At 36.4% G+C, this 128074-nt stretch overlaps 5 protein-coding genes and 2 long non-coding RNA genes across 13 annotated transcripts; 4 read left to right on the top strand and 3 right to left on the bottom strand.

Moving 5' to 3' along the window:
* Positions 1-23928: 23928 nt before the first annotated feature.
* On the top strand, positions 23929-46620 carry LOC129757948 (nose resistant to fluoxetine protein 6). The gene is made up of 12 exons (XM_055755363.1): positions 23929-24870; positions 33837-34021; positions 34118-34332; positions 34563-34816; positions 34882-34961; positions 43394-43492; positions 43692-43975; positions 44170-44364; positions 44434-44603; positions 45368-45544; positions 45611-45807; positions 46144-46620. The coding sequence occupies exons 1-12, from the start codon at positions 24159-24161 to the stop codon at positions 46252-46254; spliced, it is 2679 nt and encodes an 892-aa protein (XP_055611338.1). The 5' UTR covers positions 23929-24158; the 3' UTR covers positions 46255-46620.
* A 21943-nt stretch (positions 46621-68563) lies between these two features.
* Positions 68564-70753, bottom strand: LOC129754492 (26S proteasome regulatory subunit 6B). The gene is made up of 5 exons (XM_055750601.1): positions 70628-70753; positions 69951-70028; positions 69340-69890; positions 68793-69278; positions 68564-68713 (listed from the first exon to the last, which is right to left on the bottom strand). The coding sequence occupies exons 1-5, from the start codon at positions 70658-70660 to the stop codon at positions 68629-68631; spliced, it is 1233 nt and encodes a 410-aa protein (XP_055606576.1). The 5' UTR covers positions 70661-70753; the 3' UTR covers positions 68564-68628.
* A 135-nt stretch (positions 70754-70888) lies between these two features.
* LOC129754493 (uncharacterized) lies at positions 70889-71677 on the top strand. Its single transcript, XR_008739034.1, has 3 exons — positions 70889-71081; positions 71149-71285; positions 71377-71677. It is a non-coding gene; the product is annotated as an uncharacterized LOC129754493 (long non-coding RNA).
* An 851-nt stretch (positions 71678-72528) lies between these two features.
* Positions 72529-76411, top strand: LOC129756915 (uncharacterized). 5 transcript variants are annotated; one of them, XM_055753972.1, is made up of 7 exons: positions 72529-72744; positions 73569-73732; positions 73896-74115; positions 74514-74651; positions 74779-75948; positions 76014-76151; positions 76236-76411. In XM_055753972.1, exons 2-7 carry the CDS (start codon positions 73621-73623, stop codon positions 76351-76353), a joined length of 1896 nt encoding a protein of 631 aa, XP_055609947.1. In that variant the 5' UTR covers positions 72529-72744; positions 73569-73620; the 3' UTR covers positions 76354-76411. The 5 variants fall into 5 exon arrangements, with proteins under 5 accessions (XP_055609947.1, XP_055609950.1, XP_055609949.1 ...); XM_055753975.1 differs by having other exon boundaries at positions 72529-72763; positions 73627-73732; XM_055753974.1 differs by having other exon boundaries at positions 72529-72763; positions 73567-73732.
* Positions 76412-76545: 134 nt separating this feature from the next.
* Positions 76546-77961, bottom strand: LOC129756916 (surfeit locus protein 6 homolog). Its single transcript, XM_055753977.1, has 3 exons — positions 77724-77961; positions 76859-77394; positions 76546-76797 (listed from the first exon to the last, which is right to left on the bottom strand). Exons 1-3 carry the CDS (start codon positions 77824-77826, stop codon positions 76576-76578), a joined length of 861 nt encoding a protein of 286 aa, XP_055609952.1. The 5' UTR covers positions 77827-77961; the 3' UTR covers positions 76546-76575.
* A 2469-nt stretch (positions 77962-80430) lies between these two features.
* LOC129751576 (alpha-actinin, sarcomeric) lies at positions 80431-127863 on the top strand. 3 transcript variants are annotated; one of them, XM_055747169.1, is made up of 11 exons: positions 80431-80544; positions 117177-117385; positions 122191-122352; positions 122418-122672; positions 122731-122884; positions 122998-123083; positions 125352-125444; positions 125507-126036; positions 126094-126898; positions 126962-127291; positions 127355-127863. In XM_055747169.1, exons 2-11 carry the CDS (start codon positions 117269-117271, stop codon positions 127511-127513), a joined length of 2691 nt encoding a protein of 896 aa, XP_055603144.1. In that variant the 5' UTR covers positions 80431-80544; positions 117177-117268; the 3' UTR covers positions 127514-127863. The 3 variants fall into 3 exon arrangements, with proteins under 3 accessions (XP_055603144.1, XP_055603143.1, XP_055603141.1); XM_055747168.1 differs by lacking the exons at positions 80431-80544; positions 122998-123083 and adding exons at positions 116747-116904; positions 125119-125204; XM_055747166.1 differs by lacking the exon at positions 80431-80544 and adding an exon at positions 116747-116904.
* LOC129751577 (uncharacterized) lies at positions 82544-83990 on the bottom strand. Its single transcript, XR_008738748.1, has 3 exons — positions 83854-83990; positions 83715-83790; positions 82544-83658 (listed from the first exon to the last, which is right to left on the bottom strand). It is a non-coding gene; the product is annotated as an uncharacterized LOC129751577 (long non-coding RNA).
* Positions 127864-128074: the final 211 nt, after the last annotated feature.

The following is a 128074-nucleotide window of genomic DNA, read 5'->3' as shown; positions in this document are numbered from 1 at the left end:
ATTCAGAATTCAGATTCAGAATTCAGATTCAGAATTCAGATTCAGAATTCAGATTCAGAATTCAGATTCAGAATTCAGATTCAGAATTCAGATTCAGAATTCAGATTCAGAATTCAGATTCAGAATTCAGATTCAGAATTCAGATTCAGAATTCAGATTCAGAATTCAGATTCAGAATTCAGATTCAGAATTCAGATTCAGAATTCAGATTCAGAATTCAGATTCAGAATTCAGATTCAGAATTCAGATTCAGAATTCAGATTCAGAATTCAGATTCAGAATTCAGATTCAGAATTCAGATTCAGAATTCAGATTCAGAATTCAGATTCAGAATTCAGATTCAGAATTCAGATTCAGAATTCAGATTCAGAATTCAGATTCAGAATTCAGATTCAGAATTCAGATTCAGAATTCAGATTCAGAATTCAGATTCAGAATTCAGATTCAGAATTCAGATTCAGAATTCAGATTCAGAATTCAGATTCAGAATTCAGATTCAGAATTCAGATTCAGAATTCAGATTCAGAATTCAGATTCAGAATTCAGATTCAGAATTCAGATTCAGAATTGAGATTCAGAATTCAGAATTCAGATTCAGAATTCAGAATTCAGATTCAGAATTCAGATTCAGAATTCAGATTCAGAATTCAGATTCAGAATTCAGATTCAGAATTCAGATTCAGAATTCAGATTCAGAATTCAGATTCAGAATTCAGATTCAGAATTCAGATTCAGAATTCAGATTCAGAATTCAGATTCAGAATTCAGATTCAGAATTCAGATTCAGAATTCAGATTCAGAATTCAGATTCAGAATTCAGATTCAGAATTCAGATTCAGAATTCAGATTCAGAATTCAGATTCAGAATTCAGATTCAGAATTCAGATTCAGAATTCAGATTCAGAATTCAGATTCAGAATTCAGATTCAGAATTCAGATTCAGAATTCAGATTCAGAATTCAGATTCAGAATTCAGATTCAGAATTCAGATTCAGAATTCAGATTCAGAATTCAGATTCAGAATTCAGATTCAGAATTCAGATTCAGAATTCAGATTCAGAATTCAGATTCAGAATTCAGATTCAGAATTCAGATTCAGATTCAGATTCAGAATTCAGATTCAGAATTCAGATTCAGAATTCAGATTCAGAATTCAGATTCAGAATTCAGATTCAGAATTCAGATTCAGAATTCAGATTCAGAATTCAGATTCAGAATTCAGATTCAGAATTCAGATTCAGAATTCAGATTCAGAATTCAGATTCAGAATTCAGATTCAGAATTCAGATTCAGAATTAACGGGTAAAAGAATTTGAAATGAGTTCAGTATACTGTCTTCAAATTGCCATGTAGTCTGCGTAGAAAATAGTTTCTGGTATACTCAAATCAAAATTGTAAATTAATCACGTGCAAATATTGCGCAAGAGTTTAGAAATTTCACAATAATTAAAGCTCTCATTTGAGCTGCCAAATGCAACATACCCAACTAATATTCTCTGATTTAGAAAAATGACCGGATAGTTATTTCAAATGATTTTCGTTTCATTATTGATCGTCTGGTATTGTGCTTCATCGAGAAATATTTACCTAATGACAATTGGGAAGTATCATGAAGATTTGAAACATACAATACAAAATTCAAAAAATAAACAAAATAATTAAATTCGAATTCCATAGAGATACAGATGTAAGAGTTTAAGAATTCAAAACTTAAAATCAAGTTATATTCAGAACCACAATTTAGTGTCTGAAATCTAAATTATAATTTAAATCAAGTTTTGAGAAACAAAATATGAATTAAATTAAAAAAAAAGTTACAATCAGAGCCAATACAGAAATGGCACCAAATGTGCATTTCAGTTTTATATCTATGAAACACAAAAAACCCTTTTCATGAGATGTTTATGGATATGATTCTCATCAGATAAAAAAATTGTTATCAAATTGTTATTCAAAATGGGACAAAAGTTTCATTCGATGCCCTCAAAGCCCAAGGGGCATAAGTGCAAACATGATCGATTGAAAAAAAAATCGGAATAGAGATTAAACGTATAAAACACAGAATTCGTTACCATTAAAAAAAGTCAAATAAGGAATCCAAAAGAGTTTAGTACCTTAAAAAAGATCTTGAGTTCTCAAAATTCAGAAAAAAAAACTATGAAACTGAACTTCAGTAATTGGAGAAATAACACAAAACTTAAAAATCTCAAAAAATTGAATCTGGGAAAAGATAAGATTGAAAACATAGAAACATTCATGTTAACAGAATCGCTCAACGATATTAGCAACTCAATCATTTGGAAAATGACAGGCTGAATTCAGGATATTTATTTCAGTAGATGATAAAATTTTGGTTAAATCAGTTGAAAATTATTCAATACGAATATCAAGTCTAAGACCAAATTTGGATGGAATTTCAATAAAGAAACTCTGCACTGTCGATTGGTCCAATTTAAGCAACTGCAGATTTTTTTTTATTTTTTTTATTTATAAACTAACGGAAATTTCAATACATAATAATAGAAGTGAAAAACTGTAATAATACCCGGTATTAACCCGGGTAACTGCACTGGTAAAATTCTGAAATGTGTATCATAAAGCTTATGTGTTCTCTCTTAGCACTATGAGCCAGTTTTGGCGAAATTAGCTGATATCTACTTGCAAATAATGTTCCGAAAATCAATCATTTTCAGTGAGCCACGCTTGACTACATTCAGAGCCAAAAAATCAAAGCAGTCAAATTTTCATTCTTCAACCAAATCATACAAACAATCATACATGACAACGACGCTTCTGTATTTCAAAAACTTTCGAGATACGGGATGTGGTAAAGAAGGACGCAGACTATCAGCTATCGAACGTCTCGATGCTGATTTCCTTCCTTGACGACTTTCAATCTTTAGGATCATAACTAATATGTATCAGTTTTAAGCGATCTATGTAGGCTATCAGATGATTTTTTTATTTTTCGTTTTGCGCAGAAGGACAAAATCATGACTAGGTAACCGCAATGAATTATCCAGCATGTGCTACAGCCTTTTTGAACATGTGGTCCTGGTATTTCTTCAGATTTTTCCTTTTGAAACATTCATGATCGTCTATCAATAACGAACATTATAAGCAATGATGCGAGGATAGACGTTCGGGAATGATTGAGGGAGTGACGTTCAAAATGTATCACCAAGTATGTCGATCACCGGCGATTAGCCACGTGACGAATAGCAAACGGTAGCCTCCGATGGGGCCTGGTATATTTTCTTGTATCAAGTGCATATCATAGCACTCGGAGATATCAGTATTCTAGCTAGAAACCAATCCTGAATGCTTTTCTTGAGCGATTTTCTGAACAAGTTGCAAATTTTGCACGTTGCAAAGTTAACGTAATAACGAACATTATTACTGTGCAAGACGTTTAAATATAATGCAAATGAGGAGATGTTTTTTCTTTACTTACCTGTTCTGTACAGAATATACGTACTGATATGTTTAGATAAAAAATATATATAAATTTGAGGTGTTTCGCCTCATGTTCTACTTAATTTTTTTTTCGAATTCGGTCTTGTCCAGATTTTAGGTTGAAAATTTTGAAATTCAGTACCAAGATTTTTATATTCTCTGCTTGCAAAATGCGGGAGAACTCCTTCACTACTTACTCTAGGGGGGCCTCTTAACTTATGTAAGAGAAAAACTATTCGAGATATTATTTTACGGGGCCCCTTTAGTTGTTATATTTCAAGTTTTCATTCCGATTTTCTAGTTTTGATTTCTATTCATAGTTTTGTAGTAGTGTGATTAATGTTAAACTTTGTTTTTCCCTCGGGGGCCGGGCAATTGCCCCTATTGAACCCCTCCTCCCTTAATCCTGCCTTATTGGCAGCCCCTGGGATAAAATACACAAACTTCGAAGTAACGGACTTATTTTGGACCAGGGGACTTATTATGGACCACCTTGTCTAGCTCTTTTATAAATCAACCAATCATGAAATTTTTTTAACAAATTTTGTTAAGGTTTCTGCATATATTTCACTAAATTTTGTCATGGTTGGTTGCTTTATAGGAGAGCTAGACAAGGTGGTAAAAAATAAAGTCCCTCTGTCCAAAATAAATCCGTTACCCTCGTGTCCAGTTAGGATTTTGAGTATTCTGGATAAAGGTGAAATTATCGATATAGCAAACTGGCAAACTGTGAAATTTGTAAATTATTTCAAGTACACCTATCAAGAAATACGCATTTCATGATGTCATCAACAAGAAACCACACAAAGTTGACTGCTCTGGCCGGGCCGATAATTGTTGAGGATGTTTGGCGAAAAGCCGTTTTTCTCATTCCTCCATTTGTGAACTGCTAGAGGGGAGTCGATTCGATTGTACGGTAGGTACATACATACCTACTTTACTTGGTGCCACTCTCCAAAATAACGATGAAAGTTGAGCTCAAGATGTTTTTGAGTGCTGCCATGTTTTTGCGACTGGCTACAATTTACGTTTTAAACACTTATAAAACGAGAAATTGGAAATTTTGGCAAAACAAATTGTATGAAATTAGTTGAAAAAAAAACGGAGAGTATACTGGGAAAGTGCTGCCTGGTGGCACTTCAGTGGCTTCTGGTAAAGTTAGGTTGGGCACTCGAAAACTCAATATAAAGAATTCCGTTATCTGCTCTCAAAATTTGTCGTCTGCTGTTGTTATTATTAAAGGTAGTAGACGAGACGAGAGTCTCATTACACAGTAGATTTCGATATATTGAAAATTTTAAGGTAGCACCATGACGTTGCATTTTTTTCATTATAACGTTCACGAACATTATGCTTTGCCCTCGAAAAAATTTTGATACTCCAGAGCAGAACCAGACAGGCAGCGGCAAGAATGAATTGAATACTAGACGTGCACGAATAACGAAACAGTGCGCATCTTGATTTTGGCGGCTTTCAGATTTAGTAGGGTATTCTGGGGCAAATGGCCTGTGCAGAGAAAGATGTATCAATCTAAAAATAAAATAGTTAAAACTAAAGTTAAAGTTAAAATTGAAGTACATGTTTCTATCAAATAAGAGCAAAAGTCAAGTTATTTTCAATAAATTTGAATAAATTTAGCAATGTTATTAAAAAAAATTGACAAAACTTAACTATCTGGGACTATGTTTGTTCTCTGTAAATGGCGATTTTCTCGTGTTGTTTCGAGATAACACTAGATCTTGACGTTTTATGCATTTATAAAGTCATTAGACATCAACATTAAAATTTCGATTTTTCGCAGTAATTTTTGGATTTGTTCGAATTAAATTTTTAATTTTTCTGTCAAGAATGTTTTTAAAGAGGAAGGATAAGAGTACTGCATACATTTAGGGGTAAAAAATACTACAAAAAATTCTACTAGCTGAAATCATAAAAAAATAATGTTTGGTTGGATGAAATTTTGAAACTAACAAACGCGTGATGCAAAACAATCACATTCCAGCCTATGGGAACGAAATATAAAAGGTGAATCTTTTATTTGCATTTTGATGCATTTTGGCTCTCACTGGTAACCAAGGTTGCCGAGATCACAGGAAAATCTGTAATTTCACAGAATTTTGACATTTTTTTTAATTACAGAATCTGTGTCTGTGTGTTCACAGATTTCACAGAATGTTTGAATTTTGAAAGGATTTCCAAAATTATATTTCTTTTCCAATATGAAATTTAGATTTTTACTTTGTAATTCAGTAAAGTTTAATAAGATTGTTAATTTTCATTGATTTAACTTAACTTAAATGTAAAAAAGACCCAATTTATCATGAATTTTCAATGAAATTAAAAGAAATAACATCACAGAAATCCATCACAGAATTTTTGAGTAAAATCACAGAAAGTCAGATTTTTTTTCTCAAAAACATAGAATTTTTTTCGGCAACCTTTGCTGGTAACTGATTTATAAAAATATTTATTCAAAAAAATTTGGTGACTGTCTGGAAAATATTTATACACCAACTGTGTTTGTATAGGATAATAAAAGCAATATAAATTTTGTTGGCGATATCATTAAGCCAATTCATCGTACTGGGTAAAGTTTTTTACGGCATCTAAATATGTTAAAATTTGTACATCTGTTGTTCGATTTTTTAATTTTCGATGAGAATCAAAAACTTTTATAAATTTTCTTACGATGTGAGAAACTATATCATGATTATTTGTTATAATTAAATGATAACTTCATTACATTTTATTAAAATAAAAATTGAATAAATGTTGCATCTAACCCTGCTGCTCCTGTTCCCTGTTTTGAATTGAAAAATCGTAACTTGGAGCGCTTTGAGGCCCATGTGGTTTATCTATAGGTGCGGACAAGACTGCCGTTGCACGAGTGTGAGAATCAGTTTTTTCAATGTTTTGATTGCTACGTCACAAACGTTCATGAGCGTCTCGACGTTGGATTCGCCATGCGACGACAATTTTCATACGTACATAATACCATCGAGCTTGGGTATCAAATGGAAGTGATAATTAAAGTGCTTATGTTCAAAATTGAATTGAATTATCCATCCTTGCAAAAGCGATGCAATAATTTCCAAATGATTCCAAATACAAACACATCTCGAGCTATTTGTAAATTTGAAGAAGTCCAATCATGAAATTTTTGTTAGAAATTCGAGAAACTGGCTCTAAACTTTATTGAAAAAAACTTTATGTTTAGACTGAACCTGACAATTGCGTGTGAAATCTTGTTTTGAGTTTAAAATCGGATATGGGAAACGTGGAATGTGCAATATAAAATTTGAACTCTCAATCGAAAAGGAGATCTAACTTTTTGCTTCTTATTTGGCATTTTCGGAATTTTTGAAACAGAAGATATTTATGAAAATGATGAAATAATTTTTATTTGTGTTCACAAAAAATTTAAACTGACCACAGATTTCTATTTAAAAACTAATTTCGAACGAATTCCTCTAAAGTCCTCCAACTTATTCTGCTCCGTCAGTTTCTTCTAGAAACTTTTGACGCACCAAAAAGCAGCCTTTGTTGCTGGTTCCGATTTCAGAACAGTTTTTCCCGGACAAAATTTTGCGAGCAAAAATCCTTTTGTAGCGGAATCCGTCAAACCGCTTCGAAAACCCGAAAAATGAAATGGAAAACTAAAATTTTAAACGCACCGAGAATCATTACGCATTCACAACACGACGGCATCCCGAAAATTTAGCAACATGCTTTCATAGTAACGTCAATAACAAACATTCTGGGACGTTGCTACGGTTTCCTTGGTGCGTTGAACGTTCGCCACCGCGACGGCGTCGTGTTACGTCATAATCGTTCATAAACAACTGTATGGATACAACGAACTAACACTAAAGTTTTTGGTTGTCCCCACCTATAGATAAACCACATGGCTTTGAGGCACCCTTATATCAAGTCCGATAGAGCTATAATATTGCACTGGGCAGTTTTTAGGCCAATCTACAAAATGTATATAGGACGGTTTTCGAATTTCGACATGATGGTTTTCGTTGTCACCCTGACATATGTATGAATACCATTTGTATACACATGCATACATCACAGGTTTGGTTGATGTTCTACGACTTTGGTTCAGCTATAACTTCCAACTCCCTGGACCAAATTTCATCAAATAACTTTTCTTGAGTTAGGTACTTAGAGTGTTCAGTTTGACCATCTCAGTACCTAAGAAAATGTTTAAGGAATGTATCATGTACCGGAGTACCCCACATGAATGAACACCAAAAAGCTTCCCACTTCCAGCAACAGAAGAAAATGAAACAGAAAGAGCTTGTGCACCGTAATCAAGCTTGAAGAAATTAAAATTTTTATTCGAAAAAGTGAAAAGATCATAACGGTTTTTTGAACTATTTGAGTCATGGTTTACCTCTGAGAGCGATACTACGCTCTGATGATGGAAAGCGGTTTGCCTTGCTCTGTGCAGATTTAATGGTATTTCCTTCCCAAAGATGCTATTGTGTTGAAGCATTTTTTCGCTACTTACACCAGACATGCGCTACTCTAATTACCACAAGAAGTTAATTGGTTCAACAGCTGGAATCATAGTCTACCAACAACAATAAATATGCATCGTTCTGGATACGGAATTCGATACAGTGCTTCTGGATTTATCCGATCAAATCTAAGGTGAATTAAAAATTCGTTATGGGGAGACATTGAATGGTTGCTCAGAATTCAGGAGCTCTTCGTTTTTTTGCTCTCAATTGTTAGCCATTAATTGTACCCTTGATTGATGAGGTATGGGATATGTTTTGTGGGTTATACGAAAGGGCAATTCTCAGCTAGCAAATATTTATATTAAAAACCGAAGCGAAGCATTGCTATACTCTATACCTATTATTTGAGAATAAAAGGTAAATGGATCAAAAAAACATCCACGGGCGTGATAGAGTGCTCATCCCCCCCTCCCCCCGGCTCAGGGAGCCCCCGAGGGACAAAAAAGATGCGATAGCGGGATGATGACTGCTTTCGTTCAAGGAATCTGGGAAAGATAGTAAAAATTAAAAGTTACTAAAATTTACTAAAAAGTAAAAATTGAAGTAAAAACGAAAAGTAAACCAGCTAAGGGCTCCCCTCCGTTTAATAATATCTCGAGTAGTTTCACTTTAATACAAGTCAAGAGGAGGCTCTTAGAGTATGTATTGCAGAATTCACCCGCATTTATGTGGGCTGACCGAATCAGGATAAATTTTTCACAGAACCTGGCAAAATCTGGGCATTTGAAATTTTTCAACGCAAAATCCGAACAAAGCAGAAACCAGTGATTATAAAAAAAATCGAAAAGGCAGTGAGGACAAACACCTCAATTTTTTTTCAAACGAAACACGGCCGCAGCGTTCAAATCGTTTTCCAAACTCCTAAAAACCTTTGTCTAAAGCTAGCTCAAAAAAAAGTGACCAACTTTGATTCAATTGTTTTTTTTTATTATGTAAATAAATGAAGCAGAATATGGACTTAATTTTACAATATATATTCTCGACACATGCTAGAACATAGTTTGCTTTACATAGCCACTTAACTTTGAAACCCTAGACCTATCCGAATAAACCCGAGGAATCTGGAATGCTTACCCTACAATATATTAAAATTAAATACTCTTGGATTTTATCGATTTTTTCGGCGAGTTTTAATATCAGAAAAACAATCTTTTACCAGTTTTCAAGAGAGTAGGCGATGTTTTTTTGCCAATCGCACGCGTTTTTTCTGTCCGCGAAAATTTTATAGAATCTTAAATTTTGCAACGTAAAATAGATTAGGAAATGTCAAAAAGTGTTTAAATGTGATAAGTGGGTTAAAATTCAAAAGTATGCACCAGGTGTTCTGCGAATTCCCCATGAAATAAGTTTAACCAAAGATATTCTATTCTATCAAGATACCCGGCTGAATAGTTTTTCGAACAAGTAGTCTGGGACATCAACTCTTTGTTTACGGTGCTGCCACCAGCGAAAAAGTCTTCAAGCTTTCAACTTGCATTCAAGCTTGCAAACACTAAAAACCAAACAACCAAGGTGTGTATATATAGAAGGTGACACCGTATCGAATGCCCGAACCATGTTGGTTTTGCAACTGTGAATTTTATGGAGTTTGTTTAAAAAAGAATCTGTTTAGTTTAAGGCCGATATTCATAGAATCTCAAATTCAAAAAGGAATACGGTCAGACAAGCGACCATCAGAGCAAAACTAACTAATTTAGAATTATTATCATGTTTTTAAAGCAGTCATTGGTCATAGCATAGACCGCAGAATTTGTGTGACTACAATTAACTAAAATAAAAATTCATATCGAAAGGTCCTGTGATTTCAAATTTCGTTTTATTTCGAACATTTTCTCCTTTCAACTAAACAAATATAATTGAAGAACCAAGGAAGGAGTGCATACGGTTCTTGGGATCATTCCGACCAGATGTTCCTGCAGATGGTTTTTCTTTGATGATTGATCATGTTGATATAGGCAGCTCCAATTTGCAAACTAAATTCAAATGAATAAGAATGGAATAATTGGAAATGCTGCATCGTCAGCTGCAGTTCGGCGGATTGCGAATCCTTTGGTGGCTCTTCACAGGTAAGCTCTTGTAGGTGTTTCGTAATTTTTTAAGTTCTTTATACCGGTGACGGCATGTAGGTTTCCGAGAACTTGAACGAATGATGTCCGTGATCAAATACATTCGGAAGCAGTCCTGCATTTGGAACGAAGTTCCAGGAAAGGGTCGTCGTCACGTTCTGGTGGTCCCTGAAAAAAACAAAATGAAATTTTCCGATCATAAACCAAATTTTTTTGAAAAGTTCAAATTTCACCTGAACCATTGCCATCGTCCCAGAAGTAGTACCTGGTGATCATGTTCTTGAGGTCCAGCAGAGCGTTTTCGCCTCGCAGGATGATTTTGTCCCACAGGACCACCTGATTGAGCTCCTTCTGTTTCGTCTGGGACTCGGCCGTCAGATACAGGAATAGCTGCTTCACACTTTAGTTGAACAATCTATTTAGATCGGTATTGAGATCGAACGTCAGGAAGCCCAGATAATTTTTTTCCGGGAAACGCTGATCTGCCAGATCTAATCGAAACTCGAATTACTCCCACACGAAGAAACGAATCACGACACGGAGATTTCAGCGATTGTGGTGTAAACAAAAAATTCAAAGCATGCTGTTAAAATTTTCGAATGAATTATTAAAGTCTTATTCGTCAATATTATTTTGGCGCTAGTGTTTTGTCCCAAAAATATCTCAGAAGCCGATAGTACCTGGTTTAACTTTAAAATGCTAAATGGGTGGCTGCGTAAAATTTTTTTTGTTTGGCTATATTTGGGTTCTTAAAGAAGTGCTTTATCCTAGGAGTGACCGGAAAAGTGGCATGAAGGTATTTGCAGTGAAGCAGATAAGAGGGTATCCATTAATTACGTAACGTTCCTAGGGGGGGGGGAGGGAGTATGCTCGAGCGTTACGAATTGTGACATAGGGGAGGGGGGGAGTTATGCTCATCGTTACGTAACGATTTTTTCCTTAAAAATTAGTTTAATCGCAGCTATTTTGATGTCATGCATTTTTTGCAGAATGATAAGCACACCAGAATCAGCTCAAAATTTGTATGCTTCAACATGATTAAACTGGTTTGTAACCTTCCCTTTTTAATGATTCTTAGATAGACTCCTTAAACTGTGTATTGGAAATCCAAGAAATAATCGCTAGAAAACCGAATATTACGTACATTAACTCCCAAGAACTCAATTCAACCTTAAGACGGAAATTTTACTATTTTTTCTCAATTAATTAAAAAAATGCAATTTTGGTTATTGCGACGAATATTACTTAGTGGAGTATATTTTGCATAATTGTTTAATTTAATTTGCTCCTTGAACAAAATAAATCAAACATGGTCGATCATCAGTTAACAAGCACAGAACAACTAGGGTAAATGTACCTAAGACAACGGTTTAAGGAAGCTGTTTTCATTAATTCAATAGAATTGCCTTCCATATTGATTTGAAACTGATATTTATTCATTGAACTATATTTCGAATACTGTTTTGTGAAACTATGTAGGAAATAGATCAATCCATTACGTACTTTTGAGTCAATTTATGATTTATTTTTCTCATTCAAGTTCTTCCATTGTCGTACCAGGTTCCTAATTCCGTCGTACAAGGAGACCGGAATTGTCTCAATTTATTCCACCCTCTTCAGAAATACATTTAAAATTTTGCGGTTGCGGTTCATGCAATTGGCATCAGCTTACATCGAACGGATCAACCGCGCAGGATAACAGCAGAAGTTCTCTCGAGTAACCAGTCGTAATAAGCTATGAAACTAGGATAGCTTTATTCTAAACAGGTCTACCATTGCTTGGCTAATGCATCTGCAGGCAGCAAAGTATTATACCTTCTATTCAATTCTACCGAAATTGTCTCAAACTATTCCTCCCTCATGAGGGATAGATTTGAAATTTTGCGGTTGCGGTTTATACAAATGCGATTATTTACTTCGCACGGATCAACCGCGCAGGTTAATTGCAAAATTCGAATAAGATCTAAGTCGCAATAAAATGGACTTGCCAAGAAATCCCAAGGTAGCGTTATTGTATCTAGGTACCATTGCTTGGCTAAGGCAATTGCAGGCAGCACAATATTAGACCTTACAAATTGAATCCACCTTGCAAATGTATTTTGTACCAACACACTTTCCAACGGACAGGGCTGCCATGATCCAGGATTTGTCTGTAAAATAAGATTTTATAACATTCATACAGACATTTTTCACAAATTACATGGCACAAATTTACACAGTAACTGCATATATTTAAAGAACATCAACATTTTTAATAGTACTGTATGTTTTTCTACGCAATGAGACTGAATAGTAAGACATGTGAGGAGAGGCATAATACACTTGCGTTTTGTCAACATGTGTATTCTTATCCATGTGGGAACCCTGGCGAAGGATATCGACACAAAGCAACGCCACGTTGATGCGTGTAATGCGCATTAGACTGGTTCAGCTCATCTATTAAATTTTTTTTGCGAGCGATAAAAGTTTTTGCAAAAATGTATTTTTTCGGAAATTGACGCTTTGTTATTCTAACATTTTGTTGTTTGGGTTAAAATTTTTGGGAAATGACGTAGAGTAATAAAACTGAAATTAAACTTTTCGACTTTTTTCATTCAAATTGAAATATGTCAAAAACGATCAAAACATCTTTTGTTGAAAATTCAATGAGAATTTATAAAAATGCAGCAAACATGAGTCAAGTATTAAAACTTATATGGTAGATATCAGAATATAAGCGGGTTTGATTTTGTTGAATTTTGAACGACTATATGTACAAAAAATCATATCTACCGATTTTTTATCCAAACTTTTATTGAGATCCAAACCAGAGACTCATGAACTCTTATTTCAAAGTTTAAATGATCCATTCATCCAAATTCTCTTGTCATTTTGACCTTCAACGGGAATTTTTAGCATCGTTTTTCCATGCATCGTAAAGATTCAATAAAAATTGAGGTTTTCGGTCCAGGAATTGAAATTTTTTCCTCGAGTTGATCCCCATTTAGAGAATTTCTGAAAACTGGAGAAGTTTTAGTTTTAGTTTTCAAGGATCTTTCAGTGACCATTCTGTAGAGCAAAGCGTTTGGTCGTATGTGAGATATTGCAGTTAGAATGCAAGAAGTTTAAAAAGTCTAATTTTCAAATAATTGATGTATCTCATGTTTGAAACACTTGAGAAAGGTTTATTGTCATCAGATAAAAGAACCAAAAATAATCAAATCTTAAAATATGAAATAATTTTGAAGAAACAATGTCAATGTCTTGCGTGCACCCAAACGTCTATCTAATAATGCACGATACTGTTAGTAAATAATTTGTAAAACACCAACCACTAAGCTAAAAAATCCATCAATTCTTTGTTCATTTGAAACCATGCATTATAAGCAATGCTGAATACATTCAAGGAATTTATTAATATAAATAGACTTTTTGCACTTATCTCCCAGCGCATCAAGTTCCTAGCTTCAAAATAAACAAAATTACTGTATTGTGTTGCGATTACTTGGAAATCCATTATGTTCATTCTTGCCACAAGGTGGTAAAGTGTCATAAATAAACCTAAAAAAAAAAAAAAAAAAAAATTATGTTCATTCTCTATGAGTCCGACTGTGTTCAGCAAAAAAGAGTAAAAATGAACCGGTCTAATTCCAATTCTTGCAAAACGGTTTCCAATTCCTGTCGCAAAATTACGACGAATTATGGGGCCCGAGCGATTCGATTTCAATCGAATATTGAAAAATTTATATAGTTCAGATTAGTTTGAAATCATTTTTCTAATTTTATTTCAACACTTTTCTGTCGAATTTTATGATTTTGATCGTTATATGCATTGACAGGAAGCGATAAAACAAAGAAACACGTTGGGGGGATCACTCAGTTCGTTTTTCAATATGGCGGAGTGCGTCAATAATTGAATTCACTTCGCGATTTCAATATCAAATAAATTAAGAAATAGTTTTAAAAGTGACAAATTTGTGATAGAAAATAAATTCACAAGCTTAAGTTTATCATGTGAAGTAGCCAATTAAAGTGGAAAGTGATTTTTCGGCTCTAAAACATGCATTCTTGAATTGCGACGAATCAGAGGGATACGACGGAGGAGGGTACACCTACCCTAGTAATACGACAATCATTTTATTTTATCAGAGAGGTTTTATCAATAAGTAAGGCTATGATCATTTAGTATCCGGGCACTTTATTTCGGTGATAGCTACGTTAATAGAGCTCGGATATGCAAAACTTTAGCAGCGTTGTGTTGGTTATGAAAAGGACTATCTTGCCTATTTTTGATAGGTTTTTAAATTTAAGTGTGTTTGAGATATGTACGATGCAAACAGGCATAATAAAAATAATTTTGCACAAATTTGCTCCTTTTACGCATTTTGCGCCACGAAAATTCTTCATTGTTGACTTGAAAACTCATGAACAGTTGATTTTTTCTGATTTTTTTTCGGACCAAATGGTTAAGAAGTATAAGGATCCACGCTACGATCCACACGAAGTTCAAACCAACCATCGGAGTGCAACCCTTGATCTAACATATGGTAAAAATTCTATGGTTATAGGGGATAACTGAATGCAGACTCCATAAATAATGCAAAAAATCCATTTCCGGCAGGCGAAAAGTGTTGCCTGACTAGTAGACACCAAGTAAATAACTAATAATGATCAGTTCCAAAGATTGCAATCTGTGCATCCGGTTTTTACGCAATATGACAGATGTGTTCTGATGGACAAAAAAAAATTATATTAAAACCGGATTTTAGAGATCAAATTCTTCGAGATTCCCACTCATAAAAAGGTTCCAACAAGATTCCAATTGGTTTTTCTAGGTGAATTTGTGTAAAATATCATGATTTTGCAAAGGTTTTGCTTCTGTGGTAAAAAAAAATAAATCAATACATGACTGAAAAAAGTGTGCAAAGATAAAAAAGTGATTTTATGGAAAAGTTGGAGTATTTCTTGAAATCATTGATTAATTTTTTTTTTATATATTTTTACATTAAATGACATATTAACACCTTCATTTTCTCCATAGAACGTTTTCGATCAAATGAATAGCTTTTAAAATACATACGTTTGTAACTGCCCGGATACTAAATGATCATAGCCTTACTAAGAAGCGATTTGGATAGATGTTCATTCCGCTTCGAAGAACGTTAAAAAAATTTGTATTCAAATCTTTTCTAACCATCGAAAATCATTATTCAAAAACCTGGAAAGATGGAGAAAGGGGGGGGGGGGGGGGGGTAATTTTCAGCGTTACGTAATTTTCATAGGGGGGTACGTTGAAGCGTGACAATTTGTGACATACGGGGGGGAGGGGGTCGAAAAAGTGCAATTTTTGCGTTACGTAATTTATGGATGCCGCCTAAAAGAAAATGTGTGCGAAAGGTGCATAGCTTGCAAATGGCTGCGTTTTCGTCTCAAGGGTGTAGTAGAAGTGGGAAAAAAAATGGTTGTTATTGAGGGTTTTTAGAACGGTGATTTGCAATGAATTAGATATGGGGAAGATACAACGTGGGATATTATAATTTGTCCAGTGTCCAGAATTGTGTTGGTTAAATCCATAAATTTGGCAGAAGCTACAATTGACGTTTACTTGTAGCCATAGAGGAAGGAAGAAAGAGTTCGCGAATGGCGAACTTGTGGGATTCGATTTCCAGGTTGCTGAGATGTTGGTTTTTCGTGTCTAGGGCAGGGTACAAGGACGTGTTCTGCCGTCTACGTACGGTTCGACAAATAGAAGAAAACCTATTTTTGGAAATAAGTCCGAAGATATGTTTAATGGAGAAAGTTAGCTCAAAGGTAAAAAAAAAATGGCGCCCAGAAAAAGGAAGGATTTTTTAGGAAAGTGTGCTTACATTGCAAATGTGGTTTTCTAATTCTGTACCAACACGTGAAAAGGATCTATCTCCAAAAGTAAACAAAAACCATTTTCAGTACCTCATGATAGCCCAACATTTGCACTACTTAACGGTAAAACCTTTTTGAGAAAATAATATTCCGTTACATTATAAACTCAATTTGAGTGAAGGATCTTTAAACATTCTAAAACCAGAACCGCTATCACATTGATATACACCCTTTACTCAAGAAACAATTTTTCGATACTACTCCGCAAATAGGTAAACTCAAAAAAATAATTTGACTTTTAATTCAACATAAAAACATAGTTGCAAATGAATGCGAGCTTAAAACTAAAGCTAGAAATAAGAAAATAGCAAAGAGTGTATAAACAGGTTAGACAAAAGATTACGTGAGCTAGGTTCTATCTACGATAGCGCGTTGTTTTTTCATGAAAATTGATATTTCTCTATTCTAACATATAGGGGATGCTTCTAAAAATCGTTTTTCTTTCATAAAATGCAAAAATTTCAAGTGATTTTTAATTAGCGATTTAAAATAGGTTGTATTTTTTCAAACTTTTTTTCTCGATTCGCCATATATAGAGATACATTCTTTTCATGTGTTGGTACAAAATTCATGTGTATTCATGTACGAAGGTGACCGAAGAAGTACCGTAAACTGGGGGAACTTTGATCACTTTTTTAATTCATTTTCGAATATTTTGGAAGAGGTTGCTTTTTTTGTAACACTGAAATTTTTTAAAATACTTACTGAGGTAAAGAGTATAAAGCATGATCATTGATAGCAGAATATTCAAATGACACTAGTGGCTATAACTTAATTTTTGTCAGTATCCGGCACAAAAACGCTAATCCGCTAATCGCTATTTAGTCCGCTAACTTTCGGTTAGCGAATTTATTTTTTCGCTAAATTTTTCTTCAGCTAGCAGATAAGAAAGTTCCGCTAATTTTTATTTCCGCTAACTGAAGAACGCTACCTCTATTTAGGACAAAACTAAACATCTACCTAGAAAATCTTGGCATTAACTGATGTAAAAAAATTGATAAACGGATCTATATTTTGAAAAATTTGATTCAAAAGTTTTTCCTTCTACTTTCCACCAAATATACTAACTAAAACTAATAGTGGACTGACGTTACTGATATGGTTAGAAAAATAACAAAATAAGTTCGAAAACTGCCCCTATTGATATCCTTAACAACTTTTCTAGTCAATATTATAATTAAAGATGGCTGCAAAATTTGTGTTTTGCTTATCTTTTTCAAAACTTTCTACTATCGATTAGCGATAAGCGCTTTATTATAGATCGATAACTTTTACGCATAATTTAGCGGTTTTAATTAACGATCGCTAACTGTGACCGACTTAGCGATCCATTAGCGCCGCTAATTTTTCAGTTAGCGATGCCGAACACTGATGTGTGTTATAAAATCAGATTTCATGTTTCGGTGTAACTTTGAACACTATGGTTTTAACGTATCTCAACACGGGCTTGTGATATAGCTCAGTTGGCAAGTCTGTTGTCTCCTGAGCCGATGTCCGCGAGTTCGAGCCCAAGACTAAACATCGAACACAGTTGTACCGGATAGTTTTTCAATAACGATCCGCCAACTGCAACGTTGATAAAGTCGCGAATGCCATAAAGATGGTAAAACGACTATAATCGAAACAAAAAAAAAAAAGTATCTCAACATCTTCAAAATTATTGTTTTGATGCCAATTAGCACAGAAGGTTATAAACGTCAATAACAGTATTTTGTTTGGACTCAATTTAATTTTTAACGTTTTCTTTCGAAAACAAATAGGGAAGAATGAGGATACTTGATCCCTGGGGATACTTGATTCATAAGCTATATCTCGAAACTGGAATGTCTTACAAAGATCAAATGTTCTAGAAAAATGTGCCAAAATCAGCAAAATAACAATGCTTGCAGTTTAACAAATTTTAACAAAATAATTGTTTGAGTAATTGAACTTTGTTTGAAAAATTTCACAAAATGTAACTTGAAGATCTTTTTTCATCACTTTAAAATGTTGCTTACATGGGAAATTTATGAAATAAAATATTTGTTCCAATGTATCAATCGTTCGAGCGTAAAATGAACTTCATAATGCCATATTTTCAAAGCAATGGAAAACTCTCAACTTTTTTCAGAAAAAGTTTTCTAAAATGTTGATTATGGGTACAATTGATCCCCTAGAGTTGGGTACAATTGATCCCCCTTCCAAACGGCATATTCTTCTTCTGAATTGATCGTTATGATTGCTGATTACGAAATTACTAATATCTATCCAAAAACTAATATTTATCAAACAATTGTCTGAAGAAAAGAGCAAAAATAATTAATTTTCTCTTAGTTATAAAAAATAGCGCCTTTAAGTATGCAATGTTTTTAGCGTTGAGACAAAGTTATAGAATTTTCTTCTTATGTCTGCTATAAATTGTGAAATGAGAACAAACATGACCAAAATAGTCAATTAACATTCTATCTTGGGGTTTTGTTTGATTTTTATACAAGGATTAGGGCTTCCTGAATAAAAGATCAAGTCTCCTTCAATAGGGGATCAAGTCTCCCCTAACTTCAGAAAAATCGCAATTTTTTTACTCCCACGAAAATGCTTCTAGTTCATCAACGGGTTCAAGTATCGTTCTAATTTTTGAGCATAGAAACTTGAAGTTACATGCTGTCAGAAAATGTCAAAGACGACGAGTTGCTAAATTTTTCCAAAAAGATATGGTGAAAATAAGAAAAGGGGATCAAGTATCCCCACTCTCCCCTATACTCAAAAGATGTACAACGTTGCTGCATACATTTAGGGGCAAAAATTATAAACATTTCGGTAGAATTTTGAATAGGGCGAATGCGCCAAATGTAAACAAATGGAGTTATCAGCAGGGTGATAAAGTACGTTCGGAGACCTACGTTTTGAGTTTACAACGTTAACTGAAGGATATTTGGTTTTCGAGAAATAAAGGAAACATAATAAAATTTTTGCTGGGAGCTTATGGAGCTGTCAAAATTTGAACGCGTTTTTCTCGAAACAGTGATGTTGGCGCATTCGCCGTATTCAAAATTCGATACCGATTTCTCAATATTTTTTGGCCTCAAAAACAAATGAAATTTTACCATTATGCAATTCCCTAGGTCTTCCCACAGTTCATATGTTCTTTTTTTTTATTGAAACTTATCCATTTAATACGTTTTTAGCCATTTGTTTTATGCAGGATTTCTCATAGAAAATGTCCTTTTTTTAATATCCAAAAATTGTCATATAATGACCATAAAAATAACTCTGAAACTGTACCTATATAAAGAAAAAAGTTAAACTTTAATATAAAACAACCCATTCGCTTCTAAATGCTATCATTTTATCTGGAGAGGTGTTTGCTTGCGAGTCTTATAAAAAAAAACAGATATTCTAAGACTTTAAAACTACATTTTAAAATATATCAAAAATCTCCAACTACAAACCAAATTCAGCCTATTTGAAACTCAATTCATAGGCTTTCAAACGTAGAAAACAATTTTCAGAGATCCGGCTCGAAGGACCAGAGCTTCAGACTTAGTTAATAATGATTATCTGCAAAAATTTCATGTTGATCAAAGTTACCCCGGTGATCAAAGTTCCCCCAGTTTACGGCACCTTTTCCGATGGAGAAACAGGCAAACGATAAACATTTTTGGAAACAAGTTATAACATAAATTTATTTATTGAATTGCATTCAATAGCATATTTTAAAAGTTTTTTTATTCAATATTGTATCAAACTGTATGAAGTTTGTGATTAGATAACAAAGTAGTCGAAAATTAATCAAATAATTTGATTTCTTTTAGGTATGACGGTAATTTTTTCTGATAAAATCTTTCGAGCTCAAACTGACCTCGGAAGGTTTTATCTTCTACTAATGTTTTCCATTTATCTTTTTTATTTCCAAGAGCGAGCTTTACGTCATTTTTATAACCACACATTTTTGACGTTAAAAAGGGAAAATAAAATGAATTCATGTTTTTAAAGAGAACAGTAATTTAACACCGTTTTTGAAATACATAGTGAATAATATCAATTTTTATGATAGAACGCTTCTGCAATACCGTTGACTCATAGAAACTTTTAGAGTGAAAAATATATTTTTAGATATTCTTCCTACCGTTCGTCGTTGAATCGTCATTTATTAAATTCATGGATTGAAACTCGTTCTTCAATGCACATTTTGAATTTTTTTCAAATTTTGTCCTCGATAACAAGATTTTTTTATATAAACGATGAAAAAACTGTTCCCTATAAGATTATAACATTGCTGCATCACCGAAAGATTAATAATTGTACAGATTTATAAACAAACTTCGTCAAAGTTACAGTTTACATTCTTAATTCTAGATATTTTGTACAGATCCTATGGATTTTCATGAATTTTATTTACCTGCAACTGGAATAGGCTTTTTACAGCTGATTTGTAATAATCTTATGAGTTTTATGTCAATTGCCTATTTTTAAGAAAAAAGACACAGTTGATCGATGTTCGGCATGATTTTCTATAAAATTTCTGAAAATAGTATATCCAGTAACCGTCACAAAATTTTTGGGTCGAATTACAAAATTGAAAATATTGTTTTTGTCGAGAATTCAGAATTTTTCTCGGAAACTTTGATGCTTAGTCATGTTGATAAGAAATCTGATATCGTTCTCCCAATCTTTTTAATAAAAATAAACCAAAAAATATTTCACTTGTAAAGTCTGCTTCATTTAATATTGGAACACAAACAATTGCGTGTAGTTCAATCATTTATTAACGAATTCATAATTTGTTTTTCATACAAATGTAGCATTTTCTTTACTCTTTCATAAAAAAAAATTAAAAAAATTATTCATTGCTGTTTCGAAGAAATTCTCGTACTTTTCCCGTAATACGGCACATTAGGCGGCGCACACCCTTTTCGTCCACCGTTTTGGCGATTTGATTCCCCCAGTTCTTCATTTGAGTCATGTTCCTAACAAGTTTTCCCTTTGCCTTAAGCCTCCGCTTCGTGATTGCCCAGTATTTGTCTATCGGCCGGAACTGGGGGCAGTTTGGGGGTTGAGGTCCTTCGGTATTACGCTGACCCCGTTCGTTGCGTACCATTCCATAACCGTTTTGCTGTAATGGCAGCTCGCGAGGTCCAGCCAAAACATTACTGGACGGTCGTGGGCACGAATAAACGGCAGAATCCGTTTCTGTAGGCACTCTTTTTTGTAGACTTCTGATGTCATTGTCTTGTCAGTGAGAAAGACTTTGGTTTTCTGTCCACAACTGCATATCCCCTGCCAAATCATGTACTTGTGGGCGAATTTATCCGCAAACACGAACTTAAATATTGCAGGTACATCCCCCCGAGCCGTCGCCAAATAAAATTTTTGACCTGGGATTTGCCCAAAGTCCGCCTTCACGTACGTAGGTCTCATCGTCCATCAGAATACATCCGTCGAACTTGGTCAGCACTTGGTCGTACAGCTTTCGAGCACGGATTCTGGCCACATTGTTCTGCTTCAGCGTCCAATTTGGCTGTTTGCTGGCTCGGAATGACCTTATTCCTTCCCGGAGACGAATTCGTCGCACCGTACTGTGAGCGGCCTGGAACTTACTGGCCAAATCGCGGTCTGAAAGATTGGGATTCCTCTTGACGGCCTTGATGACTTTCCCACGCAGTTTCCGGTCGACAGTTCCACTCCGACGCTTCGAATGCGGCTTCCGAGCCGTCGTCAATGTTTCCTTGTACTGCTTGATAACACGCCATACGGTATTTCTGGGCATTTTAAGCTGTTTAGCTAGCTTCGATGCCGACAACAATGGATTTTCAAGAAAACTGTGCACAATTTGATCTCTCCGTTCGGCTTCCATGGCGGTTGTTTACAATATGCTATCGTTTGGTGTTATGACATAAATACATGGTGAAAGGTAATGAATTTCTCGACACGTGGGTGAAAAAAATTTCCAAATCCGTCCACTAGGAGCGCCACAATGAGCAAAAGAATTTGTTCCAATATTAAATGAAGCAGACTTTATATGATTTTTTTTATTTTTCCGGTATTTGAGAACAAGCCATTTTTATGAAGTAAATGAAACAATTCAATTATGAAAAAAAAAATATCTGTGGAGCATATTTATCATAAATCTTTATCTTTGCTTGAAAAAAAAATATGATCTTACTAAAGGACTTAAAAATGCTTGGGATCATCTGTAGCCGTCTCCCGATCCGCTTTCATGGATTTGAATTTGAAAGTGGATCGAGAGTTAAATAATTAGAAAAAAAATGTAATCTGGATAAAAAAAAACGCCAATCTTTCGTTCTGCCAATAAATAAGATTGCATCTATAATGCATTCACCAGAACACAATAAATGCTTAAAATTCTAGAAAAAGTTAACAATCTTAATGGTTTTTGTGCAAATGTAATTTTCTATATGATCAACATTTCCACTTACTTAACTTACTTAATGATCCCGCGCCGATCCTCCGGTGCATAGGGCCGTGGTAAAAGACCTCCACTGTTGACAATCCGCAGCCAGCGTCTTCACCTGGTCCCAGTCAAGATTCTCGTCGACAGTTTGGATTTCAGCGGCTAGGCTTCGCCGCCACGAGTTTCTGAGCCTGCCTCTTCTTCGATGACCTTCTGGATTCCAATCTAGCGCCTCTCTGCAAATCTCGTTTTTATCTTTTCGCAGCGTGTGCCCAATCCATCTCCACTTACGTTCCCGAATATCGATATCTAGCGCCCTTTGATGACACCGGCGATGTAATTCCGCATTCAAGATCCAGTTGCCAGGCCACCAAGCGCGGATGATATTCCGCAGGCAGCGGTTTACAAATACTTGCAGTTTTCGCGTCGTTACCGCATATGTGCACCAAGTTTCGCACCCGTACAGCATCCGCAAAGTTTGCGCGTGATTTTTTAACAGTTATTGTTTTCAGATATCAGAAACTACCTTTTTTGTAGTATCTTTATTTGAAGCGGCTCATACCATGAGGCTTTAAGGAGCCAAACTCGTTTTTGTTTTTACAATTGTTTGCTTAGCTTAACAGTTTTATTTTGAAGAAAAAGAAGATAAAAAAGGTAAATATGAAAATAAAAAGAATTATAGACGAAGATCGATAGCTTTTAGGAAAGAATAAATTTCGAACATGTAGTCAAAATACATCACAACCAACACATCCCTCACTGGAACGTCAGGTGGTTTTCCTCGGGCTCGAAGAAACTCTATGAAGTTATTTCTGGCGACAAGGTGTTCCTTACACGACCAAATCAGAAACTACCTTCTAAGCAGACATAATGGTTGTTTTAAGGCTAAATTGGTAAAATATTCCCAGTTCCTTTGTATGTTTTAGGTATAATGTATTCTATGGGATGGTATATGAAAAAAAAACTAATTCATTGATTAAACAATTGCCCCGGGCCCCTCGATGGTTTAATCCGGCCCTGATTCTCAAGCTTAATTTTAATCTGAATTTTGAATGCCGCTCGGTTCAAATGTCGACAATCATATACAAATTCGAGCAATTCACTTAAAACAACTTTTACCCGTGTTTAATTGTTGGAGCAAGTAGTAAAGTGCTCATCCGCAATACCAGTTTTTGTTGGAATCATCTTGTTTTAAGCTAATAGCCGAGAAATTTTCAAGCTGAACGCGAAATCAATAAAAACTAAGCCATACTGTGGATTTGGTACCCAATAAGGAACTGCAGCAGCCACCCACTAAAATAATGTGATCTTAAATTTATAACTTGAACGCGCTGGAAAACTTGTTTTGGAATTTCACAAACTTTCAAGTCAACTGCATTCAGTGACAATTGCTAAAATGTGCGCAATGGCTTTTGCATCGTTGCATACGTATACGCGCGTCTTAATTTTTATCCAGTTATTAGAAATGCAATATTGAGTCGATCGGTGTTCAACCCCTACTTCTTGATGAAAATCGTTGGGAAAGGTCTGTACAAGGCAGAAATATGTGCATAAGCCAATTGCATTTCAGTTTGCTTTAAACCTTCCATAGCTGCAGTCACTAATCGTGTCTGATTTTTCTTTTCTAACGTGCTTTTCTGAATTATGTAAACCCTTGAACAAGTGCCTGTTTCTAGAAATTCACCACCCTGCAACCCATCGAAATAACAATGCTGGGTCCTATTTTCATTATCAAATAGTAACTTTTGAAAAGTGTCCTTTAAAACTAATAACGTGAACGCTTCAACAGGAGTGAAAAATTATCTACTAGTGGCAATGGCTCAACATGTGTTCACCTTAATTCAAATTGGTTTACTTCTAACCACGCTTCAGTTCAGGTGTGCACTTACTGATGAAAGTTATTATGGCAAAAACCAGTCATCGATTGCAAAAATACCATCAAATGGAAGCAACACCGTACAGGCAGACTTCGAGCTGGTTGCTTCAGAATTGAATAATGGTGTTCAGAATTCTACCAGTGGCAGAGGATCAGCACAAACCATAGAGCAACATTATGTTTCGAAATTAGATATGTTGATGAAACCCGACCAAATTGACAAAGATGATGTTATCGGCGAATCATTTCGGGTAAATCCATTGGACATCAACGGTACGCGGAACCTGTTTCTAGAGCAAAATTTTCCAACAACTTTGCATGGTTCTTCTAATAATATTGAGCTGAATGGTGAAAACAACATGGTCACTAATGGCGGATCGAAAGGTGCAGGAGACTCGAAAGCTGCTGGACATATTTATCAAGTGCATAATGCAAAGTCCCTCAGAGGCAGATCGGGAGCTCTGAAAAGCACAGCTGGTGGAGATAATGAAACCGATAGTTCTGAAAACGTTTTCCACGTTTTCACCGGAATGTATGATCATTTTCATTGGAATGTATCAGCCATAAAACCACATCTCAGCTATGATTGCGCCATTGATATGGACATTTACTTGCAACAACTGACTGCGCGTGCCGTTTGGGCATTAAAAGGTATGTTAAATGTAGAGATAATTTCAAGGTGCTGATTAAATCATAGGGCAGCGCTAGTGTCCATGTAGAAAACAGAACGAATTTATTTATGAAAAAAACGAGTTGATGAAGTGTGATTTTGCGTTTTTTTTATAAACAATAAATATGATTCAAAAAATAGTTTCAACGAAAAAATGGTTGAACATAATTGGTAATCGGCATGGTTGCTTACCTTACGGCTTATTATTCCGGTGACCCAGATTTTCTAGGTGTTCTTGATCAACTTATTCATTGCCAACCATTCAAAAACTCGGCTATCAAGTTATTGCCCTTTCTAATGACTGCTAAGTACAGCATACACTGCCGGCCAAAACTTTGGGATCACCCACTAAAAAACATGCAAATTTTGATCGTTCATATCTCAGCCGTCTTAGGACATATTGAAAATCGTCTGATCTCATTTGAAAGATAATGAGCAATAGCTATCTCGGAGGTATTTTGCCTAAATATAATGTTTTAGTTTTGAACTTAAAACTTAACCTAAAGTTATAACATTTTCAAAAAATCGCACTCAATATTCAAAGCCGATCATCTCGGGATAGGATGGACCAAATCTCAAAATTTGAGTGGCATTAGAATTCCTGTTCTTTACTTCTCAAAACACAATAAAAAAAAATTGAGAAAAAATTCAAGAATGTATTTTTAATTAATAAAATAGACACATGAGTTATCGTCCAAAAGTTTGGGATCACCTCTTTGTATGGTGAGTTTGGGATCATTCTTATTAAAACATGCAAATTTATTTTATTCATATCTTTCTCATCTCACATCGTATTGCAGATCTGAAGGGTTCATTTGGAAGCTTAGGAATTGGTGGTTTTTAATAAATTCATTCAAAAATTATATTTTAAGGTGAGAACTATAAAAAAAATCTGGGAACTTTCAAAAAAACAGTTAATTTCAGGTGATTTTTTTTATGGTTATCACTTCAAAACATCATTTTTGAATGAATTTATTAAAATACAACAATTCCTTAGCCTCCAAATGAACCCTTCAGATCTACAATACGATGTGAGATGAGAAAGATATGAATAAAATAAATTTGCATATTTTTATAAGAATGATCCCAAACTCACCATACAAAGGGGTGATCCCAAACTTTTGGACGATAACTCAAGTGTCTATTTTATTAATTAAAAATACGTTTTTGAATTTTTTACAAAATTTTTTGATTGTGTTTTGAGAAGTAAAGAATAGAGATTCTAATGCCACTCAAATTTTGAGATTTGGTCCACCCTATCCCGAGATGATCGGCTTTGAATATTGAGTGCGATTTTTTGAAAATGTTATAACTTTAGGTTAAGTTTTAAGTTCAAAACTAAGACATTATATTTAGGCAAAATACCTCCGAGATAGCTATAGCTCATTATCTTTCAGATGAGATGAGAAGATTTTCAATATGTCCAAAGACGGCTGAGATATGAACGATCAAAATTTGCATGTTTTTTAGTGGGTGATCCCAAACTTTTGGCCGGCAGTGTATATGCATTTTGTTCGTGTATATTGTATGTGTTTATGTTTATAACTGATTTTAATTTTTTTAAGGCTATGATCATTTAGAATCCGGACTGTTACAAACGTGTGTTTTTTTAAAACTTTTCATTTAATTGAAAAACTTTCTATGGAGGAAATGAAGGTGTTAACATGAAATTTTATGTAAAAAAACCGTTGATTTCAAGAAATACTACAACTTTATCATAAAATCTGTTTTTTATCTTTGCACACTTTTTCAGTCATGTACACAAAAGCAAAACCTTTGCAAAAACATCACAAATTCACCTTGAAAAACTAATTGGAATCTGGTTGGAATCTTTCATGAGTAGGCATCTCGAAGAATTTGAATTCGGTTTTAGCATAAATTTCTTTGTCCATCAGAACACATCTGTCACATTGCGTAAAACCGGTTGCACAGATTGCGATCTATGGATCTGCTCACTATTAGTTATTTACTTGGTGTCTAATAGTCAGGCAACACTTTTTATCTGCCGGAAATGGATTTACTGCATATTTAAGAGGTCTGCATTCACTCATCCCAATTAACCATAGAATTTTTACCATAGTTGAGTTGAGATCAAGGGTTTCACTACGATGCTTGGTTTGAACTTCTTGAGCATCCTAGAGTGACTTCTTATACTTCTTAACCATTTGAGCCAAAGAAAAATTTCAGAAAAAATCAATAATTTATGAGTTTTCAAGCCATTAATGAAGAATTCCCGAAGCGATTGTGCAACATTACTTTTACAATGTCTTTTTGCATCGAAAATATCTCAAACACACGCTAACTTAAAAATCTTCAAAAAATAGGCAAGATAGTCCTTTTTATAACAAACACAACGCTGCTAAAGTTGCATATCCGAGCTCTAGTAGCGTAGCTATCACCAAAATAAAGTTCCCGGATACTAAATGATCATAGCTTTATATATTTTGCGAGAAAATAAAATGGTAAAAAAAATTACATGATTATTATAAAAATATTTACATGAAACAGGTCAAGGTTGCTGATTGTACTGATGTGAAATACTGAAGATAATTCTGATTTTTATCTCAGTTCATAACACGTGCAGCACATATTTCTTGATACAATTTGTACCAGTTAGTAGTTCCTGGGATTGTAGAACCTGGGATTGTCTACTCATTCACAATGCACAAAACTGATGCTCTCTCTTTGGACGTCAATAACGGCACCGGCCACGTGCTAGTAGTCAATCGATAGATTGGAAGAAAGAGAAGGGGATGAAAGAAATAAATTTGTGCTTTAGGACCGAGGTCACCTCTGCATACTAGCAAACAATTTTGTTTTCCAATACTGATGTTATGAAATCGCTTGGTACATCTTTGTACCTGAAAATGATCACATTTTCATATGTGATGAAAGAAATTAGAGAAACATGAACTATCAAAGAACGAAAGAACATAAGCCGTAAATATCATGAAAATTTCGAAAAAGATACAACGGCTCACCGACAGGACTTGAACCTGCAATCTCCGCTTCGGTACAACGGCGCGTTAGCCAATTCCACCACGGTGAACGTGATGGAACCGGCGAACACGAGCAATCGAGCTCTGCCGATCAACTGCTGGACCTTCTATCGAAACACCATGTATATCCCGCATGTGATCTTTTCCCTCTATTGATCTCTCTTGTTTCTCTAACCCCACCCATCGACTCGGGATTTTAGCCGAGCGAGCACATGGTCGATTGCTTCGGGTTTGCCGCAACTTACGGTCAGATGAAGAAACAATCAGTGCCGCTCAAGGTTCCGAGCAGACCAGTTACACAGGGAGGTGTTGCTCTGTTGAAATCAATACTGATGTTATGAAATCGCTTGGTACATCTTTGTACCTGAAAATGATCACATTTTCATATGTGATGAAAGAAATTAGAGAAACATGAACTATCAAAGAACGAAAGAACATAAGCCGTAAATATCATGAAAATTTCGAAAAAGATACAACGGCTCACCGACAGGACTTGAACCTGCAATCTCCGCTTCTTTTGTTTTGGAAAGTGGGCGGAAGGATAAGATCAGGACACTCTTTTGACCAGTGCGATCTAATTTTTTCAATCCTATTCTTGACACTATTATTTGAAGGTCATTTTAAACTGAAACAAGTGAAACCCTAAATAATTACCACATTTCTTCGTTTTTCGAATGATTTCCGATACATCTTTCTTGGAAATTTAATCGTGCAAACTTCTCATGTCTGATATTTTATTGACTGAACTCTAAAAATTATCATTATTGCGATGGTATTTTACTTTTAATCAACATTAATATGAAATAAACTTTGTTTCTTGATTGTCGGTGTACTAGGTTATTTGCATATTGAACACTGTCATGCTTCTAAAAGTTCAACTTCTTGCTGAGCTTTTTAAAATATAAATTCAAGTGATTCAATAAAACTCCTTCATGTGTCATACTAATGCAATTAATTCTCCAATTGCTCACCTGTCTATGTGTTATTTTAATTTGCAATCTTAGATTTTTAATTTAAGTAGTTCTAAAGACAGTGTATTTATCGGTTTATCGTGATACCTGAAAACAAGTTGGATTTTTGCTTAATTTTTCAAATGATATAAATAAAACTGGGCTTATCTTATTAAGGGGGGAGTAGGGTCTAACGGTTAAAAAAAACATCATTTTCACGAATTTTTTTAGAGCTATATACAAAGCATTGTTAAAAGAACATTTAGTAATTTTTTCGTAGAATAATATTAAAAAATGAGCCGGTGACGGAGCACTTTCGAGGATGCCTTTTAGAAAACAGGATTTGCGGTGGACACTGTATCTCAGCACAGAATCATCTGAAGTCAAAAAATCAGAGCAAAATATTTTTAATAGATGTTTTTCTGGACCCTAACGATTTATTTAACTTAAAAAAAAAATTTGGAATTTTTTTGGCTGTTTGAAGTAAAAACTACGATTTTTCACAAAAAATTCGCCATTTTTTACCTGTAAAATCTCCCCAAAGTAAAAAAAATAAAAATCGTTGGGGTTTGGTATTTTATATGTAGAAAATATGTTCCAAATTTGAAAAGAATCGGATAATTAATTTTCAAATGACGATGTCCACAGACTTTTAAAATGTGCTTTCGAGAAAAACGCGTTCGAAGTTTCTGCTCTCTCTGTCTTGCAGTATTAGATAAGAGGAGATAAAGGCCTATAATTTCTACAGTTTTGCTTCGAATGACTTGAAAATTTGACACAACATTCTTGAAATGTTTTACAATAAGAAAATAAAAAAATCGATTTTTTGAAAGTGTTAGACCCTACTCCCCCCTTAATGACAAAATTATGCAGATATTGATAACAATGTACATTGTGAAGCATGGATCACGCAAAATCTGGACACATTAAAAAAGGGTCTATCTCGGAACTACATAAACAAAATAAAAATGTTTTGTAATCAAAATGTAGAGTTTTTATTGCACTTCATAGGGAAAAAAAAAGAAAAAAATTCGAACTTTTCGTCGAGAACCACTCATCATAGTTTGAACATTGAACAGTGGCCATTTTGTTCCACAATCTCTTCATCTCTGATGCATCCCGATTCGTCCTACCATTCTTCTTCATCTTCTGCTTGACAATTGCCCAAAATTTTTCGATAGGGCGGAATTGAAGGCAGTTGGGTTGGTTGATGTCCTTTTCGACAAAATCCACCTCTTAGCTGTAGTGGCAGCTTGCCAAATCTGGCGAAAACTTTACTGGTCCTTTGTGAGAACTAATGTACGAAAAAAAAAAACGTTTTTATGCACTCCGATGCATGGTCTTGTTTTTCACAAAAACCGGGGTTTTTCGTCCGCAGCTGCAAATACCTTGCCAGATCGAACACTTTCTTGCCAACTTATCGGCAAAAACGAATTTGAACTTGGCGCGGACATCACCTCGATCAGTGGCTTTGTAAAATTTTTGGCCAGGAAGCAGCCCAAAATCAGATTTCACGATTTTTGAACCAGACCACGTCGGGTTTTTGACGTGGGTGTCTAAAATTAATTTTCGCCTCGCGGCTTCCATTACGTGTAACTTTATTGAAACCAAACGAATCGTTATGAAATTTTCAGCACTAATAGAAGAAACATTTCAGATCCGACTACTAGGAGCGCTATGGTATAATAAACAGTGCGCCCAGATTTTGGATGATCCATGCATTACATTTATGGAAGTAAAAAATGTATAGAAATCTAGATTTTATGGTTTACAGTCAGTGACTACCTTATTAAGAAAAATTTCCACAATAATTTTGCTCACGTGCCTTATACAATGGATGTTTTATGAAATAAACTACATACACATTAGAGTCCTTTAAGACTACCAAGAAGACATTTTTTGGAAAAATGGAATAACAAATGTGTTAGACCGGTTAGACCCATTTGAATTATTACCATCTGAGTAACCTTATAGGAAAACAGAAATAAATTTATCAAAATTCAGAAGCAAACAAGTAATAACATATTAACTGTCCTGGAAAAGACAACAACAATTCAAGCATCAAATATGACAATTTTTAGTACCGTCAAACGGGACATCATTCAAAAGCAGGGTTAGATGCAACATTTGTATACCACAACACTCATTGAATTTTTATTTCAATATACCTACTGTAAAAAAGTTATCATTGAATGATAACAAATTGATGATGACATAGTTTTTAAGATCGTGAAAAAGTTTTTAAAAGCTTTGGATTCTTATAAAAAAGTCGAGCAATAGATGTACAATTTTTTGCATTTTTCGATGCCGTAAAAAACTTTACCCAGTATGACGGATTGGCTTCATGATATCACCTACAAATGTTATATTGCTTTCATGATCCTATACCGACACTGTTGGTGTAAAAATATTTTTCAGCAAATTACCATTTTTTTTGAATATATTTTTTTATAAATCAATTATCTGTCTGGGGCAAAATGCAACAAAATGAAAATCAGAACCAAACCTCATAAATGTTGTTTCTATATGCTGAGATATGATTGTTTGGCATTATGCGTTTGGTAACATTAAAATTTCATCCATCCTAAGATTTATTTTCATGATTTAAGCTAATAGAATATTTGTAGTATTTTTTTACCCCTAAGTGTATGCAACAAAATTACACTTTTTCCTTAAAAACATTTTTGAAAGAAAAATGTAAAATTTAATTCGAACAAAACCAAAAATTACTGCAATTGGTGCTTTATGCGTCATGACATCACAAATGTAGGGGAGAGTGGGGTAACGTGGGCCATGGGGAAACGTGGGCCACTCTAAATATCCAACTGTCATCGTCGTCGCTTTGCGTAAGCATGTTTTTCTATATGTTGTTGACTTATGTACGTATCATATGCTTCTTTATTTAACTAGCCTAGAAAAATGTATAAACAAAATTTAAAAAAAGCACCAGAAAATTGCATTCGTGGGAGACCTTAAATACATAACAAAAATATGTTCATACGCTTATGATCTTAGTTTTGTCATGATCTTCCACGTGGAAAAGGAATTTTTAATAAAATATCAATAAGTCACACAAACGCAACCAATTTGCAAATCATTGCTTGTGGGGAATCGTGGACCACATTTTGTGGGGTATCTTGGGCCACCTTTATTTTGGTGTTTTTATACGCATTCAGAACTTAAAAAAGGTTTTTCCTATCTTCAAAGTTTTCTTATGCCAAATGAAGACTTGTGAAAAATATTTTTTTCATTTTTTCCAATGCGATAGAGACGTACAAAAATCCTTTATAAGGAATTTTGCCAAAACGTTCGCGAACCAGGAATTAGAAACTATTCGATCATACACAATTCTCTTTTTTATTTCCTCATCTGGAATTGCTTTATAATAACTAAATGAATTTTGAAATTTCAGTTTTGGGTCAACTCATAAACTTTGCACGTTATCTTGTCAATTTGGATATGGTGGCCCACGTTTCCCCACAGTTTTTCAAAATCCAGGAAAAAATTACTTTTTTTGAAACAGTCAGAACTCGGGAAATTCATGTATTTAAAAAATAAACAAAAATGTCTAATGATACCTTAAAAATTTAGAAAACCTTTCCACTTTTTCTTTTTATCTTTTATAATAAAGAAGTTATGAAGCAAAGAAAAAAAGTGGTCCAATAAACCCCACACTCCCCTATCAAAAACTTTAAATTTTCAAACGTTTTCAACTGATTTTTCACACAAACAGAGTTTGTTGCAACTTACCCCTTTTTCTTAGTAGGGTGAAAATCGCATGTTTTTGAAAATTTAAAAATAACTGGTAAAACCAATAATTTTTCTGACTACGTCAATTTGGTGTCCCGTCAACCATAAAACTTTTGATATACAATATGTATGATTATCTGTAGGCATTAAGATTTTAGAAGCCATTGAAGTTGCAAAGTGTTACATGTTGCCCCAGTTGACGGTAACTCAGTTGGCAAGTCAGTTGCTTCCTGCGCAGATGTCCATATGAGTTCGAGCCCAAGATTTTCGATCACAGTTGTACCGGATAAGTTTTTCAATGACTGTCCGCCAACTGCATCGTTGATATAAGTCGCGAATGACATAAAGATGTCAAACCGACTATGGGCTTGTGATATAGCTCAGTTGGCAAGCCCGTTGTCTCCTGAGCCGATGTCCGCGAGTTCGAGCCCAAGAGTAAATATCGAAATCAGTTGTACCGGATGAGTTTTTCAATAACCGTCCGCCAACTGCAACGTTGATATAAAGTCGCGAATGCCATAAAGATGGTAAAACGACTATAATCGAAACAAAAAAAAAAATTAAAACGACTATAATCGAAATAATCAAAAAATAAACAAAAAAATGGTAACAGTTCAAATGGGTCTAGCACATTTGTTACTCAATTTTTCCAAAAAATAACTTCATGGTAGTCTTAAAGAACTCTAACAGTATCTAGAATCCGTCAGTACAGTTTATTTAATGAAACATCAATTTTACAAGGCACATAAGCAAAATGATGATGAAAAATGTACTTGGTTACTAACTTTTGTCACTGTTATTTTCACTAAGTTTATTTTGTAACTTGAAGGTTCCCGTAAATAAAAATCACAATTACACAATTACAATTACTGACTGTATGTTCAAATTCGGAGTTAGGATTTTAGTGTGAAGTAGTTATTTTTGCGTGATGTTTATGAAGCTTCATGGGTTTCATGGTTTTAACAACGCAAACCCCTTCGCCCCCACCTACAGACATGCTTACATAGTAGTACACCTCTTGATGACCATAAATCAAAACAAATTGCGAGTCGAAATTTAAGAGGGGGAATTAACTTCCCATTCTAAGGAGCCCTTAAACTAAAAAAATAATTAAAACATTTCGAAGCTGTAAAAAATAATGGATGTAAAAATAGTAGCACATTCAAAGCCGATTCGTACTTTGAATGATTCTAATCCAAAGATTTTTTAAATTTTTTTCTTATATTTGTCTCATGTCTCATATTTCAGCGAGCGATTCATCTGGCCGGTACGGCGGACAGGCATTTTTCGGTAACGATTTTTGGCTTGGTTCGAAGTCATTTTGTGAAGAAGTCAATCAACAGAATGCCATTAACAACGGCTCGGAAAACTTCATCGAGATGATATTTTTTGTGGCCACCATCAGGATGAAGCTAAGCGACATAATGCCTGAGGTACGTTATATAAGCACATACTTTTAACATTAATGGCTCTTTAAAAATTACTGTGAGAAAACATCCTTTAAAGTCAACTCGTGTTCCTCCTTTTAGCCTACCATATTGCAAATTGGACAATGCCTACCCAAATCGTGTTCTGTTAATGATGTGTATAAAATATTACAAGAAGATCGTAATTCAAAAATAATAAACAACATGAAAATGTGCAACAGTAGCTCTGTGAATTGCAACAAGTTGGAGATAGTCAATCTTCGCACAGTTCCTGGCAGTTACAGCTTGCTACAAGATCCGAGATTCTTTTTGTTAAGGTAATGTATCCAATAATGCAAATGAAAATACGTCACTACCTGTCAAACAACTTGGCTTTAAATACGTATTTTAGGAAAAAAAATATGATTATGTAGCGAGACAACATTAAGTTTGAAACCTAACAGTGTTTTTAAAATGACAGATTTGTTGTTGTTGTTGTTATAGGAGAATTTTTTCATTGATGAGTCTTACCAAAACTGTAACAATTTCAACATTTCTTATTTTTCAGCGTAGCCTTGATTGTAGTCACTGCGACAGTGGTATTTGCTACATATTATGAGCGAACATTAATGTGTAAAGTTTTGAACCAAGGCAAGAAAACTGCTGTAGTACAACCTAGTGATGATAAATTAAATGGTTTGGAAAAGCTGTTCGACTCTGACAACAAAACTATTGAATTGAATTCTGTTCATGGGAACAACAATGTGCCGTCCGAAAAAAGTAGCAGGAACATCGAATCGTCCTCGAAAAGCAAAATGATTTGTTAGTATAACGATTGTATTCATTAATTGCTTTTTTCACAATTTGTGTTCTATTTTTATTTCTAGGTAAACTTTCTGAAATTCTCCTATGTTTCGCTGCTGGACCGAACTCGAGAACAATTCTATCGGTCGACACTTCAAGCAAGGTAAATTAAGGAAAATAACTCGCAAACCAAAATCGAATGCATATTTCTGATGAGTCATAAATGTTTTAATAAAACTGTTATTCATTTGTTTATCTCATTGAGAAGAAATTGAACTGTTTTTTTTTTTGTAACCATCAGAAAAACTTTACTCTATCATCATAGAAAAACCTTCATAAAATGCCCATACCAATATATGTATCGGGAATCGAAACTTGCAGGAAACTTAATTTTAATTGCAATATGTATGCTCTCAGTTCGCTCTGGTTGAACCAAAATATTGAAAAAAATCGCCATGCACTATCATTTACGAGCATCACCCAAGGGCTTACCAGTTACGCTCTGAGCGACAGTAAGCAATAAAATAAAGCTTATTTTATCGTTAAATGTTAAAAATACTAACATTTCCTTAGATAAATTGGAAAACAAAATTCAAGGGATTCGGTTCGTCTGGCTGAACGAGATTTTAACGAATGCCAACAATCTGCAATATGAAGGTTTTAGCAACGGGAACTATTTTTTATTATTTAATTTATCAGATAAGCCGCAGCCGCAGAACTGTAGGGGAGAATGAGGATACTTGATCCCTGGGGATACTTGATTCCTTAGCTACACTGCCGGCCAAAAGTTTGGGATCACCCGCTAAAAAACATGCAAATTTTGATCGTTCATATCTCAGCCGTCTTAGGACATATTGCAAATTTTCTGATCTCATTTGAAAGATAATGAGCAATAGCTATTTCGGAGGTTTTTTGCCCATAAATAATGTTTTAGTTTTGCACCTAAAACTTAACCTAAAGTTAGAACATTTTCAAAAAATCGCACTCAATATTCAAAGCCGATCATCTCGGGATAGGGTGGACTAAATTTCAAAATTTGAGTTGCATTAGAATCCTTATTGTATACTTCTCAAAACACAATAAAAAAATTGTGTGCAAAAATTTAAGAATGTACTATCAATAAATAAAATAGACACTTAAGTTATCGTCCAAAAGTTTGGGATCACCCCTTGTATGGTGTATCGGCCAAAAGTTTGGGATCATTCTTTTATCTGATGCATTTTAAAGATAAGGAATTGTTGTTTTTTCATAAATTCATTAAAAAATTATATTTTAAATCCATAACCATAAAAAATTCACAATCATAAGTGTGAATTTTCAAAAAACAATTAACTTCAAGTAATCTTTTTATGGTTATCACTATTTTTTTTTTTTTGTTTCGATTATAGTCGTTTTACCATCTTCATGGCATTCGCGACTTTATTAACGTTACAGTTGGCGGATCGTTATTGAAAAACTTATCCGGTACAACTGTGTTCGATGTTTACTCTTGGGCTCGAACTCGTGAGAATATAATTTTTGTATGAATTTATGAAAAAACAACAATTTCTAAGCTTTCAAATGCACCCTTCAGATCTGCAATACGATGTTAGATGAGAAAGATATGAATGAGATAAATTTGCATGTTTTTGGCCGATACACCATACTGAGGGGTGATCCCAAACTTTTGGACGATAACTTAAGTGTCTATTTTATTAATTAATAGTACTTTCTTAAATTTTTGCACACAATTTTTTTATTGTGTTTTGAAAGGTATACAATAAGGATTCTAATGCAACTTAAATTTTGAAATTTGGTTCACCCTATCGCGAGATGATTGGCTTTGATTATTGAGTGCGATTTTTTGAAAATGTTCTAACTTTAGGTTAAGTTTTAGGTGCAAAACTATAAACATTATTTATGGGCAAAAGACTTCCGAAATAGCTATTGCTCATTATCTTTCAAATGAGATCAGAAGACTTGCAATATGTCCTAAGACGGCTGAGATATGAACGATCAAAATTTGCATGTTTTTTAGTGGGTAATCCCAAACTTTTGGCCGGCAGTGTATATCTCGAAACTGGAAAGTCTTACAAAGATCAAATGTTCTAGAAAAATGTGCCAAAATGAGCAAAATAACAATGCTTGTAGTTTAAAAAATTTTAACAAAATAATTGTTTGAGTAATTGAACTTTGTTTGAAAAATTTCACAAAATGTAACTTGAAGATCTTTTTTCATCACTTTAAAATGTTCCTTACATGGGAAATTTATGAAATAAAATATTTGTTCCAATGTATCAATCGTTCGAGCGTAAAATGAACTTCATAATGCCATATTTTCAAAGCAATGGAAAACTCTCAACTTTTTTCAGAAAAAGTTTTTTAAAATGTTGATTAAAGTCGCGAATGCCATAAAGATGGTAAAACGACTATAATCGAAACAAAAAAAAAAAAGTTGATTATGGGTACAATCCCCTAGAGTTGGGTACAATTGATCCCCCTTCCAAACGGCATATTCTTCTCTGAATTGATCGTTATGATTGCTGATTAAGAAATTACTGATATTTGTCAAAAAACTAATATTTACCAAACAATTGTCTGAAGATAAGAGCAAAAATAATTAATTTTCTCTTAATTATAAAAAAATAGCGTCTTTAAGTATGCAATGTAATTAGCGTTGAAACAAATTAAAGAATTTTCTTCTTATGTCTGCTATAAATTGTGAAATGAGAACCAACATGACCAAAATAGTCAATAATCATTCTATCTTGGGGTTTTGTTTGATTTTTATACAAGGATTAGGGCTTCCTGAATAAAAGATCAAGTCTCCTTCAATAGGGGATCAAATATCCCCTAACTTCAGAAAAATCGCATTTTTTTACTCCCACGAAAATGCTTCTAGTTCATCAACGGGTTCAAGTATCGTTCTAATTTTTGGAGCATACAAACTTGAAGTTACAAGCTGTCAGAAAATGTCAAAGACGGCGAGTTGCTAAATTTTTCCAAAAAGATATGGTGAAAAAAAGAAAAGGGGATCAAGTATCCCCACTCTCCCCTATAGAATCGAAAAAACCTACACAAATAAGATAATTTCGCACAATATCAGTTTTCATGACTAAAAAATGCTTTTCATATTTCCTCTGAGGTGGCTCTCTATTCACTTTGGCTCAACGCATTTTTGCCATTTCCACTGTCTGCAACCGTGAAATTTTCTATTAAAAACATAAAAATTAGATAAATGTTCTGATTTTCATTTCATAGGTAGTTTAGCATATTCTGCATCCGCTGCAACTGATAACTCATTTTTTTTTCAAATTGGCGTTCAGTTCGGTCTATATATGGTCGGGATTCGACCAGACCGAACTGAACGCCAAATTGAAGAAAATAGTTAAATATCAATTGCAGCGGACGCAAAACATGTTAAACTACCTACTCTATAAAAATCAGGTCAAAGTGGTCAAAAAATTCATGTTGCGGATCGTCAACATTTGTTTTAATTTTCGTTCAGACAGACTGAACTGAGTCTTTTGAATTGTTTTTCCATTTCTCCTAATGGATTGGAAGGATATTTAACATTTAATGATAAGAAGCTTATTTTCGTTGCTTACCATCGTTTAGGACACGACCGGTAAGTTAAAATTTAAAATATTTCTCAACTACAATGTGGTAAATTTGTATGGCTCGGCTCACTCTGGCTCAACGAAAAATGCAATTTTACGAGCATCAGACATACTCGTAGGGTGCTGCCTATAAAGCGCCTATTAGTAGGCAAATTGCCCAGTCAAATTATATAGCATGGCAGATTTTTCAACATTTTGGTTCAACCAGAGAGAACTGAGTGCAAACAGATCGATATTAAAATCCAATGTGCTACTAAACTGGGTATCATATATCAACCAGTATAGCCCAATGCCTTGAAAAGAGTCTAAAATTTGTTGGTAGAATGCTTAAATAAGATATCTTTTGAAATGGTACCGATTGGTAGGGCTGTGAATTTTGAACTCAATCATCTCGAAATCAAGTTCAGTCTGGTCGAATCCCGACCATATGGGGTCGTAAGAGTTCTCTGCACCTGAAAAGTTCATTTAGCTGTGCAGACTATCCCTATATGATTACATTGATTTCATAACCCACAGATAGAGCATGTAATCGCTAAGGCTACGTCAGCTGGATCTGCCTTAAAGGAGGAGGAAAAATGGGGACTAAGGCCTACTGCCTGCACTACTAACTATTCTGCCACCAATGTTCCGAAAATCAATCATTTTCACTGAGCTATGCTTTACTACATTCTGAGCCAAAAAATCGAAGCAGTCAATTTTTCCTTCTCCATCCAAACCAGAAAAATAATCTTGCATGACAAGGACGCTCCTGTATTTGAAACACTTTTGCAAAACATGATGCGGTAAAGACGGACGCAGACTATCAGCTAAGAACGTCAATGAGGTACACTTTTACTAATAGAGAATTTGTTTTCGTGTGGTGGTGCACCGGGGCACTACCGGTAGTGCACTTTTTGCTGTTTTCATGCTCGTTTTCAGGATGAGTAGTCCACTGGTAGTGCACCATAAAGTGGACGGTGGAACACTCTGAAAATATTCGGTGTTGCTCGCGCTCTCACCAATACTATCATGAATTTTGACAGCACGTGCTTCCCGATGTAAACAAATATCAGCTGGTTGGTTTATTTCTATACCGCAAAAATTGCGTTCGAGCTGTTTTTTTCTCTTTATTATCCCGAAGAACGGAAACTTGTTTCGGATTCAATACCAGTGCCGTTTCCAAAAGAGGCGGAGAATTTCACCTGGATGGCACGTTCCAAAGCAAACAACGCTCCCAAGAAGAGATGTGCCCAGAAGGCTTGCTGCAATCGGTTCCAGGCGATGACGAAAAAGAGCAGCAAATCCGAGTGCAAAAAGGCCAACCCAAAGATCTGGTGGAATCGCCCAAACCGAAAAGTTTTCTTGTTCGGGAGGGTCCTATAAGTTGGTCTCCACAGCAAGAATCGTTCAGCTGCATCGAAGCTACTCTGCTTCGAGCTGTGCCTTAGGGTGACAATACTCGGTTGCCCCAAGTCCCGGATTCCCACACGTTGCCCTTCAAAAACGGTAGTTCGAGACTACACCCGCATTGGGAGCTTGAATTTCGTTCGTTTCGGTCTGTTAGCAAAATTTTCTCCCCCGACTTCCGCGATCTGAGTTCGCCAATTTGACTTCCAAGAATTTTTCTTTTGTAATCTAGAAACGGAAATAGGTACTCGAACGAAGATGAGATTTGCGAGGAATAAACGTTCAAAATACCGGAACCTTCAAGCTGGGGTAACTGCAGTCTAGCAGCAGCAAACATAGACCACCTAGAATCAGCCGGTATTGCAGTTATCATCAGAGCCAGAGGCGAATCTACCAAGCAAAATAAATCTGAAATCTTCACAATTCAACATAATACATAAATTCATGTTAAAATTTTCATATTATTTACTAGACAATGATCAACTAAAGTAAATTTGTTTCAATTTTCGAAATCAAACCAAAACAAATACCAGCTGTAATGGATTTTTGACAGCTTGATGTTTTCTGTTGACACTGCCGATTTCACGTACACCAACAAAGGTGGGTGCAAAACTCGATTCATGCTCGTTTTCAGCTTGGAAGGTGCAACACTTTCGGGTGGTGAAAACAAATACGGTATAAGGTGGCGCAAAGGAACGCACACTATTGCACGTCGGAGAGAAAAATGAAAAATAAACATAAACAAGCCCTGCGTCGCGACGCGTCGTTGTCAGGGAGCTTCATTTATCCTAGGCAAAATGGGTCGCGAAAATGGTCGATAGTGACGTCACTTCTGTCATGGTAACTATGTTTACGAAGAAAAAAACTTTACTTCTACTTTTGCAACGTTTCCTTCTCATCACCTCTCTTTCCACCACATTGTAAGAACGTCTCGATGATGATAGCCTTCTTTGATGATTTTCTACCTTCTAGGATCACAACTGATATGTATCAGTTTTTAGCGATCTGTGATCAGTTGATTTTTTTAATTTTCGCTTTGCGTAGAAGGAAAAATTTCTACTAGATAACCGCAATGAACTGTTCAGCATGTGCTACGACTTTTTTTAAACATGTGGTCCTGGTATTTCTATCAATAACAAACATTATAAACAATGATGCGTGAATAGACATTGGAGAATGATTGTGTGAGTGACGTTCAAAATTTATCATCTAGTATGTCGATCACCTTTGAAAAGCCATGGTACGAATAGCAACGGTAGCCCCCGATGGGGCGTGGTATATTTTCTTGCATCTAGTTAGTGATGATGTTCGACAAATATTCAACGGAAACCATCACCATGTGCGTATCACAGCACTGGGAGGTAAACGTTTTCCAGCTTGGAATAAATGCTGATTGCTTTTTTGAGCGATTTTCCGAACATTGTTGCCAATACATTAATTCATAAACTTAGAGGCAGAACGTAGTGCCTTGAGATTTTCAAAAAAAAAAAACTCTTTGAGGGTGATCTTACAGGAAACATAAAAATTCTAAAGATATTTAAAATAAACTCACTTATTGTAAAGATCTGCCAAACAAGTATTCGTTGCGAGTCCGGTAGGAACGAGATGAGCAAGGGCGCAACGAGTGAGGTGGTGGCGAGGTGGGATGCCCGAGAAATTGAAGAACGGTTGCCATGAACCGAGTGGATTGGAGAAATAATGCTCACCAGGTTGTGTCGTTAGACAGAAAACTCTTTTTTTTCTTTTCTTTAAATTGATTTTGATTAAAGCTCCACAAAATATACCATACCATCCAATGCAAATCGTGGACTGAAAGAGCTGTACCGTGAAGGACCCAATGGCCGCGCATTTAAGCTATGATGAATGTTCTCTGTGCCGTACAAAAATCGTTTTTGTGCGATTCCGAAAACAAAAGCACTGACACGTAGTCAAACTTACGTTCTTTAAGGGAAAAATTTAAAAGTGAGAGATTTTTCATTCTAACGTCACAAAAAACGCGAATTTGTAAAAAGTGTTGGTGTACCAATGACCGCGCACGCTTATGATGCTTGTTCCAATCGCCGCTCACAAGTGTACCAATGGCCGCGCACTTCTTAATTTGGTTTAAACAGTGAATAAGGTACCCAAACAGTTTGAAATGCTGTTTACATAGCTCTCAGGCTCATTGCGATTATTCTCAGGTAAGGATTTTCAAGATTCACTCAACAAATACCGATTTGTCGTCATTGTTTTGTGAAACTAGTCTAGTGCAAAATTAGTATGAGGCGCCATTTTTACAAAGCATTATTTTGTCGGAGATGGAACAATGTTTTCGGTCCCGATTTCGATAAATCATCACAAATTCGGCGAGCTGTCTGAAAATCCACGAGGAAACTGATCAACTAAAACTAAACAGATCCGGATTGCTATCTAACCTCAAATTTCCAACACTTTGTAGCAATTTTTATTAGATAATCGTTTCTTCTGACACTGTTTCAAAAAATTGTGCTTCTTCAGCCGGTTATGTGAAGGAAAACATTGATTGGAATACTTGCCTGTGAATCTTATGTAACCTTTGTGAAATTCCGAAGAAGTTCTCTAAGTTTAACTGCTGATAAATACTAGAATACTATCCGTGCGCGGCAATAGAAACATTCGAAAATCAAGTGTACCAATGGCCGTGCACAACAAAATTGTAATTTTTTCCGCAACAGAACCTTCAAACTGTTCACTTTTTTTCACAATTGATTCATTATACAGCAACAAATAACTTACGTTCGAAAAAATTTTCCAAGGTGCGCGAATTAAACACAAAAAACTGAATTACAAAAAGGGACCCGTTTAGCTCACTTACTAAGGACAACAGAAAAAATGGCATCCGACAAAAACGATGTTTGTTTTTATTTTTTCCTGGCCTCAAAAAGCAGAATAAATTTATTTCTAGTATGGCAAGTGAAAGATACGTAGCGGAGGTATCCGAAAATGCGAAACATAGAAATTTTCGTTGTTGAATTTCGGGGAAAATAAAGATTAAAGTTGAAAATGCGCGGCCATTGGTACTGCGCGGCCATTGGTGCTTTCACGGTAATTATTAATGTTAAATAGGCGCTGAATCCAAAAATTAAATTCAAAATAATCTCAGTAGAACAGTTTTGCAATCATGCTACAAATGTGAAATTTTGTAAAAAGAAAATAAGTACTTGTACTTAGATCTAAATCGACCATAAACTCACAAATATCAAAAATACTGCCAATCATACGCAACAATTAAGTTTAGATGATTCATAGCAAATTTATTTACCTTCAATATGCAAAAAAACATATTTTAAATTGATGTTACGCGATCTGACATGTTTTGATCTAAGTACTAGGTAGTACTTTTTTTTTCTTTTTACAAAATGTAATGTTTGGAGCATAACTCAAAAACTGTTGTAACGACACTTCTTTAAATTTCGTTTTCGGATTCAGTGCCTGATTGTATATTAGAACTATAGGTCTGTCAATAAAGTTCACGATGTTTTTCATAAATTTAGTAAACTAGTGTAATTAATCATTTATGAATATGTATGAATTGTGTATGAATATGTATGAATTAATTTTGTTTTACTTTTGTTTCTTTCTATTATGATAGGATTCTATTACTTGCGTTCACGGACTCCGGTTGTATTCTCTACTGTGGACCATAATGGTGCACACATATTTACAGCTGTTTGCAGTTGGTGAGAACAGGGTAAGAAATAAAACAATTTTATTCAATATATTTTTAGGAGAAGTTTTGATTTTATTCGAAATTTGATGTTTTGGTTTCGTTATAAATTTCGAAAACAGTTGCAGTTAAGGAAACTTTATTTTATTTTTGGTTACAACACCCAGAATGCTTTCCTGCGGCTTGACTTGAAGTTACAATTAGCATTTTTTTTCCTTCGCAGTTCAACAGGAAAATAACGGAGCGTTCATTCGGATATCAGGTCGTAGGGAATGCCACATTTTCGGTCGACACCTTTTTCTTCATTAGTGGTGCTCTGATAGTTGTACTGTATTACCGTTCGTGGAAAAATGATAATAATGCAAGCACAAACAACGGAAAATCACATTCGACAACAAGGGCGCTCATCCCGAAGATGAACAAAATCACATTGTCAGTTTTGTATCGATTTCTGCGGCTTACTCCAGCGTATCTTTTTGTTATAATTTTAAATGAACTGGCTTTAAAGTAAGTATGATGTATTTCAGCTTGACACTGCACTGAGCACAATTTTGCGCAAATTTTCCTCCAAATTATCTTAACTAATTTCATGTCTGTACACCTAAGTAAGGGTGAAAACTTATGTTACATACCCTCGTTAAATAAATGTACAAAAAAAAAACACCTAAGTTAAGCTTCTAATGAATTGTTACTTGCTGCAGATGGACCTACGAAAAATCAGTCTTCACCCCAGGAATCATCGATCACATCACTTGTAATAAGTTTTGGTGGAGAAATATTCTTTACATCAATAATTGGTATCCGTTCAGCGAAATGTGCATGGTTTGGTCGTGGTATTTGGCAAACGATATGCAGTTTTACATTATTGCAATTACCATTCTAGTGTTTTGCTCTAGGTATGTTGCATAAATTTTTACATTAGCATATGTTTTAAAATCCTTCCTATTGCGTTTTATATCCTCAAGGCGAATCAAGCTGTCGGCTGCCATACTAGGAATGTTGGTCCTTGTTTCCTGGATTATATCTATTCATTTATCAATTCACTTCAATTATACCTACAAAGTGGCTGAGCCATTTGAGTCGTTTGATATTTTATACGACAAACCATGGCAAAGGATTACTCCGTATATTATGGGTAAGTATTCTTAGGTAAGGGTGGCTATGGATGTATGGGAAAAATTGAGGGGTTGGGGGGTGGTTTGCAAAAGCAGTCGGGAAAATCCAAATTTTGATTTTGATGCCATATTACTTCAAAATGCTTAAAACGTCGAGCTCTGGTGTTATCTCGAAGAATAGTTTTTATTTTCAATTTCTATTTTCAGAGACTTAGCCATTTCTTATAAAAAAAAATTTTTTAAATAACAAAAATTACAAAATGATAATAATGAAAAAAATTACATGAATGACAAAAATGAAATTAGTGACATAAATGACTAAATTAACAAAAATGACATGTGACAAAAATGACAAAAAAATTGAAAAAGTAACAAAAAAGACAAAAATGGCAAAATAACAAAATTTACAGAAATTGCAATAATGATTTTTTGTTTCGACTGTAGTCGAACTCTGTAACATTCCATATACATAAAGCCACAGATTTCCCGAAACTCCAGATTTCCTTTGATCCCCACTTATTTGATTTTCTAGGGTAAAAATTGTAGCTTGAGCTCTTTAAAATCAAGTTCTATTGAGTTGAAATTTTGGTCAGTTTTTTGGGCCAATCTACAAAATGTATTTGGTCGGTTTTCGAAACTCGACATGACCCTTTTCGCTGCCACCCTAGAAAATTTTACAAATTTATCACTTTCCCAAAGGTAACTTAGCGGTACATATAATATCTGCTTTTTCCAAATAATATAACATCTTGTTGTATTTATACAAACACTTTTCTTTCCATAGGCATGCTTACAGGATACATCTATCACTTCAAGAAAAAACCTCCAAAGATTATGCCGGCACTGAATGGTCTTCTATGGTTCATCTCGGTGGCCATACTGTTTGCATTGGTATTCGGAGTATGGAATGGTCAATTATCTGTACCGGCAACAGCGCTCTATGTGAGCTTAGGGCATACGGGTAATAGTTCATAAAATGCGATTTTTTTAAATTAATTAACTACTGTACAATTTTGGTGTTTTCCAGCATGGGGTGCAGCACTCATATGGATCACGCTGTCTTGCTGCTGGGGTTACGCACCTGCTGTAAATAGTTTTCTATCTTACCGTGGTGTTTACCCACTGAGTAGGTTATCCTACTGCGCCTATTTGTTACACCCAATGATCATGATGGCCACTTCTTTTCAAATGGAGGCACCTATTCATTTGCAGCATGTTATGGTGGTAAGTACGCGTGAATATGAAAATTTTGAATATTAATAAGAAAAAAATTATGAGCACGTACTACGACTCGTATCTAGTAACAGGTGAGGTGACACAACCACTTGGCTTGATTATGTATCTCTTGTTGGGGTTTCTGAGTCACGAGCTCGACAGTTATTGACTCGACACCTCAACAGCTAGTCATTTGACTTTTAAACGCCGAGAAAGATTCAGTCTGTTTTTTTTTCTTCTTGTAAGTAATTTAATATTGGTAACTAATTTTAAATTATGTTCACAGCAGCTTTACTGTTTTTGCGTACCCTAAATAAAATAGATATCTATGTCTTTTATTTTCAGATTACAGTATTCTTCGGAAATGCCGTGCTATCATTCATCTTGTCATACTTTGTGTCTTTAGCGTTCGAAGCACCTGTGATAAATTTACTAAAGTTAGCATTCAAAAAATGATCGAAGAACGATATTCATAGTCTTATACCAATCACTGTTGTGCGATAATTTCATATATTTGGTTAATTGTTAAGCTTTATGTGGATTGTTTCTTTTCTACTATCGAAGCTATAAGCTAAAATTTAGCACTTGAAAAAAACAAAGGTCATTTACAATCCAATCAATCACTAAGAAAGCCAGCTTAAGAATAGCAACATCGTGAAGGGTTGATCGATGTGACAATATTTCTCAGACCAACTGAAGAAACATAAACTGGATTCCTGTTGCCGCTGAAGACTGATTTTCAAACACATTTGTGCATTGCTACGAACTGATTTCTGATAGCTTATCCAGTAACTTTTTTCTAATTAAAAATGCTTTTAAATAGTTGTTCTTTTTTTTTCAAATATTCTATCACATCCTCAGCCTTACTTTGAATTTCTTCACAATTCCTCCAGTCCTCCGTGTGGACTGTTTTGAATTATACGCATGACGTGTAGGTGTTATTTGGATGAAGGAGTCAATCATTTGCCAAACCGGTTGCCACAATACACGTGTACACATACAAAGAAAAAAAGTGCGCATTTTCACTTATTTTAAACCATGTGTTACAAAAATTGATGGTATTTCATTCATTTCAGTTCAAATAGAATTAAAAATCTAGAATAAGAGTTCGAAATTCAAGAGAAAGATAATGAAAATAAAGATCCAAAATCTTCATACATCAGAATCAGATTTTGAATATCTTATTTTATAATTAAACTAGCAGACCCGGTAAACTTCGTCTTACCATTTTAAACTTGGCTTCCATTTTTCATTTATTCTTCGCTGTTAATTTTTAAAAAGCATCAAATGTCGAGTTGTTAATCGTCTCGCATTCGTGAACATGTCTTAGTTTTTTTTACATTACCCTGCGTTCCGCTTACTCGAATTTTCCCGTTTAATTCTATCAAACCTAAGAATTTCAACTTCAATTTACCTTCAATAAATCTAACATGCGGCTAGTGAACGGTAGACAATGTGCAACTCGAGACCCCATACACCCAACCCTCGGGTAGTGGTCATATCACCTCTTGTCTGCAACTCCGATTCTCTACCTCCCCGTGGTGCTAGCTGGGGTGCGAGCAACCTTAGCGGAGATCGGGTACCCAACCCCGGTGGATGCTTTGGTCGCATGCAGACTGAATCAGGGGGCTTCGTACGCGTCTGTTCTCCATGTCAGGGGTGGCGTGCGGAGTGCAACAACGTCCTGGTGGTGTTCGGGACCCAAAACAGCAACATCACGACGGTCCTCCTGCGAGATAGTGGGGTTAGCTGCGTGCCTTGCGAGCCTGTGACTACAAAAAACATAAGCAACGAACAACGAACAACAAATTTCGGATGGAAATTGGCAAAGACCCACGCGACGAAAACGGGCCTGGCGATTGGAAACTTGGAACATGGAACTGCCGATCTCTAAATTTTGTGGGCAGTACCCACGTGCTCTCCAACGAATTGAAGAGCCGCAAATTCGACATCGTAGCGCTGCAGGAGGTATGCTGGAAGGGCTCCACGGTACGAACGTACCCAGATGGTCGTGCCATCTACAAGAGCTGCGGCAACACACACGAGCTTGGAACAGCTTTTATAGTGATGGGAAAGATGCAAAAGCGCGTGATCGGGTGGTGGCCGATCAACTCACGAATGTGCCGGTTGAGAATCAAGGGCCGGTTCTTCAACATCAGCATCATCAACGTGCACAGCCCTCACCTCGGAAGTACCGGTGACGACAAAGACGAATTTTACGCGCAGCTGGAGCGTGAATACGATCGTTGCCCAAAACATGATATCAAGATCGTCATCAGGGATTTCAATGCTCAGGTCGGCCAGGAGGAGGAATTCAAACCGACAATTGGAAGCTTCAGTGCGCACCAGCTGACCAACGAAAACGGCCTCAGACTTATCGATTTCGCCGCCTCCAAACGAATGGCCGTACGTAGTACCTTTTTCCAGCATCGCCTCCCACACAAGTACACCTGGAGATCACCGTACCAAACTCAATCACAGATCGACTACGTTTTGATCGACAGCCGGCACTTCTCGGACATCATCGACGTCAGATCCTGTCGGGGCACCAACATCGAGTCGGACCATTATCTGGTGATGGTGAAGATGCGCCCAAAACTGTCCGTAGTAAACAACACGCGAAACCGGCCCCGCCCCGGTTAAATATCGCGCGACTGAAGCAACCTGAGGTCGCGGCAGACTACGCGCAATCGGTCGAAGCAGCGCTGCCAGCAGAGGGCGAGCTTGACGAAGCCCCTCTCGAGGACTGTTGGGATACCATCAAAACAGCCATCAACAGTGCTGCGGAGAACGTCATCGGTTATGTGGAGCGAACTCGACGGAACGACTGGTTCGACGAGGAGTGTAGGAGGGTGATGGACGAAGAGAATGCCGCGCGGGCGGCAGTAGTGCAAAGAGGCATCCGTTGAAATGTGGAAAATCACCGACAGCGGAAGAGGCAGCGAGTCCGACTTTTCTAGGAGAAAAAGCGCCGCCTGGAGTAGGAGGAGCTCGAGGAGCTGGAGCAGCTGCATCGTTCCCAAGAAACACGAAAGTTCTATCAGAAACTCAATGCATCCCGCAAAGGCTTCGTGCCGCAAGCCGAAATGTGCCGGGATAAGGACGGAGGCATCCTGACGGACAATCGTGAGGTGATCAAAAGGTGGGGTAATATGCCCCATCTACAAGAAGGGCGACAAATTGGACTTTGAGAACTACCGAGCGATCACTGTCCTCAATGCCGCCTACAAAGTGTTGTCCCGAATCCTACTCCGCCGCCTAACGCCGCAAGCAAACAGATTCGTGGGAACCCAGACAACCAGAAGTCGTATTTTCTTTTACAGATTACATCGTATAGAATGTTATTCATACTCATTTTCGTATATCTGCACCTACAATGTGCGGTCCATGCATATTCTTTATCGTATTTAAAAGCATTGCATGATTTTATTTCGACAAGAAGAGAGACTCGTAATTATGTACATATGAACTCGACCTTTGTGTACGACAATTCGCAAAAAATCCGTGAAACGACCGATATACGGTGATCAGCCGTGACTGAGAGATTTTGTCGTGCTATGCATAAAATAATTCGAAATTAAAAACGTATATAACTGCATTGATTCGTAATAATGTGCATGCAATCGTATACCTTTGCAAATTAATTCGCATGTCTGATTTTCGTAAAACGTATTTGCTGGCAATCGTAAAAGAATACAAAAAAATTCAATAAAATCGTTTATGATAATGGGACATCGATGATTGGAATCGTATTAAAGGAGGCTTCAAAATGTTGGTCTATTTTTAGATCATCGATGACGTGTTCTACGATTTAAAAGATTAAAGTTATAGAAATATACGATTTGCTTTTGGTTTAATGCCTTTGAAGCAAATCCCCTTGAATTTATATATTCCAGATAGCGTCGAGGAACCATCATGAGCTGCAGATCGTATGGTCAGGGGATCAAGTCCAGGTCAGGCAAATAATAAATTTGTACGATATAAACTTGAATTTGACAGCAAAAAAAGCATTTCTTTGAAATAATCTTATTATTATTATTTTTGGGAATGAATAAAACAATTGGTTTTAAATACAAAAATAATAATAACCTTATTTTTATTCAACTGACGGAAAATGAGAGCCCTGCACTCAAGTCGCAAAAGACGACCAAATAAGTCGTCAAACTTTCCATATTGTTACGAAAAATGTCGAATATTACAACCTCAATCATCTATATGATGATGTAAATTGTCATAGTATATTCCAAAAAGAATCAGGGTAGTCGTAAATGATGCGCATGACAAGTCGTGCAAATCGTAATTTAATACAATCCAAATCAAGAATATGTTTGCTAATGTACCTATATGGCCTCCAAAATGATACGTATATACTGGTTTTGCTACATTATATACGATATGTTTACACGTATATTTGCACGTATATTTGCGTTGAGAATTCGAAATACCCACCAAATGGTTGTCTGGGAAGTCATCAGGCCGGCTTCATGGAGGGACGGTCTACGACGGACCAGATATTCACATTACGGCAAATCCTCCAAAAATGCCGTGAACATCAAGTCCCTACGCACCATCCATTCATCGACTTCAAAGCCGCATACGACACGATCGACCGGCACGAGCTATGGAAAATCATGGACGAGAACGGCTTTTCCGGGAAGCTGATTAGACTGATCAAGGCGACGATGGATGGAACGCAGTGCTGTATGCGGATTTTGGGTGAATTGTCGAGTTCATTCGAATCGCGCAGGGGGCTTCGACAAGGTGATGGTTCATCCTGCATGATGTTCAACGTGGCGCTAGAAGGTGTTATTCGACGAGCGGTGGGCGAAATGCGGGGCACGATTTTCAACAGATCCAGTCAACTTATCTGCTTTGCCGATGACATTGATATAGTCGGCAGATCATCTGCGGCGGTGAACGAAAACTACCGCAAACTGAAACGCGAAGCAGGAAGGATTGGGTTGATAATTAATACGTCCAAGACGAAGTACATGCTGGCCTGCGGATCCGAGACCGACCGAACCCGCTTGTCCAGTAATAACAAGGTCACGATCGACGGCGACGAGCTGGAGATAGTCGAAGACTTTGTCTATCTCGGCTCACTGGTGACCGCAGACAATGACACCAGCCGTGAGATCCGGAGACGAATTATCAGCGGAAGTCGTGCCTACTATGGACTCCACAAGCAACTGCGGTCGAGAAGACTTAGCCCTCGCACGAAGTGTAACCTGTATACGACGCTCATTAGACCGGTTGTTCTCTACGGGCACGAGACATGGATATTGCTCGAGGAGGACCTACGTACACTCGGAGTATTCGAGCGACGAGTTTTAAGAACCATCTTTGGCGGCGTACAGGAGAACGGAGTGTGGAGGCGAAGGATGAACCACGAGCTCGCGCGACTCTACGGCGAACCCAGTATCCAGAAGGTGGTGAAAGCTGGCCGGATACGCTGGGCGGGACATGTTGCGAGAATGCCGGACGACTGTCCTGCAAAACAGGTGTTCGCTACGAATCCGGTAGGAACAAGACGAGCGGGGGCGCAACGAGCGAGATGGTTAGACCAAGTGGAGCGTGATCTGGCGAATGTGGGATGCCCGAGAAATTGGAGAACGGTTGCCATGGACCGAGTGAATTTTAGGAATTATGTTCGTCAAGTTATGTCGTGAGACGGAATACTATGTAAAAAAAAAAAATCTAACATGCATCTTAAATGAATACTTTTTTATTTACTTTTCTTTGATTCGGATGTTTTGAATATTGCCGAATTGTATCAGCTATCAGCTTCCCGTTGCAAACTCGTCCTTTCAACACTGAACGTAACCATCAAACTTGGCAAGCCTTGTGCTGAAAAATCCACTTTTATTAACCTATTCCATATATAACTATATGTTGATGAAATCTATGTTTTATTTATTGAATACTATTTAGTTGATTTACTCCGTGTAGGGAATAATCCGAGAGTAAAGAAATACCGTAAGATTACAGATTTAGGTTTACAGTGTAAAATAGAAACGTCAATGAAATAAACTGTGGTAGGCCGTGTTGGAAAAAAAAGAGATAGCTTTAAAGAATTCTGCCTCACTTTGTCCTATGGAAAATGATATTTCCAGCCGGCAGGCGGGATGTTTAGACCGGACGATTCTGAAAACGATTGTTGTCGCGAATGAATGTAGTTTTTGCTGTTGTGATTAAAATAGTGAAAATGTTATATTGTGAAACAGTAAAACTGTTGCACATGGAGTGCAATTGGTGTTTAGTGATGTTAATGATGATCGTCGTATGGTGATTGGTGATGATGTGGTAAGGTCACTACAATGGCGCAGTTAATGCTCCTGCAGGGTAAGTTCAACATTCAAATAAATCATTCAGAAAAATATGGCGGCAAAGAAGAAAGGGTGACCAGATAATTAAAATAGTTCATAGGAGGTTGCAATTAAAAAAAAAATCTGTTTCAGCGAGAGGTCTCAGTATAAAAAAAAGTAAGTTTTTATCGAGAGTTTTCAAACTGTAATTGAGGAGCAAGAGGACTCTATGTGCTATTACTTGAGCGGGAGGTCGCAGTTGAAAAAACATGTCTGATGTTTTGAGGTCTAAAACGGATAAAGCGTTAGAGGTCTCAGTTAAAAAAGCGTAGCATTTTGAGCAAGAGGTCTTAAATAGTATAAATGTTGAGAAGCGAGAGAACTTCATATTCTATTTCTTGGTCAAGAAGTTTTAATTAAAACAAAAAATAGATGCGAATGGATTTGATAAAATGTCTCAAGTAGTTATAAATATTGAGTAGTAGAAGATTCCGTGTTATAATGCCTGACAGAAAAAATGAGTGCATTCGATTTTGTGTTAAAAGTCTCAATGGGTCTTTTTAAAAAAAATGAAGTGCAAGAGGATTCCAGATCGTGTTACTTGTTCGATATGAGCGAAGGTCTCAAATGAATATCGTTGTTTAAAAACAAGAGGACTCCATATTTTGTACCATGGAAAAAGTTCGATTTGAGCGAAGGTCTCAAATGAATATCGTTGTTGAGGAGCGAGAGGACTCCATATCCTGTATTCTAAGCGAGGGTCTCAATTAAAAATAAAGAAAAGTTCGATTTGAGCGAAGGTCTCAAATGAATTTTATTGTTGAGGAGCGAGAGGACTCCATATTCTGTAACCTGAGCGAGGGTCTCAGTTAAAAAAAAAATCGATTTGAGCGAAGGTCTCAAATGATTATTATGTTGAGGAGCGAGAGGACTCCATATTCTGTAACCTGAGCGAGGGTCTCAGCTAAAAGAAAAAAAAAGAAAAGAACGATTTGAGCGAAGGTCTAAAATGAATGTCATTGTTGAGGAGCGCGAGGACTCCATATTCTGTATTCTGAGCGAGGGTCTCAGTTATAAAAAAAGAAAAGTACGATTTGAGCGAAGATCTCAAATGAATGTCATTGTTGAGGAGCGAGAGGACTCCATATTCTGTATTCTGAGCGAGGGTCTCAATTAAAAATAAAGAAAAGTTCGATTTGAGCGAAGGTCTCAAATGAATATCATTATTGAGGAGCGACAGGACTCCATATTCTGTAACCTGAGCGAGGGTCTCAGTTAAAAAAAATAAAAGTTCGATTTGAGCGAAGGTCTCAAATGAATGTCATTCAGAGCGAGGGTCTCAGTTATAAAAAAAAAGAAAAGTACGATTTGAGCGAAGGTCTCAAATGAGTATAATAGCAAAGGTCTCAGTGTCAATAAAAAAAAATAATAAAAAAGTTCGTTTGAGCAATGATCTCAAATAAATATATTCTGTTTTAGGAGTGCGAGGACTCCATATTCTGTATCAAACTTCTTTAAAACTACGATTGAGCAAAGGGTCTCAAATGCATATTGTTGTGAGGAGCTAGAGGACTCCATATTCCATTTCTATGAATTGAAGTGAGAAGTATCAAAATTAATTATTGGTATTAAGGCACTAGCACTCTATATTCTGTTATTTGAGCGTAAGTTCAGCGTTCAGTTTTAGCAGAAACCTGTTTCCACTTTCATAAGTTGGTAATAAGATAGCTTTCCAGGCTATGAAATAACATGTAGATGAAAATCTTCATAATGTTAACAAATATGTCGTTTTGTAAAATAATACTGAATATTATGTCACCATCAAATTAATCATTTTTAGCATTTAAATTTGATAACGAAACTGAATCTCAAAGTTTCACTGGGAAACAAACTTAAAAAGAACTAACTAAATTGAATTCAAGCAAATTAGAGCGGTTCGAATAAGTCATGCTTTTTGATAACTTATCGTTTAATAGGACAATGAAAATTTAAAAAAAAAAACCGAGTTGAAACAATTGATAGTTAAACTCTAATGATAGGAATTTCAAACATAAATTAGTGTATGTCAGTCAAAGTCGAAGTACGTGTGCACTAAAATGATTGTGAATCATTCAACAGTTTCAGTTGGTCACGCACTATGAATTGTGCTCCAAAAGCGAAACCGAAAACAGAAAAAGCTAGTCAAAATTTAAATTCGAGATTCGATAATAAGGATTTCAAAATAAAATTTAAGTGAAATCCAGAATGGAATAGATTGAATATGAGTGTTAGGTTTGAATTGTAATCTTAATCTCAATTAGGAGTTTAAAAGTTAAAAACTAAGCCTGAGTCTTGAATCTTGAAATTGAATAGGTTGTTCAAGTCTACGATCTGATAAGTAGGTGAGCATCTCGAGAGTAAATAGCAATTCTTACTGTGAATGAATTTGAAAGGTATTTCATTTGAGTCTGTAATCTGTAGTACTTGGTCTGAAGATCTAGTTGTCAATCATATTTAAGATCTGCATTTAAATAAAACTGAGTCTGATTCCAAAATCAACAGACGGCATTTGAATTCTGGGAATCTATTTAAAAATGCTTCCCAAATCAGAACACTGAATAAAAATTTGACCCTGTTAATTTAATATATGTATGTTGTAACTACGAATCTGTAAGTACTCAAAACGGAGACCTAAATCAATGAATTTGATTTAAATCATAATCCAGAATAAAAACAATATGTTTGACTGAATCGGAATATCGATTCTGCAATTATCATTTGAGGTTTGAGTTAAATAAAAGTTTGAGAACAATATCTGGAAAACGGTATTTATGAACAGGATTTAAATATGAACCTGAACCCGGAAATCGAAACAGTTTTGCATATCACTTTCCTTCTGAATATCTATGTGCCTGGATCCAAAATATACAAACGGCATTCAAATACGGGAATCTAAATAGAAATATGTGTCTGAATCACAGTTGAATTGTGTTTACCACTTGTGTCTTTAATCTATCTTCTGAAGCTACGAATCTGTTAACTAGATTATCTGAATTCAAATTTGTCAATTAAATCGGCAAGTTCAAATTCAAATCTTCTGCTAATTGAGACATTCATTTGAATGTGGGATCTAGAACCAACGTGTTTCAGATTCATGAATCTGAATTTGATTCTGTTTTTTTTTTATGATAAAAGTACCGCAAGTCTAAATCTGTCTCCCAATCATGAATGATGTCTAAGTCCATATCTGAGAGGTGAAATATGCAAAACGAATCTGAAAATAAGATGAAATTAACAAAACCAATGCAAGGGTTAGAGCTGAGAATGAATAGCTAACTGATTGAAAATTAGAGTCTGGATTGATAACTGTTTATTTAAAACCTTCATTTTAACATTTTATTCTACGTGTGAGTCTGTAATTTTCATTTGTACTTGAAGCCTAATTGTGAAGTTTAAAGTCATTTCAGTTCTGAGATTAAAGATGCTAGTGATATCTAGTGACTCTACAACGGTGTACAATTTTATTCAGGGATACAAATCCCTAAAGACTACCGGCGTCTGATGGACGAATTTATAAGCAACTGCAAGCTGAAGATCAGCAATCATTCCAAAATTATAATAGACTGTAACATTACCTATATGATGGGCCGCGAGGCAAATCTTGAATTTAGCATAGAACCACAATCTGTTAATGCATGCGAAATCATAGGTTTTGTAAATGGGTGAAGATCCAACTTGCGATTCGTGAGGTGAATGCTAAATCTAATGGATTTGCTCGAGTTCACTTTAAAGTTTAAATCGAATTCAAAAGTTTCTCATTAAGTGGAATTTATTGCATATGAAACTTTATGGAATTAGAACTTTGAATATCGGGACAATTCGTGTAGTATTTGAGCAATATTCTGCCTAATGCATCACTTTCAGCTCCCGATAGTATATTTTTAAGAACTGAAGAAATAAGAACATTCAAGAGGATTTTTTAATTAACCATTTTAAGGGCAGCTTTTTATTTACCATCTTCATCCTTCAAAGTAGTTTGAGTTATTATCCATATTTTCATCAAAATCGTGTCCAAAAAAAGGTTTGCCGTTTTTTTATTTATTCAAGCAAAAAATGCAAATTAAATTTCTTTGTACTATAACCCAATTAATCAAGGAAACAATTGGTTTAGAAAGGAGGAAAACATATGTTTAGATTTTTGTTATTCAACCGAATTACAGCATTTTTTTCTTTTTTATCCTAAAGGACATATGTACCCAATTTAACTCATTGTGTTTGAAAATTCTAACTGAAGCATTGGGGTGTTCTGATTTCAAAATTTCCTGAACAGTGTTAGAGGCGATCTGCAATTTCATTTAAGATTATGTGATATTTTCAAGATTCAATAACATTTCATTGAAATGCAGGATTCAAAAAATAGATCAATAGAAATAATCTGTTAAGGGTACAATGATATCATGTGTTCATTCTATTTTTCGGAAATTTTCATATGAACACTAGCAGACCCGGTAAACTTCGTCTTACCATGTTCAATTTGGCGTCCATTTTCTATTTTTCCTAGTTTTCTTTACATTTCCCTTCTTTCCTTTTACTCGAATCGTCCCGCTCAATTCTATCAAAATGAAACCAAAGAATTTAAACTCAACGGGTCATTTAAAATCCAATTTTTGTAACTTGTTAAATAAATAACTGTATGTTGATAATATGTATGTTTCATTTGCTGTATTCCATTCAGTAGATTTATTTCGTTTTGTTATATTGTGTTTAATATCGGGACAATTTTTGGAGTGTTTGCCGAATATTTTGCCTAACGCAGCGCTTTCAGCTCCCAATTAGCTTTGGATGGTGTATTTTTTAGAACTGTAGAAATGAAACACATAAGAAAAGATTTTTTGCTAACCATTTTCAAACAGCTTATTATTCACCATCCTCATGCTTCGAAGCAGTTTGAATTAAAATCCATATTTTCACCAAATGATTTCCAAAAAGTTTCGCATGATACTTAAGTTATAGACTTTACACATTTCAACTTAAAGTGTTCCCAACAGCACTTGTCATGGCATGAAATCTGATGATTTTGTGTATTGCTAATTCCTTTTTTTTTTTATTCAAGCAAAAAATCCAAATGAATTCCTTTGAACTTTAACTCAATGAACCAAAGAAACGATTCGCTTTGAAAAGAGGAAAACATATCTGTACCAACACGTGAAAAGGATCTATCTCCAAAAGTAAACAAAAACCATTTTCAGTACCTCATGATAGGCCAACAGTTGCTCTACTTAACGGTAAAACCCTTTTGAGAAAATAATATTCCGTTACATTGAAAACTCAATTTGAGTAAAGGATCTATAAACATTCTAAAACCAGAACTGCCATTACATGGATATACATCCTTTACTCCGGAACAATTTTTTTTTACTACTTCACAAACAAACTCAAAATAATCAATTTGTCTCTTTATTCAACATAAAAACATAGTTGCAAATGAATGCGAGCTTATAACTAAAGCTAAAAATAAGAAAATAGCAAAGGGTGTATAAACAGGTTAGACAAAATATAACGTGAGCTAGGTTCTATCTACGATAGTGCGTTGTTTTTCCATGAAAATTGATATTCCTTTATTCTAACATGGGATGCTTCTTAAAAATCGTTTGTCTATAATAAAAACCAAAAATTTGAAGTGATTTTTAATTAGGGATTTAAAATAGGTTGTATTTTTTTAAACGCATTTTTCTTGATACGCCATATATGGAGATAGATGCTTTTTATATGTTGGTAAAGATTTGACACTTTATTCAACATAAAAACATAGTTACAAATGAACGCGAGCTTAAAACTAAAGCGAGAAATGAGAAAATAGCAAAGGGTGTATAAACACGGGAGACAAAATAATACGTGAGCTAGGTTCTATCTACGAAAGCGCGTTGTTTTTTCATAAAAATTTATATTCCTCTATTCTAACATATAGGGGATGCTTCTAAACATCGTTTGACTTTCATAAAATGCAAACATTTCAAGTGATTTTTAATTAGCGATTTAAAATAGGTTGTATTTTCTTCAAACGCGTTTTTCTCGATTCGCCATATATGGAGATACATCCTTTTCACGTGTTGGTACAGATATGTTTAGATATATTCACCCATTATTTTAAAGATTTTAATTGAAGCAGTTTTGATTTGAAACTTTCCTGAACATTGTTGGTGGTGATCTGCGATTTCATTTAGGATTATGTTATATTTGTAAGATTTAATAACATTTAATTGATAAGCAGATTTTTTTTTTAATTTAATAGATTGAAGATAAATGATCTGTTCAGGCTACGATGGTTTCATGAGTTCATTTTATTTCCTGGAAATTATCATATAAACAAAACCTTAATAAAAATTATGTGTCTTTTTTACTTTAAATCTTAATTTTCAAAAATGAAACACCTTTCAAATCCTAACGAATATCACCACAGTTCAACTTTCATATGCTCTGGAAAAAGTAATATTTTCAAAATCAATATTAGTTACATGTTGACACAAAGAAATATCGAAGTATATATTTGTCCCATTTATTGGGGCAAGTGAAAACACATAGGTCTTTTTAGATGCGTCCGTGAAAAGACTTTAAAATTAATTTAATACTTGTTCTTGTTTGTCTGTTTTATCAACTTTCATTGCTGTATCCTAAGTTTTTCTCCGGAATAAATTAATGCTTGGTACTTCAATTTCACTGAATGCTGTTCAACCAAAAGACCTTGATTTACAAAGACCTTTATAATAATTTCGAATATCAGCTTCAGATTCAACACTCGGGATATCCTTTCTGGCCATTTTGAAGATAAAATTCTTAAATTGTAGATATTTCATAGCTAAATTGCGCGTTTTCACTTATTCCACCAAAGAAATTACAGGAATTAATATTATTTTTAACACTATCAGGTCATATTAAAAGTTCATCATAAAAATCTGCTGCCCCTGGAATATCAATCACAAAAAAACTTTTCAACAAAAAGTGAATCAAAAGTCTCTTCTATATAGCCAAAATATGTAAAACAAAAACACACTTTTCATGTTAGGTTTGTACTTGAATTGTGTGTAAACAAATAGTAAACGTGTACACAGTTTTGGTGAATGATTTAAAAAAAAAAGTTAAGTTTATTTAATCAAAATTTTTTATGGGCCCAACAATTTTTAGATGAAGAAATAATGTATACATTTTTGTAAAAGTTGATAGTTTGCTTAATTAGTTTGATAGTTGATTGTTTGAAATTCTTCTGGAAAATGCATATCCTCACTTTTTGTTATTAAAAAGTAGATTATTTTATTGACGACTTCAATTTACGTTTGCAAAAAATCAAATAGTTCATTCGGTCTTTTAAAACTTCAATTCTATCTAAACTATTTTAAAGAACAGACTCTTGTTGAGAGGACGAATGGCCAAGTTGGTTAAAATCCTCTATAATCAAGCAAATTAGAAGAGAATAGACTCTTGTTCAGTTAATGTGTTTAGGCGTATTGGATTATACGAAATTGAATGTAAAGCTTCCCAATTTCTTATTTTCAAACGTCCTCAAAGTTTTATAACATTATTTCATATTTATCTTTACCAAGTTCATATTTTTTGGCAACAATTTACTACTTAAATTGACACGAATTAATAATGGTTTTAATATTTGAAATCGTTTATATGGTTTTGATTGGATCGAAAAAATATCAATCCGTGTCACATCTAGGCGTCATTTATTACCATGTGCTGGGTACAAATAAAATAAGCAAGAAAAAAACACATCTAGGTTGCATATCGCCCCCACGTGCATAAGAAATATAGGTACTTGGTTGAGAAATAGGCGCCTAATTTTTGAAATTTTTCCAGCGATCAATGAACATTATGCTTCGGTTACTATTATCTTGTAACTACGTTTGCTAGCGACGCCTCGCCCATGCAGACGAAAAACAAACCCCTCGAAGAAAAGAAAATCTCTAAAAATGGATGCCCGACTTTTCAATTTCAGATTTTGGCAAAACAAATATTATATGTTTTATTCGATCAGCAAAATGTCAACCTGAGTCACATCTTGGCGTCATTCATAACCATATGCTGTAGAAATGAGCTAGGAATCAAGTACAAAAAAATCACATCAAGGCTTCATATCGCCAGTAAATTGCATTGAAAATATGCTTGGTTGAGAAATACGCGCCAAAATATTCTCACTGATCAGTATGCTAGGCCATGGTTACTATCTTCTAACGACGTCTGCTCGCGACGCCTCGACCTTGGAGACGAAAAACAAACCGCCCAAAGGAAAAAAAATCTCAAAAAATATGGAAGCCATGACTTTTATTTCATTCGAAAAACTACAAATTTAATTATTATGGACAACTGATGCGACTTTCTGTTGTTTTTATTCGATATAAACCGATTCGCATGGCTACAGAATATTCTAAAAATAATCTCATTCGAATCGTTTGGGTCATTTCAGAGGAGTAGTACTACAAACACCGTTACAAGAGAATTTTATATTATAGATATCTCGAAACCTTTAAAAAAAATTAAGTGTCTTTTTTTATTGTAAAATGAAATTAAAAAAAACACCGGGCAAGTTCAAACGAATATCATTAGAGTTCAACTTTCATATTATTTCAAAAAGCAATATTTAAGTATACATTTGGCCTATTTATTGGTGCAAGTGAATACACATAGCTCTTTTTTAGATGCATCAGTATAAATAATTTAAAATGAATTTGTTCCTGTTTGTCTTTTTTTATCAACTTTCATTGATATACTTGCAGTTTTTCTTCAGAATAAAATAATGCTTGGTACTTCAATTTTACTGAACACTGTTTAACCAAAAGACCATAATTTTGAATATCTGCCTCAGATTCAACACGCGGGATACCCTTTTTGACCATTTTGGAGATAAAGTTCTTAAAAAGTAGATGTTTCATGACTAAAAGGCGCGTAAGCACTTGTTTATCACCGTGTGAAATAGCAGAAGGTAATATTATTTTCAAACTCAGGTCATAATAAAAATCTTGTCAATAAAATCTGATTCCGCTATCTAAAAAAATATGCTCCTGGAATACCAATCACAAAAAAAGCTTTTGAACAAAAAAGAGGATTTAAAGTCTCTTCTATGTAGCCAAAATATGTAAAACAAAAAAACACTTTCATGTTAAAAACGTACCGTAAACTGGGGGAACTTTGATCAGCGGGGTAACTTTGATCGACATGAAATTTTTGCAGATAATCATCATTAACCAAGTATAAAGTTAAAATATCTGAAAACTGTTTATTTCATTTTAAAGCCTATAAATTGAGTTACAAATTAGCTAAGTTTGGTTTTTGTTAGGAAATTTTTAATGTTACTTGAAATGTAATTTTAAAATCTTAAAATACCTGTTTTTTTAAGGCTCACAAACAAACATCTCTCCTGATCAAATTTAAGCACTTAGGAGCAAATGGGTTGTTTAATGTGAAAGTTCAACTTTTTTCTTGGTTTAGAATTTGTTTAGTTGTTATTTTTATGGTCATTTGATGATAATTTTTGGATGTTGAAAAAAAAACGGTAATTTTCCATGAAAAAGCCCGTATAGAAAAAGTGCTAAAAACCCTATCAAATGGTTAAGTTCGAAGAAAAAAAGAACATGGGAATAGTGCGAGGACTTAGGGAATTGTATGAAGGTAAAATTTCATTTGTTTTCGAGGCCAAAAATATTGAAAGATGTTTATAATTTTTGCCCCTAAAGGTATGCAGCAACGTTGTCCTCCTTTTAAGCATATTTGCTTTTGAAAGAAAACGTTGAAAAATTCAATTGAGTCAAAACAAAAAAATACTGTTATCGATGTTTTGAGCCTTCTTTACTAAATGGCATCAATAAAATAAATTTGAAGATTTTGAGATACGTTAACACCATAGTGATCAAAGTTACCCCGAAACTCGAAGTCTGGTTTTGTAACAAACATTTAAATATTATCGCCAATGCCGTTTGAATTAACTGCAATCAATGATCATGTTTAATACTCCTCACCTCTGTAAGTGTTTTAAAACTTTAAGCTGTTACGAAAAAGCAACCCCTTCCAAAATATTCAAAAATGAATGAAAAAAGTGATCAAAGTTCCCCCAGTTTACGGTACTTGAATTGTGTGTTAATAAACAGTGAACCTATAAGCAGTTTTTCGGTGAATGATTTAAAAAAAGTTGAGTTGGGCACAACCATTTATAAATGAAGAAGTGTACCATATTAACCATATGCTGTTATAGTGTACCATATTAACTGAAAATTCTTCCGAAAAATGCATATCCTCACTTTTTGTTATGAAAAATTTATTTTATTGATAACTTTCCCTTATGGTTTCAAAAAATCAAAAAGTGCTTTGCGTTCGGCCTTTAAATAAACATCAATCCTATATAATCCGTTTTAAAGGACAGGTTCTTGTTCAGTTCACGTGTCTGTTTATTTTCAACGGATTTTGTAGTTGTTCTGTAAATTTCAAGGCGCTTGTTACATCTTCACTTAAGCACATTTGTACTTGTCCAAAAAATGTTTCTAGGCGTATTGGATTATAAAATTGTATGTAAATCTTCCCACTTTCCTTTTTTCAAATGTCCGCATATGTATCAGTACTAAATTCATTTCAGACAACAATTCCTTCTTTAATTAACATGAACTTTAAATAGTTTTAGTTTTAAAATCGTTTAATGGTTTTGATTTGATCGACAAAATATCAATCTGGGTCACATCTGGGCGTCATTCATTTAAAAGTGCTGTACAAATGATCTAGGAATCAAGAAAAACACATCTAGGCTTCATATCGCCACCACTTGCATTGAAATTATGCTTGGTTGAGAAATTCGCGCCCAAATATTCCCACTAATCAGTATGCTATGCCATGGTTACTATCCTCTCTCGACGACGCCTTGACCATGGAGACGAAAAACAATCCGCCCGGCGCCCAAAAGAAAAAAAAATCTAAAAAATGGAAGCCATGACTTTAATTTGATTCAAATAACTACAAATTTGATTATTGCAGACAATTGAAGCGACTTTGTGCTTTTTTTATTCGATATATACCGATTTGCAAGCCTACACAATATTCTCAAAATAATTTCGTTTGGGTCGTTTCGGAGGAGTAGTACAAACACCGTTACAAGATAATTTTATATAATAGATTGAAGAATCGTAACCAGAATTGATAATAATAATACGATATCAGCAAAATGCTTCAGAAAAAAAATAAAATAGCCGAACATTACAATCAGTTTGAACTCATAGCTAGTTTTAACAAACACTTTTATGAAATGTTTAGTTTTTCAAATGTGTAGTTACATAACAAGGAACATAAACATTTTGTTGTGAGCCTTGCGCTGGTAGGTAGAGAAGCCCAGGAAAAATGGTGGATAATTTCAATTTTTTTCATATTTTCGTCTCCAAAACATGTGTGTTATTTTCATTTGTAAAATGACATTTATAAGGAGAAATTCATTAAAGAGTTCATAAACTGATAATTTTTACCACATATACGAATTAAAAAAATCAACTTTTTATCAACTTTTTTTCGCTGTTAATATTACAGATAAGTAGATTGCTTTATAAAAGAATGTATAAGTTTTATGAAAGAATATATTTCAGAAACAATAACTCTGATTTGGAATGCATGAAGTTCGAGGGGACGAGGAGGAGCAGGGCTAACTTGCAACAAAACACAGACTTCCGACAATCTCGTACTTCACTTTTCTTTGTCGAAAGGCTTTCGGAAGTCGGAAGTCCGGGCTTCCGAAGTAAAATTTAGTGTTGGTGCGTTAATATGACAGGACAGTATAAGAATATTGATAAAATTTATGAAATTTAGAGAAAAGTTATGCTTATAAAACTTATTGGATGATACTTTTCACAATCGTTTATCGAACCATTCCTTTCGTGTTACTCCAAATGATTTTTTTTAAATAACCTTTTCCATACAATTTATGTCATAAACAATAAACTTCCTAGCTTCAATAATATTTAAATTAAATCACATGTATTTAAATGTGTTACAACAAATCATTTCATTTTTGTATTTATCTTTCATCAGTCCTTTTGTATATACATTTTTATCAGGCTTAGCTAAACGCGATCAATACAATTTCAAAAAATGACATCACAGAAATCCATTTTCGAGAAACAATTTCTGTTAAGCGAACTTTTCCACCAGAGCAACAAATCACAAAAACACAGTTTTCCCCATACTGCGTTCTTCACTTCCTGTATTTTCATTTCCCTTTTTTGAATTCCTTCATAAATCCTATTCTTGTGAAATAAAATGTATACTTAAAACCGAAAGAGATTTTTTTTTATCTCAATTTTAATTCAGAATACAAGATTTGATTCAAAAATTTGAATTCTGAATCGGAATTCTCGATATGAATATTTGGATTGTGACAAGAAATAATGGATTAGAACTTTGAACCTGATTTTGACGTCTAAATTTTGAATTCTGGCGTCGGTATGTCGACTTGAGGCCCAGCTCGACGGCGTCGTATCGGTCTAAAAGGCGCCATACATTTCACCAAATTTGCGCAAACACGAACGCAACCGGGTTGCTTGAAATCGGTCGACCCGATGAAAAACCGGGGTTCGGATTAGCAGGGTTTTACTGTATAATGATTTTGCATATTTTCAGGCGTATTTTTTATAACTTAATTCTTGGAACGGCAGTTATTTCATTTTGAGATGGCGAAACATCATGCGATTAAGTATTTTTACAAGCAAATAAATTCCATCCAGTTCAAACAAAACTACATACAAGTACTTATTTGTTATCTGAAGAAACAAGCTGCGCTAGGCGCTGTTGCCAGTAATCCCAAACGTAGCTCCGTATGCCCAGTGAGGTTCACGCGGGCTGCTCGGAAAATGTCCTCGATTGAACCAGGGGCAGTGCACGCGGAATTTGTTCGGTTTTCTCTGCAAAATCGGTCACATTTTTTTAAATTGGGAGCGAAAATAGTTTCAAATTGTTACGGAATCCGAAAGAAATGACCGACCTGGAACTTTGGCGACGACTTTTAGCATGAAAACACGGACACGAATTGGAACTTGGAATGTTTTAACCCTTGCCCAACAAGGCAAACTGGAACAACTTGCTAGAGAGGCTAGCCGCCTCAAGCTTGAAATTCTGGGACTGAGCGAAGTCCGTTGGCCTAATACTGGAGAACACAAGACACAATCCGGGCAAGTCCTGCTTTACTCTGGCATACGAGGAGAACATGCTACTCGGGAACGAGGAGTTGGTTTCCTGTTAAGCCCGCAGGCCTACGCGGCCCTCATTAGATGGGAACCTATAAACGAAAGAATAATCGTAGCCAGATTTAGAACACGGGTTAGAAACCTTACAATGGTGCAGTGTTATGCGCCAACTGACGTTGCCGACTTGCAGGAGAAAGAGCAGTTTTACAGTCAACTGAACAGCGTGGTTGAGAGAATTCCGAAGGGTGACATTCAAATCCATTTGGGCGACTTCAACGCAAAAATTGGCTCCGACAATCAGGACCTTGTGCGCATCATGGGGCGCCATGGCCTAGGACAGATGAGCGAAAACGGAGAGCTGTTTGTAGAATTTTGTGGCAACAACAACATGGTGATCGGTGGATCGCTCTTCCCCCATCGACCAGCACATAAGGTCACTTGGGTATCCCGAGATGGCCGAACAGAAAATCAAATTGACCACATCTGCATCAGCCGAAAATGGAGAAGGAGCCTTCTTGATGTCCGCAACAAGCGAAGCGCAGACATTGCATCTGACCATCACCTCGTCCTTGGCGAGATACGACTGAGAGTTGCACGTGTCCAACGGCGCGAGGAGAAAGTCGGGTGTCGATACGACGTCCGCCGGTTGGAGAATCCAGAGGTGAAAAGGGCATACGTTGAACAGCTAGAATCCCGAGCCTCGGAGCTGCCGACAGACGGAACAGTCGAAGAACAGTGGTGTGGAATCAAGAATGCCTTTATCACGACGAGCCATGGTACTCTCGGTAAAGTTTGTGGAAGAAGGAGTGAATGGATGTCGGATGAAACTTGGAGGATGGTCGATGATCGGAGAAAGGCGAAAGTCGGAATTGAGCAGGCATGTACCGGGTCAGCCAAAGCAGCCGCCCGCTTACGATATGCGGAGCTGGAAAAGGCAGTTAAACGAGCTTGTAGACGAGACAAGAGAGCCTGGACAAACTCCCTAGCCGAAGAGGGAGAAAGAGCCGCCGCCAATGGAGATATCCGATTACTTTATGACATTTCTCGCCGCCTCAGTGGTGCAAGGACTAATGCAAGAATGCCGCTAAAAGACCGAGCAGGTCAGTTATTGACCGATCGAACAGATCAGCTCAAACGATGGACTGAGCACTTCGAACAATTCTTCCGAGTCACGAATAGCGATGGCCAACAGAATCTGCAGCTCGAAGCGCCAACAGTAAGTCGCATAAATGGCGTCAACTCGGAAGCGCCTTCGCTGGCTGAAATAGAAGCGGCAATCAAAAACATGAAATCCAACAAAGCACCTGGGATCGATTGCATCCCTGCTGAAATGCTGAAAGCCAACCCTGCCCTATCAGCACAAATGTTGCACCGTCTTTTCGCTGACATCTGGGATACTGCAACATTCCCGGCCGACTGGATGCAGGGTATCCTCGTAAAGGTCCCGAAGAAAGGAGACCTGACAGAGTGCGGTAACTGGCGAGGCATAACGTTGATCTGTACAACCCTCAAAGTACTCTGCAAAGTGATCCTGAACAGGATCCAGGAGAAAATCGACGCTACACTCCGACGGCTACAAGCTGGATTCCGATCCGGACGATCATGTGTGGACCACATCACAACGCTACGAATCATACTGGAACAAATCAACGAATTCCAGGACTCTCTTCTGCTGGTGTTCGTTGATTTCGAAAAAGCATTCGACCGACTTAACCATGAAAACATCTGGGCGGCTCTAAGGCGACGAGGGGTCCCAGAGAAACTAGTCCATCTCATCGAAGCACAGTATGAGGCATTTTCGTGCAAGGTCTTGCACGACGGTGTCTTGTCCGAACCAATCCCGGTAACTGCTGGAGTGAGACAAGGATGTATTCTATCACCGCTACTTTTTCTAATCGTAATGGATGAGATTCTGATTGGATCGATTGACTGTGCACCGAACCGAGGATTGCCGTGGAATCCTTCAACAATGGAGCAACTGAACGACCTTGACCTGGCTGACGATATTGTTTTGCTCGCCCAAACACAACCAGATATGCAGAGCAAACTCGACGACCTCACCGAAAGTTCCAAGGCAGCAGGTCTCAAAGTCAATGTCGGAAAGACCAAGTCGATGGAGATCAACACAGGAAATCCCTCCAGTTTCATGGTAGCTGGGCAACAAGTTGAGAAAGTGGAGTGCTTCCAGTATCTTGGTAGCCAGATTACGCCTGATGGTGGTACCAGAAAAGACATCGAAACACGGATCAGAAAGGCCCGATTTGCGTTTGCGAGTCTCCGAAACATCTGGCGGTCACGCCAGATCTCTCTACGAACAAAAATCCGAATCTTCAACTCAAACGTCAAATCCGTATTGCTGTACGGGTGCGAAACTTGGTGCACATATGCGGTAACGACGCGAAAACTGCAAGTATTTGTAAACCGCTGCCTGCGGAATATCATCCGCGCTTGGTGGCCTGGCAACTGGATCTCGAATGAGGAACTACATCGCCGGTGTCATCAAAAGGCGCTAGAAATCGAGATTCGGGAACGTAAGTGGAGATGGATTGGGCACACGCTGCGAAGAGATGAAAACGAGATTTGCAGAGAGGCGCTAGATTGGAATTCAGAAGGTCATCGAAGAAGAGGCAGACCCAGAAATTCGTGGCGGCGAAGCCTAGCCGCTGAAATCCGAACTGTCGACGAGAATCTTGACTGGGACCAGGTGAAGACGCTGGCTCCGGATCGTCAACAGTGGAGGTCTTTTACCACGGCCCTATGCACCGGAGGATCGGCGCGGGATCATTAAGTAAGTAAGTAAGTAAATAGTTTACTTTCCTTAAAACCTGTTTTATTCTTATGCTTGCCAGATTTACCGGTTTTACCCGTATATTTGATGTAAATTTGGGATAGATAAATAAATTTAAAAAAAATAGATCTGGTCCGGCTGGTTGCCCGACTTGATCCAATTGATTTGTAAAATCAAGCATAAGTTTAAATTGAGTTAGCATAATATTTTATTTTAGTGTCCAAAAATTTATGTTTAGCAAATAAATAGTTCAAGTGGTTTCGGTGATCGGTTGAAAATTTTGAAATCAAAAGCCCGGATTTTGCCCGGTCCGGATATGTGCGAGAAAAAATCTGGTAACCTTATTTATACCGTATTTCGAAATATGTAGTTTTTCCCACAACATGCGCAAAAAGTGATCTCAAGGACTGAAATGACAATTAAATCCATCTACATTTGACGATAGCCTTTGTTCACATTTTCAAATAACAAACAAAGGAAAATACATATAATTTTTTATTATTCATAGTAAAAAAGAATCCACGAATTCCAAGGGTGACATATGTTATTATTTGTAGAACTCGTGTTCAGTTTCATCTTTCTTAATGTTATTTTTGTAGCCTTTCTCGAAATCTTTAGCCAAAACGATGTATCTGAAATTATAAACGATTATTTAGCTATCATTCATCCGTTCCTGTAAGCACACTCATGGTATTCGAAACTTTAAGTTACCTGTTTTCACGAACAGCATGCATCCCAGCTTCCTGACAAATGGCGTTAATATCCGCACCAGATATTTTATCGGGTCTTGCTATGTAATCCTCTAGATCAACGTCTTCAGAAAGGTTCATTTTTGCAGTGATAGTTGAGAAAATTAATCGTTTTTGTCTTCGATCGGGCAAGGGGAACTCAATCTTACGATCAAGGCGTCCGGGTCTGAGCAATGCCGGATCCAGAGTATCGGCACGATTGGTGGCCATAATAACCTTGACATTGGTCGTTTGATCAAAACCATCCATCTGATTGAGAAGTTCGAGGAGAATTCGCTGCACTTCACGATCCGCTCCTGTTTGAGCATCAAATCTTTTCGTTGCGATAGCATCGATCTCGTCAATGAAAATTATAGCTGGGGAATTTTCTTTAGCTAAACGGAAGACATCACGAACCATGCGAGGTCCTTCACCCAAGTACTTCTGGACAAATTCAGATCCCACAACTCTGCACAAAAAAAAATGTTTAGTACATAATAAAAACCTACATAATAATGTCTTAATGATACCTTATAAAAGCAGCAGTGGTATGATGGGCAACGGCTTTAGCCAACATTGTTTTGCCACATCCCGGGGGACCATACATCAGAACACCTCTTGGTGGGTCAATACCAATTTGCTTATACAATTCAAAATGAGTCAATGGAAGTTCAACTGCTTCGCGAATCTCCTGTTTTTGCATGTCCATACCACCGATGTCTGAATACTGAACTTCAGGTTTTTCATCAGCTTGCAGCATTGATATAGAACTGTCCGCCTCCGGGGGCAACACATCGACCAACGCGTTACTATGCTTATGCAAAGCCACACTGGCCGACGGTTTCAACAACTCCCGATCAATCGTAGAAAGAATTCGCACAAAATAATTCGACCCAGTAGTCGACCCTACAATGCCATTGTTTTGATCGACCGCTTCCAAAAATTGTCCAATCACCAGTGGTACAGATTGAATACGCTTAACTTCTTCTTGAGCATGAAGATATTCCTTTTTCAAATTACGCTGTTCATCTTTGATATACTCCTCCTGGACCTCAAGAAACTCTAACATTTTTTGCAATTTCTTTATGAAATAAAAGCAAAATTAGTATTTTTACTAAAGTACATAGATTTAAGCACATACCTTATATTTGGTGTATAAATCTTCCATATCAGATTCATCTAGGTTTATGTCCTTCGCTGGGCGCACATCAGATTCGTCCTGTGGGAAAAATATTGAATTATTGCTTGAATAACACATTACGTAGTGCTCATATTAACAATATCTTTAGAACACACTTTGAGAGATACATTTCATGCCACAACTTTGCGGTTGGTTTTACAAGGTATTTTAATCCTCAGAAGGATTTGACCCTAAATTTCGTCAGTTGGCTAAATATAATTTTTAAATATATTTGGCCATCATTGGATTTTTTTTTTCAAGTGATTGAAGTAGAGCACCACTAACAAGGTTAAGAAAAAAATAAACCTAACATTGCAATTAGTAGCACAAATTACCAAAAATTCATAAAAGTCAAACAGATCTAGAAAATTGCCTTTGTGAACTGCCTTCAGCTCATAAAGAATTTAGCCGAGTTTAAAATAAGTAAATTCTCTAATCTATTACAATATTCAACTTTCGCTGGCTTTCGAACTTATAAACCCCAGCTAAACTTTGATGCGTTGTTCTCTTCCGGAACATTTCAGGATTTTTTATTTTTTTGGGATGCGTCTTTTTTTTATAAACAATGATCCTATTGATGTCAATAGGACAAATTAAACCATGAATTAGTTTATATTACTTTTAAGAATATTCCTTACCTTATCGGACACAAGCATTTCTATATCAGCCATTTCTAGAAACAAGTTTAAGTATCAAAAACTGCTCTACAAGCAATGACTTGCAAAGGATTCGGTATTTTTCAGAAAGCACAATGAAACGCAAGCACGCTCATATTTTTTTAACCAAAAATGATTTTTATTGAACCATTTTCTGGGATTTATTGAAGAACACCAATTTTTATTATTTTTCAACCATAATGAATGTTTGAATTTCAACCGTTTTAGAAGTTCAGATGATAAAAACAGATTATGGTTGAAATTTAACCGTAGCCTAAATGGAAACACGGAAGAACATTAACTGTTTTCGGGTGCTAGTGCCGGTGTAAACTGTTTGGCTCCCCATCGGATTTGCTTGGTACCTTCGCTGGCTGGGAACGAACTGCGAAGAAATGGACAAAAGATAGGAAAGGTCGTAAGCGGGATCGGAACAAATGTGGGTACTACCACCGGTGTTCAAAAAGTTGATTTCTAGATGCAAACATTGTTCTCTCCATTTCTAGGTTAGCAGCTCCGAGCTGATTCCAACAATGTTGAAAAATACCTGCCAAGGAGAAAGCGACGCTGACCATGTAGTGCTATCCGGATATTATTAAGGGCGATCCGGATGAGGGACGCAAGTTGTTTCTGTAGTACCAAGGTGAGTTTACTTTCAGTATCAGTGCCCTCTGAACCTAATTAAAATTGAAAAGCAAGGAGAAAACTTAAGTAATTCTTTTTGTCCTCCACAGGTTCTGAGCGACGACACCAAGTGCCGCGATCATCGACACAGATGGAAGAGCTAGTGGATGCACGTATCTTTTTTCCAGAATTGGAATTTCCGTTGTACTATTGATCCGGAACCATTTTTCCGAATACTTTTTTCCGATTCGGCGCCGTTGGAGATCAGAACGTCAGGATTCCCAAGCACTCCTCTGCAGACAGCGCAATTTCCTTCAAACATGTGAAAAGGAATGCAAAAAGTCCCTATTTTTATAACTATCATACTAAATAAAGCAGGATCAGGAACATGATTTGATGCCATTGATTGAATATTGATATATTTATACAAATTTATTTCCGAAATCTTCGTTTCAATTCTTTAATCGAATTAACCTAGTTTCTGTGGTCGAAAAACGGTTATTAAACAACCATTATCCAATCTAGGTAAACGGTTGAAAAATAACCATAATCCAAGTTCTCCGTAAAATCTCATTTTATGAGTTTTCGTTGAAAACTCATAAAATGACTTAACCCACAAAACTGCCATTATGGTTATTTTTCAAACATTTATGGTTTAACTCGGCCCAGCGTGAGCGTTGAATACCGTCAAGTGACAGCCAAGTACACTCTGCGAGTAACATACCTCATGGTGATAATCGATTCCCCCATAAAAAATAAAAATGTTCCAAGAGCAGCAATAATGTTTAATGTTTAATGTTTATTGTTAGGAGTACGTGAGCCTGTCAGTTATAAACTATAGTTCAGGTTAAGGATAACAATTTTATGCAATAAAACAAGGTTTTCATTATTTTTACGAGTAGAAAAGGCCAGTGTGTAAAACCAAGGTCTTTTGATACACTAGGTTCTCCGACTTTCACAGTAAGTAGGCGAGGAGTAAGCGGGGCTCTTAATGAGTTTGTTTATTTTTGCTCAGCTTTTCGGTGGTTTGTTGGTAAACAAACTTCATGAGTTCCGTATAGTTGCATAGCCTACATAGCCAAAATGGCTGAATCGGAAATTCGATATTCGGTAACACCTCCTGAATATATACACACCTTGTGTAAAACCGAATTAATTTCGAGTAATTTATTTTAATGTTTCAATTGGTTCATCAAAGCATGAAAAGAATCAAGCGTGTATTAAGTAACGATACAACTGTGGGTATTCCAAATTTAGCCTGCATAATCAAATGTCAATTTGTAAACAAAACAATTTAACATAAAAAATAAGGTTTAATTTGTAAAATCTTTTTCACTACTTAACAAAAGTTATTGAAGGTTTTGCATTCATCCGAGTTATTATGAAAAGTCTAGTGTTTTTCAAAAACGTGTTGGTTCGAGAAAATTGGCTCCCAAGTTCCATTACCGACTCCGAATCTCAATTTGTTCGAGATAGCGCAAGGAATATTTAAAGAAGGTAGTGCCAAGGCAGCCCTGCTCTAGTATTGGTACAGACTGAGACGTCACAATCACGCAAAATTTGTTAATTTACTAGGAAACTTATCTTTTTCGTTGATAATTCGAAGAATGTGCTAGAAATTTTCCACTTTGATAACATTTTATTGTAGAAGGATTCTTGCTCTTCAAGATCGGTAAAAAATACCATAAAATAGACCATCGAAATTAGAAAAAATGGTGCATTTTCCCCATTAAAATTTGCAAAACTTTAAAATGATTTCAAAGTTTTACATGATGATGTTCAAATCAGTACAGTTAAAGCTCCTCATTGCAATATAGTGATCAAAACACAAATTTTTAAACAAAACAACAATCTTTTAATGGCATTTTAGTAAACTGATTTAAAAATCGTTTATTGATGTTAATTGTTATACATAACAATTGAACATGGTAAACCAGTTGAGTTAAAATCATGACAATCAGTTGAACACTCAATATCTACTAGCTAGACCTTTTAAAAGCTGATTTTTTCTTCATTTTTGCACGTTTTATCTTAAAGGCGACGTTGCATTCATTAATAAAATAAGAAGAAAAAAACATAATGCAATCTTCAACGGACCAAAAAACTTCATAACATAGTGAAATAGAGGCCTTACAACATAATCGAAATAAACTTGGAGTTCATTTTCATTCTAAAATTTGTTTTTTTTTAAATTCCTACCATTCTCATATAAATTTTCGATACAATCGTTTTTGTGACGTCACAAAAAAAATCCAATATGGTTCTCGGCACTACCTTATTTGAATATTCCTTGGAGATAGCGAACATTAAAATAATTTAAATGAAATTATCATAACATTCATTGGAAAATCGTAATGGAGCAATTTTCCCATGATTTGACGCTTGCTTTGGAGGAAACATCCCGATGCTACGAAAACCGAACACGATGGGTAATGCGCCGAAGGACACGCTCTACGGGAAACTTACGTGAGTACCTTACAAAAAAATAGCAAGGTCAAACGATTATATTATTGATCAATTATAGGCAGTACACATTTGAGATTTATAGTTGAGAAAAACGATCATTTTTACCGAAATATTTGTTCCCACACAGTTGATTACCTTTTTTTTAAATTACCTTTTCGAACAGCTTGCGCACCTCAACCAACGGAGGATAGTTCAAGTAGTCCAGCAGATCAACTTGAAATGAACACAAGCCAAAATTCACCGCAATTAAGTGGTGGGAACAATCTGATCCAGAGCGACTCGGACGACCGTCATACATTGGCATTTGCCTTCCGTTCTCGCCAGACGCCTATATGTGGAAACTTCGAGTCTGATTCATTCAACGAGAACTTTAGTCCAACGAGGTAGTATAACTTAATTTTTTAATAAACCTTTGCAGTATTCGCTCTGTCTCAAGCGTTCTCACCGGATGATAGATATAAATGTTCATGCAACAGTTTTTTAAGCTAGTGTTAATCATAAGAACATTTACTATTCAATTACTTAGAATTAAATCTACTTGAACAATGGTAAACAATTAAGACGAAATACTACGATTTAACCGAAACAACATGATTTCAGAAAGACACGAGGTTGTTCATAAAACCCAAACAAAGCACGTTGATATATTTTTTTAAAGGTTTGATACTTTGCTGTTTCAAAGAGTTCAACAGGTTTTAAGCTTTAAAGAATTTCATTAAACCGATCAGAGACACTATTTCTCATTCGCTCTATTACACTATGCAAACAATAAATCTTTCAGACCTAACATGAGACGTAAACGAAAGTTCAAACGAATGGCAGTTGGTTACGAAGCATCCTTATCTGCGTCAAGCGTTACTAATAGCTCAATTTTCCCGGCCATCGTCAAGAAACGCGCATTCAATCACGAAAGCCTACGGTAAGTGTCTTGTTTACATATGCACTATGAACATTGAAATTTTTAATATCAAAGTTGTTGAAATTTGATAATTTTTCAAAGGCAGAGGAACTTTCTGAAATGTTCTTTCTCTTCTTTCTAATTATAGCGCAAATCTCTTTTTCTGTGGTAAGAGAAAAAGAAGCCATCGAGATAGATATATGGACTTTGAATCCTTCAAACAACACTCAAGCAGCGTTCCTCGGCAGCGCGATTTATTTTCCCCAAAAACGACATCATACTTAGAGTGTAAAAGTCGAGCTAGAGCTTCATCTTTTTCATCGAGTGTACCTTTGAACAGGAGTCTAATATCGAAAATTGAAAAAATAGCTCAGCCCGCTGATCGTAGCGTAAAACTGTGCTTCCAATTTTCTACACCTCCTGTCAAGAACTCGGACAAAGTTGAAGTCTTGTCTGAATCAGCGTCAATGGATCACGAACTAATGTTCGATGTAGTGGATGGCATTGTGCAATCTGAAGAGGTACCAGATACATCTTCGAATATCGCTTCACTACCCAATATGGTACCTGAAACTAGCTTACCATTAACACTCCTACCGACACAAAAATCCAGCAGTATCGATTCTGGAAAAAGTGTTCCAATCAGAGCGACGAAAAGCAAACGAAGCTCAAAGTCGAGAGTAAAACATATTAAGAAACGCGAACTGATGCAGCTGCAACCCGATGAACGCATGATGAACACAGGCATGAATGATCTTCTGAGTTCAAGCTCATTAAGCTCTAGTGATTCCGAAGCTGTAGAATCAGATCACGAAGGAGACGACGAGCTAACTGATTGGCCTGGAAATGAAGGAATGATCAACTTTGCATCCAAAAACGAATTCAAAAAGTCCAGCAAAACTCGCCTCATGAAGCCTTCGCTTCCTCAAATAAAACAACAAGAAGATATTCAGGATGATGATACTTTAATGTCTACAGATGATGTTTGTACCAAGAAGGCAGCGGAAATTGAGCAGAATACCATAGCAATACCTTTAAACTGTTTTGCTGGTTTGAAATATTCTCCAGGCTCGTCAGAAGATCTACCCATGGATAAACCATGCACCTCGATTGCTAGCGGTGGTATTAATTGTGACAGCTCTTCAAGTAAACCGAACAGTTCCTTCGCAATGCGTTCATCCACACATGCTTCTACCAACCTGTTCTCGGCTCCAGATCTATGTTCGGATATACGAGAAATACGAGCCGGGTGCCGCCGCATTCGCGACGAAAGGCCAGGGTTTTCAATCATTTCACCAGCAAACGAACTCTTATCGCGGTAAATATTGGTTGTTACAGTCCGTTAAAATGTTATTTTCATAAAGTTTTTTTATTTTATTTCAGGTTTCTTCAAAATGAACAACAGGTGCTCACACTTTTGAATATCAACGCAAGTGAGCATGAAAAATTACTTGATCTTTCGAAATTATATTCCTTGGCTATGCATGTGGACGGCGGGTGTGTTACGCTCAGTAAAACTAGGTAAATCTTCAGTGAAGGATAGCATTCAGTCAGATGCTTCCACAGAATGAAATTGATATTTGAAATATTTTTGCTCTATTTTAGTAACACCATGCAATCTGTACGGATCGATCACTCTAATTTACCGAAAAGTTTCGCTGACTTCAAACGACGCTGTTACGGAGAAGAAGATAGTTTACATTTTAACGATCTTTCACAGTGATTGTTTACGAAATATTTAAGCTGTATTATACATTTTTACTGCATGAAATTGTTTGAAATTTCGTTGGTATCTTTTAGCAAACCGAAACTATTCAAATTGAAGGAAACCTACGTTATGTTAAAAGTTTAGTCCTTCTTTTCAATCCGTACTTTAAGGCATGTTAGGTGATCTTCATAACAACAAACTAAGGAATCAACTGTTTAAAACTGTTTTTTTATTTGTTTAAAAACCAGGGATGATTCGGCCCTTTTTGGCAAGTTTTTGCATTTTCTTATTTTTCTTCTTATCCGCGCGCTCTTTAATATTTTCAGTTCGTTTCTTCTGTTTCAAGTCCTTCTTATATTCAATTTTTTGCTTCCGTTGCGTCCATTCATCCTTTGATTTTTTAATTTGTTTTTTGCGTTTCTGAATTTTTTTCGAAAGAAGGTTCACGTCATCTCGAATCTGAAATTATACAATTTTGTTTGTTAGATTACGGAAACACTTTTGAAAGTTTAAAATTCACCTTGTGTCCAAGAGTTTTAGCGGTAGCTCGGTTCCAGGCGTTTTTGCTCTTTATCTCGGCATACTTATCGCTTTCTCCCGCGTTCTTAAGGTCATTCAATTCCTTCTTCTCTTTAAGAACCTTCCGCAAGAGTTTCTTAGAATCTGTTTCTATTCCTTTTTTCGGAATGTCGCTTTCGTCCAGTTGTATACGGGAAAATACAATTTTACTTTCGGAATTGAACGTTTTTGTCGGCGGCGCGCTTGGTTTTTCTTCTTTTATTTTTATATCTTGCTTTGTTGTGAGAGCTTTTCTTTCAAGAAGCTGCATTTTACGAAGAGATTTTTTCATATTACTCTTCTTGGACAGTTGTTTACGAATCGCTTTGCTTTCGCTTGAAACTTTTTTCTGTCTATGAAGATATTTGGAATTAATTTTATTCTTCATTACTTCATCGCGTTCAGCTTCATTAACAGAATCTTTTTTGGGCAGAAATCTAATAGATTGTTTGACCTTAGGATCACTATCCAATAAATATTCATCGCAATTGATATCATCTGTAAAATCAAAAGAAGAGATCAGTCCAGTTGGCTCTGTTTTGATGAACATTTCTCATAAGATATTTAATACATTTTATGCAGAGATATCTACGTGATAGGTATAAATGGGTCTTGTAAGTTGTACCCGTTTTTTCCAATATGATCTGGCAGCAAGGTACCTGAAGATGATCTTTGCGAAATTTTTAACTGTAACAAAATGTATCTGCTCTGTTTAACATAAAACATATTTGAATAACTAATTATTTCTAGGTTACTAGCGTTAAAATTCCTACAAGTAAAATTTAGTTTCCGGCTTAGGTCATTGTTTAAATTATCAACATGCTTACCAGCTTTTTTGCTCGGTATTTGGAAGGCTTCGAGTAGGTACATAAACCGATCATTAATCGATCTAAGTTTATCGACCATCATGTGGCTCACCGCTTTCTTCATTCTGATAATCAAAAGTATGATTCGCGTTCAAAAACCACTAGGAATTTGTAAAACTTTGCACCTTGTCTATTTTCCCGCTGGTAGGTAAATATATTTATTTACACGAACATTTTTCCATGCGGTGCTCACGCCAAACCTAGAACACTCAAAAGAATGAATGTTTAAAACTCAATCAGCTGGGTTGCCAGGTGCCATAATTTGTCTGCACGCTCCTTTATTTAAACTCAAAATTAAGTAATTTTGGTTCAAACAGCACTTCAGTGGCAGCCCTCAACTTTGAGTACGTCTGGGCAATCGCAAAATTAAGTTCTGATAGGCATACTCAATACTAAGTTCGGCAGCCGAACTAAAATTTATCCTTTTTACGAGGGTTGTTTATTTTCAGGGAAATAAAGACTGGTTAAAATTTGTTGTACCCGGATGTTGATGTTCCGGTACATTGCAATCACAGAGCGGTGGGAAGTTTTGACACTCCCGGCAAAGAAAACTTCCGGATGTTACTTCCCACGGGAAGTAAACAAGCTCACCATATGATGACAATGACGGACATAATTTTACGCTGACACGGTGAACATGCATTCCATTATGAAGTTCCTTCATGGTCTTCCGATAATTGTTCCGGAACGACAAAATTTTGCGACGTGTTCTTAGGTTGCTGTTCCGGTTCGAACTGAACTCGCTAAGTGTTATCAGTTCAACAAAGAGAGTTCAATTTTTAGTTCATAAGGTCGAACTCAGCTTTGCTCCCTCGCCGAAAGAAAAAAGGGATCAATTATGAGTTCGCAGTTCAAACTTTTTTTTTTATTTTAAAGGGATTTTAACTCCACAGGAGGCTCGTCCCTACACGCAGTTCGAACTCCATTTTGAACCATCGCAAGGAGGAAAAAGGGTACTCAACTTTAAGTTCATAGAATCGAACTATGTGTTGAACCCCGGTCATTCTTAATTTAGAGTTAAAAAAAGAGCGTGTGTAAAACACAGACTTTTGACTCTTATTCGTCCATATGGTCTGCAGACTACAGATAGACCTGTCAAACGCGATTCAGAACTACGTCGACTTGGATCCAAATAAATAATCAGTTTTGGATCAATCTTTTTATAAGTTTAAAAAAAAAAAGGTTGAGTATAAACTGATATAATAGACCACCAGTGTTTACTTTGGTCGGAATTTGACCTAAACCGGCTGTTTGGACCACGGATACAGGTACTCTAACGGTTCTAAAAAAAGTTGGGTTGAAACTGTTTTAATGGACCGCCAATGTGGTTGCTTTGGTCAGAGTTTGGGTCAAAAAAACCAGCTGTTTGGACCACGGATAGCAGGTGATCTAAGGGCATCTGTATTCTTGGTCTATTCTTGGGTCTAATTTATACAAGAATTGAACCAAAGAAATTATATCCGATCCAGTGAAAAAACTGGCAACTGCACTCGTGTTCCATTAACTGTCAAATGGTTTGGAACTGCGTAAAATTGGATCTAAATCTCATCACACTGAACCTCGAAAATACCCAAACTTGAGAACTTTCCCCGCCAACCCGAATAAAAATCCCTCCCTACAGGTTTGGCTATTGGAGGCATAACCCAAAGTAAAGCTTTTAAAGGAGAACTCATCCCCCAAAATCTGATACCGCAATAAAATGGAAATCAAAATAAAAAAAAAATGTCTGCAGGTACGGGAATTACACCCATACCTGCAATGGCTCTGCGATTACCATCTCAGGATGCTAACCGCTCGACCACCGGAGAGTTGTTGAGAGAGGCAGCTACATCACCGTATATGCGAGACTTTCTGCGAATGAAGCGGGAATGAAAGCTATCCCCAAAAAAAAAACAGTTCTTCGCTTTGAACTTACCCCCAAACCTAAATCTGCCACGATGGAGGTAACAGAATCAGATGCGCTTACAACAAAAACCCCCCAAAAAAACAGTTCTCCGTTTGAAGGACAAGTTTGGCGTATGGGCAAGGTGTGATTTTTTCACAAACTTAAGTTGTCAATCTAGAACGTAGGTTTGGCGGGTGGCAGTTCTCAAGTTTGGGTATTCTCGATTTTCAGTGCAGTTTTGGATCAATCCTCATACCTTATATAGTTCTAAAAAGTTGAGTTGAAACTGGTATAATAGATCAACAATGCGGTTGCTCGGGTCGGAATTTGGGTCTAAACCGGCTGTTTGGACCACGGATACAGCGCTCTAATAAATAGTTCGAATGCTTTCGAATGACTGCTTTTACTGGGTATCCTTGTCTTCTGATTGAAGCGTTTTTGGAAAGCAACGAACCTACTTCAAATATTAATCATATGAGCGTGTATAAAGTCGGCTGAGCAGAGATGCCATGCATGCAGGGAATTTTGACTTTTTTCAAACAGGGATGTTCAATAAAAGTGTTTTCTGGGTTTCCATAATCGACTCTAATTCGGAGGTGTTCCTACTAGGTGATTTGGTTTCTGAGCATTTAATAGATTTTAAATACAGATTAAATGTTGTTTAAGTTAGATTTTGGTTAGATTTATGGAGTATTATTCGATAGTATAAAGCTTTTCTTAATCTTCGCTTTGTCGTAGAGTAGAAAAAAAGCAAAAGTTTTTGACGGATCTGTACCCTGAAATATATCTCGCAACACTGCATTCAACAATGCAATTTGTCATAGCGGTGAATAAGTGAAAATGAGCAAAAAGTGTTTCGCGAGAAAGTGTCTGTGAATTCCAAATTATTTATGACAAGTAAGTTAAATTATTTTATTAAACACAACTTAGATCTGCTGCGGATATTGAGCTTATTCAACATGTGCATTATTTATTGCGTATATAGATGATTTGCTAATGCATAGGACGTTTGGATGTCTTTAAGACGCCCCCACATTCAATAACAATATTGCTACTATGCTAGAGGCGTATGCGTATACTGAAAATAGTACCAAAACATTTTTGATTAGCGTTTTCTTGGTCTATTTCGATTTTGGATTATTTGATACTATGCTCTTTAAATAGTTTATTTTCCTAGCCTCTTGATGATCTTAGTTTTTTTTTCGGAGCAAGATCATTCTTATACTTACATTGTATTCATTAAGTGCAGATATACATATGTATTTTAGGAAGGACGGTGAAATAGTCGTGATGAGTCGACATAGCTGAGGTACTCTAGTTTTGGAGGGGATGAGATTAAAATGGTCATCACACCCTATTGCACTTTTTTTATTAGCTGGCTATCTGCTGAAGTATTTATTCTTCAATATGGTTGAGGCTTATTTTCTCTTTAATATCACTTTATCTGAGGATGAATAAGAAGCGAGAACTTGTCTACTACCGGACACTTAAGGTTTTTAAGCAATAAATTTCTTAATTTTTTTTTTTTGTAAATGTTGGTTCCTCTACTGATTTGAAGAGTATCAATATTAGGATCACTAAGCTATATTTGAAAAAAAAAAAAAAAAATAACCAACATATTCATGTGGTAAGAGAAATCATTTTTTGTTAGTTTCCATCCACTCATTTCCAAAAGTGTTACTTCACTAAAGTTGCCACAAAAAACGTAGCAAAATGACTCAAATTTCTTGCACAGGTCTTGTGAGTGCGTGTTTTTCAATATTGAACATTCTTCTAGGAAGCCATTCATAAATTTTTTTTTTTGTTTGAAAAACCATAATGAAACATTTCAGAGTGCTATTATAGAGATGAAAAAAAATAAAGTTTCAAGTTGAAACCTATTTTAAAACAGGTAGATCTCGGGGAAATAAATTTATTAAAAAATAAAAACTATTGCCAAACGCAACGTTAGGAACGTTAGAAACCATACAATTTTTTTTTCATTTTATCTTACAAAGCAAAGAAAAAAGGTGACCCACGATACCATTCTCCCCTTAGTGTAGGGTTGCCATCCGTCCCGCAAAAGCGGGATATGTCCCGCTTTTTTGTTGAATGTCCCGCTGTCCCGCTTTTTCCTTATAATGTCCCGCTTTTTTTTTTCTTGGAAAACTTTAACAAAATTTACTGACTTGCACTGGAAAAATCAAACTTTAGTCTCAATTTGAATTCTGTAATAAACAAAAAATCTTTCAAATACGTCTTTTTCTCAAAATAAGCAGCATTTTTCATAGTTTACATAAGACAATACTGAATAACTCTACGGCTCTTAGCATTACAGTAAGATTCTGATATTTTTTTTCGCCGGAATCTTAGTTAAATTGTCTCATTATAAAGATAGGGTTGTTTTAGTTTTAAAATTTTTAAACAGATTAATTTTATATAAATTACAAAAAGATTTTTTACGCGAATTAAACTCCACCGTTTACATGCACAAATTGAAAATTTTACTCTCAAATGATTAGTTCATTCGCGAGAACTGTGGAAAATAACGGTGCGTAAGGCAAAATACCGTGTAAATAAAAGTCATGTAAGAAAAAACTGAGCAAAATCAATCTGCGTTTTAAAAAAAAACTTTGTGTATTTTTATGAACAACTTCGGCTGCTGGTAAACGTATAAGTTTAGCTACATAATTAAGCTTATTTAAGATTTTATTCAAAGTCCCGCTTTTTTCGGCTGTGTCCCGCTTTTTTTTTCGTGAAATGTCCCGCTTTTTTTCTGAAAGTATCTGGCAAGCCTACCTTAGTGATTTAAGATTTAAAATTTCAAGATTCATTTCATAATGTATTTAAAGAATCTGTTTCAATATGAAGGATAGAGTATTGCCTGTCTGTTATTGCCTCGGGTTGTCCCTAACAGATATAATAGGCATATTTAATAATTTGCGCAATTGTGCGCGAGGAAAATAGATTTCATCCACCCACCAGTCCCCCTTAACTAAAGCTCACCTGTGATATCGCCACCTCGGATCACCACTCTTCCTGCGGCACTGCGAGCCGTTACTCCTATTTCCTTCGGCACTGCGAGCCGGCACACAAACACTTCCTCCTTCAGCTCGTTCCGCCGAGCAACGATTTTGCAGGTAGTCGCGCAGCCGGGAATTTGTTTCCTAGGCGCGCAAAATGGTAACGACACTCCTTCGACTCCTTTCTCAATGACTCTGCAGCAACACAACAGCAGTGACAGCCGACAATGGTAATTCGGCACTCGTGGCAGGAAACGCAGATGAATCGCGCCGCCGGGAATGATCCTGGGCGCACGTTTGTTCGGCCAATGTCGGCACGGCTCTTTTGGCCGAGGAAAACACGATCAGTCGCGCCGCCGGGATGATCCTGTGCACGGGTTGGTCGAGCTCAACTTCTTCGGCTCGTCCCTTTAAAAAACTAACAGCAACACAATGACGAAATCACCTACAGCCGCAATTCGGCTCTCGTGGCCGGTAACAGTGATAAACCGCGCCGCCGGGAATGATCCTTGGCACGCGTATGTTCCGCCACCCTTCTTCCGCTCGATAATGCCCGCACAGCGTTCGAGGCCGAAACTGAATGCGCGATACGTCGCGCCGCCGGGATTTCTCCTAGGCGCGCGAAATGTTCAGCTATATTGGCTCTCTGGCAGCCCACACTGCAGAGCGGCACTGTCGGGTGGATCTTTAGGGATCTTGATAAAAATTTTCCCTCCTGCCGAATAAAGACGAAAATTGACCGCACGGCAATCGGAGGCAGAAACTAAATGCGCGATACGTCGCGCCGCCGGGATTTCTCCTAGGCGCGCGAAATGTTCGGCTATATTGGCTCTCTGATGGCCCACACTGCAGAGCGGCACTGTCGGGTGGATCTTTAGTGATCTTGATACAAGTTTTCCCTCCTGCCGAATAAAAGATGAAAATTGACCGCACGGCAATCGGAGGCAGGCTGTTTTGCCTTTGTCACAGTCTGGCCCTTGGCCGGCTGCTGGTATCCGGTAAAACGGCCCTACAAGTAACCGCATCATTAGTACCTAACCTATAAATTTAAAGTGCGCTACTCACTTCTTCACGAAGGCTTTTTCCGGCACAATCTGTCGTCGGGCAGCACGGCCTGCTCCGGCACTTCTTCGTCTCACTCCTGCGAAGGAATTTACAAAATTATGTCGCTTTTCGCGATTGATTTTAAATGAAAAAAGCATACCTTATTTCGATGCTTCTTTTCCTTGCACGCCGACTGCACTTTTCACGTGCGCTTTTTTGTTTGACAGCTCTACACGAGCTCTTAGCGCCAGGGTGTGTCCACCCTCAATCAGTGGTCTGTTTTTGTGTGGGTTTTTGTAACCCGAAATTGAGTGCATGTAATACAATCCACTTTTTACATCAAAATTTTGTGAATTTTTATGACAAATTCACAAAATTTTTAGGTTGCCGGTAATATCAGGAGAAGTCTTAGTTACTTAACTAATGCACTGTCGACAAATCTTTCTGCTAACTTGCAGCCACGACGAGTGTTCAATTTTCTTTTAATTGCAAGTTGTTTGCAATGAACTTAGGCCTAATTCTTGAATCTCGAACGAAAGTTTCACTGATGTCAGTATGATCAATCAGCATTCCAGCTGTGTTCTGGAAGATTTCTTACTGCTAATTCCGTTTCTTCTTCTGATTATGGTTTGACTGTGGTGTGGTTGGATGGTTTGATATGGGCTATGGTTTTGTGGTACTTGTTTGATGGCGGTTCTTGATTGTGGGGTTCTTAGGGAGAAGTTTCAATAGTTAAAATGGTGCACTCTCGATAAATCATTCTGCAATTTTGCAGCTACGATGAGTGTTTTGTTTTGTTTCAAAACTGCATAGCGCTTGCAGCTAAAGTAGGGCTAATACTCAAACTAAAGTTTGACTGATTGTTATAAGTTTCAATCAGCTCTCCAGCTAAGTTCTGGAAGATATGCTTACTGCTAATAGTTACTTCTCCCTATTGAACTATTGACGTGAATTTGTAATATGGCATTATGGTTATTGCTTTAGGTTTGGAAAGGTGGAACTTGTTGGTGGTGGATTTGTTGGTTCTTTTCTTAGATAATGGCGACTTATACTACAAACGAGGGCTTATTATTAAGGACATTATATGAATGGTTATAGTTTGACTTGGATTTTTTGATTTGTTTGACTTTTCTTTAGCGATGTTGTAAGTTGACATCTTGACAGTTGTTTCTTGATATTCAATGCTGCAGGTATGGGTTTTTCTTGACAAATTGAACTTGTTTTTGTCAATTGGTCATGTTCGGTTGCTGGGATTCTATCTTTCACGAATGGCGTGTTTTTGGCTTGAGTGTTGACTTTGGGCATAGTACGTTGACTGGTGTTTTCGTGCATAGCTGTGAAGTGTGCCGATGCTTCGCGTTCAGTGAATTGTGGTTTTTCTTACCGCTGTGCGTATTTTGTGTTTTAGTGTTGCTAAATGTTGTTCGTTGATCTTGTCGTCGTTCATAGCTGTGTTGATTGTTGATTTGTCATGTTTGATGAATGTGGTGTTCGCTGGGCGTGTTTTTATTCTGCTTGTTGGTTGACGTTTGTCTTCGGACATAGCCTTTTGAGTACCGGTGTTTCTCGTTCGGTTGACGGGTTGTTGTTTTTCTTACCGCTGTGCGTATTTTGTGTTTTAGTGTTGCTAAATGTTGTTCGTTGATCTTGTCGTCGTTCATAGCTGTGTTGATTGTAGGTTTGTCATGTTTGATGAATGTAGTGTCCGCTTGGCGTATTTTTATTCTGCTTGTTGGTCGACGTTTGTCTTCGGGCGTAGCTTTTGGATTACCGATGTTTCTCGTTCGGTTGACGGGTTGTTGTTTTTCTTACCGCTGTGCGTGTTTTGGTGTTCTGGTGGTGCTAACGTAGTTCGTTGATCTTGTCGTCGTTCATAGCTGTGTTGATTGTAGGTTTGTCATGATTGGTGAATGTAGTGTCCGCTTGGCGTATTTTTATTCTGTTTGTTGGTTGACGTTTGTCTTCGGACATAGCTTTTGTGTTGCCGATGTTTCTCGTTCGGTGGACGGTTGTTGTTTTTCTTACCGCTGTGCGTATTTTGGTGTTTTTTGTTGGTTGATGGTTATCTTCTTGCATAGCTCTATGTAGATGACTGTTTCTAATTGGCTTTTATATCTTTTGCATGATATATGCCCTGGTGATCACATAGACACGTCTTCTAGCCGGTAGTTGTTGGCGCCTATTCGCTCTCTGACGAAGCAAGGAATGAATTTGGGTCCTAACTTTTTTGTTTCCTGTTTAAGCTTCGACGACAGATGGAATGATCTTCTCCAGACTAGTTGGCCTATCTCAAAACTCCTGGTGCGGGCTCGAAGGTCATACCTTGCTCTACTTTTTTCGTGAGCATCTTGTATTCGTTGTCTGACGAAGTCGTGCACCTTCGCTAATGCTTTGATACGATTTTCTTGCTGTTCTTGAGGATTCATGGAAGAGTTAAGACCTTGCAGCTTGTAGTTCTCGGTAAAGACGATCATTTCTCGACCATAGTTCGCGAAGTGTGGCGAGATTCCAGATACTTCGTGTTTCGCTGTGTTGATTGCGCAAACAATTTGTTGTAGATGTTCGTCCCACGCTCGATGGTCCTCGTCAATGAGTGCTCGAACACAGGTGATGAGCGTGCGGTTCACCCGCTCGGCGTTATTACACATGGGCGTATAGTAGGCAGTTTTCATGTGTTCTATCTTGTATCTACGAAGTAATGAGACGAATGCGATTGCTTTAAACTGTGATCCATTGTCAGTTAATATAATTCGGGGTGTAGAAAATTTGAGAAAAACGTATTTTTCCAAGAAATTGATCATCTCCTGGGTTTCAGCGGATCTGAATGGTTGAGCAAGTACATACTTAGTAAACCAGTCGACTATTACGAGGATTACCGTGTTTCCCTTCTTCGACCTCACCAGTGGACCAACCCAATCTATTGATATCAACTCCCATGGTTGCGAAGCAGGTTTTAGACCTCCCATAGTTGGAGTTAAACATTCGTTCGGAGCTTTAACCGCCTTGCAAACAGAACAGTTGCGGACATACCTTTTTACATCTATCACCATGCGCGGCCAGTAGAACGATTTCTGAATCTTCTGTAGAGTGCGATCTGCGCCTAAGTGTGCTGCTGTTGGTATGTCGTGATATTTCCTTAGAATTTCCAATCTGGCTTCTTGAGGAATGACTTGCTTCCAGATGAAGGTTTTAGCGCCTACTTCGTCCGTAGTGGAGCAGTGTTTGAACAACTCATTTTGGATTATACGAAAATTCGGGAATTTATCAGGATCTTCGGTAATACCATGAACTAAGTTCGAATACCATGAATCATTTGTACCTTCTACGGAATTTATTTCGATTCTGCTTAAGCAGTCCGGCACTTTGTTTAAAGCTCCTTTTCGATATTTTATGTCGAATTGAAATGCGTTGAGCCGCAGAATCCACCGAGACATCAGTGAAGATGGATTTTTCATATTTCTAAGATATTCGAGACTGGCGTGGTCACAAAAAACAGTGAATCGTGAGCCTTCGACATAGCCCCTGAATTTCTCAATACATCGTATTACTGCCAGACATTCACGCTCAGTCGGTGAATATTTTCGTTCGGATGACGATAGTTTTTCAGAGTGATAGCATATTGGTTTTTCCGCTGCCTCTTCTCCTTGAGTCAGTACGCCTCCAATGGCTGTTTCGCTTGCGTCACATGCTATCTGGAATGGCTTTGCGTAGTCTGGTGTGGTGAGAACTGGTGCAGTTGTGAGACACTGTTTCAAACGTTGAAATGCTAGTTCAGCAGCTTCACCCCATCGAAATTTTGTCTTCGCTTTTGTCAGTTCCGTCAGCGGCACAGCAATCTTGGCAAAGTTGTTGATGAAGCGCCTATACCAGCCCGCCATTCCTAGAAAACGTTGAACATCTTTTCGGTTTTTTGGTTGTGGGAAGTTTGTGATTGCGGAAGTTTTGTCAGGGTCTACATTCCAACCGTTCTCATCTAGGATATATCCTAAATATTTCAATTTGGGCAAACAGAAGCTTGATTTCTTTTTATTGATAGTGAATCCTGCGTTTCTTAACCGATATGCTACTTCTCTTAACAGGTGTGTGAATCTTTCGAAAGAATTAGCTGCGATGATAATATCATCTAGATAAGCGAAAACCTCGGGTTCCAGATCAATGAACAGGCTCGTCATGACTCTAGCAAGTGCTTGACTTGCGGTGCAAAGGCCGAATGGAACTACGCAATACTGGAAATGACCTCGCTGTGGAATTGTGAATGCGGTTTTTGGTTTCGAGCTGTCTTCTAACGGTATCTGCCAAAAAGCTGCTTCTAGGTCGATTGATGCCAACCATTTACATCCACTGAGATTCTGCATTATGGCTGCTATTTGCGGAATGGGAAAAGCTTCAGGAACTACAATTTTGTTCAATCCTCTCGCGTCCAAACATAAGCGTATGGAGTTATCTTTCTTGCGAACTGCTACTACTGGCGAGTTCCACGGACAGCAGAAGGCTTCTTCTATCACGCCCATTTTTAACATCCTGTCAACTTCTTTGTTTACATCTTGTAGGATAAAACGAGACCTTGTGTAAAACCGTTGCTTCACTGGCTTTGCTCGATTGGTGTCAATTGCGTGAGTGTATAGATGCGTTCTTCCTAGCTTGCCTGTCGATTCAGATGAAGGGAATTCTTCGACTGCTTCTTTCAACCGCTGTTTTTGTTGCTTAGATAGACTGTTTAAGCGAGCATTGTTTTCTTCCGAGATGCTGTTCACTAGTAATTTCATTTGAAATTTGTTAAAGAAATCCATTCCCAAAATGAAACTATCAGGCAAATTTTTTAAACATATTACTGGCATTACGTGCCGCTTACCTTTGAGTTCTATCGGTAACATGACGTAGTGTGATATTTTGTGTTTCGTGTTGTCGGCCGTAAATATTGATCCTCGACCTGGAATTTTCTGAAGTTTGAGGGTTTCTGCTATTTCAGTTTTACTACCTCCTAGGAGTGAGCACATTGCTCCTGTGTCTAGCATTCCTTTCATTGGGATTCCTCTACATGTCACATCAAGATACGGTCTATTGTCAAATGTGGAGATGTTGTGTACAGCTATGTTTGAATGTCCAAAGTTTTTTACTATAGATTCTGTGGGGTCGGTTTTTGTCTTGGGCAGCAAATTTGGACCCTCTAACAGTTGCCGCCTCTGGCGTTTCCCGGATGGTTGTGCATAAGATCTCTGGCCATCTGAATACAGTCGGTACAATTCCTCACAGTGTATCCTTGTTTTCCGCATCGGTAACAAAACAGGTGTGTTTTGGGATATGGGCACGTTAGAAAGAAATGATCGTCTCTGCCACATTGCCAGCATCTCAACGTCGATGTCGTGTTTGCTGTTGTTTGGCGATTCGGCATTCTTTGGTTTCGCCCTTGATTATCCACATGAACTGCGTTGAAATTTGCTCCAATGAATTCGTTCCCGTATCTGGGTTCGGAAGTCTGCCCTTCCGTTGAAAGATCATAGTTCTGCATCACTGGATTTAAACCTGCATTTGTGTTACTATACTGCTGTGACATATCCGGTACGTTTTGCTGAACTAATGGCGAATTCCATTGTGTTGTGTTTTCGGTTTCGATTGCGTTAATCCCTTGCTGTGTTGTTGGCCTGTTGTCCCTTTGTAGCTGTGGTCTTAACTGCCTGTAAACATTTGCACGTCCAAGCTCTTGTGGGCGATGTGAATTGCCTGCGAAGCTACTGCCATTAATGTTTGCTTCATCCACCTCTTCGCAAACTTTAATTAGGCTGGCTAGCGATGATACTTGCGCGGCAATCGATACTAATCTGAAGTGTTGATTTAAATTTGTTCTCATAATGTGGAACTGGTCCATCTCCGAAAATGGAGGATCAGCTGCGCCGAACATTAACGTCAACTCCCAATGAAAAGTCTCAAATGATTCATTAGGTTTTTGTACTCTGCAGTAGACTTGTTTTCTTATCCACTGTGCAAAGTCTCTAGGAATAAATTGTTGTTTTATTCTTGTTTTAAATTCATCCCAAGAGATGTACGCATTGCATGCCAAACAGAACCAGTCTAAGGCTTTTCCAACCAGAAGAAATTTTATTTGTGACATCAATTCGTCACCGTTCATGTCGTCGGTCATTGCAAATTTTTCTACCTTCTTGATAAACACGATCAGATCTAGCGGACTTCCTTTTCCGTCGTATTTGAAAGGCCATGCGTGAATTGGTTTTCCTCTTGGTCCTCTCTGGTGCCTGTTCTGCTCTCTCAGAATCGACAGCAGTACTTCGTCGCGAAGCTCCTGAGACATTTCGTTGTTCTGGTTGTCTCGATGCACTCCTCGATCGCGCTGTGAATTTCCACGTTCAGGAAGATGATGCACTTGTTGCATTCCCGATTGCTGAAGAGCTGCATTAATGTTTTGTTGAGGTGCTTGATGAATTTGAGCTGCTTGTTGTGGTTGCGAGATAGGTAACTGCCTAAGCCTCTCCAAAATCTCTTCCAACAGTTCAAGTTGATTCCTTTTATTAGATTCGACGTCGTTTCTCGTTCCGGTGTTGTTCTGCCCCTGGTTGCCTTCCCTCGTGTTGTTGCTGGCTTTGGGAATGGCTCCAGTTCGTTGCATGGTTTCTGATTGACGGCTTAAATTGACCGATGGTACAGATGCACCCCTGGTTCGTCGATCGTTCAATCTCAGTTCCTCTTCGTCGAATCCTCTAAATGGGCTGGAGGTTCTCGGCATCCTGTCCAAAACCGTTAGATTTGCTGCTGCCTCTAGCTGAATATTGTCTACTCTACCTGCATCCTCATTCGATGTCAACGCTGCATTTAACTGTTTCACTTCACTCATCAGTTGCACTAACAATTCACTTCGCGGTTGATCTTTCGGAATAAGATCTAATCTGTTGCGGTAATGCTCAAGACGCGAGAATAATTGTCGTTTAGCATTCGTATCATTTTCATTGACAGCTTTACGCACGTTTGTTTTTATCGCTTCTAAATTAGTCAAACATAAATTGAGATTATCTTCAATGTTCATCACATGTGTTGAGGATCTAGCATAAGAATTTGCTTTTTTCTCCTCCGTGATCAAATTTCGCAACGCGCTAAGTTTCGTTCTGCGATTACTAAAACCAAGATCAAACTTATTTCTGAGCCGAAGCTCGTAATCAATTTCCTCATCATTCAAGTCAATAATGTCCATTTTCAATTTTTGTAGTATCTTAAAAGGTTCTATTAAATTCGGGCGCCAATATTGCCTGTCTGTTATTGCCTCGGGTTGTCCCTAACAGATATAATAGGCATATTTAATAATTTGCGCAATTGTGCGCGAGGAAAATAGATTTCATCCACCCACCAGTCCCCCTTAACTAAAGCTCACCTGTGATATCGCCACCTCGGATCACCACTCTTCCTGCGGCACTGCGAGCCGTTACTCCTATTTCCTTCGGCACTGCGAGCCGGCACACAAACACTTCCTCCTTCAGCTCGTTCCGCCGAGCAACGATTTTGCAGGTAGTCGCGCAGCCGGGAATTTGTTTCCTAGGCGCGCAAAATGGTAACGACACTCCTTCGACTCCTTTCTCAATGACTCTGCAGCAACACAACAGCAGTGACAGCCGACAATGGTAATTCGGCACTCGTGGCAGGAAACGCAGATGAATCGCGCCGCCGGGAATGATCCTGGGCGCACGTTTGTTCGGCCAATGTCGGCACGGCTCTTTTGGCCGAGGAAAACACGATCAGTCGCGCCGCCGGGATGATCCTGGGCACGGGTTGGTCGAGCTCAACTTCTTCGGCTCGTCCCTTTAAAAAACTAACAGCAACACAATGACGAAATCACCTACAGCCGCAATTCGGCTCTCGTGGCCGGTAACAGTGATAAACCGCGCCGCCGGGAATGATCCTTGGCACGCGTATGTTCCGCCACCCTTCTTCCGCTCGATAATGCCCGCACAGCGTTCGAGGCCGAAACTGAATGCGCGATACGTCGCGCCGCCGGGATTTCTCCTAGGCGCGCGAAATGTTCAGCTATATTGGCTCTCTGGCAGCCCACACTGCAGAGCGGCACTGTCGGGTGGATCTTTAGGGATCTTGATAAAAATTTTCCCTCCTGCCGAATAAAGACGAAAATTGACCGCACGGCAATCGGAGGCAGAAACTAAATGCGCGATACGTCGCGCCGCCGGGATTTCTCCTAGGCGCGCGAAATGTTCGGCTATATTGGCTCTCTGATGGCCCACACTGCAGAGCGGCACTGTCGGGTGGATCTTTAGTGATCTTGATACAAGTTTTCCCTCCTGCCGAATAAAAGATGAAAATTGACCGCACGGCAATCGGAGGCAGGCTGTTTTGCCTTTGTCACAGTCTGGCCCTTGGCCGGCTGCTGGTATCCGGTGAAACGGCCCTACAAGTAACCGCATCATTAGTACCTAACCTATAAATTTAAAGTGCGCTACTCACTTCTTCACGAAGGCTTTTTCCGGCACAATCTGTCGTCGGGCAGCACGGCCTGCTCCGGCACTTCTTCGTCTCACTCCTGCGAAGGAATTTACAAAATTATGTCGCTTTTCGCGATTGATTTTAAATGAAAAAAGCATACCTTATTTCGATGCTTCTTTTCCTTGCACGCCGACTGCACTTTTCACGTGCGCTTTTTTGTTTGACAGCTCTACACGAGCTCTTAGCGCCAGGGTGTGTCCACCCTCAATCAGTGGTCTGTTTTTGTGTGGGTTTTTGTAACCCGAAATTGAGTGCATGTAATAAGAGATTGAAATTCATCTCCAGAACCCAAAATCTACATTCACAATTATAACACAAGGAAACAAAATTCACATTTTCTAAAGTTCAAAGAATTTGAAAACAGATTTTGACTTATTCAGGGTCACTGAATGATAAAAATTGTGCATTTTTTAGCAAAAGTGTAAAATATCAAAAATATATTTTACTAGCTGATTTACCCGGCCTTGCTCGGGTTTGCACAAAATATAAATCAAAATGAGTCGTTTGACTTTACAAAATTTTGATAGCTTTATATTCAATATGTTTAATATATTTATTTTGAGAAAATTTTACCCATGTTGTGCCATGTGCCATGTATGTAAGCTTTGAAAGTTTTGTTATTGTTTTTCAAGTTTTGAATGAGAATATTTACTGTGTTTCCCTTTTTCATATTTTTGAAACACTTATAGGTAGTTATGAGGTTCGTATTCATAGAAATTAAAAATAATTTTTCATGAATGCTTTTTTATTTCATCACGAAAAACATGTTATACCCACTCTTTCTTAAAGGAAGCTTGAATAGCTTTGGCTTTCTATTTTTTATCTTCAAATGATTAAACTATATTTTTATCTTTCCAACCCTCCATCTAATGAAGTCTCTTTTGGAGATGATCTCATCGGACGCTATATGCCAAATGCTCCCCCGTATGCTATATTTAAGTTTTATTTGCGCAGAAAATTCTAAGAAGGCTTCCGAAATTTGCGGCAGCTCGTGGCCTTCAAGACTTCCAAGCCAACGGCCATGAGTTCGAATCCCAGTCACGGCATACACAGTAAACTTTTGTGGTTTAGTGGGTTAAGCATTTGTGCGATGCTAGCCATCATATTCTCGAAAGATGTACGCTTAGAATTAAGTAAAAGGAAACTATTCGAGGAAACATTAAGTTTCATTGAGATTCTGTATGTGTTTGTAATAGGTTTTTTAAACTTGTTGAAGACTCATTTTTCATGTTTTCAAATGTTTGTGTAATTTTCGTTGTTTTTTTCCACACAGTTTTATGATTAGTTTTTTTTTTAAATGTTCCAAGTTTCACTTATAGTTTTTTGAAAAGAAATTTTCTCGGAATCCAAATCGCCCATTTTATGATGTAATAACAAAAGATTTTTTTTCCAATATCTCCATTCTTGGAAAAACAAATCTCATTAATTATTGTGAAGAGTGATAAAGTAAAAATTCTTGGAAATAATTTGATTGAGTTCGTAGAACTTAACGGTTTAAGTTTTCGCATAATTGGATGGTAAAATTGAACACATTAATGATCAACATTTATACAAAAGTCATAGATTGGCCGATAAAATTGAATTGTATAAAACTTAAAACCTCACAATTAATTTCAAATAAAGTTTCTTGCGTTGGATTTTTTTTTTTTTCAGATAATGCACGTTAAATTTTTGAGTCCTCCATTTAGATTTCTCGACGGCTTTCAAAGCATTGAAATCACAGCTCTCAACTCATAACTCTGAATTTAATTATTTTATGAGGAATTTAAAAATACGAAAATGGTTGGTTCTATAAAGCTTGATTTTAAGAAAATAGCTTAATATGTTTTCAGCACTCCATCCAAATTCATAATGAAGATAAATCATCCATAATTCACACACTGTATATTCTTATAGACTCCAAAGCCCTGCAGCAGTGGTAGGGAGTACTTTAAAAACCAATACAATTCAAGTCAATACAAACTTTACAGGTTAGTTGTATTTTTCAATCCGAAATGTTAGCTCATTATTGCATCCAAAAATCTCGGTACTACCGGTACCATGTGCTTTCAGCAGTAGAAGGTACAAAAAACACCCGCCAAAATTTCCCCTTTCAAATCTTTAACGCTCAGCAAGCATTGATTTGCTTTCAAGTACACGTGAACTCCTGGACGGTCGTTTCCAATGCCCGGCCCATGGTGATGGTGAAAATAACCCCGCCAAAGGAAAAAAAAATCGGTTGCCAAAATGGGTGCCATGACTTTTGGTTCGTGTGAATAAAACCGAAAGTTGTATGGGAGGGTCCCTTTTCTTAGGTCGGAGGGGCTCAGAACTATTACTAAAACCTTACCCTGGTTCAACTACATCTCTGTACCAAATTTCAGGCTGATCGGTTCAGCGGTGTGGATTTGTATAAGGTGCATACAAACAAACAAACATATATAGTCCAACTCATCTTTATATATTAGATGACCAATTTCATGAAAACTGTGAGTAATTTACCATGACTTTTGGAAGAAAGAAAAATTTATAAGGTTTCCCATACTGGTTCCCCATTTTTTAAAATGCGGGAATTTTGAACACATTTTAAACCAAAATCAATCTTTGATACTTTTTTAATGCACAAGCGAAAATGCCTTTAGCCTTCAACAAAGTTGTGAAATACTTGTGAAACCTTCTTTTTGTGATGTTAGCAATAGTTATAATGTTATCTTTTCAATTTAAAAAAAAATGTGAAATTAATTTTTTTATTTTTAGAACAAGATTATCTAGATAAAATATGTTTACTTTTTTTCCAGGAATTTGCCACTTCTTGGCATTCTTCCCTCTAATTGGTATCTTTGAATGAATAAAGGATAATGAATAGATTAAACATCATTTGTTTTTGTTCATGTAGGTCAGTTACTTCATCAGTTATCAGTGATCGATTTCACTCTAAACTGATGAGTTTTAAAATAACTAAACGCTAGAAAATCAGAAGTGATAGAAAAATCTGTCAAAAAAACGAGTTTGCCTACCTATGTTTTAATTTTTCCCTTGTGAATAAAAACTATCCCGTTGTTAGTCGATTATTTTTTCGACAACAAGGCAATCTATCATGCTAAACATTCTGAAGATCTTTTAGTGATTTTTGACCAGCGCTTCTTGATTTCAAGTTCAGAGCTGATAGGCTGGCGCGAGTCTGGTTTTGGTATGCCAGGCGTACTGGGTTCGATTCCCGGTATCGGCAAGAAAACTTTTGGGTTCGAATCCATAAGTTGCCGACAGGTAAGATGTGTTTCCTATAATAACTGGCTATATAATAAGAATGTTCTATAAGTTGCCAGCTGGTCAGGTAATACACGGATGCCGGAATGCCTGTAAGTAACCTAGCCCCCACCTGATTGACTCGTTCTTCCAAAATTAACCTACATCAACACAAATACACTCACTCCATAACAGTTCATACGAAGCCATGGGGTCCGGGTATGGTGTACGCGCTGCATTGAAGATTTGTCGAACTTACTAATCTAAAGAATGCATGTGAACTCATACTTAGGCAGAAACTGCGGTGAATCCGTGCACCCATGGGCAGGGCTAGAAGTTGGTCACTTTATAGTAACTATGGCCTCGTTTTCACAAAATGTCTTATTGATGCGTGCATAAATTAAATGTTGCAAACATTATAACAGTCGAAAAATCGAGCAGTTAGAGCTTTTGTCTCTCTTTGTCTCCCTAGCCTAAATTCTCCTAGGTGGAAAGAAAAGCATATTGTTTGCCAGATTTGACAGCTCATTTGAAAGCTCCAGCAGAGCCTTCAACTGTTATACAGACATCAAAAGTCTACATCTAGGGGCTTTGCAGTAAATGCACTTAAATTATGATTTTAGAAATCATTGAATACAGTGTTTTAAAACTTCTATGAGTATAAAAACAAGTTCATTTTATTTTTTTTTTAATATTCTGATATTTTGAAACTCTAAATTATCTTGAAAAGTGTGTAGATGACGTATAAAATTTTAAAGATTAACGTATCAATACGTTTACATGAATAGTGAGTTTTGTGAAAACGCGGCCTATGTCACTCACTAGTTACTTTTTTTGAAATTTGGTCACTAAAGTCACTAGTTTTAATATTTTACTTACAAATTACTACATATTGCCTCCAAAAACTTGCTTCTGCTTTTTTTTTTAATTTCATTTTACAGGTCGGCCTCTATTATTCATATTTTCAAGTTTTGAAAATTTATTTCGAACTTCTATACTTATGTCCTTAAAAACATGCCGGTCATGATGGACTGTCGATTTTGAGCCTTTTTGCTGTTTGAATTATGAATCCAATGATATTTTTTTCTATGGTGGAAATTACTTTTTGGATCTCTTACAAAAAACTATGCCAATAAAAAAGAAATGTTTTTTTTCAATTGTTTGAATTGCTTGAATAGTAACACCTATTTAAGTTTTATAATTGCAAATTTTATTTTTCATGCATTAAAATAGTTTGAATTTTTGTGGGTAGGTACTGAATGAAGCTAAAAAATGTTAAAAACATTCTAATCCATATGTTGGTCCATAATGCAATGTAATGTGTAAATAAATGATACGAAGTTAATGTCTTAGATCAGGGGTGAGCAACCTTTTTAACCAACGGGCCAATTTAAATCTGAAATCTTGTCGGCGGGCCGCACTTAAAATATTTTTTTTTGTGTGAAAATTATCAGAGCTTCACATCATTTTTCATAATTACAAAATTTGGCAAAAACAAAACTGAAAAAGGAAACATAAAACGAATTCACGTGTTCAAAAACAGTAATTCCACAAGGCTTTATAAATAGGTACCCGATATCGAAAAAGTACCCTGCTAAATCTTAATCATTTTTAAATTCTCTCAATTTTTCAATAGTACCAAATGGCGAACATTCGTTCTTACAACATTCTTGTTTAAACCGAAGATACTATTCATCATCACTTCCATTTAAAAATTTTCTGGAGATTATCACAGTAATAACTAAGAGTGTGAAAAATATATTTTTCAATAAATCACAGTCTTCTTATCGCTGGACGTTGAATCGCTATTTGACTTTCTATTTTTTTTTTCCACAATTAAAACTTGTCCTCAAAGCCTAGATTTTTTTCCTACACACGTGAAAAACCCCATTTTTTTAATTGAAGTCCTGTATTGCATCTTTGCATTCATATGTTGAGCAAGGTTGTCGAAATCACAGAAAAATGTTCAACTTCACATATTTTTAAGCAACTATCTTCAAAAGTACATTGTTGATTTTAGAACTTTTATTCCCATTTTTTCATTTTTAATCTTATTTCGATATCATTGCGAAAGGATTTCTTAAGTTATATTTTGACTCTGGTAATGTGGATAGCGAATTATAAGTGAAATAACTCAATGTATCGATGTTTGTGATAAATTTTCTATCAAATTTATGAAAAAAGCATCACAGATAATCGTTATTTTTGTGGGTGATGCCGGGTGATTCATGTTGATAAACTATCTAAAAATCGTTCACCCAGGCTTTATTATTCAATTTACGTATTTTTCGTCAATATTCAAAAATCGAAATTATATCACAAGTTTTTGGTTTAATTTTTTAGCCAGTATTCAAGTGCTAACAGAACAAGCTTTTTCCGAATTAGATGGCATAATTTAAAAAAAAAAATCTGCTGAGCATATTTTTTATCATTTAACTTTATTTTTTGTAATGACTTCACCAAACCGGCTTCGAAATTCCTTTGATCATGTGTGGGTTCCCATTTTTGGCTGTTCTTCCGAATCACTTTAATGGATTTTGGTCTCAAAGTGGTAGGAGTTAGATAATATGGAAAAAAGGATACTGAATAAAAAAAACACTCCAATATTACGTTATGCCAATAAACAATATTGCATTTAAGCCTTGTATAGAACACAAAGAACGCTTAAAATGCCAGTATAAAGTAAACAATCTGAAAATTTTCTAACTATCCATTGTAGAAAAGACTTAAGGCATAAACATTTGAAAAAAGCTTCGCGGGCCGCACAAAAGGGTCTCGCAGGCCACATGCGGCCCGCGGGCCGCGGGTTGCTCACCCCTGTCTTAGATAAAGTTTTTTATCAGAAAAAAATCTATTTTATAGTTCGTGAATTGGCACAAAAAAGATAAAACGCCTTTTAGGCCGCGTTTTCACAAAACTCACTATTCATGTAAACGTATTGATGCGTTCATCTTTAAAATTTTATGCGTAATCTACACACTTTTCGAGATAATTTAGAGTTTCGAAATATCAGAATATTTTTTTAAAAAATGAAATGAACTTGTTATTATACTCATAGAAGTTTTAAAACACTATATTCAATGATTTTAAAAATCATAATTTAAGTGTATTTATTGCACTCATCAATAGAAAAAGCCCCTAGATGTAGACTTTTGATGTCTGTATAACAGTTGAAGGTTCTGCCGGAGCTTTCAAACGAGCTGTCAAATCTGGCAAACAATATGCTTCTCTTTTCACCATAGGAGAATTTAGGCTAGGGACTCAAAGAGCGACAAAAGCTCTAACTGCTCGATTTTTCGACTGTTATAATGTGTGCAACATTTAATTTATGCACGCATCAATAAGAAATTTTTTGAAAACGAGGCCTTAGAGTAGAAAGGAAAATTATTTTTGTTTTGCAGAGCAAAATTTGTCCATACAATCCTGAAAATTAAGATTTACTTATAAAAATTTTTCTTTAAAATTCGGCAAAATATTGAATGAATTTTGAGCCAAAAATAAATTTTAAGACCTCAGGCCCTGAGATATTTTAAAAATAACCCAAAATTGACTCAGTCTGATGCCAGCCTTGAGCCATTTGATAATTTTTTTTTATTTGCCAGGAGCTCATGATTATTTAATTTATTTATTGAAATTTTTGAAGCCGCTATTGATGAAATTTTTGGCTTAATGTGGTCACTTATGTTGCCCTAATTTAATTTGAAAGTTACTATTTTCCCCTACTGTTTTGCCTCATGGTCGCTTCTAGCCCTGATGGGCGGATAACCAACATACATACATACAGGAGAACGAAATCAAACCATAACTCAAATTTACCCGAAACGGATATTTAGCGAACGGCTTTGGAAGATTAAACATGCCAAAATTTATTAACCCTGTCAGTTTTTTAAATTTTTGTTTTTGTCATTTGATCATTTTGGCCTATTTTGTTTTTTTTGTCTCTTCTGTGAAATTTGTAATTTTGGTCAAATTTGTTTTGTTTTTGTCAATCTGGTTAATTTTGTGATTTTGTCATTTTGTAGATATTTACCATTTTTGTCGTTTTTCTCATTTTTGTCTCTTTTGCCATTTTTGTTCTTTATTTCATTTTTGTCATTTTCAATTTAGCCCGTTATCTGTTTTTACCATTTCTGTCTTTGTTTTGAGAACATTTTTGTCATTTACTTATTCTTGCCTCTTTGTCATTTAAGTCTCTTTGGTTATTTTTGTCTCTTATCATTTTTAGATTTTTTGTCTTTTACGAAATTTTTAACATTAATTTTTCGTTAATTTTGTCGTTTTTTTTTTTTTTTTAATTTTACATTCTTGTGGGTTTTTGTCATTTTAGTTCATCCTGTCATTTTTTTTTTCTTTTTTGTCATTTAGACTATTTCCGCCATTTATAAAAATGGTGAAAATTATGACTAGAATAAGCCCAAGAGTAAACATCGATCACAGTTGTACCGGATAAGTTTTTCAATGACTTGTCCGCCAACTTCATCGTTGATATAAGTCGCGAATGACATGAAGATGTTAAAACGACTATAATCGAAACAAAAAAAAAATATGACTAGAATGACAGAACAGAATAAAATGATAAAAAACGACAAAAACCATACACCTTGAACGGCCCTAATTCTGCTCAGTTAAGCATTTTTCAAATGTTTTAAGTTATAAAAATTTACCTTTCATGGAATTTCCTCAAAATTTCGTGTACAGTTGGGCTTACTAACAAACTTAACGGCAAAAATAATGAGAGCTCGATTTTGGAGCAAAAATGTGGATTATTTACAACATTTGGAAAAAATGCAAGTGGCCCTTATTCTGCGCACTATTTTCTATTTGTTCCTAATTCTGCGCGTATGCCCATATTCTGCGCACCCAAATAAAACCAATATACCACTCCGCACTGGTAAGACCAACATTTAATTTAATTAAAATTTATTAAAAACCATGTTTTACGCTTACTGAAGTATCGTAAATTATAAAAAAGGCCAATTCAAGCCTTGGATCTTCTCCGGATCTGGTCAAATTAACTTGTTTCGTTGGTGTGCAGTGCAGACTATTCCGACATAACGAAGAGTTCCGGCGGGCCACAAAATCGCTCCAGCTGGGGGAACTACGCGCTGCTTTCAGTCAGTATCAGCACAGACAGAGACGTACAAGCTCGAACAAAAAATCTTCAAAAAAGTGTGTAAAATTTCAAATGCTGACATCCAAAAAATACGTTGAAAATTGACTTAGAACAGTGCCATCTGTTGCGCCGTTTAAAAGTTACAAATCAAAATTTCAAGTGCCCAGTTTTCGAAAAGGCGTAATCGTACATGCACTCATCAATAATTAAACAAATGCCATTCTAAAATAGATGGGTTCAATTTATTGCTAGATAATTGCTATAAGAGTTACTTTTCACTGGACAGAATTTCACTTCCTTTATTTTATACGGTTTTTACTTAGACTTTTCCGTGAGTCAAACAACTTTTTGGCCAAGCCAAAAAAACAAAAATTGGTTCAAAACGATTTTTGGAAATTTTACACAAGTCTGGTGGGCTAGCTTGTACGTTTGTTCTCTGTGGTATCAGCACAGATCTATTGTGGTATTACTCCGCGTTACAATTTTTACTGTGCCATGCCACTTTACCACCCCTGCACTATTGGTTGAAGTTGCAGTTGTTTACCGGCAGCACTACACATACATGTGCTGTATCATTGAGGCGTACAATTCTAAGGTATACCCAGCTAGCATTTCACTAGTGTCAGATTATTTCACGACCTGGATTCGATCTCATGACCGTTGGCTTAAAAGACAAAGATGCTATCCTCTAGGTCACGATCCGCTGGCTTCAGTTAACTTTGTAAAAAAATTTCAAGCTAAAAAGCGGGACATTTTGAGAAAAAAGCGGGACGGATGGCAATTAGAGTGCCCCAAAAGACCCGACTTTCGAAAAAGTTATGCGCTGCAGGCTAAAATTCATCCTTGGCCTAGTACAAGATCTCATGCCAAATTCGGACGAGATCGGATTACGGGAAGGGGTCGCTCAACGAGCCTAAAGTTTGTATGGAGTTTTGAGACATTTTGTTCGGGAGAAACATTTTTGTGGGTCGATTTCTTTCAAAAACGGGTTTTCTTAAAGTCTAAATTATCAAAAATATTTCATCCGAAGACTGTATTTCGATAAGAGTTAAGATAACACATGGGCTATCTTTTTTAACGGTCGTATTCAGCACTGTTAATGAGGCGTCAATATGTTCGACCGCCTCGACTCATTAACAGTGATGAATACCATCCTTAAAAAAGTTAGCCCATTTTTGAAGCCATATAACTTTCTTATCTTAACTCTTATTGAAATGCAGTTTTCGGATGAAATATTTTTCATAATTTAGACTTCAAGAAAACCCGTTTTTGAAAGAAATCGGCCGTCGGGAACCAAAGTTGTTAATGAAAAACTGGTTTTTCATGTTTCTCCCGAACAAAAAAATCTCGAAATCCCATACAAACTTCAGGCTCGTTGAGCGACCCCTTCCCGTGATCCGATCTGGCCCAAATTTGGCATGAGATCTTATACAAGGACTAGGATCAATTTCAGCCTGCAGCGCATAACATTTCACAGGTTTTGAATTTTCCATACAAATTTGGGGCAGTCTAATGGCAATCCTACAATATTGTCATTTGACCATTTCGATTTTTTCTTATTCTAGTCATTTTTATTTTGTTTGTAATTCTTACATTTTTGTCATCGTGGACTTTTTAAAAAATAAATTTGTGTCATTTTGTTAATATTTTATTTTCTGTCATTTGTATCATTTTTTGTCTTCTTTGACATTTTTGTCGTTTTTGTTATGTAACATTAACAGGAAGAGGGGAGGGGTTCCATAAAAAATTCAGTCGAAGACACCAAATTTTGTATGGGATTGTATGTTAAAGTGATTGTTTAGCGAGTAGTGTTTCTATAATTAAATTCTTCAATAACATTTGAGGCAATGGGGTCAAATTTGTCATACGGAAAAAAAGAATTTAATGCTCCTCCTTTCTTTTCAGTTTGAAGCTTGGAAAGGAGGAGGGTGCACACATACTTTTTTTAATACAGGGTTGCTAGCGAACCGGGAAAACCGGGAAAAACTTTGGAATTTCATCACCTCACCGGGAAACCGGGAAAAAACCGGGAATTTCGGCACCTCACCGGGAAAATTGACATGTTTGAAATTTTTTCACAGAGTTTCAAAGATATTTTTAAAATTATTTCAAAATTTGGGAGTATTTTTTTCAGAGTCTCGATATAGAATTATGTATCTCATAAACGCTTATTCGTTCATTAGTAAACAATCGAAGTTTGAATCGCTTTTTTAACAAATTGCGGAAAATATAAGTTATCTCATTTTTTTCGCTCTCCGCAAGTGTGCTACACTTACAAGCATAACTCAAATGTTATTAATTTAAAAATGAAACTATTATAGACAAAACTAAAAACAAAACTAACTACAGTCGATCCTGGATAAGGATCCTGGAGGATTCTAACTTAAACAGGTTCTATTTTATAATGGGTCAGCAACATACAAATGCTTTAAAGTGATCTAGAAATGCAACTATTCAATGTGTATTTGTTAGAAATGCACCTGACACCAGTTGATGCATCAGTTCGAAGGTTTCTGAGTAAGTTTCAATATGGTACAAAAGTGTTATTTTCTCTAATTTTCCTGGTCTAGTCAGGAAAACGACTCTAGCTTATAGAGGTTTTACACTCTCATTTGAAGAGGTTTTGTGTTTTGCAAAGCTTGAGACTTGATGTTTTCTCTCACTATAGAGGTTTCTCGCACATCCAGATTCGGCTGTACTAGTTTTAGTTTCGACTTCAAATTATTCAGTGTTCGATATACATATTTCATGAAAATATTTATGCAAAAGGCAAATAATTTGGCAGCGTGAGACGTTTTTGAGCAGAGTTATACTTCTTTTTCACCAGAAAAAGATATTGGTTTTCCAATGTTATTGTTGTTCTGTATTTCTTTTGAATTGGCCTGAGGAACGAAGCATTACATTGCAAGTGTTAAATTTTGAATTCATTCTACGTTAAGCTGTTGCTTAAAGTGTCCGAAATCTAAGGTCTTAACCCTGATCAAAAATAATATCCTACACTCAAATAATTAAAGCTCAGTCCTGTCTTATACACGATTTCTTGCATGAGCTTTCATTACGTCGTATGAAAAAAATGAGCAGTCGCAACTTCTTCCATTTAGAAAATTTGTAGCCTGGACAACATATTCTATATGTAAAATACAAAATTTAAAGTTGTTTTGATAACTTTTTCAGCAGTTTTCTGTGAATTCTTAAGATGTTTCAAACGACGTAATGAAAGATAAGGCGAGAATTCTATATTTTCACGAACCTTTAGTTCAAATGACTATTACTAAAGTTAATCATTGTTCATTCAAGTTAAACATTTTTTTCAAAAACATGTCTTCGAATTTGTACCAACAAATGCATTTGGAAAATAATGATTTTATAGTATGTTTCGATGTCTTTTTAACCGATTTCTATACAAATTTTACCTTTTTTTTCTAGAACTTTATAAAAAATCTTGAAAATTATATTGACTGTAAGTACTACATCATAGTTTCAAGATCAATTAATCGGACTTATTTTTGCAAAATTGATGAAATTGCGGAGCAAAACAACGAATAGATGCCCCGTTCGTTGGATTTGTTAAAAAAAATCATGAAAACCTGTCAATTGATACGAAAAGACTACGTGTTAGAATACGCCGAAGTGTTTGCCATGATTTTATGGGGGTTTCCGCCCGAAGAGGGATTCGGTTTCACGGGATTAACTTAGACGTGTTCACTATATAATGGTCACTTTATTACTAACTAACTATTTACAATGATCGGATATTTATAGCTATGGATTGTGAGTGTGTGAGTGTATGAATGCGAGAACGCTATTGGTTGTTTGCCGGTGCTATCGTTTGTTGTTGCTATTGTTGGTTTGCCGGCTATTGTCTGCTGGCGTCAGTTGCGTGGCTGTTGTTATTGTTATTGCTGCCTGCGTGTGTTTGTTTCGAAAAGGTTCTCGACTGGACTGACTGATGGAATGTTCGGGAACTAGTTTGTAGTGTTAGTGATGATTGGCTGATGATGATGAATGACGGAGAATGATGATGGAATGGTAATGATAGTTATAGAATGATGATGTGAGAGTAAGATGGTTTACGTCGCCACAATACTCCCCCCTTAATTTACGCAATAGGGACGAGTAAATCGAACTTGTCTTCCTGACCTGGTTCGGTACTTGGGTTGTTCCTGTTCGTCCTTAGCATCAGATGATCTTTCACCGGGATCGGGTGGTTTCACTGTTGGTTCGTTGGCTTGCATGTGTGCAGCTTTTAAACGGTCGATAGAAATTGGCTGCTTTCGACCATTGATGTCCACGATGAAAACTTTCTTCTTTCGGCGCAACACTTTGAATGGTCCATCGTAAGGCGGTGTTAGTGGCGGTTTGATTGCTCCAACTCGGACAAATACGTGGGTACATGTGGCCAATTCCTTTTGAATGAAGGTCGCTTGTTTCGAATGATTGCTTGTTGGCGTTGGTCGCAATTTTGCCATAGCTGCTTTCAAGTCAACAAGATATTCGGCGGAAGGCGACTTGCTTGAGCTTGATGCGAAAAATTCTCCTGGAAGACGAAGAGTTGTGCCATAAGTAAGCTCAGCGCTCGATGCTTCGATATTTTCCTTCAGCGATGTCCGCATGCCGAGAAGGACAATGGGCAAGGATTCAGTCCAGCGGGGATTCTGATGACACATAATGGCGGCTTTGAGCTGGCGGTGTGTTCGCTCAATCTGTCCGTTAGCCTGCGGGTGGTACGGTGTCGTCCTCAGGTGAGTGATGCCCAACAGCTTCGTTAATTCACGAAACAGCTCGGATTCGAATTGACGACCAAGATCCGTAGTGACGTTAACGGGGACGCCGAATCGTGCAATCCAGCCAGCGACAAAGGCTCGGGCGATCGTGTGTGCCGTCATGTTAGGGATGGGAATTATTTCTGGCCAACGAGTAAATTTATCGATGAGCGTTAAGCAATATACGTACCCTTCTGATGGCGGTAATGGTCCAATGATGTCCATGTGGATGTGGGCAAATCTTTCGTTCGGCGTGGAGATTTGCACGATCGGTGCTTTGTTGTGTCGGTGAACTTTCGCTCGTTGACATGGAATGCAGTTGGTGGCGAAATTCTTGCAGTCTCGACGCAGTGAAGGCCATACGAAACGATCAGAGATAAGACGGGTTGTCGCACGAATTCCAGGATGTGAAACGTTGTGGAATTTTCTCATGATCGCATCGCGAAACTGCTTCGGCACGAATGGACGGATGGCTTCAGTTGACACGTCGCAATAGATAGGCGCAGACGAGAACGGGGACTTGAGCGCTTTTAGCCTGATGGTTGTGTTGGGTGGAGTATTTTCCAGGTACAGCTTCAGCTCGGGATCAGTTTTCTGCTCGAGGGCCATACGATCGAAATCGATTGTATCGTTGGTGATTGACTCGATACGGCTCAACATGTCAGCAACTTTGTTTGCTTCACCGGGGACATGTCGAATGTCTGTTGTGTATTCGCTGATGAAGCTGAGGTGTCGTTGTTGAGTTGGACTAGCTCGTTCCGGGCGCTGATGGAAAGCTGTGGTGAGAGGCTTGTGATCTGTGTACACGCAGAAATCACGAGCGATGAGCATGTCTTTGAAATGCTTTATCGCTTCGTAGATTGCGAATAGCTCTCGGTCATACGTGCTAGCTTTCCTTTTGCTGTCACTCAATTTCCTGGAGAAAAATCCTAATGGTTGTCGACCATTTTCGGTGATTTGATGAAGAACTGCCCCAATAGCTGTGCCAGAGGCATCCACTTCCAGGGCTAGTTTTGCTTCAGGTGCAGGATGTGCTAGAAGGACGGCATTGGCTAGGTCCTGTTTGCATTTTTCGAATGCTTGGTTGGTTGTTTCGCTCCACTGCAAAACGGTGTTGTCGTTTCTTATGTTTCCGCAGATCATCGATTGTAAGATCTGTTGATCGACGGCGGCGTGGGGGATGAATCGTCGATAAAAATTGATAGTGCCAAGAAATCGCTTGAGCTGTTTGGCTACGGTCGGACGTGGGAAATTCAAGACAGCATCAACCTTTTTTGGACTGGGTTTGATGCCATCTTTGGTGATCAAATGACCGAGAAATTCGACGACCGGTTGTCCAATTTGGCACTTGCTTGGGTTGATAATGAGACCATTTTCCCGGAGTCGCTGGAAGACGGTGCGCAGGTGCAGCTTGTGTTCGTCTTCGGTGGTGGATGCTATGCACAAATCATCCACATACGGGAATACGTAGTTCAGATCTCCGAGGATGTCGTGCAAATGACGCTGGAGAGTTTGACCGGCGTTTCGTAGGCCAAACGTCATGTATTTGAATTCGAACAATCCGAAGGGCGTGGTGATTGCGGTCTTGGGAATGTCTTCAGGTGCCACAGGAATTTGGTGGTATGCTCGTTGTAAGTCGATGCACGAAAAAATGGACTTACCGTGCAGAATTGTTGAGAAGTCCTGGATGTGGGGTATTGGATACCGATCTGGGACTGTGATCGCATTAAGATTGCGGTAGTCACCACAAGGTCTCCATTTTCCGTTCGGCTTCTTCACTAGATGCAGTGGACTGGCCCAGCAGCTTTTCGAGGGTTGACAAATGCCTTGTTCCATGAGGAATTTGAATTCCGCTTTGGCTTCGTTCAATTTGTCGATGGGCAAACGGCGGGGACGACAAAAAACGGGCTAACCAGTCGTGATGATTTGATGCATTGTTTGCGCTTTCGTAGGACGGTGGTTCATGTTCAGAACTGTAATGTCCTGAAACTCCTTCAGTAGTTGTGCAAATGGTGCGTTCACATCGAATGTGGTGGTTCGGAGACTGCATTGATGTTGTTGATTTCCAGTTTCGTTGTGTTGTCGACGAGCTTGTTTCTCCGGAGATCCACTAGCAAGTCGTAATGCTTCAGGAAATCTGCTCCGATGATGGGTGATTTGACTTCAGCTATCGTGAAGGTCCAGGTAAACGAACGACGTAGACCAATGTCGATTGTCAATCGTTTGGTGCCGTAAGTAGCGATCGGGCTTCCGTTGGCTGCGAACAATTGATAAGAATTCGTTCGGTTCAACATTTCCTTTGGTGTTGGTGGGATCACAGAGATATCGGCTCCTGTGTCGATTAGGAAGCTTTGCGACGTTTGTTGGTCGTGGACGTGAATACGGCGAATGTTGATTGTTTGGTTCAGCTTGATGCTGGAGAGATTTGGTTTTGGTTCGAGCGGCGCTCGGCGAGGAACGTGTGACCAAAAAACTACACGTGTGTTTCTGCTTCCGGGTTTGCGATCGTAGAATATGCACTGAATTTTGAGATTGTCCTTTTTCCACTTCTCGCACTTTCTGGCTTGTGTCCCGTGCCGGTAATGAAACCAGCAAATCCACCCGCGATTGCGTTTTTGCTACACAAGTTGCTGTTTGTCGAGCGACAGATTCTTTACTCGTTCACAATTCTGGAATTTTCTCGATGTTGCCTGATCTAGACGACGCGTAAGCGCCTCGCTTTGCTGCTCCAGGATGGAGGTGGACGTGCCTTCCGAATGATCGGGAAAAATCCTTTCTTTGAGGGGATCCATTATTTCGGCACTGTAGGGAAAACTCGAGTAGTTTTTTTTAACTCGCGTTACACTTAAAACTCGCGGCGCGACGAAGAAAAGCGTGGAACTTTCGGGAAAAATCGAGCACTTTCCCACTGCACTCGCGATTTTTGGTTCTTGCACTCGCGAAGAAGGCTTCGAGAATTCGAACACTCGCGATAACGACAGAACTTTCGGGAACGATTCACACGCGGTTACTTCACTGAACGTACGGGGTCACCAATTTATGGGGGTTTCCGCCCGAAGAGGGATTCGGTTTCACGGGATTAACTTAGACGTGTTCACTATATAATGGTCACTTTATTACTAACTAACTATTTACAATGATCGGATATTTATAGCTATGGATTGTGAGTGTGTGAGTGTATGAATGCGAGAACGCTATTGGTTGTTTGCCGGTGCTATCGTTTGTTGTTGCTATTGTTGGTTTGCCGGCTATTGTCTGCTGGCGTCAGTTGCGTGGCTGTTGTTATTGTTATTGCTGCCTGCGTGTGTTTGTTTCGAAAAGGTTCTCGACTGGACTGACTGATGGAATGTTCGGGAACTAGTTTGTAGTGTTAGTGATGATTGGCTGATGATGATGAATGACGGAGAATGATGATGGAATGGTAATGATAGTTATAGAATGATGATGTGAGAGTAAGATGGTTTACGTCGCCACAATTTCTAACCGGTTTACAAGTTTTGGGATACATTTATTAGAAATTTGAAGCCCTGTATATTGATTTTTTTTATTCACCATGATTTTATATGAAAACTAGCTGACCCGGTAAACTTCGTTTCACCTGTTACTCAATAAATCGTTAGAAAATGTTTCATCAACACATCTTTAATTTCTTCGTGCTCGGGAATTGTGTCCCATTTCTGGTATGGGAGCCCCCCTTCCATAAAATGTGACATTCTCGAAACTAAAATACAAACCATCTCTGGCCCGAAAACCCTCGGATGCCAAATTTCACTTCATTCCGACCGTCCGTTTGTACGTGATGTTGTTACAAAGAAAACGCCTCCATTTTTATATATAAGACGAGTATAATAAATATCGAGAAGACCATCATTTATAACCGGGAAAAAACCTGGGGAAAACCGGGAAAAACTTTGGAATTTCAAAACGAAAAATCGCTAGCAACCCTGTTAATAGCTCCAGAAATGATCTAGCAAATTTTGCATTGAAGGGATTGGGGTACGAAAAAAGTTTTCTTGATTATTAAACAGGGGGACCATCAAAATTTTGTGTTTAAATGATTTGGAAAGTGATCGAGAAAATGGAATCAAATTTGTCTCGGCAGAGGAATTTTATACAAATAAAACGTTTATTGTGACAGAATTTAGGAACTTATGAATAAATAACTACAGAGTCTTAATTTAGGATACAAAATAAAGATTGGAAAAAATAGGACAGGTTTTGAAACAGAAAAGAATATTTAGGAAAACAAGAATTAATTTCTTTTGTTAAATTTCCATCAATTTGAGACGGAGTAGCAAAGCACACAAAATTTGTGTTTGAAACCATATTTTGATTTTGTTCGAAACATAAAAACACCATTGTCATTTTTCGGTTTTTCTTGTAATGTTTACTAAATGATAATAATGAAACAATTCATCGAGTCAAGAGGTGGTTTTTGTAACTTTGTTGGGCTTTCTAGAAATATATACCTTTCTTATTAAATGAAGAACTTCTATTCATACCTACTTTTAGGATGCACCAAATGTCTGCCTCTTTTCCATCAATCTATCTGGGAAATTTTAGATCCTGATTAGAGGATACAGATCACGGATTCAGATTAACGATTTTAGATTCAAATTTCTGATTCAGTATTAAAATTTCGAATTTCAGATTTCAAATTTGAAAATCATCCTGATCCCTAAGACTAAGACTAAGATTTCAAATTTCATATTTGGCATTTAGATTTCGATTCAGACTAATGTTCAGATTTTTTTTCATTCAGATTCAAATTTTAGATTCGGTTTCAGTTTCAAATTTTAGCTATAGATTTCCGATAATTGACCAGGATATTAAATTTGCGTTTCTAATTTCGGATTTGAATACCAGATTCTGATTTTCAGAATAGAGATAAGATTCAGAATCTAGATTTCAAATTCAGTTTTGAGGTTCATGCTTAACACATTTCAGAACATTCTGTTTCAGATTCAGATTACCAATTACATTTCAGATTCAAATTGCAGATTCTGATCTGAGATTTCAAGATTTAGATTAAACTTGAGTTTCTGGATTCAGATTTCAAAATCAGTTTACAGATTAAAATTGCAGATTAACACGTTTATCTCCAAGCGTAACCCACTTCAAAACATGTCGTTTTTGAAAAGTCCAAACATCTATACGAAAATGCGTTTTGATTAAAAATTATTACGGATTATTACGGAATCCTTTGCTGTTTTGTAGCCGAAATTTGAAGCCGAAAGATATTTATAGTTGAAGTTATGGCTTTTCAAAGTTTAACATATTTTGTGGTGGGTGACACTTGGCGACGAACGTGTTAAGATTCAGAATTCAGATTCAGATTTCGGATGCGAAATTAAAATTTAGATTCAGATTTTAGATTCAGAATTCAAAATTCAGAATTCAGATTTAGATTCCAGATTTCGGATTTTAGATTTCAGAATACAGATTCAGATTTCATATTTAGATTTTCGATGTCAGATTCAGATTTGACATTCAGATTTAAGATTTAGATTCCAGATTCAGGTTTCAGATTCACATTGTAGATTCTTATTCAGATTTCAGATTTAAGATTTTATATTGAATTTCATGCATATTAATTTTTGAATTAAGTACTGTTTGGGCGTTCAAGTTCCGTTGTGAAACATCTAGGCCAGTGGTTTTCAATGTGGTCCCTACCGCCCCCTTGAGGGCGTTTAGAGCTTCTAAGGGGGCGGTGAGCTCAACTTTGTAATTTGGGGAGCGTTGAAAGGGCTCAGGGGGGCGGTGACATAATTTTTTATTTCACTTTTCCACAAATAACGGAACAAATTAGAAATAAAATGACAACGAGCACGTTCAATGCTCAACAATGAAACGACTCTGAAAACCAAATTATAACAAGGTTTAGGACAAACAATAGCTTAACTCAACAAGACAAACTTAACAACTCACAGAGTTGTTAAGCAAATTTTTGTCTCTGTAAGTCACAATCACAGACAGATTTATTTTTACTGTGACAGATTTCGCATACGATCTGTATATTGATCTGGTTTTATAAATTTATTATGGGTTGTACCAAAAAGCATTAATTTTAGATAACAATGCCTGAAAATCTGTCTCAACACATTGAGAAACACGAAGTAATCTACGCCTAGAAACACGAAAATTCAAAACTCTTTTAACTTGGTTGACTACTCATATCCACCTTAAATCATTGAACTTGAAATGCTTCAATTACAGGTTTTTTTTAAATCGATTCTAGAGGAACTTCGTATTTTTTACATTATTTTCAAACTATACATTTCGAATTCCATGATCGCTGGCGTGGCTAAGCAGATTAAGTTCCACGTCGCCAATGGTTGCTACTCCGTGATTAATCGAGGCCATCAATTTTGCACAAAGTCCAAAAGAATGGTGCTTGGGATTAGTAGCCATTCTCATCGCACAAAACTGATGCTCTCCCTTTTTGATATGATTTATATGATTAATAACGGCGCCGGCCACGTCCTAGTAGTCAATGGGGAAAAAGGAAGGATTGTTAGTAAGATACTATTTAAGTTTAACTAGCAACCTCTCGCTCTTGCACTCCAAAAAAAAAATTGAAATTGTCAGAGCCAGACATAAGCTAGTATCACAAACTATGGAAACCGTCTATACGTCTGCGAAACATATTCAAGTATCCAAGGAAGGGGTTGTGTTAATTGGTGAAAGGTAGAGATCAGGATCCATTTTGGAAAATGGTGCGATCATGAGTTTCCTACACCTCCTATGCTCCTAGACATTTCCTAAGGAAACTCCTATTTCTATGAGGCATTTCATAAACGTCCAGTAAAAATGGATCGAGTAAAATATTGAAGGCAAATCAATAAGATCCAAATTTCTTCCTTGATAAACTAACTCCCCAGCAAACATGAAATCGCATTAAAAATGATAACTCAAGTCATTAAAAACGTTACTGCGAATCGTAATTCCAACTAACGCAAGTAAAATGTCGTAAAAATCGTTACTCGAAGTCGTATTAAATGGTTTAAATCGGATATGATAAAAAGTCCGCCATGTTTGCAGATTTTGAAGACGAATTCGTTCCTGTGCTTTCTCCCGCGTGGGTCAAAAGAGAGAACAGCTTTGTTGTTCTCTTTGCGACCAGCAGTGCAACCAGATTGCTAAAAATCAGATGGTGTATTTGCAAGAATTACCCAATGACAGAGGCAGCAAATATTGTCGCTGGCAACAGTTCGCATGCGTTGAGAGAAAAAACTTGTGCTCTCTTGCAATCTTTCAGTATGTATGAATATGGTGTCGAAATCGTATACTCTTATCGCTTTAGCCAGAAGTTGAAAATTTGTATGTATATTGCCTCCACTTTGGTAGGTAAATGCTGTTTTTTCGTGTTTTATACGATCATTCTATAATGTATATGAAACGTATAACAAAGTTGTTGAGAAATATACCTACAAAAATGTTTGCTGGGTCTTTTTCCTAAACGTGATCCCTGTTGAAGCAAAGAGTTTGCGAAAGGGCTTTAATGGTTGAAGACAGAAAGCAACTTAAAATGACACAAATTTTTCCAAATTGTTTTTCTATGAATATTGCCTTTTTGAAAACTCTTTGAATCTTTACTCTCTGTTGCCTCACATTTTAAATTATCAAAAATGTTTGGTATAAAATTCCAAAATGTTAAAGATTTTCCATTGAATTTTTTATCAGTCAAACAAATGTTTCAAAAAGGTTAAGTTTATTTGTAACAAATTCTATCAGAAATAATAAAAACATGATAAAGAAAACTAATTTCAGTGTATCCCTAGATTTGCTGTTTATAATCATGCACTATTTGATTTTAAAACTTTAAACGAAAGTATTTTTGAATGGATTCTTTCATAATTAATTTATTTTCGAAAGGTTATCTTATCAATTGATATGTATTTCATTTAGCATTATTTCTGCAATGGAAATTTTTGAAAACAAGTTGTCTCTCACCAGAAATTAATGAAACCTTTTATTTTCTATTTTTGCACTCTCACGGTTTCCTTGTCAATCGTCTACATTAATTAAGAGGTAGGAAACAATGACAAGATGAGTCTAATATATTTTAGAATTATATATTTTCTTGAAATGTTCATGTAACCCTTTTGAACTCATTTTTCAAGAAAAAGAAACATTAAAATAAAGAATGACTGATTTCATAATAACTTTCCTATAATCTACAACAAGCTATAAACCATTTAAAAAAATGTTTTAGTGCACACTGAAATTGACAAAATTTTTCATGGTTTGAGTTGAAAACTTTCAAAATTTTCCAAATCCAAATTTCAAACTTCTAAAGTTTCATTTATTCTATTCACAAATATGAAAAGTCAAAATTTTCAATTGCTTTTTGAATAAAAAAATATATTAGTTACAATAATTTTTCAAATCTGTATTTTTAGAAAAATCTTCAAAAAAAATAAATCCAGATTAAATTGGAAATTTTCAGTACACTAATTGACACATTTTTAATTTCTGAAGTTTCTAATACATCAAATTTCTGAATTTTGAAATTTTCAGGTTATCTATTCAAGTTTTCAAAATTCCAAATAATTCCATAGTTTACAAAAATTTAGAGTTTCATCTTTTAAATTCTTTACTATCAACATCTTTAAAATTCAATTTTCAAAATATATTCAAGTATCTAACACTTCCAAATTTTCATGCTTTCCCCAACCTGAAATGATAAAATATTCCAGTTTTCAATTTATAATTTTCTATAAATATTTCTTATCCAAATAAAAATTAGGAAAATTTACCTGTAGTAAAGTTTTAAAATGAAGACTTCAATAAATTATCATTTTTTTATGTTTCCTGCCTGATATATTAAAATCTATTTTTTTTATTGTTATCTTTTCTTTTGAACCGCACACTGGTATTTTCGTATTCAATTAAGTTAGCTGGAAAATTGCAAATGAAAATATTATTAAAAATAATATATTGTATTACTGCTCGCTGGTTGCTTATTTGAAATCTTTCAATTTCACTGTTTTCCCGAATAAAATCGTTATTTAAATAAATCGCGAAACTAGAACTTCTATCAACGAATTGCAATTATAACACATGAAAAGCCGGGATGAAGATAGTTTGGAATAAAAAACAATGTCCAAATCCATCCATCCAAATCCAATGTGACCAAAACGTTCTTTTATCTTTCCCTTCGAGTTGGCTCTCAGTTCACTTTGATGCAAGGCATTTTGGCTATTTCTACTGCCTTTAACATTTTCAATCAAATCTTTAAAAATTGGAAAAATGCCCTGATTTTCATAGGGTAGGTAGTTTAACATGTTTTGCATCCGTTACAATAGATAACTTAATTTTTTTTCAACTTCGCCTTCAGTTCGGTCTGGTCGAATCCTGCTCGAATATGCTTATTCTCTATTTAATTTTGTTATATCATTTTGAGGGCAAATTTAAAATCAGGAACGAATGATGTAAATGAACTATCTGTAGTAACTATCTCTCTCTCGAACTAATTATTAAGTTTCCAAATAGTTTCCTGTTTTCCGGCGATCTTACGCCGTTATTATAAAAAAAGGGTTATTGAGAACGCGATTTTCAAAAAAGAAACTGAAAAACTACTGACTACATCTGCTGTTGGAAGGCTACATAAAAAGATACAAACAGTTGCACTTCATCGAGCAAAAATATGCCACAGAAAAGTAATAAAAATAAATATGTACTTAGCTCCGGTATTTTCACTGCTGAATCAAAGTTTCTCCAACAACCACCGGAATCAGCCAAGAAACCAGCTTAAGCATCGATTTCCTAAAATTCAGAGGGTCCTTTTGGCTCCCTTATCGGTCGTTCCATTATTGGTATCACAACTGGGTTCTTCCGTACCGAAATAACGTTTTACACTTGATTTTTAATAAACTTTGAAACTTTTTCACAAGCTTGAAATTGAGAGCTTGAAAAAAAACACGTCAGTTTCCAGTCGCAGACTACTAAGATCTCCCACAAAAATTCAAAACTCTTTTTCTCAAAAACTCGTTGGACCGAATTTTTCAAATTTAGTATTTTTAAGTTACCGAAAGTATTCTGTTCAATTTTGTAAACAGAGTTTCATTATTAAATTTATAACATTTGCGTTATGCTTCTAAGAGTAGCACATTCAATGCAAGCCAAAAAAAGAGTAATCTTGTATTTGGTCCGCAATGTGTTAAAAAAATGACAAAAAAAATCTTTCGAATAGAGTCTGTGTAAAAGGCGTCACAGATTTGGTCAAAGATTTTTTGAATGATAAAAAGAATGCTAACAAGCAAAATGAACTTTTATTTTAAGTTCTGATTTGTTGATCTTAATTAAAAACGATTTGAAAAAAATGGAAATGAATCAATTTATCATGACTAAACATCAAAAGTTACAAGATTTTCACTAAAGTGTCGGAGTTAAGTTGTTGAAACCTGTGTTAAACTGTAATAAATGAAAGTTTGAAATTTATTTTATCAAGAAATAATACTTTGTGTTATACTTTTTATGCTATTTTACCGAATTAACAGTAAATATCTTGTGAATAGTAAAAGGCAAATTTGTTTAGTAAATAATTCTGTTACCAAAATTTAGATTGGCGATATGTTATTAGATAAGTTTTTTCGTTTTCAAGTATTTGTCCCGGAAAAAAAAATATTTTTTAAAATTCAGTTTTGGGGTTTGAAGCAATTGAACTGAATTTTGAGTTTTGCCTTGCTACAATTAATGGTTATGTGTAGGCTATCCGGTTTTCTCAAGTCAATTATGTATAACAATTTTTGAATGTGCATCATTCAACGTTTCAAATTGAACCACAAAAAACAACAGTTTTCTTTTAAATTCGCTAAGGGGTGCGTTGAGCTCGAAAATTTTGCAAAAGGGGACGGTGAAGCAAAAAAGTTTGAAAACCACTGATCAGGCTATAATCAACATTTAATAATCGAATTCTTTAAACAGTCCTGTTCGTCAATGTGTGAAAGTCACATCAAACGAATGAACTTTTTCTATTGCAGTGAAAATATACGGCCTTATTCAATCTGTATTGTTATTGCTATCTTCTTTCCACGAATCTCGAATGCATATCTTGATTTTATAGAATTTATTAGTACATCTCCTCTTTTAAGCCTTAGAAGAAAATAATTCAATTTAGCGCTACAAATATATTAATACGATAAAAACGGCAGACACTCATGTGGGTAAAGCGATGTACTTTAATAGTTTTTCTTCATTTTTATCATCTCAAATGACTATGACTGAGGTATAGCAAGGGGAAAAAAATATCGCCAAAAAAATAACCTTGAAATAGGGAGTATGTGCAAGGACTCGCTTTTTTTCACACAACATTGGGATTGGAAGACGTGAAATTTTGTCAAAATATTAGGATTAAAAATAACGTGGTGGATATTCATCTGCATACTTATATTCATGCTGTTACTGAAGAATATGATGTTGTAGATCTCATTCGTGTGTGACGCCAACCATCTTTCGCGTAGCAATGTTTTGGTAGACGAATGCGCAGTCAGCTTTTCACGAATCTAGAGTGAAAAAATAGCCACGATGCGCGAACTGACAATTTTCCATTAGTTTTGAGTTTGCTACCAACGCGAGCGGTTCACGCGATAGTTTATTTAAAGAGAACGTAATATTGTTTCCATATTTGTATTAATAGTTATAATAACAAAAGTGCATTTATAATATCCAGTTCTTAGTGAGGCGGGCTTATATGCTAATATAAATACAAATTTGGTTGGAGTGCTTAGAACTTGTTTTTGCTGCTATTACTTGCTGAAGTTTTTGAAGCAATCCGCATTTTATCTTACATAACGTTTTTATTTAAATAGTAGAGAATGAAGGTTTTAATTGAGTCGTTTTTTTTCTTTTTTCCTACAAATAATGTGTGACTTGTAAAAGGTGCGGCAGGCCAGTTTCGATTTTACTGTATCGAGCGTGGATTTGTAAGCGCCAACAATCGATCAAATTATTCTCAGGAATAAGTCGAAAGTATGATCGAAAACGGTGATTATGCCGGCCAGTACGGCGAAGAAAGTTACATGGAGCAAGAAGAGGAGTGGGAGCGCGAAGGTCTGCTCGATCCTGCCTGGGAAAAACAGCAAAAAAAGGTGAGTGTAAATTTGACTTCCCATTTACTTTTTTTTAACGGCACCACACACATTTTTCATAGCCGCTACTCTCAATGTCATTGGTGCTCGGGTGTGCAAGTGTTTGAATTTTTGTCAATTTTCTACTTGAGATCAACAGGTTTCGAGAAGATTATGAAGTAGAAATATCTTGCACTAGCCAGGTCTATATATCCCCCATTCGGTTTCTGAATGGTGAATCATCGTCTGTAAACATCCGTTCTTATGAACCGTCCGAATGCCGTACGAAAATATTCCAATGTATTTAAAGTAAACAAGTTGTTAAGTCCCTTTTAATAGCAACTACATACCATACAGCACAACCATGAGACGACTCGAGGATGAATCAATGTGATATTTTTAAAAATAAAAATATGGTGTTCGATATGGCATAATGGTAAATATTTTCAGGTTTTTTTTTCGGTGTATAAATATATAAGTAGATCACGGCTGTTGGCCCTAACCAAACTATTTAAACGGTGCCTTGGGCGGTAGAAGAGTGACGCAGTCTCCTGTCTTATGTTTATACTGACTGCTGCCTGCGTTTGTGTGCAATCTTAAGGTCTTCACTAGGGATTTCTTGTAGAAAAGCCTCAGTTGCAAATCGCTTTCGCCGATATTGCCAAAAGTAATTCTTTTCTTCGTATTGAACTATCGAAAGCAAATGTAACCAACCAACATTCAAGGTTCATATTATCCGTATGTATGTAACGGTGAATATGGCACAATTTTGCTATTCGAACGGATTCAAAAGAGGGAAATCTAAATTTAGCTATGCATATGTGGAGAATATACCGAAATATTAGCGCTTATGTGTTTTTCTTTCTCGAACATATGTAGGAGGAAAATGTGTACAATACAGCTGGCATATCAAGTATAACTATAAATAAATTTTGCCTGTCTCTATTTATACCATTTCCCAACACTTTGTTTTTCAGAAGAAATTCTCTTCCATTGCGTTTCATGAAGTGGAAACTCAGTGATTGCCGAATGAAATGATTTGACTTTTTTTGTTGAGAAAAATAAAATCCTGCAACCGTTACGAGATTGGTTTGGCTTTTCTCCTAAATGTAACCCACGTTTTAATAATTCCTGACCTACTATAAAACTTGTCGTGGCCATTTTTCGAATTCTTATTCTGTCATTTTGTATGACGAACTATCCCTTTGATAGGTAGAGAGGCTTCCAAGAGCAAGGTGGTTTTCTTTTATAAAAAAAGAGCATAATCAACCTTGAAAAATTGTCATCATATAGATATGTATGTGAAAAATATCGGCTGAAATCGTCAAACAAGGCGTATGAATGGGGGTAATTCATATCATATCTAAAAAAAGATTGCGAAAAAAGTTCAAACGTTCTGAATCTAAAAAAAGACACCGCGTAAAATTTCAAACTTTCTGAGCATTCGGCAATGGAGGGCTGGAAAAGACTGATATTCATTTTTGTATTCAACGATCAATTCAGGATCTCTTTTCGAAATTTGTAATATGCTTCTGGAGCTCAAATTTTGAATGCCATTATGAGATTATGCGTTCTGATTCTGTTTACAGATTCTCAATTTATATTCTAGATTCAAGATTCTGAGTCTATAATGTAATACATGTTCTTACTATGAATTTTAATTCAGAATTCCGTAGAGGTGGATGAACTTTGTAGTTTTGTGTCTATTATCGAAGAACCAAACAATCAATTCTGAATACTACCACGAAAGTCTGATTCTGAACTTTCTGCATCCTGATTGCATATTATGATGTTTAATGTTGATGCTTAATTGTTGATTCAAACTCTGAATTCTGAATTTGAATGTTAATTCTGAACAGCGATTTTTTTATATTTTTACACAAAATTTGCAACCTGAAGAAGCAGAAAGCGAAATAAAATTTTTGATGAAATACTGTATTCAGAATTTAGATTTTTAGTGCGCACCTGAACTGAACGCTCGGAATGTTCGAATAAATTTAAATAACAAAGCTTAAACCAGAATCCAGAAATAAAAATTCAATACTAGAATTTAGAATTCACAACTTGAATTCAAAATTCAATACATACTAAAATTCAGAAGTCATTATTAAGAATTCTGAATGTATTTGAAAATTCAGAATAAAATTATAAGAATTCAGAATGAGAATTCAAGATTAGATTCAGTATTCTGCATTAAGAAGAAGTAATCGAGAATCAAAAGTCGAGAATTAGAGTTAGGGCTCAGAAATTAAATCTCGAATCAGAATTCGTAGTCAGTTATCATCCAAAAAATGGGCTTACCTTGAAACCACCTGTTTAACACAATGCGAACCAAATACGAAATACCTCGTTTTTTTGGGGCTAGTGAGCTACTCTAAGAAGCTTAATTCAAATGTTGTGAATGTAATTATTAAACGTTATTCAATAAAATTAAACATAACCATATTAAATTTGTAGGATATGTTCCAGTTGTTTCGAAGAAATAGAAAGTCTTAATTTTGGATGGAAAAGTACACTCAATACTATCAAATGTATGCATTTTCATGGTTGGACTTCTTCTTCAACTGTTTTAATTTACATACATACAATCTCAAAGCATAACGATTTCAGCTATGATTTTCGTGTTTGAAAGTAGCCCTTAACACAGGCTTCGAATTCGCTTTTTATGAATCTCTCATATCAGATTCTGTAAAACCTGCCTAATTGGATACGAACTTCGAACTTTTTTTGTTGTTTTTCTGAATACTTTGAACATTCAAAGGTTTTTTTTTCATATAATTAAAAAAAGCTTAAGTTTATAGCTTTTGCACTATATTTGTATTTCCTAGAATTAAGCCATTTAATAAATGTGTGCATGATATTCGAGCTGTTCGGGCTCGCCTCAACGTTTATGATGAATAAACATGGATGTATGTGTAGCTGATTCAGCAAAAGTGAATAGTTTTTTCTTTGTTTCGACCTCTAAAATTCTTCAATCCTTCAAAAACTTTCTACTCATGGTTTCCACATCCTTATAAATCTCCTTTTTAAATATTTAGGTAGGTACGGTAGGGTAAAAGTACGACCTTAATGCTATCCTATTTTTAGAAAATGTTGCAGTTGTTTTTCTAAAAAACCCAGAACAGCATTTGATTCCTTATACTTTAATGTTTCTTCTGAAAAATTACGAAAATAATCCATCGATGCATTTGATAGCAGTAGTGAAAATGCTTAACCGCTATCGAAACGTACACTTACCCCATCTCTGGGGTAAAAGTCCGTTTAGATTTACTACAGTAGATGAGTAGACCCTGTATATCATTCGTACTTCTATCCCATTTGCAGTTCGTACTTTTGCCCCTTCAAGGTTTTTTGTGATTTACAGTTTATTGTGCAAAGCAGAGACATGAAAATCTTTCTTCGGCATTTAATAATGGTTGGAAACAACTAAACAGACACATTTACACTTTCATTGAAAGCCAGAATTTTGATTACTCAAACATGTTTAACGTTAAATATTACATCATTTATGCAAAAAAGATACTCTACTTCATTTTTGGAGAGGTCTTGGTAGGCTGTGGCCGTCTATGACGGTAGTGTTTTTTTTTTGGGCTGGCAAATTTTCAAGAATCTTGAACCATAAATTAAAAAGTTTAATTTGTGCCTAATAGTTATGAAATGTGAAGATGAAGAGGATTTGAAAAGCCGATGAGTTCATCACGGACAACACGCTAAGAAGGGTTTGAAGTCACTGTCGGCACAGGATGGATTTTGGTGAGATTGTTTTATGTTGAAACTTTTCAATCCTATGTGCCAAGTACGATTTCTTCAATTGTACCCTTCCAGATCCCTTCTGAAACAGCTTTCTGGGTCGTATGAGTTCTCTGCACCTAAAGAGTTTGTTTTGCTGTTTCAGATCTTCCCCACCATGATTACAGATAAAAAACGTATAAAGCCTGCTACTTTCAAACACGAAAATCATAGCTGAAATCGTTATGCTTTGTGATTCTGAGTACATTAAAAGAGTTGAAGAATAAGTACAATAATGAAAATATTGATTTATGATTAAAAAAACCTCAACAACTACTCAGAAGACCAAACGTCCAATGGAATGATTTTTTTCTTTTGTTTTCAAGGGCGCTTATTTTTGTGGTTAACGAGTTTCCCACGTTTAAACTCCGATAAATAGTCTCGCGTTAATTTTGCTAATTTCAGCGAATTTTTAGATCGTGTTCTCCATATTAAGGTCTTCAGAAGCTCGAACTGAAAACAATTGACAGTTTGGAAGAAAATAAATATAGGTGCCACATAAATCATTTTATACTTTCCTAGTTACCTACTTTAAGTTTTTAGTTTGAACGTTTTACACACACAATTTCATAACATAATTTATTCCGCTGACAAGTGCATTGCTTTCGCTATGCATGTCTTTTTTAATTCATGTTGTAGATGAAAGCCTATAAGCGTATTTCCCGTAAATATCTAAATATTTCAAGAATTCGATGATTCAGAATTAAATACACTTATTAGAAATTTGTAGGATAATTCAATAGAATAAGTAAAAAAGAAGTTGATTTTCTCAAGTACTCAAGATTAAAAACTTATTAGGTCACCACTGTTTTCCACAAATCGATTATGTTCGACAGAAATTTCAGTGTGTTGACTTGAATTTAGACCATACAATCAATAAATATGTAAATGGATCAAATTTAACAATAAACTGTTCTTGCTTTTCAATATAAAACAAAGATGAATTATGCAAAAGGTTTCACCCAAACACCTTTCTCTCGATCTATTTTGAATGTGAATCTATCGATTTCACTACATTTTTTTCTAAACTATTGCAGACTTTCACCGCTTGGTGCAACAGCCACTTACGAAAAGCTGGCACTTCGATCGAGAATATCGAAGACGACTTTCGCAATGGGTTGAAGCTTATGTTGCTACTGGAAGTTATATCCGGAGAAACTTTGCCAAAGCCTGACCGTGGCAAGATGCGATTCCACAAAGTAAGTAGTAAATTGTACGGACAAATTTGGTTTGATTACGTTTTACTGTATGAACTATTTTGCAGATCGCTAACGTGAACAAAGCGTTAGATTTTATCGCATCTAAAGGAGTTAAGCTGGTTTCCATAGGAGCAGAGGAAATCGTTGATGGTAATCTCAAAATGACACTGGGTATGATTTGGACCATCATTCTTCGATTCGCCATCCAGGACATCTCGGTGGAAGAAATGACTGCCAAGGAAGGTTTGTTACTGTGGTGTCAGCGCAAGACAGCACCTTATAAGAACGTTAATGTTCAGAACTTCCATCTCAGTTTCAAGGTTAGATCTCAACGAATTTCAAAATGAGACACATTTAAAAGTCTAGTTTTAATTTCAGGATGGTCTCGCGTTCTGTGCTTTGATCCACCGTCACAGACCTGATCTTATCGACTATTCCAAGCTTTCCAAAGACAATCCTCTTGAAAATCTGAACACGGCATTTGACGTTGCAGAGAAATTCTTGGATATCCCACGAATGTTGGATCCCGATGGTAAGTTACTGTTTGTAAAACTGGACTTTAATAAAAATAGTTCTAAACTTGTATATCTCAAGTTAGGGTGGTTAAATGGAGATAAAAAAACGTTTCGTATACTTTTTATTTAGATTTAATCAACACACCAAAACCAGATGAACGTGCCATCATGACTTATGTGTCGTGTTATTACCACGCTTTCCAAGGAGCTCAGCAGGTTCGAAACTGCTAACAGTTTGTTTGTTTTGGATTGATTAATACTCATTTAAATACTATTCCAATCGAATCGTTTTCATAAAACAAATGAAATAATGAAAGATAAATCACACAAGCAGCTGTGAGATTATTGTTGTTGTTTGAAATTTTATTAACATTTGTGTGCTAAAATGACCATGCATATATAAAACAGTTTTTACATTAACATAAATGCGAGATGTAATATTTTCTCTACATATTGTTATGACAACAGCTTCCGATTACAAGATACCGGCTTAAGTTTCTATGCTTTCTAAAATAGGAAGTGTGGTCGTCAAATAAATGTAACATGTTTTTTTATGACTGATGACTTCATAAAACAATCAGATATAGATTGATTAAGACTGTTCAGTCATTTTTTTTTATTCCATAAAAAGTCCATTTGAAACTGATGTTTGATACTGATATTTGAAGCTTATAATGCAAGAGGTACTTACTGTTGTTGAAAAAAATTAATTTAGGTAGTTATTGTACATATCTATTGCGAATGATTTAACAGTTCTTAGGTATTAGTATTGAATAACTTTATGATGTCTTCGATTTTTATTAATCTCCATTCCTCACACTGATAAGTGTGTTAATTTGACACAATTAGAAGTTTTATGGTTTGAACTGTAACTGAATGTTTACTACTTCAGAATAGATTTAATTTTTCATCATAACATTTTTATAGACGCGGCGAGCTAAAAATCGCCTGTTTTTCCTTGTTCTTTCCTTGTACTAAAAAGGACATCACGTTTCACCGATAAGGCCGATAAATTAAGTAACAAAAATCATTTTATAGTTTTTTTTTGTTTTGGTATTTTGCACCATGGGTTTCGTTTAAGAGATCTGGAAAGCATTATCAGTGGACGCTGTATTGTGCTGCCAAAAATGTCGAGTGCGTCGCGTCTGATTTTTAGTACTCAACGACAGATGACGGGACGCGACGTCCGACGCCGATGTGCTTATGTGCTGGGCCTGAAATAAATAAAAATCAATTGATAAGCACTCTTTGGAAACAAATTCTGATATAGGTTTAAGAAACATCTAATCTAAGCCTGTAACTAATGGTTTTGACATGTTTCATGGTCCCTGGAATTCGGTAAATCTGCAAGGCAAAGCATGAATTCAGGGTTGCTTGCATGCAATATTCCATGTCCAAAAATAACTTCCAATATGAGACTATGCCCTATGGGAGTTATTAAGCATACACTAGCGACATCATGTCCTCCATAGTAGAGTTTAGATTAGTTAGAAAACTTTTGGGAACGGCCATACATTTTCTCCTAACTACAAAACGTCAAACATTTACGTGGCATCGCGGATTGGTGTTAATTTGTCATACCGTTCTTTTATTTTCGAGAATTTATCACCGTGGTCATTCTACCCAACTATGTTGTTCTAAGGTTTGGTAATAAATGGGACGGTTTTGTTGGCTAATCTAGTTGCTTGAAACATTTGTTCTAAAATAATTAAAGCCCGTGGATTTTAATGAATGGTTAGGAACTTTACCGATTCTGAATTCTACTGTTTAATGATTTATCGAAGCTGTTTAAGGATATGTTTCTACCATTACAGCCGATACTGAATGCGATGGAGAAGGAATGCTTATCGTTTATGTGATAGTTTTCCGAGGCTACGGGATGGATTGAACACCTTGTGAGGAGTAAAATTTGTGTGCCGTTTCAGAATGTACATATGGCAGTCATATTTGTTTGAGAACTGATCGAAACAATAATTTTCTTCAATTGAATTGATAAAATCTTTAACGTATGTATGAGCGTGTTCTACATCAAATGGCCAACAACTGTATCCGAGAAAAATGCTTTCGAATGGTTAAGAGAAAGCTAGGTCTTCGGCGTTTCGTTCAAATAATTAAATAAAGAGCCTTCGATTTTGTATATGATCAGTACAAGCTGTACGATAGATAAATATTCATAATGTATCTTCATGTTAATTACTGAGTTTCGCTTTCTCATTGTGTGTGTTTTTGCTTTCGCTAATCATTCCTGTAGATCTGCAGAATACCGCAATGCCAGATGAACGGGCTGTTATGACCTATGTGTCATCATACTATCATTGCTTCAGTGGCGCTCAAAAGGTCGGTTGATTTGTACTAACACTTCGTTAAATGATAAGTAATGAGCGGTTTTTATGCAGAATTAAGTATTTTCAGTTATTTTTTGTATGGAATTTTGTACAAATAATTGAATGTATATTTTATATTTAAAACTCAATTTTCAAACAGGCTGAAACCGCCGCTAATCGCATTTGCAAAGTGCTGAAGGTGAACCAAGAAAATGAAAGGCTCATGGAAGAATACGAACGATTGGCTAGTGATGTATGTATTAAATAGACTATATTTCAGTTATGAATGTAAACACCAGATTGCTCCTATTCTAGCTTCTTGAATGGATTCGCCGCACTATGCCTTGGCTGAATTCCAGGCAATCCGATAGTACTCTTGCGGGGGTGCAGAAAAAATTGGAAGAATATCGAACCTACAGACGCAAGCACAAGCCCCCACGTGTAGAGCAGAAGGCGAAACTTGAAACGAATTTCAACACATTGCAAACCAAGTTGCGTCTCTCAAACCGCCCTGCGTATATGCCAACGGAAGGAAAGATGGTATCAGATATAACTAATGCATGGAAAGGTTTAGAACATGCAGAAAAAGCTTTCGAAGAATGGTTATTGGCCGAAACCATGCGCCTCGAGCGTTTGGAGCATTTGGCTCAAAAGTTCAAGCACAAAGCCGACACACATGAGGATTGGACTAAGGGCAAGGAAGAAATGCTGCAATCTCAAGATTATCGCAACTGCAAACTCAATGAAGTTAAAGCATTGAAGAAGAAGCATGAAGCATTCGAATCCGATTTGGCTGCGCATCAGGATCGTGTGGAACAAATTGCTGCTATTGCTCAAGAACTAAAGTAAAAGTTTTAATATTCTATGTTGTTGTAATAATTAACACTCAAATTCTTTTTTAGTACACTTGAATATCACGATTGTGCATCGGTAAACGCACGCTGCCAGCGTATCTGCGATCAGTGGGATCGTCTTGGAGCGCTTACCCAGCATCGCCGTCAAGGATTAGACGAAGCTGAACGTATTTTGGAGAAGATTGATCTCCTACATTTAGAATTTGCTAAACGTGCAGCACCATTCAACAATTGGTTGGATGGAGCTCGTGAAGATTTGGTTGATATGTTCATTGTGCACACTATGGAAGAAATTCAAGGACTCATTCAAGCCCACGATCAGTTCAAGGCAACTTTGGGTGAAGCTGATAAGGAGTTCAATGTAATTGTTGGACTCGTGCGAGATGCTGAAGCCATTGTTAAGCAGGAACAAGTGCCAGGAGGCCTTGTTAATCCTTATACTACATTGACAGCTGACACCATCAGTAGGAAGTGGTCTGAAGTGCGAGCATTAGTTCCACAGCGCGACCAGACGCTGGCTAACGAATTACGTAAACAGCAAAACAACGAAATGCTGCGTCGTCAATTCGCTGAGAAGGCTAATGCCGTTGGACCATGGATTGAAAGGCAGATGGACGCAGTTACAGCTATTGGCATGGGTATTTCCGGTTCACTAGAAGAGCAGCTTCATCGTCTTAAGGAATACGAACAAGCGGTGTATGCGTATAAACCAAGCATTGAAGAATTGGAGAAAATACATCAAGCCGTGCAAGAGTCGATGATCTTCGAAAATAGGTATACACATTATACAATGGAAACACTGCGCGTTGGCTGGGAGCAACTGCTAACGTCCATCAACAGAAATATCAATGAAGTACTTGCACATTTTTTTTATTATAAAATGGTTTTACTTCACATTTTTGTCTTTTTTTTCTAGGTTGAAAACCAAATTCTTACACGTGATTCTAAGGGAATTACGCAAGAACAGTTGACCGAGTTCAGATCGAGCTTCAATCATTTCGATAAGAACCGTTCTGGTCGCTTGGCGCCTGAAGAATTCAAGTCTTGTTTAGTTTCGCTTGGATATTCTATTGGAAAGGATAAACAAGGAGAAATGGACTTCCAGCGTATACTGGCAGTAGTAGATCCCAACAACTCTGGCTACGTTCAGTTCGATGCCTTCCTTGACTTTATGACAAGAGAAAGCACTGACACTGACACAGCTGAGCAAGTTATCGATTCATTCAGGATTTTGGCTTCCGATAAGGTAAAACACTTACTTATAATAACCTTTAAATTATCAATACTATCATCGTAATCCTTGTTATAGCCATACATTTTGCCGGATGAACTACGCCGCGAACTTCCTCCAGATCAGGCTGAATACTGCATCCAAAGGATGCCACCTTACAAGGGACCAAATGCAGTTCCTGGAGCCCTGGACTACATGTCATTCAGTACCGCATTGTATGGTGAAAGTGATTTGTAATAGCTTTACTTTCATCAGTGGGACTCTAACAATAAAAATGTGTAAGAAAAATCCATCACATGTTACATGCCATATATTGTGTTTCTAAATAGTACGGTACCACTCCAGAGCGTATAAGGAGAGAGCAAATTCATTTTATAACAATGTGAGCCTAAAATCCCCTTTTGATTCAAGAAATTTTATTAATGACATTTTTGTCATGAATAATATTTACAAATTCCCATATATGTGGTTAACAAACAATGCCATAAATTATTGATTGAAAATCAAGAGGGAGGGAGAGAGGACAATGCTACGATACGTGTGAAAACGAATTTCAATTTGGATAATATATTTAAATTTCTAATGAAGTTTTTTTTTTAATTTATTTTTCGATGACATAGTTTTAATCGAATAAGTTTAGAGCGATGTTTAACTGATATCACATATGAGGTCCTTAGAGTTAAAGGGGTACTAAAGGTAATAATGACAAGAATTTTAAACTAATAATGTGATTATTGCCATATCCGCCGGAAAATTGACGCGGGACCGTAAATTAAGTAAGTACCTAAGCAATAATGC

The sequence above is a fragment of the Uranotaenia lowii genome, chromosome 3 (assembly GCF_029784155.1).
Source record: "Uranotaenia lowii strain MFRU-FL chromosome 3, ASM2978415v1, whole genome shotgun sequence".
Taxonomy (NCBI): Eukaryota; Metazoa; Arthropoda; class Insecta; order Diptera; family Culicidae; genus Uranotaenia; species Uranotaenia lowii.
The sequence above is the reverse complement of the archived record's forward strand: the minus strand, read 5'-3'. Positions and strand labels throughout refer to the sequence as shown.

Bases quoted from the DNA above. Each gene is read 5' to 3' on its own strand.
- LOC129757948 (XM_055755363.1), top strand. From the start codon at position 24,159: ATGGCTCAACATGTGTTCACCTTAATTCAAATTGGTTTACTTCTAACC. The intron at 24,871-33,836 runs GTATGTTAAATG...CTCATATTTCAG, and splicing joins TGCCGTTTGGGCATTAAAAG to CGAGCGATTCATCTGGCCGG. The intron at 34,962-43,393 runs GTAAATTAAGGA...CTATTATGATAG, and splicing joins CGGTCGACACTTCAAGCAAG to GATTCTATTACTTGCGTTCA.
- LOC129754492 (XM_055750601.1), bottom strand. From the start codon at position 70,660: ATGGCTGATATAGAAATGCTTGTGTCCGATAAG. The intron at 69,891-69,950 runs GTATGTGCTTAA...TATTTCATAAAG, and splicing joins ATTTATACACCAAATATAAG to AAATTGCAAAAAATGTTAGA. The intron at 69,279-69,339 runs GTATCATTAAGA...TTTTTTGTGCAG, and splicing joins ACCACTGCTGCTTTTATAAG to AGTTGTGGGATCTGAATTTG.
- LOC129756915 (XM_055753972.1), top strand. From the start codon at position 73,621: ATGGAGCAATTTTCCCATGATTTGACGCTTGCTTTGGAGGAAACATCC. The intron at 74,116-74,513 runs GTAGTATAACTT...TAAATCTTTCAG, and splicing joins GAGAACTTTAGTCCAACGAG to ACCTAACATGAGACGTAAAC. The intron at 75,949-76,013 runs GTAAATATTGGT...ATTTTATTTCAG, and splicing joins GCAAACGAACTCTTATCGCG to GTTTCTTCAAAATGAACAAC.
- LOC129756916 (XM_055753977.1), bottom strand. From the start codon at position 77,826: ATGAAGAAAGCGGTGAGCCACATGATGGTCGATAAACTTAGATCGATT. The intron at 77,395-77,723 runs GTAAGCATGTTG...TTGATTTTACAG, and splicing joins AATACCGAGCAAAAAAGCTG to ATGATATCAATTGCGATGAA. The intron at 76,798-76,858 runs GTGAATTTTAAA...GTATAATTTCAG, and splicing joins CTAAAACTCTTGGACACAAG to ATTCGAGATGACGTGAACCT.
- LOC129751576 (XM_055747169.1), top strand. From the start codon at position 117,269: ATGATCGAAAACGGTGATTATGCCGGCCAGTACGGCGAAGAAAGTTAC. The intron at 122,353-122,417 runs GTAAGTAGTAAA...ACTATTTTGCAG, and splicing joins GCAAGATGCGATTCCACAAA to ATCGCTAACGTGAACAAAGC. The intron at 126,899-126,961 runs GTACTTGCACAT...TTTTTTTTCTAG, and splicing joins TCAACAGAAATATCAATGAA to GTTGAAAACCAAATTCTTAC.